General features: G+C 44.8%; 3 protein-coding genes across 4 annotated transcripts; all 3 read left to right on the top strand.

Moving 5' to 3' along the window:
- Window positions 1-21,824: 21,824 nt before the first annotated feature.
- On the top strand, window positions 21,825-51,025 carry ppp1r13l (protein phosphatase 1, regulatory subunit 13 like). Its single transcript, XM_043680839.2, has 13 exons — window positions 21,825-21,970; window positions 23,515-23,636; window positions 28,143-28,291; window positions 28,743-29,892; window positions 32,363-32,461; window positions 34,552-34,634; window positions 38,739-39,111; window positions 41,200-41,696; window positions 42,505-42,642; window positions 44,137-44,270; window positions 44,973-45,139; window positions 45,292-45,491; window positions 50,279-51,025. Exons 1-13 carry the CDS (start codon window positions 21,966-21,968, stop codon window positions 50,306-50,308), a joined length of 3,147 nt encoding a protein of 1,048 aa, XP_043536774.2. The 5' UTR covers window positions 21,825-21,965; the 3' UTR covers window positions 50,309-51,025.
- A 14,056-nt stretch (window positions 51,026-65,081) lies between these two features.
- Window positions 65,082-90,085, top strand: LOC122542790 (bone morphogenetic protein 4-like). Its single transcript, XM_043680836.2, has 3 exons — window positions 65,082-65,319; window positions 77,554-77,918; window positions 82,751-90,085. The coding sequence occupies exons 2-3, from the start codon at window positions 77,561-77,563 to the stop codon at window positions 83,575-83,577; spliced, it is 1,185 nt and encodes a 394-aa protein (XP_043536771.1). The 5' UTR covers window positions 65,082-65,319; window positions 77,554-77,560; the 3' UTR covers window positions 83,578-90,085.
- Window positions 90,086-90,241: 156 nt separating this feature from the next.
- LOC148135985 (uncharacterized) lies at window positions 90,242-143,323 on the top strand. Of its 2 annotated transcripts, XM_087984117.1 has the most exons (5): window positions 90,242-90,548; window positions 124,672-124,856; window positions 133,154-133,560; window positions 137,723-137,819; window positions 143,120-143,323. In XM_087984117.1, exons 2-5 carry the CDS (start codon window positions 124,780-124,782, stop codon window positions 143,205-143,207), a joined length of 669 nt encoding a protein of 222 aa, XP_087840243.1. In that variant the 5' UTR covers window positions 90,242-90,548; window positions 124,672-124,779; the 3' UTR covers window positions 143,208-143,323. The 2 variants fall into 2 exon arrangements, with proteins under 2 accessions (XP_087840243.1, XP_087840244.1); XM_087984118.1 differs by lacking the exon at window positions 137,723-137,819.
- Window positions 143,324-144,179: the final 856 nt, after the last annotated feature.

Here is a 144,179-nt window from a genome sequence, read left to right as displayed (position 1 = left end):
GAATCTTTAAAGCCGTCTAACCCAACAAGCATTGAACGCTGCACGAGTCTTCGGATATGGTCAATGCTAAGGTAAGTGGAGGTTGATTGGCAAGGGAGTTGAAAGTTATGAGGGATAAGCAGGAAAGTGGTGGCAAGATCACAACCTGATCAACCATGATCTTATTGAAGGGATCAGCAGGCTGCAGGGGCTGAAAGGTCTCATGTTCCTGGTTCTCGCTCATTGCTGGGAAGACTGAGAGGCAGCCTGGGAGCTGGATGGTGTTAATATTTCCACTTCTGGAGAAAACCCAAACTGACAGCCTGGAATTTTAAATGGCCAGTAATAAATCCTTGAAAGAATTGCAGGCGAACAGAGTCAGGAGACTATAGAACACTCTAACCAGAGGGGACAGATTTAAAGCAAATGAAACCCTTGGGTGACACGGCGAAAATACTCATTTAAATGCTGAGGGTTAAGGTTCTGGAATGCACTGCCTGAGAGGCCAATTCAGTCGCCTACTTTCCAAAGGAAATTAGATGCATGTGTGTCTTAATGGTGACTGTGAAACTGTCATCAGTTTTTATTTTTTAAAAAATCTGGTTCATTAATGTCCTTTGCAGAAGGAAATCTGCCATCCTGGCCTACATGAGGCTCTAGACAACAGCAATGTGGCTGACTTTTAAGAAGGCCAACTTTTAATAAGGCCATTCAGCCTGTCAAGCCTGTCCTGCCTTTCAAAGGAATCTTGGCTGATCCAGGGTCCCAAGTTTGATTCCAGCCTCTGGCAACTGTCTGTGTGGAGTGTGCACATTCTCCCCGTGTCTGCGTGGGTTTCCTCTGGGTGCTCCGGTTTCCTCCCACAGTCCCAAGATGTGCAGGTCAGGTGAATTGGCCTTTGCTAAATTGTCAATAGTGTTAGGTGGATTAGTCAGAGGGAAATGGGTCTGGGTGGGTTGCTCTTCGGAGGGTCATGGTGGACTGGTTGGGCCGAAGGGCCTGTTTCCACACTATAGGTAATCTAATCTAATTGAATTCTCAAATCTGCATTCCTGCCTACCCCTGTCTCGTTTTGATCTTTAACACATTCCAGAAAGAAACTTAAGTGGCAAGATTCCAACCTTGGCAGTGGTAAACAGGTAGCTTGTGGTTAACACTGCTAACACAGGATCCGGGTTCGATTCCAGCCTCGGGTAGCTGTCAATGTGGAGTTTTCCCCGTGTCTGTGTGGGTTCCCTCTGGGTGCTCTGGTTTCCTCCTACAGTCCAAAGATGTGCAGGTTAGGGTGGATTGGCCATTGATAAATGTAAGGTTATTGGATATAAGGGTTGGGGCTGGGCCTGGGTGGGGTGCTGTTTGGAGGTTGGTCCATGCATGGGCTGAATGGTCACTACTACCTCCATTGTAGGGATCCTGTGGTTCTATTGTCTGCCCTGCTATCCCTCCCTCTTTCCCAACTCACCCTGTGATGTATGACTCCACCAGCTCCGATGACTGTTGTGTTTCAGATGTAAAGCACCAGCCTGAAAGTCGAGGGCAAACGATGTGTTCCCTCCAAGGTGCGGGCTGTCCTGACTTGGAACTCTCCGGGCCATTTCTTTCAGGAAGCTATTGCTTGGGGAGTGTGTGTTGGTGTGTGTGTGTGTGTCGGTGTGCAAACTGTTACCGTTTATAAAATGTGAGACAACATATTGGGTACATGAATAGGAAGGGTTGAGAGGAATATGGGTCAAGTGCTGGCAAATGGAACTAGATTAGTTTAGGATGTCTTGTCAGCACGGATGAGTTGGACTGAAGAGTCTGATTCTGTGCAGTACATCTCAATGATTATTATATGGGACCTTAATGTTACTTATATATATATATATATATATATTCCCCACATCTTGTCTCACACTTATAAGATCCTAAGATGATTACATGATTGCAAGGATGATTTTCCCTTGTGCAAGAGACTGGAATGTGGTTGAAAAATAAAGGTGTTCTATCTCAGACAGATTTTCTCTCCCTGTGAGGGTCACGAGTCTTTGAGACTGTCTTCTGCAGAGAGTAAGGTCGCAGAGATGTACAGCACTGAATGACCAGATAGCCTAAACTAATCTAGTCCCATTTGCCGGCACTTGGCCCATATCCCTCTAAACCCATCCAGATGCCTTTTAAATGCTGTAATTGTACCAGCCTGCACCACTTTCTCTGGCAGCTCATTCCATACTCTCACCACCCTCTGAGTGAAAAAGTTACCCCTTAGGTCCCTTTTAAATCTCTCCCCTGTCACCATAAACCTTTACCCTCTAGTTCTGGACTCCCCCATCCCAGGGAAAAGACCTTATCTATTTACCCTTCCCTTATGATCTTATAAAGGTGGGGTTACTGAATATTTCTAAATTGGAAGTAGATTCTTGACAAAGGAATTTTAGGAGAGGTGAGGATGGGTGGAAATTCAGTTCCTCAGCCATTTCTTTGTTCCCTGTTGGAGAGAGAGGAGTGGGGAACAAGGGAATGGCTGAGGAGCTGAATAATTACTTTGTGTCAGTCTTCAAGGTGGAAGACATGAATAATTTCCCAAAAATTCGTGAGTGGGGGGGGGCAGAGGTGGGTACAGTGGCTATCATCAAGGAGAAAGTGCAAGAAAAACTGAATGGCATGAAGCTGGATACATTACCTGGACTAGATCGACTACACCCCAGAATTGTAAGGGCGATAGCTAAAGAGATAGTGGAGGTTTTAGTGGTGATCTTTCAGGAATTGTTAGAAACAGGGAGGGTCCCAGAGGACTGGAAATTGCTAATGTGACACCCCTGTTTAAAAGGGAGTAAGGCAAAAAATGGAAAATTACAGACCAGTTAGCCTAACCTCAGGTGTGGGTCAGATCCTGGAATCCATCGTGAAGGATGAGATTTTTGAATACTTGGAAGTGTATGGTAAATAGGGCAAAGTCAACATAGTTTCATCTAGTTTTGCCAGGTACAACCTCCTCTTGAATTCTTTTGAGGAGGTAACAAGGAGGTTAGACCAAGGAGAACCAATGGATGTTATCTACTTGGACTTCAAGAAAGTCTTTGAGAAGGTGTCACACAGGAGGCTGCTGGGTAAGATAAGGGCCCATGGTGTCAGAGGCAAAAGGTGCTAGCATGGAGAGAAGCTTGGCTGTTTGACAGAAAGCAGAGGGTCCTTCTCAGGATGGCAGCTGGTGGCATGTGGTCCGCAAGGCTGTGTTGGGACCATAACTTTTCACTTTATACATTAACAATCCAGATGAAAGAACTGGGGGCATTCTGGCTCAGTTTGCAGATGATACAAAGATAGGTCAAGGGAGAGGTAGCATTGAGGAAACTGGGAGGATTTGGACAGATTAGGAGATTGGGCAAAGAAGTGGCAGATGGAGTACAACGTGGGAAAGTATGAGGTCATGCACTTTGGTAGGAAGAATAGAGGCATGGACTATTTTCTAAATGGTGAGAAAATTCAGAAGTCTGAAGTGCAAAGAGACTTGGGAGTTCTAGTCCGGAGTGTCTCAAGGTAAACTTACAGGTTGAGTCAGTAGTTAGGAAGCCAAATGCAATGATGGTGTTTACCTTTAGAGGACTTGAATATAAAAGCAGGGATGTACCTCTGAGGCTCGATAAGACTCTGGTCAGACCACATTTGGAGTATTGTGCGCAGTTTGGGCCCCATATCTCAGGGAGGATGTACTGGCCCTGGAGCATGTTCAGAGGAGGTACACAAGACTGGTCCCAGGAATGAGAAGCTTAACATATGAAGAACGTTTGAGGACTCTGGGTCTATACTCGACGGAGTTTAGAAGGATGGCAGGGTTCTAGTTGAAATGTACAGAATACGGAATGGCCTGGACAGAGTGGATGTTGGGAAGATGTTTCCATTGGTAGGAGATACTAGGACCCAAGGGCGCAGCCTTGGAGTAAAGGGAGTACCTTTTAGGATAGAGATAAGGAGAGACATTTTCAGTGCGAGAGTGGTGAATCTATGGAATTCATTGCCATAGAAGGCTGTGGAGGCCAGGTTGTTGAGTATATTTAGGACTGAGGTAGATAGGTTCTTGATTGTAAAGGGGATTGAGAGTTACCCGGAGAGAGCAGGAGAATGGGATTGAGAAACTTATCAGCCATGATTGTATGGTGAAGCAGACATGATGGGTTGAATGGCCTAATTTCTGCTTCTATGTCTTATGGTCTTAAATGAGCAATTGATGACTCTGTCAGATCGGCAATGGTCATCTCGAATGGCAGAGCAGGCTGCCCCAACTGGGCTGCTCCTTAATTGTATGTCCATAGGTCATAGCAAGGAGCAGAGACGCATTGAAGGAGCAGAAATAATTACGAGGGAGAGAAAACATTGGGGAGGTGTCAGCGAGGGAGGTTATGCTGATTGTTACGACACTGGGTAAACCGCTCTGCTAATTTAAACCCAACACACACAGTCACCTTATCCCATAATCTGTTAAATTTTGAGCAGCAAAGAATTATCCCAGAGGTCATTATTTAACGGAAAATTGACAGTTGTATTCTTTAAGTCCAACAGAGAGCATTAACACAACAGCTATTTACAACTCCTTTCTCTTAAACCTATCTTTTACCTCCTAATTTACAATACTGGTCCAATAAATTCCCTTTTAAATTTGCGGCGAAATCCGTTTCAAACCCAGTTATAGTATTTGGATGTCGAACTTTCTCTGTAAGTTCCTCGGATCGACTTTGGTGTTCTGCACAAATTTCTTAGAGTCAGGTACCTTTCAGAGAGTTATTTGGCTAGTAGTCGGTTTGTTGGCACTTGTTGCTGTTCTCCACCAACTGTTCAAAATGTCCAATTTTATACCCCAGAATATCTGATCATTTCATTGGTTTGATGTCATCCCAAACAGTAAAATTCAAATTCAATTGGATTTTGGTATCTGGGGCATAATTTAAATTTGTTTTTGTTCCATGGCAACTCAGATGCACTATTGGTTTCACAGTCAAATGTTACATTTTAAATTCTTCTGCACTCTCTATGCTTGCAATCAGTCCTTGCCAGCTTTTCAACTCTCTTAAAGGTACAGTTCTTGCGTACACTTCATAACATGAGGGAGAGGGGTAATTGAGGATCATGTGTGCAGAATATTGCTTTTGAAGTGTGGTATCATTTCTAGTCAAGCGACAAAGCCATTTCTGTCACATCAAGGTACAACAAATGGTAATGAGGCAGGCGGCTAAATTATTTGCAGTAGTTGGTCGGTTAACCTGCCTTTGGGTCTCTGGGCTGCATTGCTCATGAGTGTTATAGATGCAGGTTTGTTTATGGTGTTCAAAAGGGGATTGGCTCATTGTCTGAAGAGCAATTGCAGAGCTATAGAGAGGAGGGACCAGATGAGTTGCTCCTATGGTGGGGCAGCATGGATGTTAGGGACTGAATTGCCACCTCCTGTGCTGTAACTGTTTTATTCTATTAAAAACGTGAAAGAACTCGTTGGGATGATTGCCCTGAAGTTAACTAGGTACAATTCAATATGTTGCAGTGATGTTTATTTTTCCTGCTTCTTTTAGCATCATAGAATTGCTACAGTGCAGATGGAGGCTATTCGGCCCATCAAGTCTGCACCGCCCTATTCTGTAACTCCACACTTGCCATTGTTAACCCACCTGGCCCGCATATCTCTGCACTCTATGGGTAATTAGCATGGCCAGTCAACCTAACCTGCACGTCTTTGGACTGAAGGAGGAAACCCACGCAGACACTGGGAGAATGTGCAAACTCCACACAGATGGTCGCCTGAAGGTGAAGTTGAACCCTGGTGCTGTGAGGCAGCAATGCTAACCACTGGTTTGAGAGTTGTCCAAGATCAAACTGCAAATGTTGACATGCCCTACCCTGATGACATTTTGGTGTGAAGATAAGGTTTAACCTGTTCAAAGTTTTGCAGTGAGTCAGTTTGTGCAGCTGTTCGGGTTCCTTTCATTACCCTGACTGAACAATGTTTTCATCTGCACCAAGTCCTTTTAGTTCATACCTTGTTGACAGCTGTGCGGTTTCCTTCTGTAGCTAATGTATTGCAGGGAGTGTTAATGTGAGCTTGGATTAGCACAAAGGAGGGTGTGTAACATTGTCTAAAACAAAGGACTGCAGATGCTGAAAGTCTGAAACAAAAGCAGAAACTACTGGAGAAACTCAGCAGGCCTGGAAGGAAAGAGGCGTAACCTGTTTTCTAAATTGTGAAGAGTTTAGGAAATCTGATGCACAAAGGGCCTTGAGAGCCATAGTTCAGGATTCCCTTAAGAGTAACACACAGGTTCAGTTGGCAGTTAGGATGGCAAATGCAATGTTAGCATTAATTTGAAGAGGGGTAGAACACAAGAGCAAGCTTGTGCTGCTAAGGCTGTATAGGGCTTTGGTCAGACCGCATTTTGGATATTGAGTAATTTTGGGTCCCCTATCTTAGGAAGTGTTAGGTTCTTTCCCCAAGGTTTCACACATGAGCTGCAATTCTCGCACACCAACTTCTGCAAACAGTTAAAGTTTATTGAAGACTGTACAAGCTAGGTGACCCCCCCCCCCCCGGCTTTTGACATTCTTCGGTCGTGTGAAGGTGAGTCAAAATGAGGCCTTGAATAAAGGAAAGACATCTCTGTTATACAGGTCAGTCGGTAATGCTCACAGGTACTCTGGCCACTCCCTGCCCCCATAACCACGTTACCCCAGATGAGGTCATCCTTGGAGATAATGTAAATGTAAATGCCCTAATCCTGGGGAATCGTTGTGCAAACAATTTCCTGAGTGATTCTCCAAGACAATGTAGGTGTGATAAGTCCTAGCTTTGGGGTGGCCCTACAAAGGAGTACTGGCTCTGCTACATCCCCGGACAATGTAGGTGTGATATACTTCAGTATCAGGGGGGATGATCAAGCAAATGAATTTGATATGCTGGGGGTTGGCTATGAAAGTATTTCTGAATGGAAGAGGCTGAATGAGAGTTGCTATTGATAATAGCAGTAGGAGAGTAGTAAATAGCTGCCCAAATGAAGTGGGAGATAGTGCAGTTTCACCCTTTAATATTACATTAATGTCCAGAGAGAGAGTACAATTTAATTTTCTAACATTACAGAAGGACGTACTGGCCTTGGAGGAAGTTTACAAGAATGATCCCAGAATGAAGGGCTTGTCAGTATGAGGAGCGGTTGAGGACTCTGGGTCTGTACTCTATGGAGGTTAGAGGATGAGGTGGGGGGGGATTTGATTGAAACTTATAAAATACTGAGAGTGGATGTGGAGAGGATGCTCCTACCTGTAAGAGAGACTAGGACCCAAGAGCACGGCCTCAGAACGAAAGGATGACCATTTAGAACTGAGATGAGGAGAAATCTCTCCAGCTAGAGGATGGGGAATCTGTTGGACTCATTGCGCAGAACACTGTGGAGGTCAAGTCTTTCAAGTGTACTTAAGAAAGTGAGAGAGGCTCTTGCTTTGTACGGCGGGGGGGGGGGAATCAAAGATTACACGGCGAAGGCAGGAGAATAGGATTGAGAAACATCGGGCATCATTGAATAACGGAAGAGACTTGATGGGCCGATTGGCCTAAATCTGCTTCTGTAACTTTCCTAAAGGTGCATGAGTGTACCAGATGGGTTATTCTGATAGTTGACAACAGTTTCATGATCATCACAAGATTACTTCAGATTTGTATTGATTTCAATATCTGCTGTAGCTGGATCAGCAGAGTCCCCAGAATATTCCTTGACACTCTAGATTAATAGTCTAGCGATGCTGTCTCCTCCAAACCAATTGTAACTGCTAGGAATCTCCACCTCATCACACCCCTCATTTTCTTTCTAATGAGGAAAGAGGCCACCTTGTACATCTTTTTCAGGTCTGGTCAGCATCATTGTTCCTTTTGTGCCCTTCCCATCCATTTGAAAGGGAAATTTAAAATTCTGTATGGCTTGTCAAGGTCAGGTAAGTATTGTCCAGCGACTGAGGGCTCACCTGCTCCTTTGCCTCGTGCTCACCTGAGAGGACCGTGATTTAACACGTCATTCCAAAAGGCAGTACAGATATCCTGTTTTCCGAGGGTAGAGCATTCCTTTGAAACTGTTTGTTAGCTGAAATGGTGTAAAGCGAAGAAGCAATTACCATTAATTTATATGGAATAATTTTTGAGCGTTCTCAGACCCAAAATACCAAATAACACCAAACTGAAACTAATGCTAACATTATAGTAAAGGCCGTCAGAGGTTGGGGTGGTGTACATTAGGACACCTCTTGCAAATGGACACACAAAATAAATCGAGATGAAGCATGGATGCTCACAGACGCAGTTCAAAGTTATGGCAGCTTGATGCTGAGTGTAGTTCCTGGGGAAGGCGCCATACTTGCTGCGCAAGCTTTCTCGAAAAGCGAAGATCTTCTTTCGGTTAGCGAAAACAGGTACTAAAGTGGATCTTTCGTCAAAGCGATTTGGCGTAAAGCAAACGTTCTGAAAGCAGGGGATACCTGTACCTCTGACAGCACAGCACTCCCTCTTCAATGCAGTGGAGCATCAGCCTGGCTTTTTGTGCTGAAGGAAAGGGATTTGAACCCACCTTGACTCAAGGTGAGGTTGATGTTCATTGTGACCTATGGTGGAGTATGGCTCACACCTTTGGGAGTGTGACTTTGGACGAATTGGCAAATCAGCAAATTCTGTGTCTTTTTTAGCATCTGACTGTGCTAGGGAGTGTCGATTTTAAAAGGGACACTGTGACATGCCTCGGGGCATATCAAACATTGGGCAAAATTGTCTCTTAGAAATTATGGGTAATGCTGACTGTGGGAAATATAACAAAGATCCAGCTATGAAACATTGGCAGGCTGCATCATTTCTCCTTCTCTTCCAGTAGTGGTTGGCTCTGAACCCTATCAGTGTTTACAGCTCTACCCTTGATCCAGCACATGCATCAGAGGTCACTATGCAGGACTGAAGCCAGTGGTCTCGATCTATATCACTGTCCCTCATGCTGAACACCACCCTCTATCGACCAACAACTCATGGGGTAATAGTGCTCAGTCCTGGGAGGAGGCTCGAGGATAGAGATCAGGAGAGGTAGCTATTGGCGAGTATGTAGAGTGCCACATCTTGCGAGCCCATGCCCTGAATTCCCAGTGGACAGAAGAGCAACATTCAATGGCATTGCCATCACTGAATCCCCCAACGTCAGCATCCATGGAGATCTCCACTGCCCAGAAACTGGACTGGGTCAGACGTGTCAGCATCATGGCTGAAGCATCAGGTTGGAGGCTGAGAGTTCTGGGTCGAATAACTTGCCTCTTGTCTCTCCAGAACACCATGTGGACCAAGAAAACAGCTCACCATCATGTTAAGAGGAGAGATTGGTTCGACTGGGCCTGTACTCACTACAGTGTAGAAGGATGAGGAGGGATCTGATTGAAATGTGTAAAATTCTAATAAGAATGGACAGACTAGATGCAGGGAGGGTGTTACCCCTGCTTGGGAAGTATAGAATCAAGAGTCAGAGCCTTGGGTTACAAGATAGACCATTAGGGACTGAGATAAATAAACAATTCTTCACTCAAAAGGTAGTGAACCTGTGGAATTCTCTACCACAGAAAGCTGTGGAAACCAGGTCATTGAATATATCCAAGAAAGACATTGATAATTTTTCATATATTTCAATGGATGAAGAGGTAGTGAAAGTGGGGATATAGCATTAAGATAGCAGATGAACTCCTGGTTTTGAGGTTCCTTCAGTGCAGTCTATTGAATGTGGACATTGCCAGTAATGACCTCATTACAAAAGTAAATTGTAAGAAAATACGTGTAAACGTTTGCAGCCATAGAATGCAAAATAAAATGCTTTAGTCTTTCAGCAAAGCACTTCTTCAGAGGCAAGGCACTGAAAACCCTGGAACTCACTACTCTGGCTAGGCTGAGGTCAAATGAAAAATCTCAAACTGAGACTGTGGAATGAGGTTAGGAAAGTGGAATCGAGATATGTAAATGCTTTTATTTCTTTGTTGGTACGTGGATGTGTGTATTGCTGGCTGAACATGGGCCTTGAGAAGGTGATAATAAGTTGACCCCATCTTGAGCCACTGGAGTCCATATGATGTGGGTTCATTTCTCTTCTCCCCTAGCTCTCCCTGACCCCACCCTACTCTCCTCTACCCACCCCCAGCCCTGTCCTCTTCTCTTCCCACCCCAACCCCTTCTCTATTCTCCCCTAACCACCACACACTCACTAACCCCATTCACCACCCCCCGGGAAAGGATGACAGTGAACATCAGGCATGCTCCAGTCATGTTGAAGGAATAAGTTTGAAGGGCTGAAAGGCCTCTGCTTGTTCTGAAGTTCCGTAAGACATGCAATTTGTCAGCAGAGAACCAGCTTTGAGTTTCAGTACCTGACGGTTCATGTGAAGGGTGCAAACTGAGGACAATTGTGCCCTGGGGTAAGGGAGGTGTGTGTGGGGGAGGGATGTACCTGTCAGGCTAATTAACCCACCTCTCCCTCGGGTGTATTGATCCCAACGATAAAAATACATTGTAGTCATTCAAAGCCCTGACATTGTCTGGCAGCTGTGCAGGGTATGACAGATTGACAAGGCATTGATTTTAATTCCTTGCTGTTGTGTCAGCCTTTTGCAGGTTTCTATGGAGTGATTCAACGTGGAATTTGATGTGGGCTCCCAGCTGATGTAACGTTGCAGTGCTGGGGGTGTGGGGCATTGCTGCGTTTCCATTTAAACATGTTAACTACTTTGACAAGAGGCATTTGGCACAAGAGTAAGCTGAGTTTGGTGGGAATCTGAAATGGCTACTCTGGCCCAGAGCCCTCTGGGTTGTAGTGAGGTTGTGGAATGGTTAACCAAGCCTCCTCATGTAGCGTGCACACCTCCGTGTCAAAAGGTTGCAGCTTTGACTCTGACCTTGGAGAAGTTGAACATTAAATCTTACCTCATGCTCCGATTTGCCATTTCACTCTGCCATATTGTTTTCCTAAATTAACTCATGGAATGTGGGTGTCGCTGGGCACCCTAATTGCCTCTTCAGAAGGTGTGATGTGGAGTTCCCAGTATTGGATGGAGGTTGGATAAAGTCAGAAATCACGCGACACCAGGTTATGGTCCAACAAGTTTATTTGAAATCACAAGCTTTCAGAGCGCTGTTCCTTCATCAGATGAAGTCACTTCAGCTCACGAAGGAGCAGCATTCGGAAGTGTAATTTCAAATTGGATTATAACCTTCAGAAAGTGGTGCTGAGCAGTTCATGTAGTGGACTGTAGTGTCATGTAGTCACACAGCACGTAGTGGATTGTAGCATCATTTAGTCACACAGCACGTAGTGGATTGTAGCGTCATTTAGTCACAAAGCATAACAAACCCTTTGGTCCACCTAGTCCATGCCAACTATAATCCTAAATTAAACTAGTCTCACCTGCTTGCACTTGGACCATATCTCTCCAAATATTTCTTATTCGTGAACTTATCTAAATGTCTTTTAAACATTGTAACTGGACGTGCCTCCTCCACTTCCTCTGGAAGTTCATTCCATTCACGAACCACTGTCTGCATTTTAAAAAATACAAAACTGTCCCTCATGATTTTTCTAAATCTTTCTCCTCTCATTTAAAAAATGTCACCCCTAGTCTTGAACTCCCATCCGAGGGCAAAGACACCTGCCATTCTCCTTATCTGTACCCCTCATACGGTCACCCCTCAACCTCCTAGCTTCAGTGGGAAAGGTCCCCAGTATCTCCCTTTAACTCAAACCCTCCAGTCTCAGCAACATCCTGGTAAATGTTTTCTGAACCCTTTCCAGCTTAATATTCTTCCTATAGCAGGACGACTAGAATTGTGCTCAGTATTCCAAAAGTGGCATCTCTAATGCCTTGTACAACCTCAACCTGACGTCCCAGATCCGATACTCGGTGGTCTGGGGACTGAAGGCAGGTGTGCTAAATGCCTTCTTAACCACCTGTCTACCTGTGACTACATTTCAATGAACTATGCACCTGAACCCCAAGGTCACCCTTCATCATAAGCCCCTGATGAAGGGATTATGCCTGAAACGTCAATTCTCCTGCTCCTCGGATGCTGCCTGACCTGTGCTTTTCCAGCGCCATACACTCGACTCTGATCTCCAGCATCTGCAGTCCTTGCGTTCCCTACCAATAACTGTCTAACTCCTACCCTTGACTGTTTTACCAATATGCAATATTTCGCATTAATACAAATTAAAATCCACCTGTCGCTCCTCAGCCCAATTGATCAAGATCCCTTTGTAGTCTTAGATCTGTCATTCTTAACTGGTTTGGCCGACAGCAATGTGATTGATCCCTTACCTGTCCACTTGAAATGGCCCAAACAAACCACTTGATTCAAAGGCAAAAAGGGATGGCAACAAATATGGCACGATCAGCCAGTCCAATCTATACTCGTGAGTGAAACCTTCCCAAGATGGTGGTGTACACTTAACCAAATCTGTCAAGTCGCCATAGTCTTACCTTACTATAGGGCTGTTCTCTCATTAGAGAGAGAGAGAGGTGACAAGGGGTGATTTAACCTGAGGATCACAATACTTCAGGTGAAGGGAGAGGTTGAGAAGGAGAGTCCTTCGTGGTAACCTCATCCGGTGATGTGAATTGAACCCATGTTGGCATCACTCTGCTTTGCAAACCAACCGTATAGTAAACTAAGGTAAACACTGAGTAGCAACATTGGATTATGACATTGTATGCAAATTTCCATGAGTTATTGCTTTGCATTGAAGAGGATAGGCCAGACAACTTTGAGGCATTTTTTTTTGTGTTGCAGGCTTAAACTTTGATTGAGTAATCTCTCTAACATTGTATAATTAAGTAGACCTTTCACTCACCCCAACATTGAGAGCTATTGACGTCATTGCTTTTCCATTTGTAATGCACCCTTTCTTCCAGGATTTATGAGCTTTCTAGTTATTGTATTCAGAAGATTAAAGTAGAAAAGTTATTTAATCTCTAATGTCGTACCTCTTGCACATGTGATGTCCAGACTCTACCAGGTATGGGTGAAATGAGAAAAGATGCACATTTTTAATTTTCAAGCACTAGCTAATCTCCCATGTGGTCGCTCACTGCAATTACCTCTGAACTCGCTTATGGCTGTGATGGTTTCATAATTTGAAACCCTTTTGCTGCTTATAAGCTTGTCAGCTGTGTCCCAGGATAGCAGTCTTGCAGCCAAGACACAAAGCTGTGGTTTCAAGGTCCACAGTTAAGCACTTCATCTGGAGCAGTACCAATGGAGTGCTGTATTGCTGAGTATCTCATTTCTTCAATGAGACACTAAATCGAGACCCCCCCCTGTCTGTCCAGATGGAGGTGAGACCTCCTGCCAGGTTCCTAGCAGAGTGAGAAAGATATCCTGACATCAAGACTCAATGTTTATCTTTTGAGCGGTATCACTAAAACAGATAATCTGGTGGTTATCACATCATAGTGTTATAGATGTACAGCACAGAAACAGACCCTTTGGTCTAACTCATCTGTGCCAACCAGATATCCTAAATTAACCTAGATCCATATCCCTCCAAACCCCCTTTATTCATGTACCCATCCAGATGCCTTTTAAATGTTGTAGTTGTTCCAGCTTCCATCATCATCTCTGGCAGCTCGTTCCATACACTCACCACTCTCTGTGTGAAAAGTTGCCTATTAGTTTCCTTTTAAATCTTGCTCCTTTCACCTTAGACCTATGCCCTCTAGTTTTGGATTCCCCCACCCTGGGGAAAAGACCTTGGCTATTTACCCTAACCATGCCCCTCATGATTCTATAAGGTCACCCCTCAGTCTCCAATGCTCCAGTGAAAATAGCCCCAGCCTATTCAGCCTCTCCCTATAGCTCAATCCCTCCAACCCTGGCAACATCGTTGTAAATATTTTCTGAACCCTTCCAAGTTTCACAACATCCTCTCACAGGTGGAGCAGATTGAATGCAGTATTCCAAAAGTGGCACATTATGATCTGTAGGAGCTAGCTGTGTGCAAATTGGCTGTCACAAATCCTAAATTATAACAGTGACGGTACTCCAAAAGGTATTTAATTAGTTGCAGAGTACAGAGAGAGATCTATATTGTGTGGTGGAATGAAAGGTGCTATATTAATGAAGCCTGTACTTTATTTTAGTAGACAGTGGGTTCTAGTTTGTATTCAGCATAAATGAGGATTCATGATTGGTGGGATAATTTTTATTGCAGTAGTCAATATTAGATGATATATCAGAGGATTGATCATCACAAATGCATTAAAAGAATAGGAAAAAGATTGCCTTTAGTGAGAGAGTTCCAGGGTTTTTGGTCATAGAGTTGTGGGTTTGGAAGGTGCTGTCAAAGTACCTTTGGCGAGATGCTACATTAAATCTTGTAAGCTGCTTCCATTGTGCATCGGAAGTGAAGGGAGTGGTGGATGGGCTGCTGTGTTGTGAACAATATCGAGCTGCTTGTGTTGTTGGAGCTGCACTCATCCTGGGCAAGTGGGGAGTATGCCAACACACTCCTGACTTGTGCCTTGTAGATGGTGGACAGGCCCTGAGGAGAATTACTTGCAAGATTCTTAGCCTCTGACCTCGTGTCGTAGCCACATATTTATGTAGCTAGTCCAGCTCAGTTTCTGGTCACTGGTGACCCCCAGATTTTAACAGTTGGGGAAGACAGCAGTGGGAATACTATTGAATGGACAGTTATGTGTAGACTGGTATATTAACCTGTCCTTGGCAAACTGAATGAAGGGATTTTCATTATGTTCAGGATCTGGTTCCACCTGACCATGGACCCCTCTCTCTCTACTGCCATCCCCTCACCAGCTCTCCCTTCAGAATCCCTCCCAGGGTAGGGGAGGGGTGGGGTGGGGTGGAGGGAGTTAGTGGGAAGAGAAGACCCTGAGTGTCAGAGATGTTCACCTGGGGGTCAACAAGGAGGATCTGAAAATGTGTTGCTGGAACAGCGCAGCAGGTCAGGCAGCATCCAGGGAACAGGAGAATCGACGTTTCGGGCATAAGCCCTTCTTCAGGAAAGAAGGGGAGTCAACAAGGAGGAGTCAGACAAAGATTAGAAAAAAGGAAATGGGTTCATCAGCAATTAAACCTGAATTGAAGATTGTGTGGTATTGTGTTAATGCCACTGGACTAATAATTCAGCATCCCATGCAAGTGCTCTGGCACATGGGTTCAAATCCCACCACAGATTCTGGTGGAATTTAAATTCAGTGAATGTATACAATTTAAGAAAAATCAGGGAAAGCCTTCGTGATGGTTACCATGACACTATCATCAATAGTTCTTTTAAAAAAAAGTCTGCTTCACTATGAGGGGGTGGGAAAGGGTGAGATTAGGCTGTTCATTTTGATGATCAGCCAAGATGATGAATGGCAGAGCAGGCTTGAGAGGTTGAATGACCTACGCATGATCATATCTTCTATCTTTCTACCGTCCATTAGGGAAGGAAATCTGCAGTCCTTATCTGGTCTGGTTTACATGTGACTGCAGACCCGCAGCAATGTGGTTGACTCTGAGTTGCCCTCATAGATGGCTCCCCATGGGCCATGCAGTTTAAGGGCAATTAGGGACAGGAAACAGTTACTCCCCTTGCCCAGTGGCACCTACATACCAATAAAAGATTTAGAAATTGGGTGACGCAGTGTGGAATTTGATCAGAATGTATCAGTCAGTTACTTGTGTATCTGAAGGGTAAGTGTGAGGGGGTTGTTAAGTCTTGCGCTTGTTCACTTTTTAAAAAAAAAAATCATTTTTATGTTGATTGGCAAGAACTCAACCTGTGTTGCTGGGTAGTCACAGCTACTGAATAGAAGCTCAGATTTTTCCAAGTATTTATGACTCCAGTCTCTATGTGGAAATGTGTCACTTGTCATGATGGGACTTGTTACAGCTTCACCATGGAATTATAATTAACCAAATTGTCAACTTGGCAATTATGTAATATAATATTGTAATTCCATTTTGTTTTCTTAACTCGTGGGATGTATATGTCAGATGTCAGCCCGGACATGAGTGGAAAATGGGTGAACCCTGGTTAGCTATCTGCTTATGACCTGGGTTCGGCTGAAGAAAAGTCTCCAATTTCGTGCTTTCAGCAGGATGGAGGGTCAATCTTTTCGGGAGTGAAGAAACCCAAATTTTGAAAGAAATTGGAATATGATATTACACACACTGATTAGTCTACTACTGGAATCTAGACTGACTACTGAAGCAGGAACTAAGATGTGCAACCTTGCTATGTGGAGAGTTTATTGACTTTGTAAGTCCAACAGCTCTCGTACAACCCCAGTGATCCCAGCAGTCTTCTGTTGGGAAATGTAATGGTGTACCACTGGAGCAGGTGGAACTTGCCTTCTGTCCCTGAGATAGGGACAGTACTACTTCACCACAGAACCCTTAATCTCCCATATTTTTAAAACACTTTTTCTATTTTCTAATCAACCTGTTTGGAGATGTATCATAAATCTCTGAGATAGAATGGGATTAGACCTCCTGGTTCAGAGGTAGGGACATTACAAGAGCCCCTTTAAGTCTCCTATTTACATTTTTGAGTAAACGAGAATCAAATGGGCAAATTAACTAATTGGCAATGCCTTAAAAGGCACACTGTAACAAAAATAAATCTTTAAGGGAGATGTAGTTAATCGGGTTAAGATTCTCAGTCTGGAGTTGATTATGCATAGGCTTAAGGTGAGAGGAAAGATTTAAAAGGGACCTAAGGGGCAATTTTTTCATGCCACGGGTGGTGTGCATGTGAACTGAGCTGCTAGAGGAAGTGGTGAAGTCTGGTACAATTACAGCATTTAAAAAGGCATCTGGGTGGGTATATGAATAGGAAAGGTTTAGAAGGACATGGACTAAATTCTGGCAAATGGGACTAGATTAATTTGGCAAATCTGGTTGGGCATGGGTGAGTTGGACTAAAAGGTCTGTTTCCGTGCTATACACCTCTATAACTCTGACTCTATGCACTCCAGTCCCTGTGGTGCCCACTGGTTGTGGAAGACTTCAAGTTTACAATGGCGATCATGTATTTCCCCCTCCATGGAGAGCATGACCTGTTGAATTCTATTTGTATGTACTGAAGGAGAATTGATACCTATTGAGTGGCTAGCACTGCTGCCTCACTGCACCAGGGACCCGGGTTCGATTCCAGCCTCGGGTGATTGTCTGTGTGGAGTTTGCATGATCCCCCCGTGTCTGCCTGGGTTTCCTCCGGGTGCTCCAGTTTCCTCCCACAGTTCAAAAATGTGCAGGTCAGGGTGAATTGGCTGTACTAAATTGCCCATTGTGTTCAGGGATGTGTAGGTTAAGTGCATTATTCAGGAGTCAATATAGGGTAGGGGGAATGGGTCTGGGTAGATTACTCTTCAGAGAGTCAGTGTGGAGTTTTTGGGCTGAAGGGCCTGTTTCCACACTGTAGGGATTCTAAAATCTGTTTCGCTGAATCATACAATTAACAAGATATAATATCAAATTGAATCTTGACATCTTGAATCAAGAGTTCAATCAAATAAGTTGGGATGTTCTACTCCATTGATGTGTGAACTGATTCAGACTTCACTATATTAATATGTTGAAATAAAGGTCAATGTAAATTTATGTAGAATTGTAACTTTTAATTTTTAAAAATTCTTTTATGGGATGAGAGCATTGCTGGCAAGGCCATTAGTTATCGGCCATCTATAATTACTCTGAAGAAGGTGGTAGTAATGAGCTGCTGTCTTGAACCACTGCAGTTCTTTGGCTGTAGGGATACCCACAATGCTGTTGGCGAAGGCACTCCTCAATTTTGACCAAGGTGAGGGGACAGCAATATTTTTCTAAATCAGGATGATGATTGCCTTGGAGAAGGGCTTGCACCTTGGTGGTGTTCCCATGTATCTGCTGCCCTTTGTCCTTCGAGATGGTAATGGTTGTGGATTTGGATGGTGCTATCAAAGCAGCCTTGACATATTGCTGCCGTGTGTCTTGTAGATGGTACGCATTGCTGCTGCTGACTGTCAGTGGTGGAGGGAGTGGATGTGGTGCCAGTCAAGTGGGCTTCTTTGTCCTGGATGATGTTGAACTTCTTGAGTGTTGTTGGAGTTGCACTCATCCAGGTTGTGACTCATTACAATCCTGACCTGTGCCTTGTCAATGGTGGTCAGGTTTTGGGGAGTCAGGAGGTGAGTTACTTAATATTCCTAACCTCTGGCCTTCTCTTAGAGCTGCAGTGTATACGCAGTTTGGCTGTCTAATCGATGGAGACTTCTGGGTGTTGCTGATGGGGGATTTGGTGATGGCTAGTGATGTCATTGACCATCAGAGGAAGATGATTAGATTCTCTCTTGTTGGAAATGGTCTGGTCCTTGTGTGTTGAGGTTGTCCATTGACACTTCAATCCTAGCCTCTGTATTATCCTGGTCTTGCTGTACCTGAGCATTGTCTGACTCGGTGCCTTGTGTGTTACAAATTCAACATGGGGGGAGGGGTGGAAGCTTCTGAAGCAAAAAGAAAGTTGTGAACTTTTGTTCCAAAGTGATGTCAGTTTATGAAATCTTGAGTGCCTGCCTTAATGCTCATTCATGAACAGTCTTGTCAGAAGATGAAATGGAAGAGAACCTGAGAATTGAGCATTGCCATTTGAGCAGATTGTGCCTGTGGCTAAATGCCACTCCCTCTAGTGTGTTAGAAATCTTTGTTAGCAACGTTAGTGACAGATAAATTAACTTCAAAGTTGTGAAATTGAGAGCTGAATTGGGGTGGGAAAGTTAATAGGAATGTAACTCCAAGTTCTGATGCTGTTGCCTTCATAAACGGAATGTAAATCTTTCAGTGGCATGTTTATTGAATTACTCATGGCTGTGTGGTTCTCAGTCTCTGCCAAGTGAAGTGAGATTTGCTTGAATGGGATTCTAACCAGTAGCAGCTTGTTCAATTGCTAATTTAGGCAGTGGAGGACTAATGGCGCAGTGGGTAGTGTCCCTGTCTCTGACCCAGAAGCTTCAGGTTTGAGTTCCTCTCCAGGACTTTGGTTGAGGAAGGAACTTCCAAGATGCAGCCAAATAGGCTGAGTTATCAATTTGCAAATCTCTCCTGATGTTCCCTAATGCAGGTGACAAGAATGAGAGATTCCTGGGTCAGGCACACGATGGAGGCGCTGGCAATGTAGGGGTCCTGGGCCCATCCACTCCACAGCTGCCGCTTTCCTTTTTTTTCCTCCTTTTTCTTTCCCGTCTGCGGTGGTGAAGAAGGTGACATCGCGGGGGAGGGCGGCCAGAGTGGGACTTCTGGTGAGGCAGGGGCCGGTCCTGGCTGTGGAGCTGGGGACACCTAGTCGCCGAAGTCGTGGAGTGGGGACTCCTGATTGTGTTAGGCCCAGAGCCGGAGTTTCCTGGTTATTGGCACGGCAGTGGGGAGAGTGTGGGTTTGGTACGGGAACCAAAGTCAGCAAGGCAGGCCCAGCAATGAAGAGATGGCACCTAGAGTGGTGAGCCAGTGCAGGACTCATGGTGGAAGGAGCGGGATGACAATGGACTCTTTCAGTTATATCTTTTTAGAGTGTTAGATATACAGCACGGAAACAGACCCTGTCAGATGGTGAAAGTTGAATTCAATTTTTAAAAAAATCTAGATTTAAGAATCAAATGATGACCATTAATCCATTGTTGGAAAAACCCATCTGGTTCACTATTGCTCTTTAGGGAAGGACATTCCAGAAGTAGGCAGTATAGGTTTAGGGTGAGAGGGGAAAAATTTAAAAAGGATCTAAGGAACAACTTTGGGTGGCACAGTGGTTAGCATTGCTGTCTCACGGCGCCAGGGACCCGGGTTCGATTCCTGCCTCACGGCGCCAGGGACCCGGGTTCGATTCCTGCCTCAGGTGACTGTCTGTGTGGAGTTTGCACATTCTCCCCGTGTCTGCGTGGGTTTCCTTCAGGTGCTCCGGTTTCCTGCCACATTCCAAAGATGCGCAGGTCAGGGTGGATTGGCCATGCTAAATTGCCCATCGTGTTAGATGCATTAGTTAGGGGTAAATATAGGATAGGGTAATGGGTGTGGGTGGGTTTCTCTTTGGAGGATCGGTGTGGACTTGTTGGGCCAAAGGGCCTGTTTCCATACTATAGGGAATCTAACCTCATCAAAATCTTTCGGTTCAACTTGTCCATGCCGACCACATACCCTAAATTAATCCAGTCCCATTTGCCAGCATTTGGCCCATATCTCTCTCAACCCTTCCAATTCATTTACCCATCCAGATCCAATTTAAATGTTGTAATTGTACCGGCCTCCGTCACTTCTTCTGGCAGCTCAGTTGCTGGCTCTGTGTGAAGCATTGCCGCCACCACATTGCTGACCTTGACACCCTTCCACATTCTTTGTTTTAAAAATTCACTCCTAGGATTGCTGATTGAACCAGCATTTATTGCTCATCTCTAATTGGCCCTTGAGAAAGTGCTAGTGAGCTGTCTCCTTGAGCAACACTGACGGACCAGGTCAGGATGATGACTGGAGAGCAGGTGGGATGCCCTTGTCCTTCCAAGTGGATGTGGTCATGGGTTTGGAAAGTTCAGTCTAAGGAGTCTTGGTGAATTTCTACAGTACGTCTTGCAGACGGTACACGCTGTTGCTACTGTGTGTTAGTGATGGAGGGATTGTGTACTTGGGACAAACCCGATCAAACGGCAGCCTTTGAATTACAGCAAATGGAACCAAACATGTGCTGGTTGGTCAAATATTCTGGATAATCAAAAGGTCCGCATAAATGCAGTCAAACCTGACCAAGCAAAAATTTGAGATATCAACATCTCTCAAAAAAACTGTAAAAACATCAACACACCACCTCAAGTCAATGTAAAAGCACACAGCAAGTAGAAGAAATCTATACAGGGGCTTATACTTTATTTACATTGCGGTATTTGCCATTTGATAGGTGCTGGTTAAAATGAAGTTTACTGTACCATAGTTGGAGTGGTCCTAGCTAATCCAACCCAGGACAAGCCAGGGCACAAGTGTGGCCAACCCTTAGTCTTGTGCCCTCTGTTTTAAAAACTCGTCATACTTGTGAAGAGAAAAACGATGCTTCACATTCCCGAAGAGTGGTGCTGTAATCATCTTCAGCTCAGTAAATGAGGAGGCTCACTTGGCTTCACACCCTCAAGTAAGTCAAACAAAGCCACTGCACTGTGCGTTGTCAAGACCTCTCAGCTTATTTATCTTGGAAAAGCAAATTACTGCCATTGCTGGAATCTGTGCTGAAAAAAAAATGCTGGAGATCACAGCAGGTCAGGCAGTATCCATGAAGAGACAGCAAGCTAACGATGACTCTTAAGAGCTGACATGAAGTGTGGAGGGAATGTATTCTCTGTCGCTATGTCCTCTCTCTCTTCCTCCCATCCCAGTAGGATTGTCTGTTCTTTCAAGATTGGCAGTTAAACACACCATTGTTCTGCCATCCCCACATTCCAATCACTTAATTCGAACTATCAAGACTCTTTCTCCCCCAGCAACTATTGCGTAAATGCTGCCCCTTCACAAGTCACGTCAGCTCTGATGAAGAGTCATTTGAGACTCGAAACTATAGCTTGCTCCCTGTCTCCACGGATACGGCCTGATCTGCTGTGATCGCCAACATTTTTTGTTGACTGTCCTAGAACTGGGGCATTGTGAAATAGTAGGGCAAGTGCCTACACCCCTCTCTCTCTTTGCGCACGTCCAGCAATCAGCAGGAACGTTGGGTGTGGCATCTCCACCTAGAACATTGGCTGACTCAACCATAACCAGGGAACACTGGGTGTGCTCATCCAGTGAGATATACAGCTCCTTTCACAAGCAGCTTCATTTCAGTGAGGTTCATCCTTCAGCTACAAGCAGCTCCCTGTCTGCAGACGCTGAGTCTTGTCCGAGTCACCGGTTGAAGAGTCGATTGAGCGTGCTTAATAACAGATTCAACACAGATATTTCCTGTCAGTTTACAAGACTCTCCATGTTGTAAGTCGTAGCAGATTCCTTGTGTGCTTATAGTTGTCAAAAAACCTTAACAGCGCAGTTCCTGATCTAAAGGTGGTTGTCAGCAAGTATGTGTTGTTTTTTTGGGTGCATGGCTCTTGTCCAAATCCCTTCTGATGCCAGAGGTTTGATTTTACTGTTGTTTTCTTTTTCCTTCGATTATGTCTGGTGTTGAAGAGTCTGCCCCAGGCCCTTATTTAGATGGTGAATAGTTGTTTTAGAGCAGACATCCTGGGAGAGAATTATTTTCTTGGCAGCAAGGGCATCACGGAGCACTTTATTTTGACTCTCTTTATTGTGGCGTAGCCTGTTATTGGTACTCTAAGAAATGCCACAGATCGTTCATGCATGGCAAGATCCAACAGACAGCTGGATGCTGCTACTCACAAGCCAATTTGTTTGCACTGGTTGTGGAAGTACAAATATTGGCCCAGGCTATTAACACAATGGCTCAGTGGTTAGCACTGCTGTCTCACAGTGCCAGGGACCCGGATTCGATTCTAGATTGGGTAACTGTCTGTTTGGAGTTTGCACGTTCTCCCCATGTCTGTGTGGGTGTCCCCCAGATGCTCCGATTTCCTCTCTCAGTCCAAAGGTGTGCAGGTTAGGATGGATTGGCCATGGGAAATGCAGGGTTAGGGTGAGATGGGTTTGGGTGGTATGCCATTAGGAGGGTCAGTGTGCACTTGGTGGCCCAAATGACCTGCTTCCACATTGTAGAGTTTCTATGATTCTATATTAAAGAACATTCTCTCTCCTTCTTTTCCTCCCTCCACCTCTACCCCTCTCTCTGCACTGTCAGCCTGAATTATGTACTTTTGCGTGCACAGTGGTTAGCACTGCTACCTAACAGCACCAGGGACCCGGGTTCAATTCCACCCTTGGGCGACTGTCTGTGTGGAGTTTGCACGTCTCCTTGTGTCTGCGTGGGTTTCCTCTGGATGCTCCGGTTTCTTCCCACAATCCAAAGATGTGCAGGTTAGGGTAAATTGCCCATACCATTCAGGAATGTATAGGTTACGTATATTAGTCAGGGATAAATCTAGGCTAGGAGGAATGGTTCTTGGTGGGTTACTCCTTTGGAGAGTTGGTGTGGACATGTTGGGTGAAGGGCCTGTTTCCGTACTGTAGGGATTCTGTTATGAAATGTCTGACACGAGGATGAGTGTATAATCTACAAAGCTGTGGCTGAAATGTTCAACATTGGGAGTACTCCAGTGCTGAGTGTGTTTCACTCGAGAATCATGTGGTGCTGGACTACTGTTCATGAGGTGAGAAGTCGAGCAACATACAGACATGTTGTATTCTGGAGCAATGGACAGTGGTAGGGGTCTCACAGATATGCAAGTTGACACTTGAACTGTTTGGTCATGTTTTATGAGCTCTCCTTTGGCCTTCATGTACTGGAGTGAGCCTCGTACCCAGCACTCCTGGCTCAGAGGTGGGGACATTACCTATCATGCCACAGAATCTCTTAAGCACTTTGCAGGAATGTGTGTCATTTGTGTTTCTGCTTGCAATTTTAGGGTCTCCGTATTACTGGATCAGCTGTGTCCCAGCAGCGCAGCTTACACACACAAAAGGATGACTGATGAACAGTTTGAGGTTGGCCCACCACCCTTGAACAATATATACCAAGCTTTGTCAGGTAAGTCCACTGTTATTAGTGTGTGTTTTGAATGCAGCAAAGGGGGACGTGCCTCAGTTCAAGGTGATGATCAGTAGAGTTGGTTGCCACCCCATGACAGGCTTTAGACACCAACGTTGACTCTACCTGATGAAGGAGCAGTGCTTTGCAAGCTTGTGATTTAAAAAAAAAACCTGTTGGATTATAATCTGTTGTGTGACTCTCTGGTTTTGTCCACCCCAGTCTGACATCGGCACCTCCCACGTCAAGGTCTTGCCATGTGACAGAGCGTTTTGCACTGAGATCTTGCTCCCTTACTCGCTGGTCTTGTTCTGTTTGCAAGCTTTCTGCAGTGCAGTCGGAGTTTGAACTTGTGCTGTCAGGTTAAATACAACAAATGTGTGATGCCCTTAGCCATAATTGTCTTTCAGAATCTTCCTTTGTGTACTTAAAGCCTGATAGTCTCCTTCAATTAGTACAAATGTGTTCGAAATTATTGCTTAAGCAGCTGCATTCTTCAACGCTCTGCAGTGTACAACAATGAGCTGTTATAGAGGCCATTGTGGTGTATGGTCTATGAGGGGGAGTGTGAAAGCAAAGTACCCAACAATGGTACTTGTCGAAGGGGCTGACTATACACAGCTCAGTAGTTGCTTGTTCTTGGGTCTCCTCTATTCACCATCCAATGCCATCTGGACCACTGTTCTTGGCAGTGTCCCAGGAGGTTAACTCTGGATCAGTGTGCAGTACACACACCTCTGAGTTGCGTGGCTCAGGGTTCAAGTCCCATTCTCCAGGGCTTGAGTGCACCAATCCAAGACAATACTCGCATTCAAACCACTGCATCCTCTGAGGTTTCTAGAATAGTTAGTACCTTAAAGGGTTAACTGACATCATTGGGCAAAAGTGAGGACTGCAGATGCTGGAGATCAGTCAAGTTTAGATGCTGCTGGAAAAGCACAGCAGGTCAGGCAGCATTCAAGGAGCAGGAAAATAGACGTTTTGGGCAACAGCGACGTTTCCTGATGAAGGGCTTTTGCCCGAAACCTCTATTCTCCTGGTCCTCGGATGCTGCCTGACCTCCTGTGCTTTTCCAGCACCACTTTAATCTTGACTCTGATCATTGTGATTGGCTGCACCCATCAGGACATTGGAGACTGATCCAGTGGGGGAATTAACCAGCTCAGTTGCTTTATACCAGTTGCTATTCTAACCTGTAAGACCAGTTCTGGTGCGAAGTCATGTAGCTGACAGTGATGAGAGTTCACTGTTGGGTCAAACCTGATGCGTGATACTCTGGTGTCGCTCTGATGTAATGTAACTAGCTATCAAGTACCAAGGAATAAACATAGTCCATTTGTCAACTTTAAACCTCGTTTCTGCTTAAGAGACTCTATGACTTTGACTTTGTGTGAGTATCCTGCTTCACTTGGTATCAGTAATCACTAAAACCATTCGGATTCATAGCAGAGAGTCTATCCACAGTATCTTGGGTGATTCTGGTGAGCACAACCTCAAAGTATCAGAGGGCTGGGTTTTTGCAGCACTCAGCTCTGTCTTTCACGTGAAAACAAAAAATCCCGCTTTGCAGAAGTGAAGGGGAATTCTTATTGTCCTGCTAAGACGACCAAAGAAAAACATTATTTCGCCACTGCCAGATGTCCCGTTGTGCGAGCTTTCTGTGAACAAATTGGCTGTTTTGTTTCTTACATTAAAGCGGTGGCTGAACTTAGTGTTTCAGTGACTATGAAGAATTTTGAGATGTCCAACAGTCAGAACGATCACAATATAAATGAAGTGTTTGTTTCTTTGGGGAGAGTCCACTGGAATCTGCACAGTGGGTTTTGAAAGGTTGCTGAGGGCAGGTTGCTAAAGCTTGTGTAAAACAAAAAAATTAACCAACCTGTTTAGAGATGTAGTTGCCCACCCTCTGGAGCAGGTGGAACTTGAACCCATGCCTCCCAGTCAAAGGGTAGGGACGCTACCACTGTGCCACAAAAGGTCCCCAGTCTGAGGTCAAGCGATCACCCAGGCATGGACTGTAACCCTGGTCCCTCAGATTAAAGATTTTATGGTGGTCCAACTGAGCCACCTGTGCTTGTGTTCCTTTGAATGCAGAGTTAGAGTCATAGAGATGTACAACATGGAAACAGACCCTTCGGTCCAACCCGTCCATGCCGACCAGATATCCCAACCCAATCTAGTCCCACCTGCCAGCACCCGGCCCATTTCCATCCAAACCCTTCCTATTCATATTCCCATCCAGATGCCTCTTAAGTGTTGCAATTGTACCAGCCTCCACCACATCCTCTGGCAGCTCATTCCATACACGCACCACCCTCTGTGTGAAAAAGTTGCCCCTTAGGTCTCTTTTATATCTTTCCCTCTCACCCTAAACCTATGCCCTCTAGTTCTGGACTCCCCCACCCCAGGGAAAAGACTTTGTCTATTTATCCTATCCATGCCCCTCATAATTTTGTAAACCTCTATAAAGTCACCCCTCAGCCTCCGACGCTCCAGGAAAAACAGTCCCAGCCTGTTCAGCCTCTCCCTGTAGCTCAGATCCTCCAACCCTGGCAACATCCTTGTAAATCTTTTCTGAACCCTTTCAAGTTTCACAACATCTTTCTGATAGGAAGGAGACCAGAATTGCACGCAATATTCCAACAGCGGCCTAACCAATGTCCTGTACAGCCGCAACATGACCTCCCAACTCCTGTACTCAGTACTCTGACCAATAAAGGAAAGTATACCAAACATCGCCTTCGCTATCCTATCTACCTGCGACTCCACTTTCAAGGAGCTATGAATCTGCACTCCAAGGTCTCTTTGTTCAGCAACACTCCCTAACACCTTACCATTAAGTGTATAAGTCCTGCTAAGATTTGCTTTCCCAAAGTGCAGCACCTCGCACTTACCTGAATTAAACTCCATCTGTCACCACTCAGCCCATTGGCCCATCTGGTCCAGATCCTGTTGTAATCTGAGGTAACTCTCTTCGCTGTCCACTACACCTCCAATTTCGGTGTCATCTGCAAACTTACTAACTGTACCTCTTATGCTCGCATCCAAATCATTTATGTAAATGACAAAAAGTAGAGGGCCCAGCACCGATCCTTGTGGCACTCCACTGGTCACAGGCCTCCAGTCTGAAAAACAACCCTCCACCACCACCCTCTGTCTTCTACCTTTTGAGCCAGTTCTGTATCCAAATGGCTAGTTCTCCCTGTATGGATTAAGGAATGATTTATAAGGAGCAGTCCATTTAGGCATGACGTCAGGTAGTACTTGTCCAAAGAATAATGGAAAGCTGAAAAACAAATATTGCCCGAAAAGTGTTGTTCGAGCCTGAAGGCGCAACTTAAAAGTATTAAAATGTCAAATTTTTAAAAACCGAAATGACTGCAGATGCTGTAAGTCAGGAATGAAAACAGAAATTGTTGGAAAAGCTCAGCAGGTCTGGCAGCATCTGTGGAGAGAAATCAGAGTTAATGTTTTGGGTTGAGCGACCTTTCCTCAGAACATTTCTGCTGTGACTAGTCTCTGCCTAAATGTCACCGGACTCGAAACATTAACTCTGATTTCTCTCCACAGATGCTGCCAGACCTGCTGAGCTTTTCCAGCTTTTTTCTATTTTTGACAGATTTTTAGTTGGGTTAAGGGATTTGGAACTATGGGTTGTAAAGGTGGATGCCAGCCATTATTCACTTCAGGGATTGAGTGGCCTTTTGCTGTTCATCATTGTTGCGTGTGATGCACAGTACCAGGGTTCTGTAATTATGAAACTGCTCTTTAGGGATGACCAGGCCTGGGAACCTTGAACAGAATACTGTCACTAATTCTCCTGCCTGTAATAGTCTAAAGGTTTTACGAAAAGATTGAGTCTCCGGAGAAAAGGTTCTTGTCAATGTTTACTAAATGTATGTAACTCCCATACACACTACTCTGAAGGTGACATGAGATATGGAAGACATGACACTCCCCAACTACAACTGGGGGAGGTGATGGCCTAGTGATATTATCGCTGGATTGTTAACCCAGAGACTCCAGATAATGTTCTTGGTCCCAGGTTCAAATCCCACCATGACTGATGGAATTTGAATTCAATTTTTTTTAAAAATCTGGAATTAAGAGTCTGACGATGACCATGAAACCATTGTCGATTGTTGGAAAAACCCATCTTGTCCACTAACGTCCTTTTATGGAGGGAAATCTGCCATCCTTATCCGGTCTGGACTACGTGTGACTCCAAACCCACAACAATGTAGGTGACTCTAAACTGCCCTCTGGGCTATAAGGGATGGGACAATAAATGCTGGCTTGGACAGCGATGCCCACATCCTGTGAATGAATAATAATGCCAAAGACCCAGCACAACATCCAGTGGTTGTGCTATACCTGAGTAGGTGAAACATAAGCTTAACTCGCTGGTTGACTCTTTTCATGGGTCCTTTATATAAGGCACCTGCTCTTTGTGTCTTCCTCACTGACGTCTTTCTCTCTCTGTTCTTTTCATTCCTAATGAAGAATGCCAGACAGGCCTCATGTTTCAATCCGAACAGAAGAAGTTGGATGAGGCAACGTACAAACTGGACAAACTATCGCAGGAGCTGGACTCGATGTGGTCCACACAGAGCAGCCCTGTGGTTACTGATGCAGCTCCATCTGACAGCAAGGTATCATTGTGATAAACCTCGGAGGAGGAGGGAGATGTCATATTAACAATGCAGCCACCTGGGAGGTCAAGCAAAGCCTCTTGTTTGAAAAGACAGTGCTTCCAAGACTGCAGCACTCCCTTAGCACTGCACGGGGACTAGCTTTGCTGTCCGAGAGTAAAATTTTACCCACAACCTGAGGCGATCGTGCTACCCATTGAATCACGGCTGGCACAGGGTGGGATTTTGGGTTGGAGAGGGGATCGGGTGCGATATTAAATTTTGTGTTACTCATGGCTGCTCAGCGAGGATCTGTTTAAAAGAAGCGCAACACTGACAGAGTCTGGGAATCCTCAAAGCATGCGGGCAAGAAATAATTAACAAAGCCCCAGCAAGTTGGGTGGCATCTGTGCGGAAACATTTGGGGTGCTTGATATTCCGTGTCATTCTTTTTTTTTTTTAAACATTTCAGACCTTTTGGAAAGAGAGCTCAATGACCACCTCGTCATCATCCAATGTGTACGGCCCAAGCTGGATGGAGTCACAGACGAAACGTGACGAGCTGTTGCCAGTTGTTAGTGTGACTCGATCGCCCTCTCCACGGACATCACCAGCCTACACACCGCTGCCGCCCCCACAGCAACCTCTTTCGCCCTATGCTTTCAGTCCTCTGTTCAATCGAGCACCCTCTCCCCGTGAAATGATGCCCGGTTCCCCAATGCTGATTCAGCAGGAGCCCCGTGCTCCATTGGATCGAGCACCCTCTCCCCGTGCAATGATGCCCGGTTCCCCAATGCTGATTCAGCAGGAGCCCCGTGCTCCATTGGATCGAGCACCCTCTCCCCGTGCAATGATGCCCGGTTCCCCAATGCTGATTCAGCAGGAGCCCCGTGCTCCATTGGATCGAGCACCCTCTCCCCGTGCAATGATGACCGGTTCACCAATGGTGCTTCAGCAGGAGCTCCGTGCTCCATTGGACCGAGCACCCTCTCCCCGTGCAATGATGCCCGGTTCACCAATGCTGATTCAGCAGGAGCCCCGTGCTCCATTGGATCGAGCACCCTCTCCCCGTGCAATGATGCCCGGTTCACCAATGCTGATTCAGCAGGAGCCCCGTGCTCCATTGGATCGAGCACCCTCTCCCCGTGCAATGATGCCCGGTTCACCAATGCTGATTCAGCAGGAGCCCCGTGCTCCATTGGATCGAGCACCCTCTCCCCGGACAGTGATGCCCGGTTCACCAATGGTGCTTCAGCAGGAGCTCCGTGCTCCATTGGACCGAGCATCATCTCCCCGACCCGGGTTTATTCCCGTGACCCCGTTCGAGAATCACGAACCCTCCATCAATCCCCTTGTGGGTGCTACCCACGAAGCCCAGACTTTGCCCAGTGGGACCATGGAGAGCCCTCTCCCCCAGCAGCCAGGCTTGCTCAGTCCAGTGCCGTCAGCCTACCCCGGACCCTTGGGGCCCACCAGAGTATCCCCCCGTGAGAACTTTCTACCACCGCTTTCTGCTGCCTCCCGGCTTCCCCCCGACCACTACAAGATGTTTTTGGAGGCTGAGGATGGACGAGCAATGAGTGGCTTCGCACTCAATCCTGGAGCGCTCAACCTCAGTAAAGGTGAAGACTTTTGATATGTTATTTTGGTAGGAATGAGTGCCTTGAATGGTGTAAAATTAGAGATCTGCTTGCTGCCACTTTGTCCTCAACCACTGGCTCCATGAGCGGGGAATCTTATAGAAGTGTGTAAGATCACGCGAGGCATGGGCTGGGTGAATGCACTCAGTCTTTTTCCCAAATTGGGGAATCAAGGAGTAGAGGGCTTTGGTTTAAGGTTAGAGAGGAAAGAATGAAAGGGAACCTAAGGGGCTGCTTTTTAACACAGAGGGTGGCATGCGTATGGAATGAGCTGCCAGCAGAAATGGTTGAGGCGGGTACATTAAAGGACATTTGGACCATTACAAGGATAGGAAAGGTTTAGAAGGATATGGGTTGAGAGTGTGTTGCTGAAAAAGCACAGCAGGTCAGGCAGCATCCGAGGAGCAGGAAAATCGATGTCTCGGGCCGGAGCCCTTCACCAGGAATTGGCCATGGATATGAGCAAAGTGCAGGGAAATGGGGTTAGCGTGGACATATTGGTTGGCATGGACCAGTTTGGGCTGAAGGGCTCCTCTCTGTGCTGTACAAGGGAGGATACAAATTCTGTCTACAGTTGGAACTATGTTCGCTAATATCCATTGTAAATCGAATTATTCAAGAGTAGGGGGGCAACAGTGCATGTGTGGGCAGGTGTCACTATTCATTCAGCGAAGTAAGGATTGTGGAACTGTCCACTCTGTTTCACCAGAGGTCACTTGCTGTATCATTCTATAGTGTGCTGTTTATTCGGGCAAGAGTTGTTTGCGATCTAGCTGAGTGGTGTTACTGTCCCCACAGTGCATACTTACAGAAGGAATTTGATAAGGTGCCATGTGAAAGGTTATTGTGGAAAATGAAAACTATTGAGGTAGAGGGTAGCATGTTGGAATGGATAGAGGATTGGCTGGATGCAGAAACCAATATGTATAAGTGGGTCCATTTCTGGCTGGCAAGGTGTAATGAGTGGTGTACCAAAGGGATCGGTACTGGGATTCAACTGTTTATAATTTAAGTCTCCAAAATTGCAGGGTACAGGTGAGAGGGGAAAAAGTTGAAAGGGACCCAAGGGGCAACGTTCTCGTGCAGAGGGTGGTGAGTGTTTGGAATGGGCCGCCAGAGGAGGTGGTGGAGGCTGGTGCAATTGCAACATTTTGAAGAGATTTGGAAGGTACATGGAATGGGGAATGATTAGAGGGATACGGGCCAAACCCAGGCAAATGGGATCAGTTCAGTTTAGGAAACCTAGTCGGCATGGATGAGTTAGGCCGAAGACCTTGTTTCCATGCTGTATGACTATGATTTGGATGTCACAACAGAACGTGGTTGTGAAATCGGCTGGCAATTGAAGGATAGTTAGGAAAGTAAATTGTGAAGTGGCCACAAGGCCTCTAGGAAAACTTTAGATAGATTTTGAATGGGCGAAGATGTGGGAAATGTAAAACTGTCTATTTTGGCAGGAAGCTTTTAAAAATAATTATTATCTAAATAGTAAGAGATTGCAGAGCTCTAAGATGCAGAGGGATCTGGGTGTACTAGTACATGAATTTTGAGAGGTTAGTCAGCTAGGAGGTAATCAAAAGCTTATAAAAAGTTAAGTTGTACTGTATTGTGAGGGATATTGAGTACAAAGGTAGGGAGGTTAAATTTCAGATGTACAGGGCACTGGTGAGGCAGCATTGGAGTACTGTGTAGTGTACTGGGCACCTTGGCAAGCTGTAATGAGTAGTATACCACAGGTATCGGTGCTGGGATTCAATTTATAATTTAAGATTCCAAAATTGAAGGATACAGGTGAGAGGTGAGAGGGGAGAGTTGAAAGGGACCCAAGGGGCAACTTTTTCATGCAGAGGGTGGTGAATGTTTGGAGTGGGCTACCGGAGGTGGTGGTGGAGGCTGGTGAAAGGATGTACGCGCATTGGAGGCATTTCTGAGATGGTCTACCAGACAGATACCTGGAATAGGCAAGGTATTTAATAAAGAAAAGTAGGAAAGGCTAAGCTTGAATCAGCTGAAATTTTAAAAAATGAGGTGACTTAATTGAAACATGTAAAATCCTGAGGGGACTTGACTGGGTGGATGTGGAAAGACTAGAATGAGGTGCCATAGTTTAAAAATCAGGAGTTGCCTATTTAAAACAGAATGGAGTGATATTTTCTCTGAGAGTTTTGAGTCTTTGAAAAGGAGATGGAAGTGGAGGCCTTGAATAGTTTTAAAGCAGAGGTTTGGAAATGCTTGTTAAGCAAGAGGGTGAAAGGTTAACAGGTGGATGGGAATGCAGGCTAAAGGTTACAATCTGATAGGTCATGATTCTATCAAATGATAGAGCAGGCTTGAGAGGCCTATTCCTGATTTTATATGTCCGTATACTTCCAGGAATGAATTCTCGACAGTTGATGGGACTGAAGTCTGGAGAAATGATTGATAAATGTTTTTTAAACTCATTCATTCACAGATGACAGTTTGAAGAAGAAGAAACCGGGTGTGTGGGCTGAGGCCGATTTGGACATTGCATACGAGAAGAGACCGTCACAGATCCCTAGCTATGAAACCAGTAAGTCTAGTCTCTGGGCAGCAAATTGATTATTATCCTCAAACATCTTAAAAGGGCTTGTTCAGTGGTTAGCACTCATGCCTCACAGCGCCAGGGACCCAGATTCAATTCCACCCTCAGGCGACTGTCTGTGTGGAGTTTGTGCATTCTTCCCATGTCTGCGTGGGTTTCCTCCCACAGTCCAGAGATGTGCAGGTTAGGGTGGATTGCCCATGCTCAATTACCCCATAGTGTCCAGGGATGGGCAAGCTAGGTGAATTGGCCATGATAAATGTAGGGTTACAGGGATAGGGAAGAGGGATGTGGGTCAGGCTGGGATGGTTTTCAGAGGGTTGGTGTGGATTTGATGGCCTGCTTCCACATTGTAGGGAGTCTATGAAAATTACTGCTACAGCACAAGACCATTCAGCCCATCGGCACATTGCACTGTCTCTTCAATTAACCACCTTTCCTGTTCTGCCCCCAAAACCTTGCACATTTCTCCTCTTCACTTACCTATCCAATGTCCTTTTGAAGGTTACTTTTGAACCTGTCTTGACTACCATTTCAGTCAGCGCATTCCCAGATTGTTACATCTTGTTGTGATTTTTAAAAAAAGCGAATTCTGCTTCTCTCCTACCTGGTAGTCTTATTTTCAATTGATACCTAAGCATTCTAAGCTTTCCAACTCCCTCCCGAATTCTCCCTCCCAACACACATCTGCTCACTAAATCCCACCCTATGCCAACAAATCAGGATTGTCACATAACTGAAGGAGGCCATTCAGCCCTCTGTATCTGTACTGGCTCTGTCAGCATTTTAAGTTCGTGCCAAAGTCCTGTCCTTTCCCCATAACCCTACACGTGATTTTTATTAATCATCTGATGCCCTCTTGAATGCCTCAGTTGAACCTGCTTCCACCACTTTTCCAAATCTTAACTGCTCGCTTTGTGAAAAACTAAGTCTGTGCCCTCCCTTCCACCCCTCCCAGTTTTTAATTGTCTGTCTGAAACCACGTGAAATTAAAGTTGTTAAAATGGGCGTGCTTTGGGTTAGCACTGATCTTTAAGGAGTTATGCAACCAAGGCAGGTGAGTGGGGTTGGGCCACAGGTTTGAGGAGTGGCCTTTTCCTTTATCTATGGCTGTAATTTTTCTTTTCCTAACACTTCAGAGCCCCTGAAGGGCACACAGAATTCCTTGGTCAGAGGGTCTGTGGACTGCTGATGATTGGGTTGTTCTGAGGGCAGTGCAATCTAATGGTAAAAATTGCAGATGCTGGAAATCAGCAACGAAAACAGAAATTGTTGGAAAAGCTCAGCAGGTCTGGCAGCATTTGTGGAGAGAAATCACAGTTAACCTTTCAGGTCAAAAAACCTTCCTCAGAACTGATGGTAACTTGGTTTTTATGCAGAGGTTATGGAGGGGGTGAGGGGGGAGGTGGTAATGGTGATAAGGAGTACATGATTGGTGGCGATGGAGCCCAGAGAGAGACCAGTTGGGGACTATCTGTGACTAACAATGGGTTGTGTAATAGACCATGTGATAACAAGGCCTGGTGTGTTGGGTAAGGACATGGGAGAAGATGCATCAAGCCCTCACATTGTTGAACTTGATGTTGAGTCCAGAAGGCTGCAGAGTTCCCGAGTGGAGAATGATGTGCTGTTCTCCCAACTTGGGCGGCACGGTGGCACAGTGGTTAGCACTGCTGCCTCACCGTGCCAGAGACCCGGGTTCAATTCCTGCCTCAGGCGACCGACTGTATGGAGTTTGCACATTCTCCCTGTGCCTGCATGGGTTTCCTCCGGGTGCTCCGGATTCCTCCCACAGTCCAAAAATGTGCAGGTCAGGTGAATTGGCCATGCTGAATTGCCCGTAGTGTTAGGTGAAGGGGTAAATGTAGGGGAATGGGTCTGGGTGGGTTGCGCTTCGACGGGTCGGTGTGGACTTGTTGGGCCGAAGGGCCTGTTTCCACACTGTAAGTAATCTAATCTAATCTAATGAAACTTGCGCTGAGCTTCACTGGAACACTGCAGCAAGCCTGAGGCAGAGATGCTGGCCAGGGAACAACGTCTAAAATCTAATGGGTGTTTGTCTCTTGGTGTCACTGCAGAGCATGAACAGAACTGGGGCACAGCGAAGCACGAAGGGAGCTGGAGGCAAACAGACCTCGATTTGGCAGTTATCCCAAGCAAGGTGAGTCCTGACCAGTAACAGAGCGACCAGTTGCTGAAGGACAACGGGTTTGGCCTCACAAGCCTGTCTCTCAATTCAGTTACGTTGTCGGGGGAGGGATCCTCACTATTTACAGGCAATGTAAGCTTCCTATAAATTTGATGAATAGCAAAAGAATTAAAAACTGGGGTTTATTCCACATGAGAATTGATGAATTTTCAGCAATAAGTTGTAATAATGACAGTAGGGAAGAGCAGAATGTTTAATGAAAGTTGCTTCCTAATAGAGTTGGGATGTACTTGCAGAACAATGAATATCAGTGTCAGGAATATGACAGATCCTTTTGTACTGCGACCAATCTGTATTTTAACTCCAGTTACTACTCCTTGTCCCTTTGGCTCTCTTGCCCAATAAAATTCCATTCATTATAAGTCCTCAAAATTCACTTCACCATAACAGAGGTCCAGATTTCCATTGGCCCATCTTGTCTGATGCCATCCCCACGCAATGTATATTTTGTATTTCCACCACAGGACAGTTTCGTCCCTGATATATCAAACTGGTTCAACATCTCAATTACCTTCCCAAAGCTGAGCAAATACAAACCAGGATTGCGCCACCTTGTCTCACCCCTTTAATCCCATTCCGGATGGGTCAGCATAGTAGCTTTACCCTGCCTAAGGCTCACATGCCCTTCTGGAGGTGTATTGCCTGGAGCTGAGCACAGTACATTTCTTTCAATTTATTCCTGGGATCAGCATCTTGCTGGCAAGTTCTTTTTTTATTGCCCCTTGAGAAGATGGTGGTGAGTAGTGTTTTTGAACCTCTGCAATCCATATGATGTAGGGACATCCCACAATGCTATTAGGGAGGGAGGACCAGGATTTTGACCCAGCGACGCTGAAGGAACAGTAGTTTATTTCCTAGTTAAGTGGTGAGTGGCTTGGAGGGGAACTTGCAAAGGGTGGTTTTCCCATGTCTCTGCTGACCTTTTCCTTCCACGCAAATGTGGAGGTGCCGATGTTGGACTGGAGTGGACAAAGTTTAAAAATCACACAACACCAGGTTATAGTCCAACAGGCTTATTTGGAAGTGCAGACTTTTGGAGCGCTGCTCCCTCATCCGGTAGATAGTGGAGTAGGATCATAGGGCACAGCTTTTTTAGCAAAGGTCATAGTGTCATACACTGATGTGATATATTGAACAAATCTAGATAGAAACAGCAGGAGAAAGTGAGAACTGCAGATGCTGGAGATCAGTAGAGAGTGTGGTGCTGGAAAAGTACAGCTGGTCAGGCAGCATCCAAGGAGTAGAAGAATCAGCGTTTCGGGCATAAGCCCTTCATCAGCAATCTAGGCTTGTTCAATATAGTAAGAGATCAGTGTATGACACTATGATCTCTTACTATAAATTCTGTCTCTTATGATCCTGCTCCACTAGCTACCCGACGAAGGAGCAGCGCTCTGAAAGTTTGTACTTCAAAATAAACCTGTTGGACCATAACCTGGTGTTGTGATTTTTAACTTTCTAGACAGAAGCAATCATGAGTTTTGGAAGGTGCTGTCTAAGGAGATTAATGAGTTGCTGCAGCGCATCTTGTAGATAGTATATACTGCTACCACCTGAGGTTGACGGGGTGGATGTTTGTGGGTGTAGTGCCAATCAAGTGGGCTGCTTTATCCTGGATGGTGTCAAGCTTCTTGAGTGTTGTTGGGGTTATACCCATCCAGGCAAGTGGGGAGTTTTCCATCACACTCCTGACTTGTGCATTGTGGATGGGCTTTGGGAAGACAGGAGATGAGTTACTACAATATTCCCAATCTCTGGTCTGCTTTTGCTGCTGTTTTTATACAGTTTGGTTTCTAATCAGCAGGATCACCCGGGTGTTGCTAATGATGGATCCAAAGATGATAGCATTGAGTGTCTGGCCCTTGTTTGTTGAATTTGTCCCTTGTCCCTTCAGCCCAAGCCTGAATGTTGTCCAGGTCTTGCTGCACGAATGCACGGTCTGATTCGATACCTTAGGAGCTATAAATGTGATGGAACATAGAAACCAACAGGGAGCCACCGTTGAGGTGAAGTGAGCAAACCCCTGTGCAAGCGAAGACCCATTCCTCACTGTGTTAATACTGGGATAGATTAAATCCATTAGGTGCAATTATCACTGAACACTCCACCCTGTATCTGAATACTCGCTCCTGTAATTAACATGGAGTTATGGTGCTGACACCCAGTATCTGACACTTGGAGGGTGTGGTGGGCAGAGAGAGGGATAATGGGTGTGCTTCATTGTTTAAATATCCCAATGCTTGATGTTGTCCAGGATTAAACACTTGTCACGTTTTTGCTGTGCGCGTGCATCAAAGGGACCAGGTGATCAGACAGATCCAAACCTAGGCATGCAGCAATGAATTGGCTCAGTTCCCTCAAACCGTCCACCTCAATGGGATTGGAAAGAGTTGACTTGAGTGAAGGAGACCATTTAGACCAACCTATCTACACTGGTCCTTTTTGAAGGAGTTATCCAATTAATCTCATGGCCGTCTGATTTCATTTCTGCTTTTGTGAATGTCACTGGGCAAGTCTGTCATTACGTGCCCTTCCCTAGATGCTCTTGAACTCAGTAGTTGGCTCGACCTTTCCAGAGGGCAGTTGAGAGTCTGCTGCCATGGAGGAATAAGGGAGGGTGGACAAACAGGAAAGTGGAGTTGAGGCACATCAGCTAGCAGAGTAGAACAGGTTTGAGGAACAGAGCAGCCTATTCTGGAGTCTCACAAAGGTCTTGTTGTTAAGAATAGATTTCCTCACCTGAAAAGCACATTCATAAACATCCATTTACAACAATCGATTGTTTCACAGTTACTATCACTGAGACTTGCTTTCAGTTCTAGATATTTTTCATTCATGGGCTGAGGGCATTGCTGGTTAGGCAGCATTTATTACCCATCCCTAATTGCCCAGAGGACAGTTGAGAGTCAACCCCATTGCTGTGGGTCTGGAGTCACATGTAGGCCAAACCAGGTAAGGATGGCAGATTTCCTTCCCTAAAGGACATTAGTGAACCAGATAGGTTTTTCCTGGCAATTGGCAATGGATTTATAGTAGTTATTAGATTCTTAAGTCTAGATATTTATAGAATTCAAATTCCACCACCTGCAAGGGCAGCATTCAAACCCAGGTCCCCAGAATGTTATCTGGGTCTCTGAATTAACAGTCCAGTGACAATACCACTAGGCCATCAACTTCCCATTGATAAACCAAATTTAAATCTACCAGCACCTGTGGGGGGATTTGAACCTGTGTCTCTGGTGCATTAGCCTGCACCTCTGGGTTATTAATCCTTAATTCCTTAATTAACTTTATAGTCACAAACTCAAACAGTGAAAGATTTACAAGTCACCACTTGTACCAGCTTGAGCACAAGCATATCTAAAAACAACTTCTTAAGTACAAATTCTTAGGGGAAAATATTACTAATCCTGTGATGTTAATGCTACCTCCTCATTGTGATTGTTCCATCACCTTTTCGAGCAGTGGTTTCTGGGGGAGGGGTGGGCTACTCAGTTGAGGCCAAGAATCCTTTTGTCTCCCAGTAACCCTCCTGAATTCTCAGGAAACTCTTTCATTCTGAGTTTTGAAGAAAGGACCCTAAACGTTAACCCTGCTTTCTTTCTCCACAAATGCTGCCAGACCTACTGAGTTTTTCCAGCAATTTTTGTTTTTATTCCTTCATTTCCACCGGCCACCTTCTCGATTATGGTCTTACGATCAGCAGTGAGGTTCCATTGACGATCACCAGATTTGATTGAGCCCTGGGACAGGGAAGCAAGGCGATGGGTTTCAATTTCAGGAAAGGGCTTGCATTTTTACAGCGCTTTGGGATGCATTTGAAATCTGGTCATTATGGCGATGAGGGAAGCTTACAGCCGCTTACAGTTTGGTCATTGTAAGCTCCCACACCAGGGGTGCAGCGTAATTCTGGAGAAGCAGCAATTCTTTGTTGTCAGGGGCCAAAAACAAATCTGAGGACAAGGAAATGCTTTCATACAGAGACTGGAAAGGGATTGTGATGGATGAGGAGAAAGTGAATTAATTTTGTGTCTCCGTCTTCTCTCTACCCCCTAGACTGCAGGAGGAAGGAACAAGGCATTCAATTCGATTCAAATATATGCAACCTTACCCAAGGGGACTGTTCCACTCCACTGGAGACATGAGACAGCCCAGCAGCAGAGGAGACCCCCACTGCTCAGCTCCCCCCAGCACAGCCCCTGGCCCAATCTGCCATCCCCAATCGTGTCCCGGACCAATGTGCCACCACACAACCCCCGACCCTCGTCCATCAAGGAGCGCAGAAACGTCCTGCCTCTCTCAGTGCTGATCAGACCCACCATTGTCAAACAAGGCCGGGGGAGGATGACCGCTGGGGCCAGGCTCCCTCATGGCCAGATTGCTGCCCCTCCAACGATGAGATACCCACAGCTTCAGCCAGTAGCGGAAGGTGAGTCTGTGACTGTGTATCTCCGTCCAGATATTACTGAGCCACCTTTGGGGGGGGTGTGGTGGTGAATGGAGGGAGGGAGATTGGAGAGAGAATCATTTCCTTTCTAGCATCATTTACTATCTTAAAGGCACCTCAGACCACTTGAATGCCTTTGGATACCTAATACCTTTTGGTACATAATTCTCTGAAGTTTGTATGACATGTAGACAGGGTAGTAAAGGAGGCGTTTAATACGCTTGGCTTAATTGCTCAGACCTTTAAGTGAAGGAATTTAGATGTAATGTTGTGGTTGTACAGGACATTGGTGAGACCTCTTCCAGAGTACTGTGTCCAGTTCTGGTTGGTCTGTTATAGAAAGGATATTATTAAGCTGGGAGAGGCTTCAGAAGAGATTTACCAGGATGTTGTCGGGAATGAATGGTTTGAGCTATAGGGGGAGTCTGGATAGGCTGGGACTTTTTTCACTGGAACGTAGGAGGTTGAGTGGTGATCTTACAGATGTTAAAATCACGAGGGGTATAGATAAGGTGAATGGCAAGTGTCTTTTCCCTAGGGTGGGGGATTTCAAGACTAGGTGGCATATTTTGAAGGTGAGAGCAGAAAGATTTAAAATAGACATGAGGGGCAATTTTTTTCACAGGAGTTAATTTGTGGAATGAACTTCCAGAGGAAGTGGATGTGGAGACAGTTACAACAAATAAAAGACATTTGGATAAGTACATAAATAGGAAAGGTTTGGAGGGATATGGCCAAAGGTAGGCAGATGGGACTAGTTTAGTTTGGGAAATCTGGTTGGCATGGACTGGTTGGACCGAATGGTCTGTTTCCGGTTGTATGAATCAATGGCGCATTTTAATGCATAAGGTGCAGCAGCCAATTGTGTGCACAGCAAGATCCCGCTGACAGCATTGTGACAAATGGTCAGATGATTCGTATATTTATTCTCTTTTGGGTGACGCTGGTTTGGAAATCGTTATTGCCACCCAGGGAGACAAAACAGCCACAGGAACATTTGTGTTTCACTCGAGGGGTGACCACTTCCATCCCACTTCCTAAACAAAAAAAGACCCTTGGACAATGTGGCGCCGGCGCCCCCCCCCCCCACCCTCAGTCCTGACCATCGGGCGGTTCATTGCTCTCTTGGCCCTGGCACTCAGCTGAAGTGTCTCTGGTGGCACTCGAACCCACAGACTTGTACCGCGGCAGCTTAATGTGTTTCATGCCTCGCCCTACTCGTACAGTGTGCTTCACATCCTCTCAGTGACTCCAAATGGCTTCAGATCCATGAAATAAGATTGAAGTGATAGCCTCTGCTGATGTGAGAGAGAACACAGAGCCATTGTGTGCACAATATTCGCTAGCCGATTCACCAGTTAGTCTGTGTTTGAGGTTAGTCGAGAGGTTGGAATGTTAGCCAGTGTTCTGAGCGACTGCCCTGCCTCACCTGTGAACTCTTCTGAGTTAAAACAAATGCAAAATGCTGCGGATGCTGGCAGACTGAAATAAAATGAGTGTGTGGGATGAACTTGGCAGCTCTGTAGAGAAACAGAATTAATGTTTCAAGTCTGATATGACTTCTCTTTGCAGCTATATCCATGAATTTGCTGTGTTCATAGAATAGAATCAGACAATCCTTGGTGCAACAAGAGGCCATTTGGCCCATTGAGTTTGCACCAACCTTCCAAAGTGTATCCCACCCTATCCCCGTAATCCTGCATTTCCCATGGCCAATTCAAGTAACCTACAAATCCCTGGACTCTACGGGCAATTTAGCACAACCAATCCACCTAACCTACACATCTGTGGACTGTGGGAGGAAACCGGAGCACACAGAGGAAACCCATGCAGACACAGGGAGAATGTGCAAACTCTAGACAGTCACCCGAGGTGGGAATCGAACCCAGGTCCCTGGCACTGTGAGGCAGCAGTGCTAACCACTGAGCCACCATAGACGGATGTGGATGATGGAGAAAAGTCGGGGGAATGTTCTGAGGAGTGGAGACTGGAATTAGTCAGTGTTATGTTTTGATGGCTTGTAGTTAATTGTGTTTTTGTGTTCTCTTTCTGCCTCTCTTTTTGTCACAGTTGGCAGGAAGGTGCCCGATTTCTCAGCTCTGCCCTTGGATGCCATGCACTCCCACCTTCCTCTGGCAGAGATGGGCGAGGTAGAGACAGAGATCGCCAACATCCTGCAGCCTGGAGACTCTCCTGATCCGGAGAGTATTCCCCGGCCACTGTCCCCCACACGCCTACAGCCGGTCTCCCTGCCAGACTCTGAGGCTATCCAGGACATGGAGGAGCTGATGCGTATCCGAGCTGCCATTCCGCGCCCCCTGAAGAGGCGGACATCCATCGAACAGCCAGTGCAGCAGCTGGTCCCCATGCAGAAGCAAGCGCGCCTGTACCAGCAGCTCACCAAGCTCTTCGCTCGCAGCGGGGCCAGCCAGCGAAAGCATCAGGAACCTGCCGAAGGCAGTGCCTTACCCAGCTCGCCACAGACCTCACCCACTTCGGACACTCACCCCTCCCCAAATCTCCCCACCCCGATACTGGAATTTCCATCATCGCCCTCCACATTACCCGTAAGTTCAGCTGCTGACTCCGTGCTCCTACCTCCTCTGTGCATCTTGCTCTGTCTATCTCTCACGTGCGCTCTCTCCTGTCTCCCCTGGTCCTACTGGTTGTGACGCAGTTCCATATGAAGTGGTTTTACCAGGTCCAGTCCAATATCAGTTGGGTGCACCCTTGATTCAGTGCCAAGTTGGCAGACTCTGGCAGGCTGTTGGGTTAGAAGTGGAGTCTCAATGGACTGAATGGCCCACTTCTTTTATTCCTTCTGACCTTGACTATCACCCTGCTGTAGCAGATTGTGACAAAGGCATAATGCTGGGTGGGAAACTTTAGTCTGTTTAACCCAGTGCTGTCCCTCTCCTGGGAGTATTTAATGGGGACAGTGTAGAAGGAGCTTTACTCTGTATCTGACCCTGTCCTGCGAGTGTTTGATGAGGGACAGTGTAGATCGAGGGAGCTTTACTCTGTGTCTAACCCGGTGCTGTCCCTGTCCTGCAAGTGTTTGATGGGGACAGTGTAGAGGTTTCTATTTAGTTTGAGTTTAAAAGAGTCGAGAGATCTTTAGTCTATTGAACCCCATGCTATACCTGTCCTATGGTTTTCGATGGAAAATGCAATCAGATCTATGAAGGATTCCAGTCCCTAGTCTGGTCTGTAACAGTCTGAACTGTCTCCCTCTCTGGGACTATGATTAGGCGCCTAAAGCAAAGTAACATGACATGATGAAACTTGTGCTGATTTGCTTTTACCCTGTGAGCGTTCCAGTGGCGCAAGGAGAGGCTGAGCTGATTTTGTTTCTCTCTCTGGATTTTTTTCTAGGTGAAGCGTTCAATTCTAAAGCAGGGAGACAGCTCTGAACCGAGTACAAAGATGAGAGCACGGCTGAATCCTTTAGTGGTGTTGCTGGACGCTGCATTACTCGGGGAGCTGGAGGTGGTGAAGCGAGTGGTGTTCGAGGTGAATTGACATTCATTGTTCCTCCACCTTAGAATTTTGACTAAGCCCTTGTCCCTCCCTGGAGGTACTTACTCACCAGTAACTATTGGACCAGGAATGTGCCAATTGATCAAATATTCCAGATAATCAAGAGGTTACACCTAATCAGTGTAAAAACCCTCAGTAATAGAAACGTAATGTGGGGGTACACACATTACTGGTATACCTTATATACAGCATAAGTGACTTAAATAATAATGCGACTTTGCCTTAAATAAAACTCAGTGGTACAGAATCTTCTCACCTGTATCCTCAACCGTCTACTCAGATATCACGATAGATTTTAGACTTTGTCACGTGTACTCAAGTACAGGAGTACGGTGAAAACTGTATAATGTCACCACACATGATGCCATCTTGGGTACCTAAGTACAACAAAAGCTTAGGTTAAAAAATAGAGGAACGTGTTAAAATGTTAAGCATTACTTCATAGAATAGAAAGGTAAAGAAATAGATGATTACTATGAAAGACTTCAAGGTTAATTAACTTTGCAGTACTGAGGTATATGAGCTTTGCTAGTTTATCAAGAGTTTGTAAGGTTCCCGTTAAAACATAGTTTGCTGTATATTTTTTGGTAAGAGGTCTGCAGCAGCAATCAGTTCATTGACTGTCTGTCTGATAGAACACCACTGACCCCTTCTGGTGCTTGGGCAGACTGCAGCCTTTGAGGGAGTTTTCCCAAGGGCTCCACAAGCGCGCTCTGCAGCAGGGAAAGCTCAGAGTTTACTTGGGTCCAGTTTTCAGAACTGGCTCCTCCTGAAGAAACCTAACTAAATCTGCAGTGGTGAGATTATAGACCAGTTTCAGAATACTGCGTGCAGTTCTGGTCTTCCTGCTGTAGGAAAGCTGTTGTGAAACTTACGGGCTCAGAAAAGATTTAAGGTTGTCTGAGCGGTTGGAGGGTTTGAGCCACAGGGAGAGGCTGAATAGGCTGGGACTGTTTTGCCTGGAGCATTGTAGGCTGAGGGATGACCTTATAGAGATTTATAAAATCATGACGGGCATGGATAGGCTGAATAGCCAAGGTCTTTTTCCCAGTTTAGGGGAGTCGAAAACTAGAGGGCACAGTGAGAGGGGAAGATATAAAAGGAACCAAAGGGGCAGCTTTTCACGCAGAGGGTGGTACATGTATGGAATGAGCTGCTGGAGGAAGTGGTAGAGGCTGGTACAAATACAACATTTAAAAGGCATCTGAATGGGTACGTGAATAGGAAGGGTTTAGAGGGAATATGGGCCAAATGATGACAAATGGCACTAGATTAATTTCGGATATGTGGTCGGCATGGGCGAGTCGGCCGGACCGAATGGTCTGTTTCTGTGCTGTACATCTCTAGAACTCTTAAGTTTCTGGGTGTATTGGGGGTAGAGGTGGCCTGAGGTTTGGGTTAGAAACTGCTCGTGTCCCCTGCCTCCTCCCACTCAGTGACCTGACACACCGCTCTCTTCTCTTTCAGATGGATGACCCGAGCCAGTCCAATGACGAGGGCATCACTGGGCTCCACAATGCAGTGTGTGGTGGCCATTATGACATCGTCGAGTTTCTGGTCAACTTTGGAGTCAACATCAACGCAGCCGATGGCTACGGATGGTTAGTCTCCACCCTGCCCAAAAAAAAGGCTTCTGCGTCCATTCAGCTGCGCTCCCTGTTTGGGTCAGCTGGTGAATGAATTCTCCAGCACAGACCTGCGTTTATGTAGCACCTTCAGTGCAGTAAAACATCAGGAGGCATTTCACAGGAGATTTTATGATGGAGTTCCGTTAGGAGACGTTGGGATTGGTGTCCCGCTGTTCAGTGGAAGAGGGAAGTTTTCCAAAAGGAAAAAGGAGCCTTAAAGGAAGAAAGAGGAGGAGAGGTTTAGGGAGGTAATTCCAGAGCTCGGAGTCCAGAGAGCAGAAGGCACAGCCCAAAATGGTGGAGGGTTAAAAATCAGTGATGTACACGTGATCGCAGCCAGAGGTGTACACAACGTTCCTGAGATTGGTCCTTCGTTTGTAGCAAATTAGTTACTCTCTATCAGAGTTTGATTGGTCTTGTGATGGAGAGAGTGGGGAACCAGACAGGGGTTCTGTTCCTTATCAAACTGGTGACAAACTGTGTGTGTGTGTGTTAGGGACCTTGCCTAGGTATAGTGCCTCCTACAGTATTAATAGCTAGTCAAAGCACTCTCAAAGAGCAGTGTGCTTCAGCAGCAGCTGATGCCTTCAGAAAGGGAGAGGATTGCCCTGATGAGAGAGGATTAGGATCATGGAGGTTTTGGTGGTTACCTGATGGGTCATTCTCTCTGCTTAGGACTCCCCTGCACTGTGCGGCGTCCTGTAATGACTTGGCAATCTGCACTTTCCTGGTGAAAAAGGGAGCAGCCATCTTCTCAACAACTCTGAGTGATGGAGAGACGGCCGCAGAGAAATGTGACCGGTACTTGGATGGTTACGAGGAATGTGCACGATTTCTGTTCAGTGAGTACGGTTTCAGCCACATTTTCAGCCATTTCATATCTATCTTCCTCCTGCTGTCTCCCTCACTTTCTCTTCCCCCCCCCCCCCCCCCCTACATCTGTGGTTCTCCCTCTGCCTTCTATTCACCCTCCCATTTTATTTTCCCCTCGAAGGTGCTGAGCAGCAAGCTGGGATGATGAACAGTGCTGTGGTGTATGCGCTATGGGATTATGAGGCTGAGAACAACGACGAGCTCTCCTTCCATGAAGGCGAGACCATTACCATCCTGCAGCGAGGGGACAAAGAGGAGAAGAACTGGTGGTGGGCATCGCTTTATGGCCGAGAGGGTTACGTCCCCTACAACCTCCTTGGGGTAAGTGCTTCTGCTCTCTTGCTCGCATCCCCTTCTCTTCCCTTTGTGTGAGGATCCTGTGCTATTCCTCATGTGAGGTTAGGCAGGGATGATTAGCCAACAATTCACCTCTGTGAGACATCATGGATTGAGCCAGTCAAATTGCCAATGCCTGCATTTTTCACCAGATGGCACCAGAAAGCCATATGGCTCATCAGTTGCTGGAACTGAGACTTTCTCTTCAGTTAAGAAGGCAGTGTCTGCATTGTTACATATTTGGGTCCTGGTAAAGTTCCCATTTAGTGGTTGCAAGGGAGTAGCCTACTCACCCCTCAAGTTTGAAGGTTTGAGGTTTAAATCCCTGCTTGTGCATGGTTGTTGCAATGCGGTACTGAGGAGGTACTGCACACAGACAGACAGGCTCTGCTCCCCTCGGTTGGATTCTAAAATCACAGAGCCACCATTTTTGCCCCTCAAATCCATCCCCAATTTAAAAATACACAAGCAAAAACTACAGGTGCTGAAAACCCTGAATAAAAGCAGTTAAGTTTCAGATCTTAATTACTTCATGAAATGTGAACCTTGCTGACTTGGCCCACATCTTGTACAAGGTATTGGATATGTAAGGGTTGATCAATGAGCAAGACCAAAACTCTGGCAGTCTGATCTATAACAGTCTCTGGGTGAAGCATCAGGAGACCAAAGTGTATCGTAACAATCTCTTAGTGAGTTATGGAGCCAAATAGAATGGAAATGGACCCATTCAGTCCATGCCAAACATAGTGATGAAATAAACTACTCCCACCTGCCTGCTCCTGACCCATATCCCTCCAAGCATTTCTTATTTATGTACTTATTGAAATGTCTTTTAAATGTTGTAATTGTATCCGCATCCACCACTTCCTCTGGAAGTTCATTCCACACACAAACCACTCTGTAAAAGAATATTTGCCCCTCATGTCTTTTTATAAATCTCTCTCCTCTCACCGTAAAAATGTGTCCCCTTGAAATCCCCCATCCTAGGGGAAAAGACATCTACCATTAACCCTATCTATACCCCTCATTATCTCATAAACTTCTATAAGGTTGCCTCTCAACCTCCTCCGCAGTTAGCCTGCCTGAGAGTTAATGTGACCTGAGTCTAGTTACTGAGGTACAATAGATTATATCTTGAAAGGAGTCTCTTTTGAGATTTGTCTGTGGTCCATCCTCCAGTCACCCTCTGTTCAATCACCCTATGATCTTTGTATGTACTGAATGCAAAACAGAACTTTTCACTGTATTTGGGTACATGTGACAATAATAAATCAAATCAAATCCACCATAGATTAGAGAATAGCTCCTTAGAATAGCATTGGAAAATATTTTACTGAAGGTACCCAGCTATCGTGTCAACTATTTTAACACATTTTGGTATGTATTTATCTCCAATGGGGCATTTAACCTGATGTTCCAGTGCTGTTATTTCCTTGATCATAAACTGGATGCAGATAACAGGACATTGAAAGGTATGACAGGTACTTATTACAATTAACTATTAAGCACAAATGATAGAACATAGAACAGTACAGCACAGAACAGGCCCTTCAGCCCACGATGTTGTGCTGACCACTGATCCTCATGTATGTACCCTCACATTTCTGTGACCATATGCATGTCCAGTCGTCTCTTAAATGTCCCCAATAACCTTGCTTCCACAACTGCTGCAGCAACACATTCCATGCTCTCACAACTTTCTGTGCAAAGAACCCACCTCTGACATCCCCTCTATACTTTCCTCCAACTGGCTTAAAACTATGACCCCTCGTGTTAGTCATTTCTGCCCTGGGAAACAGTCTCTGGCTATCGACTCTATCTATGCCTCTCATTATCTTGTATACCTCAAATAGGTCCCCTCTCCTCCTCCTTTTCTCCAATGAAAAAGGTCCGAGCTCAGTCAACCTCTCTTCGTAAGATAAGCCCTCCAGTCCAGGCAGCATCCTGGTAAACCTCCTCTGAACCCTCTCCAAAGCATCCACATCTTTTCTATAATAGGGCGACCAGAACTGGACGCAGTATTCCAAGTGCGGTCTAACCAAAGTTTTATAGAGCTGCAACAAGATCTCTCAACTCTTAAACTCAATCCCCCTGTTAATGAAAGCCAAAACACCATATGCTTTCTAAACAACCCTGTCCACTTGGGTGGCCATTTTAAGGGATCTATGTACCTGCACACCAAGATCCCTCTGTTCCTCCACACTGCCAAGAATCCTATCCTTAATCCTGTACTCAGCTTTCAAATTCGACCTTCCAAAATGCATCACCTCACATTTATCCAGTTTGAACTCCATCTGCCACCTCTCATCCCATCTCTGCATCCTGTCAATGTCCCGCTGCAGCCTACAACAGCCCTCTATACTGTCAATGACACCTCCAACCTGTGTCATCTGCAAACTTGCTGACCCATCCTTCAATCCCCTCATCCAAGTCATTAATAAAAATTACAAACAGTGGAGACCCAAGGACAGAGCCCTGTGGAACACCACTCACCACAGACTTCCAGGCAAAATATTTTCCTTCTACTACCACTCGCTGTCTTCTGTTGGCCAGCCAATTCTGTATCCAGACAGCTAAGTTCCTCTGTATCCCATTCCTCTGACCTTCTGAATGAGCCTACCATGGGGAACCTTATGAGGTGCCTTGCTGAAGTCCATATACACCACATCCACAGCTCGACCTTCATCAACCTTTCTAGTCACATCCTCAAAGAACTCGATAAGGTTTATGAGGCATGACCTGCCCCTCTCAAAGCCGTGTTGACTGCATTTAATCAAGCCATGCACTTCCAGATGGTCATAAATCCTATCCCTCAGAATCCTTTCTAACACCTTGCAGACAACAGACGTGAGACTTACTGGTCTGTAATTGCCGGGGATTTCCCTATTTCCTTTCTTGAAGAGAGGAATTACATTTGCTTCTCTCCAGTCCTCAGGTACGACTCCAGTGGAGAGCGAGGATGCAAAGATCTTCGCAAGTGGCGAAGCGATTGCATTTCTCGTTTCCCAAAGCAGCCGAGGACAAATCTGGTCCAGGCCTGGTGACTTGTCAATCTTAATGTTTGACAAAAGTTTCAGCACATCAGCTTCCTCTATCTCTATCCATTCCAGCATGCACACCTGCTCTTCAAAGGTTTCATTCACTACAAAGTTCGTTTCTTTCGTAAAGACAGAAGCAAAAAACTCATTTAGGACTTCCCCTACCACCTCAGACTCCCCACACAAATTCCCTATGCTATCCCTGATCGGGCCTACTCTTTCTTTGACCGTTCTCTTATTCCTCACATAAGTGTAAAATGCCTTTGTGTTCTCCCTAATCCGTTCTGCCAAGCCTTTCTCGTGCCCCCCTCCTGGCTCTCCTCAGACCATTTTTGAGCTCTTTCCTCGCCTACCTGTAATCCTCTAGAGCTGAGCTTGACCCTAGCTTCCTCCACCTTATGTAAGCTACCTTTTTCCTTTTGACGAGAAGCTCCACCGCTCTCGTCATCCAAGGTTCCTTTATCTTACCACTTCTTGCCTGTCTCAGGACATATTTATTCATCACTTGCAACAACTGTTCCTTAAACAGTCTCCACATGTCTATAGTGCCTTTACCATGGAACAATTGCTCCCAATCCATGCTTCCTAACTCATGTCTAATTGCATCATAGTTTCCTCTTCCCCAACTAAATATCCTCCCATTTTGTCTAATCCTCTCCTTCTCCATAGCTATGTAGAATGTGAGGCAGTTGTGGTCACTATCTCAAATGCTCTCCCACCACAAGATCTGATATCTGCCCCAGCTCGTTTCTGAGCACCAAGTCTAGAATGGCCTCTCCCCTCGTCGGTCTGTCAACGTACTAAGTTAGGAAACCCTCCTGAACACACCTTACAAAAACAGCTCCTTCATTCTTCAGGTACATTCTTCAGAGACACAAGTGTCAGGACTAATGCTATAAGGTCGGAAATGAGTGTGATTTGAATAGTGTCATGTTTCGAGTGACCCTGGAGTAAGATGGAGTCTGAGGCCTTTATGCCCTTGGTCACGTGCTAGGGCACAGTGCTGACACCATGAACATGTCTCTTCATGTGACTGGGAGATGTAGCACACAAATTGCCTCTCCCTAACTACCCTGGAGGGTAGTGTTGACCAATTTCATATACACTGGGTGGGTCAGTGGGGGTATTGAGTACAGCCCGTGTGCTGTTAGGAAGAATACTCTGTTGCTCCGGTAAATCTATGGGAAGAGAGAGAGAGAGAAATGATTTAATACAGAATGTTTCACTGGAACAGATTCTTGGAAGGCTGTTTTGGGGGATCTTGCTATGCATGTCCCACCAGTCTTGTCACCTGCACCACAACAGCGATGTCTTTGGCTGCATGGCACTTTCATAGAATCCCTACGGTATGGAAACAGGCCATTCGGCCCATCAAGTCCCACCAACCCTTTGAACAGCATTCCACCCAGAACTATCCCCATGCCCTATCCCTGTAACCCTGCATTCCCTGTGGCTAAGCCACTTAGCTTATACATCCCTGGACACTATGGGGCAATTTCTCATGGCCGATCCACCTATCATGCACATCTTTGAACTGTGGGAGGAAACATATGCAGACACAAGGAGAATGTGCAAACTACAAATAGACCAGCGCCTGAGAGTGGAATCGAACCCGGGTCCTTGGTGCTGTGAGGCAATAGTGCTAACCACTGAGCTACCCATGGGATGTCCTGAGATTGTGAAAGGCGCTATATAGATACTTGTCCTTTCTAACGGACCCTGTTTGTTTTCCAGTTGTTTCCTAGAGTGAGGCCAGCAGTGTAGGAGGGGGATCGCGTCCTCTCCGTGGACAGACTGCACCAGTTCCGTCTGACGGCAGTGGGAACGCCGGGTGCTGCAGCTTGGACAGTCAGCCAATGCTGGGTGACCTGCTGGTCCGGAATTCCGAGTGGGAACGCTACCGAACGACAAGATTTCCATTCTTCAGACTGTCAGCTGCCATCCTGCACATTTGTAGAGTCGTGGGAGCATGGAAAAGAGGCCGTTCAGCCCATTGAGTTCCATGACATACCCAACTGGCAGTGCAATAACTGAGCCCCATTCGCATGCCATACTGCAACATGGTGGCAGTGCCACAACTCCTAGTTTGGTTATTGATCACAATGTAACAAACCTTTTGAGATCAAAGGATTCCAATTTAACTCCTCATCTCATCCTGCAATTCTTGGCTGAATGACAGCCCCTTTCGGAGGAAGGTGGTTACTCTCATTATCCATCCACGTTTCCATCGAGACAGCCTGTGACACACAATGATGAACTTTTCAAGGACGTTGCGTTTGTAAATGAGCTGGATGTAATCGAAATTAAATCCTTATTCCATTCCCACTGGGGACAAGCTCTTTTTTTTTATTCATTTGTATTTTCCTCCCTTTCTCTTCCACTGACCGGATCGCACAGCTAGTGGTCAGGGACAGTGCTTGTTGGAGTGTTTTTGACTGTTTTAATGCTTTATACAGATATTAAAATGTTCACAGAGCTGCAGTAATTTCATTTGATTTGTGTTTGGTTTCAATCCCATGGAGACAGAGAAATAGAGCCGAGCAGAGAGAATTGTCAACCAAGAAATTACCCGTAATTTGGGTCTTTAGATGAGAGACACCATTGATTAGGACTTTTGTATGGGAAGGCACAGAAGCTGTATCTCCATCATCCTGACCTCCCAAAACCCCCCAGCCAACGATTCATTCTCATGTGGAAAGATAGCTTGGTTCTAATGATACTGGACTGGTAATCCAGGCTAATGCTTAGGATCTGTGGGTTCAAATCCTGCCATGGCTGGATTTGATTAAGAAATTTGGATTTGATTAAGAAATCTGGTATGTAAGGTTGGCTTCACTATTGAGACTATGAAGCGATGATCGATTCATTTAAGAACCTGTCTGGTTCATTAATATAGCCTTTAGGGAAGATAATCTAACCTGGTCCCGCCTCTGTGACTCCAGATCCACAGCTATATGCTTTTACTCTTTACTGTTTTCTGGCACAAGCAAACACTCCGTTCAATGGGCAATTAGGGATGGATAACAAATGCTGGCCTTGACCACGATGCCCACATTTTGAAAAATATCTAAAAGTCATGCATTTTAACTGCAGGTACATGATTTAAGCTCCAGTCCTGAGTCCTTAACTTGAATGTATTCTAACCAACATTGTAAACGTCTTGTGCAGGATAGGGACATACAAATTAGGTGCAGGAATAGGCCATTCGGCTCCTTGAACCTGCACTGCCATTCAATATGATTATGGCCAATCTGATTGTGGCCTCTACCCCACTTTCCACTCGCACCCAAACCCATAGTCTCCTCCTCCTCTTGAACCTTGGACTCCAAGGTCTAACAAACCTCTGGGAGAGAAAATCCCTCTTTATTTTCTACAAGACATCCATGGCTTTAAACTGTGCCCCCTCACTCTCAAATCCCCCACCAAGGGAAATATCCTCTCAGCATCCTCCCTCTCATATAGCCCCCTCTGAATCTTAATCCCAATTTGCAGGCACTAAACCCACAAACTCTGCTTCTCAGGCCAGAGTCTGAAGGGTATTACTGAGGCATTACTCTGTATCTAAACCCCATGCTGTCCCTGTCCTGGGAGTGTTTGATGGGGGACACTGTAAAAGGAGCTTCACTCTGTATCTAACCCTTTGCTATCCTTGTCCTGGGACAGTTTGATGGGGATAGTGTAAAGGCAGCTTTCAGTTTATACGAGTAGAAGGAGCTTTACTCTATATCTAACCCTGTGCTGCCCCTATCCTGGGACTGTTTCATGGGGACAGTGTAAAGAGAGCTTTACTTTCAGGTCACTTTCTGTTTTCAAGAGTAGAAAGAGCTTTAGCGAACCCTATGTTTGATGGGGATGGTGCAGAAGAAGCTTTACTCCATTTTTAACCCCTTGTTGTCCACGTTCTGGGAGTGATTGAACAGGGCACCAGGGAGAAACATCTCTGAAGATTTTGAAAGCCTGGAATTTCATTCTTGTGTGGCTTTGAAACCACAATCTGACTTTAGGGGGAATGAGCCACACCAGATGTATTTAATCTCTGAGGCTAAGGTCTGTCTCTCTGGGCTGGAAGTCTGAGTCAGACCCCTGACTCCTGGTCAGCTGGAGCATCTCGGTTGCCTCTGGGATTAAACTTGGCCCTTCGGCCCATTCAGCAGCTTCTCCATTTGGACATGACAGACACACTTGATTTAAGACATCCCTCTTGTTCTGTCAGGCACAGCCTCTTAGTGACCCATGCTGCAGGTAATTCTCTGTGCATGTGTCCCACTTTGCCTGTTTTCAGCAGTGGATTTAGAGCTGCACAGGAAGATCCCAGTTTATTTCCTGATCCTAGAGATGTATTCTGAGGAGCAAGCCATTCAGCTGACACAATACTGACCAGTTAGTTCTGCTCACCTTGTCCCTTCTTCCCACCCCAATAATGAAGTCCCTGGTGAATCTGTTTCATCATCCTTTCAGGGCAGTGTAGCCCATTTCATGACAACTTGCAGAGTGAATAAAACCCCTCAGCTTCCCTAATCTGGGTTTCTGTTTACTAACTGTCTTTGATCTGTACCCCCTCTGCTTCCTGATGCTCCAGTGTAAGGCCATAAGACATTGGAGCAGAATTAGGCTGTTCAACCAATCTGCCATTCAATAAGATCATGACCAACTCTCCATTCCATTTTCTTGCCTTTTCCCCGTCACCCGCGATTCCCTTAATTATTAAACCTCACCCAGGATTCGCTAAGCATTCTGACAGCTGTTGTGGAATCATGATGGAGCCTAATGCTGTGTCAAGGGATGGGATGGGGGTAGAGGGGCTGTGGGTGGATGTGAAGGGGGAGGTGGTCAGCCTTCTGACTGACGTCGCGAAACCCAAGAACGCTCGGTAGGGACAGAAAAGTGGCTGATGTGCATTACAGAATTCACTGAGCTCTCTGTGGGACAGTGAGACCTTGCTAAACTTGCAACATTTTCATATCAGCACTTGTTCCTCCCTGGGCGATAGGTGGGGGAGAGCAGGAGAGAGTTCAGAGTCTGGCGTCTGTGAATAGATTGATGTTCCAACAGTCCCATCCCAGGTTACTGCAGCGGCGGAGGGATTGCTAGCTTGGGAAACCCTGCACCACCAGTAACCGCCCCCACCCCCGGCCCTGTTTCCTGTCCTATCTCATCTGTGGTGAATCCATCTTTCAGCATACTAGCGTACATGAGTTACAGCTGCTATGTGTAGACCAAGATCCCAAGAGCCAACTTTACAGTAGCCTCAATCTTTGACAGGACACGGTTTAACTATTTCAGAGCTGTCGTGAGGTGTTCCAATGTCCAACATCCCAGAAGCTCACCCTTGGAGGGTAAGGATTTGGTGTTCAGGGTTCACCCTTGATCTCACGATTGAAGGTGTGTCTTTCCCCTGTGGCTGAAAAAAATCCCACAACCACTATTTGAAGAGGAGAATGCACCTTCTTATTTGGGTGCCGGTGGATGCTAGTTCAGGGCTTTTGACTACGTTTGGGCCAGATCTTCTGGTCAATGGTAAGGCTATGGGCAGTTGAATACAGCTAACACCCAGTGGAGCTACTCATTTTCAGCTGGGACTCCTAACTTAACCCTGCTGAAATAGAAATGACCAGAGCTGGTTTTTAAAATTCATTTGTGAGACATAGGTATTACTGGCTAGGCAATATTGTCTGTTCCTAATTGCCCCTTGAGAAGGTGGTGGTGAGCTGCCACCTTGAACCATTGCAATCAACCTGCTGTGGGTTGACCCACCGTGCCCTCAGGGAGGGAATTCTAGGATTTTGACCCAATGACAGTGAAGGATTGGTGTTATATTTCCAAGTCAGGATGGTGAGTGGAACTTGCAGGGGGTGCTGTTCCCATCTATCTGCTGCCCTTGTCCTTCTAGATGGAAGTGGTTGTGGGTTTGGAATGGACTGTTTGAGGATCATTGAATTTCTGCAGTGCATTTTGTAGATAGTACACAGTGGTGGAGGGAGTGAATGTGGTGCCAATCAAACGGGGCTGCTTTGCCCTGGATAGTGTCGAGCTGCTTGAGTGGTTTTGGAGCGGCACCCATACAGGCAAGTGGGGAGTATTCCATCACACTCCTGACTTGTGCCTTGTAGATGGTGGATAGGCTTTGGGGAGTCAGGACATGAGTTACTGACTGCAGGATTCTCAGCCTTTGACCTGCCCTTGTAGCCACTGTTTTTATATGGTGAGTCCAGTTGAGTTTTTGGTCAATGGTAACCCCCAGGATGTTGATTGATGGAGGGATTCAGTGATGCTAAGTGATTCAGTGATTCAGAATGTCAAAGATTTGTGGTTAACTTGTTTCTTATTGGTGATGTCTGGTATTTGTGTAGCCCAAATGTTACTTACCACTTCTCTGTCTTCTTCAAGGAAAGGTGAGGAAATTCGAAGTGAGTTTTGTGTCCTTCTGTGAAGGAGAGTGTGGGTTAGTGAATGGGCAGGGTGGGGGCTTGCTGATCGGATCGATGGGCATTGTCAGAATGGGTGGTCATGTGGAGGATTGTTTGTGCTGCTCAAGTCAGTTAGATATTTTCCTAATTGACCCATTCAGTGGTATTATCTTACAATTTTTGGGGGCAGTGAGATTTGAACTTCTTAGCCCAGAAGTAGGGACACTACCACATCACCACAAAGGTCCTTGCTCGGTTCAGTTCCACTGACCGATTGCTGAGTTATCCCCCACCCCGTACGGCCCCACACCCAGAATCCCTACAGTGTGGAAACAGGCCTTTCAGCCCGTGTCCACACCAACCCTCCGAAGAATGTCCCACCCAAAACCATTCCCCATTTTTCTACATTTACCCATGAATAATGCACCTAACCTGCACATCCCTGAACACTATGGGCAATTTAGCATAGCCAATTCGCCTAACCTGTACATCGTTGTTCTGTGGGAGGAAACAGGAGCACCTGGAGGAAACCCACGCAGACATGGGGAGAATGTGTGGAATGAACTTCCAATGTGGGCATAGTTACAACATTTTAAAAGACATTTGGATAGGTTCATGAATAAGAAACATGGAGGATTATGGGCCACGCACAGATGGGTGGGTCTAGTTTAATTTGGGATTATTCTCGAGTTGGACTGAAGGATCTGTTTCCGTGCTGTGTGACTCAATGCTGTTTGACCAAGATGCAGTTTCTTTCTGAATGATACCTGGGATGGTAGGTTTGTTTTATGAAAAGAGATTGAGTCAACTGGGTCTGTATTCGCTGGGATTTAGACGAATGAGAGGGAATATGACCGAAACGTATATAATTCTGTCAGGACGAGACAGCCTGGATTCAGATTGCCGTTTCCTCTGTCCAGGAGGTCTATAATGGGGTGGCGGGTGGGGGGGTTGTCACTGTCTCAGGCTATGTGAAGACTGAGATGAGGAGAAATCTTTTCAATCAGAGGGTGGTGAAACTGTGGAATTGTCTATCACCAGAATGCTGGGGGGAGGGGGTGAATGCATTTAAGAAATAAATATATAGATTTTGAGAAGCTTAAGGTGTAAAAAAATATGGATAGAGAGCAGGAGTATCACACTGAGATGGAAGATAGAATCCTTAAAATATGGAAGCAGGCTTTTCGGTCCAACAAGTAAGTCCACAGCGACCCTCTGAAGAGCATCCCACACAGACCCAACCCATGACCCTATCCCTGTAGCCCTGCATTTCCCCTGGCTAATCCATGTAACCTACACATCCCTGGACACTATGGGCAATTTAGCATAGCCACACCACTTAACCTGCACATCTTTGGACTGTGAGAGAAGCACCTAGAGAAAATCCAAACACAGGGAGAACATGAAAACCCCACAATTCGCCCGGGGTGGAATTAAACCTGGGTCATTGGCACTATAAGGCAATGGTGCTAACCACTGAGTCACTATGATCACATTGAATAGCAGAGTAGGCTCAATGGGCTGAATAGCCTACTTCCATATTCCATGTTTCTAGTATTTTCTCTCTCTCAACATCTATATACTTTTCTCTATCTCTCCATGACGACCTTCCGAGTACAGTGGGCAATGGGAACCCAGTAGATGTGGTGTATCTAGATTTCCAAAAGGCATTTGGCAAGGTGTTGTACAAAAGGCTGCTGCATAAGATAAAAATGCAAGATGTTATGGGCAATGTATTAGCATGGGTAGAGGATTGGTAACCAACAGAAAGCAAAGAGTGGGGATAAATGAGTGCTTTTCTGGTTGGCAATCAGTGACTAGTGGTGTGTCTCAGGGATCAGTGATGGGATTGCAATTGTTCTCAATTTACATGGATGATTTGGAGTTGTGGTCCACATGTAGTGTGTCAAAGTTTGCAGATGATGATAAGATGAATGATAGAGCAAGATGTGCAGAGGACTGTGAAACTTTACAAAGGGACAGAGATAGTTGAAGTGAGTGGGCAAAGGTCTGGCAGATAGAATACGATGTTAATAAATGTGAAGTCATTCATTTTGGGAGGAATAACAGTAAAAAGGATTATTATTTGAATGGTGAGAAATTGCAGCACACTGCTGTGCAGAGGGACCTGGATGTCCTTGTGCAAGAATCACAGAAGGTTAGTCTGCAGGTGCAATAGGTAATTAAGAAGACAAATTCCTTGCTAAAGGAATTGAGTTTAAAAGCAGGGTGGTTATGCTGCAGCTGTATAGGATGCTGGTGAGGCCACACCTGGAGTACTGTGTGCAGATTTGGTCTCCCCACTGGCATTAGATGGGGTGCAGAAGAGGTTTACTGGGTTGATTCTGGAGTTGAGGGTGTTGGCCTTTAAGGAGAGACTAAGTATACTGGGATTATATTCATTGGAATATAGACGAATAAGGGGGGGGATCTTTTAGAAACATATTAAATTATGAATGGAATACGTAAGATAGAAATAGAGGTGTTTCCACTGCTGGGTGAAATTAGGACAAGAGGGCTTTGCCCCAAAATTAGGGGGAGCAGATTTAGGACTGAATCGAGAAGGAACTTCTTCACTCAGAGGGTTGTGAATCTGCGGAATTCCCTGCCCAGTGAAGTAGTTGAGGCTTCCTCAGTAAACGCTTTTAAAGCTAAGATAGATAATGTTTTTTAACAGTAAAGGAATTCAGGGTTATAGTGAGAGGGCGGATAAGTGGAGCTGGGTCCATGATAAAGATCAGCCACCATCTTACTGAATGGTGGTGCAGGCCCAAAGGGCCAGATAGCCTACTCCTGCTTCTAATTTTGATGTTTTCTCTCTCTGCTTTCTTCCATCCCGTAACCTGGGAGTAACCTCCCTTAACAAATGGCTAATGTCACCCAGTGACCATTCGATGGCAACTTTAGTGTGGCCAATGAATTGGAGAATTGGCCGACCCTCACCCCTGACCCTTCGCTCTGTCCTGTGTCCTTGTTTACTGGCCAACATGGGCCAACTGCTGCCTGAGGCTGGAAGCAGGGCCGCAGCGTGTGGAGAGAGGAAACCGCCTACTGACTGCACGTTGGTCGGGAGATAAGGCTGAAAGGATGGGAAGTGAGTGTTTCGGAGGAAGTTGCTGCATGCCTTGGTCTGTTTATTTACAGATTGAAACCGCATCCTCGTTAAACAGCAGTGAAAGGGAGAGAAAACCCTCCCCCCCCCCCCCCCCCCCCCCCACCGTCACTTGGAGGCTTGAGTCAGACACTGCTGACCAGTCACCTATCAAATCCTATCGCAAATTTGTTGTCACTGCCCAGACGCTATTATCTTCCCGGAAAGTCATTCAGGGCTGCTGCTTAACTGGAAGCAACTGGAGATTGACTCGTTCAACATGTCAATAACAAGTGTCAAAGCAGCACCTAACCACACTGGTGAGGAGGTGCCGCTTGTGTTAAACGTTACAGAGTCATAGAGATGTACAGCATGGAAACAGGCCCTTCCGTCCAACTCATCCGTGCCGACTACATATCCTAAATTAATCTCGTCCCATTTGCCAGCACTTGGCCCATATCCCTCTAAACCCCTCCTATTCATATACTCATCCAGATGCCTTTTAAATGTTGTAATTGTACCAGCCTCCACCACTTCCTCTGGCAGCTTGTTCTGTACACAGATCACACTCTGTGTCAAACGATGCCCCCTAGGTCCCTTTCAAATCTTTCCCCTCTCACCTTAAACCTATGCCCTCTAGTTTTGGACACCCCTACCCTTTGAAAGACCTTGGTTGTTGCCCTATCCATGACCCTTATGATTTTATAAATCTCTACAAGGTCACCCCCAACATCCGAAGCTCCAGGGAAAACAGCCCCAGCCTATTCAGCCTCTACCTATAGCTCAAAGCCCCCCAACCCTGGCAACATCCTTGTAAATCTTTTCTGCACCATCTCACATTTAACAACATTTTTCCTACAGCAGGGAGATCAGAAGTGAATGCAGTATTCCAGAAGTGGCCTAACCAATGTCCTGTACTGCTACAACATGACATCCCAACTCCCATCCTCATCTGACTCTTAACTGTTCGCATCCATAAATTCCTCTTCAAAATGAAGAGGGAGAAATTGACTTGATGATGTGGAGTTTGGATTTAGTAAAGGTTACAATTGCACTCTGACTGACCACAATGTGAACAATGCCTCCTGGTCTCTAAACATGTGCAATCCTCAAACCTGAGGTGCTACATGTGTATATTCTGATGCCACACTTTCCAAATCAAAAGTACTTGAAACGTGCAAGACATTTTTTGACCTCTAACTGACCTGATGATCTACACAAGAACAATTAGCCTCTAACTGACCCCAAAAGGCATGGAAATTGCATCACTTTGTCTCAATGTACACACTGAGCTACCTTTAGCTACACTTGGCTGTAGGGTAATGAAGCATGAGTTAGTTTCAACACCCTTGCCTGAGACCAAAAGACTATAAGACTTAGGAGCAGACTTAGGCCATTCAGCCTAAATTCAGCCATTCAAGTCTGCACTGCCATTTGATGAGACTGTAGCTGATCTGTAATCCACAATCCCACTTTCCTGCTTTTTCCCTATAAAACCTTGATTCCCTTCCTTATTAAATATGCGTCTACCTCAGCCTTAATAACTCAGCCTCAACAGTCCTTTGCAGTAAAGAATTCTGCAATTTTGCTACCCTCTGAAAGAAGAAATTCCTCCTCATCTCGGTCTTAAATGTGTGACACTTTATTCTGAGATGATGCCCTCTGGTCCTAGACTCTTCCACAAGAGGAAACAACCTTTACCTGTGAAACCCTTAAGAATCCTGTTTGTTTCTATATGGTTACTTCTCAATCATCTAAATTCCAATGAGTACAGGCTCAATCTACTCCCTCGCTTCCTCATAATACTGTTCCGCTGTATCTTCATATTCCTAATGAAGGGCTTTTGCCCGAAACATCGATTTTCCTGCTCCTCAGATGCTGCCTGACCTGTTGTGTTTTTCCAGCATCACTCTAGTCTTGACTCTAATCTCCAGCATCTGCAGAACTCACTTCCACCTAGTCCTTCTGTATTAGTCTAACGAACCTTCTATGGACTGCCTCCAATTCCAGTGTATCTCCTTAGAACTAAAACAATTTATAGTATTCTACCTGTGATCTAGCTTGTGCCTTGTATACTTTTAGACTCCATCCCCTTGGAAATAAAAGCCAACCTTCCACTTCTCTTCCAAAGGGTGACGTTTTCAGGCTGAGACTCAGAAGTCAGCAAGCAACAGTTTGCCCTAAATTTGAGCCGACTTGACTCCTCCTGGCTCAAGGCTTCTGTCTTAACTTTGTATTTCTTACAAACGTCTTGCTGTCAGAAGCATAATGACTATCTCAATTGACACTGTGCAATTTCTATATGGACAACCAAGAGGGGCTAATTTTAGACTGAGATTAGTGGCCACCAAGAAACATCCTAGTCCTGTGCTGATGAGAGATCATGATGCAGAAGTGCCGGTGTTGTACTGGGTTGGACAAAGTTAAAAATCACACAACACCAGTTGGACTTTAACCTGGTGTTGTGTGATTTTTAACGATGAGAGATCAGTTTGAGCATTTTTTTTAGAAAAATATTTTCATGGGTTTGGGAGAGCCCAGCATGTATTGCCCATCCCTAATAGCCTCTTGAGAAGATGATGGTGAGCTGCCTTCTTGAACTGCCGCTGTCCACTGCATCAGTACATTGGTGTGAACTGGAATACAGTATCTCAAGGTTGGTGGAAACAAAGCTGGTTATAATTTACACAAGAGGATTGGAGGAAAACAAACCAGGGCCAGGTGGGGGCTCATGGGGTGAGATTTTGAGAGTCCTGAGTGCTGAGACAACAATGGCCACGATGGAGCTTCAACTGAGCTCTAATAGCAGTGCTCTCCCTCCAACAGACCAAACCTATACAAAATATTCCTGGTATACTCACATCAAGGTCCTGTATAGCTGCCATAAGACATCCCTACTTCTGAACTCAAATCCTCTTTTAATGAACCCACCATTTGTTTCCCTAATTGCTCCTATGTGACTTTTTTAGAATTCATTTGTGGCTTGGCCAGCATTTACTGCCTGTCCCTAATTACTCCTTGAGAATATGGCAGTGAGCTGCCTTCTTGAACCGCTGCAGTACCCCTGCTGTGGGTTGACCCACAGTGCCCTTAGGGAAAGAATTCCAGGATTTTGACCCAAAGACAGTGAGGGAATGGCGATATATTTCCAAGTCAGGGTGGCATGTGGCTCAGAAGGGAACTTGAAGATGATGGTGTGCCTCTGTATCTGCTGCCTTTGTCCTTCTAGATGGTTGAGAGTTGGAAAAGTGCTGTCTGAGGATAGACAATAGACATAGGAGTAGGCCATTCAGCCCTTCGAGCCTACACCGCCAAGGATCTTTGGTGTGTTTCTACAGTGTATGTTGTAAATAGTACACACCACTGTTACTGAGTGTCAGTGGTGGAGGGTGTGGATGTTTGTGAATATGGTGCCAATCAAGTGGGGTTGCTTTGTCCTGGATGGCGTTGAGCATCATGAATGTTGTTGGAGCTGTGGAGAGAGAAAGCAGTGTTAACGTTTCAGGTCCAGTGATCCTTCTTCAGAATTTGCCTTGTTGTTGGCTGATGAAGGGCTGGGGTTGTCAGAGGAACAAACACATTCACTCAGCTAATGCACTATCCCAGATCTTGAGTGGAGTCAAAGTGAACTGTGCTTGATCCCGCTGAGCTCCAGTCTCTCCCATTGCAGTCTGGGAGACGGGAAGAGGGCTGGCTAATGGGATAGAGGCAGCATGGTTTCCATTGCAAACATTTCCTCCTGCTTTAATCTCTATCTTGTTTAGTCGTGACTCCTGGCCGTGAAAGAAGCAAAACAGACGATTCACCCGCCTGCAATGTTTTTGCTTTTTATGTTTTGGCTTCTGAAGGGGCAAGTCTGCACAACATGATCGGAATGTCGAGAATAAAGGGCGGAAGTGGCAATTAAGCAGGACAGGAAAGGTAGCATTGTGTGTTCCCTGCTCTCAGTTTGCCTGGAACCTCTTGCACAAACAATAGCATTGCCAGAAAAAGAATTCAGAGTTTGTCCTATCGAGAGGTTCAACACCGCTGTGATATTATTGTGAACTTTCTTCCTGTGTCGGAATATTTTTGTTTTTTTTTTCTCTCTCTGCTCCTGTCCTTGTAATGCAATTTTCCATTATTCACCTCACCCGATCGATCATACAGGCAGCGAGTGTCGGCAGGGAATTTGACTGTGAAGTGCATTGCAGTTTTATAGTATCAGATGTGTGCCACTTCCCATCTCCTACAGTCAGACTATAGCTTGAAGGTGCCAGTCCCAATCCACAGATTTGAGCAGAAATATCTAGGTGGGCAATCCTGGCGTAAGGCTGAGGGAGTGCTGCAGTGTCAGAGGTGCCTCATCTTGAGGACGTTAAACTGAGCCTGTCTGCAACTTCAAGTGGATATAACAAGATCCCATGGCCACAATTTCATAAAAAGGAAATGAAATTCTCTCTACTGTCTGTGTGGAGTTTGCACATTCTCCCCGTGTCTGCGTGGGTTTCCTCCAGGTGCTCCAGTTTCCTCCCACAGTCCAAAAATGTGCAGGTTAGGTGAATTGGCCATGCTGAATTGCCCGTAGTGTTAGGTGCATTAATCAGAGGGAAATGAGACTGGGTGGGTTACTCTTCGGAGGGTCGGTGTGGACTCTAATCTAATATCCATAGAATCCCTACAGTGTGGAAGTAGGCCATTTGGCCCATCCAATTTACACCAACCCCCCCAAAAAACAATCCCACCCAGCTCTCCCTGCATTTCCCATTGCTAATCCAAATATCCCTGGACACTATGCGCAATTTAGCATGGCCAATCTATTGAGCCTGAACATCTTCGGGCTGAGGGAAGAAACCCACGCAGACACAGGGAGAATGTACAAACTCCACACAGACAGTCATCCAAGGGTAGAATCAAGCCTGAGTCCCTGGCATTGTGAGGCAGCAGTGCTAATCACTGAGCACTTAGGCGCCGCTGCCTCACACTATCAAGGACCCAGGTTCAACTCCAGCCTTGGGTGACTGTGAAGTTTGCATATTCTTCCTGTGTCTTCGTGGACGCAGATAGGCAGGTTAGGTGGATTGGCTATGTTAAATTGCCTCATAATTTCCAGGAATGTGCAGCTGTACAAGACATTGGTTAGGTCACTTTTGGAATATGCATGCAAGTCTGGTCTCCCTGTTATAGGAAGGATGTTGTTAAATTTGAAAGGGTGCAGAAAAGATTTAGAAGGATGTTGCCAGGATTGAAAGGCTTGAGATATAGGGAGAAGCAGAATAGGCTGGGACTATTTTCCTTGGAGTGTCAGAGGCTGAAGGGTGACCTTTTAGAGGTTGATACATTCATGAGGGGCATGGATTGGGTGAATGGTCAAGGTCTTTTTCCCAGGGTAGAGGAATCCAAAACTAGATTGATTTAAGGTGAGAGTGGAAAGGAACAAAAGGGAACTAATGGGCAAATCTTTCATACAAGTGCAGTACATGTATGGAATGAGGAAGTGGTGGAGACTGGTACAATTACAACATTTAAAAGACATTTGGATGGGTACATGAACAGGAAGGATTTAGAGGGATATGGGCCAAATGCTGGCAATGGGTCTAGATTAGGCTAGGATATCTGGTCAGCATGGATGAGTTGGACAGAAGGGCCTGTTTCCATGCTGTACATCTCTATGACTCTATCTTGTGGATAGCGCACACTGCTGCTAATGAATGTTGATGGAGGGGACTGAATGATTTTAGATGGGACTACATTAATTTACGGTATTTGGTCGATATAGACAAGTTCGACCACACAGTCTGTTTCCGTGCTGTATGAGTCTATGAGTCAATTTCTATGTAAGTTGGAACACATTGTAGGACAATATAAAGCAGTCTTTTATAAGTACAGGAAATATACATGTCGGATGTTTAAAACTATGTCCCTGTATGGGTTGGGTTCACAAGTATGAGTGTTTGTAAGTTGGATGTTTCTAAATCAGGGACCCCCTACACATAATGTTTTTCACACCCAGCAGAAATCTCATTGCATTTTTCAGCCAATGACATAACCATAAAATGTATCGTCACTGTTATCAATCAGGAAACACTTTGCGCTGAGGTACAAGAGCAGTTGTGGCTTAAATAAATGGTGCAGTACAGGCTTGAAGGGCTGAATGGCCTTCTCCTGTTCCCATAGCAACCTTACTGCCCACCACTCTCTAGAAGTTATTATCCAATAGATCAAGGCAGAGAAAGTAGACAACAAAGACTAGCTTTTCCTTATATTTTCAGGTTCCTCTTCTTTAATGGAGAATCTTTCTATATCATAATGTGGAAGCAGGCCGTTCGGCCCATTGAGTCCACACCAACCCTCCAAATAGCGTCCTACCCAGACCCACCCCCCTACCCTATCCCTATAACCATGCATTTCCCATGGTTAATCCATCTAGCCTGCACATCCCTGTGACACAATGAGGCAATTGAGCATGGCCAATCCACCTAAGCTGGTCATCTTTGGAATGTGGGAGGAAACCGGAGCACCTTGTGGAAACCCATGCAGAATTGGAAGAACGTGCGAAGTCCTCATAGGCAGTCACCCGAGTGTGAAATCAAACCTGTGCTGCTCTAGGATTGTGAGAGAAACACCTATTCCTGTTTATCCTGGTCCAAAAATGCGCTGTCTTGGTGGATTAGGCATGGAAAATGCAGTGTTACAGGGATAAGGGTTGGGTCTGAGTGGGATGCTTTTCGGAGGGGTGGTGTGGAGTCAATGGGCTGAATAATCTGCTTCCACACACATCTGGGGATTTTATGATCTGATCTAGTTTGAGGGACATCCCAAATCCGAAAGCAAATCAATCCTATCAATACGTGACAAATTGGATACATTGAAATGGCAATTTTCCTCCAACATTAGATATGTGTGTGTGTGTGTATTTTCATTTTTGTTTTTCAAGGCTTTTTTTTTGATTTTATGGAATTGTTGGCTGACTGCCACATATGACATCAGTGTCTGGTCAATTTAAAGCAGGAAGGTGCGTGAAGGAGTTTAAATGGACTGAGGGCAGAGCGAATGGGAGAGAGAGAGAGACTGAGGAAGAAGAGAAAGTTCAAAACAACCTTTAAGGAACAGAACCACGGAAGGAGAAATGTGATAAAGGAAGACTAATGTTTTTCCTTTAAAAAAAGGGAGTTTTAGTTGGATCTGAAGAGAAGTTCATGCACTGAAAAATTAGTCAACATACAGGGTCGACAATACATCTTGCTTCTTGTCCTGAGACATTGTGAACGATGGATTTTACACATCGGCGGAACTCAGTGAGTTTTTAAAAAAAAAATTTCCATGTCATTTTAAAATTGAAAACATTTTTGGGTGTTACTTGTGATGTTTGCAGTTGGGCTCAGTCATTGTTTTATGTGAGGTTACTGAAGTATTGAAGTGGCTGGAGATTTGAGGTTGTGAGGGGGATGTTGATGAGGTGATCCAGTGGGTCCCTTTGCCTGTCAGACCTGCTCCTCATGCCTCGGTTTTAAGGCTGTTTTGAGCCCCCTCTCCTCGCTACACTGGGTCCACCCTGTAATTGGCAGTGTTTGTGGTCGAGGCTTGGGGGTAGAGGTGACTGAATTCACATTGCAGCTGCTGCACTCGCTATTGCAGCTTTAACTGAGAATGTGCATTTTCCTAAAATTATGTTCTCCATTTCCAACCTCTCACTCTGCCCCCTAAGGCGGTGAATCGCACTCGGGTACAGATGCATAGGGCAAAAAGGTCCCAGCCCAAATTGCACACAAGTTTCAAGAAGATATTTGACTGTGAGGGCATCACAGAAAGAGATGTAAGAGGCCAGGAGCTAATTCCTGCAATATGCTGAGATTGTTTAATTTGGGACAGGTGGAATTAAGTTTTTGGACCCTCTTCGATTCACAGCTTCTTTTAAGCAATGTAGGATTAATTTCTGTATAAGGCTTCCATAGCAGGAGAGTGTTGCATCATCAAAAATGCCACCATTTCGAATGAGACATTAAACTGAGGTTCTATCTCGGGATCCAATGCTCCAAGTATCCAATAAGAAAGAGATGAGCAGAAATTTCTCTACTCCCAAGATCAATGGTTGTTGAGCATCCTTACTTGAGAAAGGACGTATTGGCACTGGAGGTGTTTCAGTGGAGATTCACTGGTTGATTTCAGAAATAAGAAGATTGCCCTTATGAGGAGAGATTGAGAAGACTGGGACTCTACTCACTGAATTTAGGAGAAGGTGGGGGTTTCTTATAGAAACATTGAAATTATGAAAGGAATAGATAGGATAGAAGCAGGGAGATTGTTTCCGCTGGTGGGTGAAACTAGAACTAGGGGGCATAGCCTCAAAATAAGGGGAAGCAGATTTAGGATTGAGCTGAGGAGGAACTTCTTCACCCAAAAGGTTGTGAATCTGTGGAATTCCCTGCCCAGTGAAGCAGTTGAGGCTACCTCGTTGAATGTTTTTAAGGCAAAGATAGATTTTTGAACAGTAAAGAATTTAAGGCTTACAATGAGTAGGCAGGTAAGAGGAGCTGAGTCCATGAAAAGATCAGCCATGATCTTATTGAATGGTGGGACAGGCTCAAGGACCAGATGGCCTACTCCTGCTCCTAGTTCTTATGTTCTTATGAGTATTGTTCGAGACTGAGTTAGAGTTTTAACCAATAAGGAGGAGGTAATGGAGGAAGATGGAGTTGAGGCTTGATCAGATCAGCCATTATCTTACTGAATGGTGGATGAAGCTTGGCGGACCAAATGTTCTACTCTTGATCCTATTTCTAATAGCTATCTGCTCCAGTCCCCCATAGTCAAACAGAAGGGTAGATGAAAGCACTCTTTTTTTTAACACATCTTTAGATATCTACAATTTTAATCTCTCCACCACTGGCAGCTGTAACTGTCAACAGGCTGGGTCCTGAGTTCTGGATTTCCCTCCCTAAACCTCAAATTATGAAGGATTTTGGTAGAGAGAGAGAAACTGGCAGAAACAGACACAAATGTTGGTCATCAATTGGGAGGTGTTGGGGTGGGGGTGGGGTTGCAGAGTAGGGTGGATGCACAGATTTAGAAAGTGTTTGTGTGGAGAGAGTTAAATCCGAATTCCCTACCAGAAAGGAAGAGGAGTAACTTCCAAATAAAGAATTGGAGCCATGTTTAAAGAACAGGCAGTAGGGACAGGGCTATTGAATGGAGAAGGAGAATTAGATTAGATACAGTGTGGAAACAGGCCCTTCAGCCCAACAAGTCCACACCAACCCTCCAAAGAGCAACCCACCCATACCCATACCCATTCGCCTACATTTACTCCTTCACCTAACACTACGGGCAATTTAGCATGGCCAATTCACCTAACCTGCAACTTTTGGATTGTGGGAGGAAACCGGAGCACCCGGAGGAAACCCACGCAGACACGGGGAGAATGTGCAAACTCCACACAGACAGTTGCCTGAGGCGGGAATTGAACCCGGTCTCTGGCGCTGTGAGGCAGCAGTGCTAACCACTGTGCTACCGTGCTGCCCCAATTAATTGGGAAGCTTTCTGGAAGAGACAGCATAGACACAGTGGGCCAAATGGCCTCCTTCTGCACTATGCCGAGCATAGTCCTGATCTCTTGGCTGCAATCCCTGTTTCATTTGAAATATTTGATTGCTATTACCCCTGTCTTTCTGTCTGTGAGACAGATTAAGACTATCATCAGTTGTGCTCGGACTCTTCCCCTGATGTACCGAAGGGACAGTTTAGCCATGTCTGTCAGATAGATTATAACTGTCACGCAGATTGGTCCTTTCCGCACATCATCTGCAAACCACACACACTTTGCAGAGAAGGACACAGTTGACTGACACTATTTTGTCACGTCTGCACATCATGTGGTTTCTTTACAAAGCAGTCGCTCACACATGATGCAGTCCTGCAGAACCTAATGAGACCATTGAGCCCATCGTGCCTCAGCCTAACCCCTCGCTCTTTCCAACATGTAGTTTAGAGCACCACAGCAAGATTTGGGGTTAAATGACCAATCATAGATCCACACAGGTGAGAGAGGTTTCCATTCAGTCTCTTGCTCCTGGCTTTGAAAGAGCAAAATGGTTCTTCTCATTCCCCATGTACTCCATTCTGCCCTGGTATCACCCCAGTGTCCTGCATATTTATTTTCCCTCCTTATAGCTATTAAACCAATTCCCTTTTGAAAGTTTCTATTGAATCTGCTTCCACCACCCTTTCAGGCAGGGCGCTCCATATCAGATCAAATCACTGTGTTAAAAATACCTCTCATCTCTCGCTCTGATTCATTTGTCACTTATCTCAAGTCTGTGTCCCTCTAGTTACCAAGCCTTCCTTATTCTATAAAAATGCAATTTCAAAAACATTCAGTAAATCTCTCCGTCACCCTCCCTGCTCTAACAGTTCTTGGGTTATTCCAATCTCCCCATGTCACTGAAATTCCTCAAACCTGAGATCACTTGTGCAGCCTCTGTGAGAAAGCAAAATGTAGATGGGAGGCAGTGGGACGAGTAGTAATTATTGCTGACTTGTTAATCTAGAGATCTAGTTAATGTTCTGGGGGGTTCAGTGTGAATCCTGCCATGGCACTGTGAGGCAGCAGCGGTTACGATCTGGAATGCACTGCTTGAGAATGTATGGAGGCAGATTCAGTTGTGGTTTTCAGAAGAGAATTAGCCTGTTACTAGAAAAGGAAGTGTGTAAAAGTTTACTGGGTGAAGGTAGAGGAATGGTGTTAAGTGAATTGTTCATTGGGAAAGCTGGTAAAGACATGAAGAGTTAAATGATCTCCATCTGCGCTATAAGAACATCCATGTCATTCACCACTGAATTATAGATCCCCTACAGCATGTAGGCAGGCCATTCAGCCCATCGACACCATACTAACCCTCTGAAGAGCACTCCACCCAGACCTATTCCCATAACCCTACATTTCCCAAGGCCAATCCACTGAACCTGCACATCTTTGGGCTGTGGGAGGAAACTGGAACACCCAGAGGAAACCCATGTAGACGTGGAGAGAATGTGCAAACTCCTCACAGACAGTCGCCCGAGGCTGGAATTAAACCTTGGTCTCTGGCACAGTGAAGCAGCAGTGCTAGCCACTAACCCATAGTGCCATCCTGGTGTATACACAATAACAACTTGCATTGTATAGTGCCTTTAGGAAATGTTTGAAGCACCAAATGGCCTATTTGTGCTCCTAATTAATTTGTTTGAGGCAGTAACCTATCCTCATTTCAACAAAGTGTTTTCCAACAAAGTTTGAAATCATAAGGAGATACCAAGGCAAAAACTTGTTCAAAGAAGTAGATTCTAAGGAGCACCTCAAAGAAGAGACAAAGTTTAGGGAGGAAATTCCAGAGCTTGAGGCGAATGCAGCTGAAGGTGTGATTAAAATTGAGGATGTTAAAGAAGCAAGAATTGGAAGACTGCAGAGATCTATAAGAGTTGTCGGAGAGATTTGATGTAGCACAGTGGTTTAGTGGTTAGCACTGCTGCCTCACAGCACCAGGGATTCAGGTTCAATTCCAACCTTAGGCAACTGTCTGTGTGGAGTTTGCATAATTCTCCCCATGTCTATGTGGGTTTCCTCCGGGTGCTCTGGTATCCTCCCAAAGATGTATAGGTTAGGCGGACTGGCCATGTTAAATTGCCTGATTGTGTCCAGGGATGTGTAGGTTAGGTGGATTAGCAATAGAAAATGCAGCATTACTGGGACAGGATAAGGATTGAGTCCGGGTGGAGTGCTTTTCGGAGGGTTGGTGTGGACTTAGTGGGCCGAATGTCCTGTTTCCACACTGTAGGGATTCTATGATAAGATTACAGAGGTAGAGGAGTTTGAAAGTCAGGATGAGAACTTTAAAATCAAGTTGTCGATTAACTGGAGGACAACATTGGTCGGCGAGATTTGGTGTGAGTTCTTAAACAGGGCTTTGCATAAGCTCAAATTTGCCAATTACGATGAATTACCACAAACTACTTTTTCAACAAAGCCCCTCTATCGGTGAAATCCTATATACCTTAAAGTCCTGATTTTGAAAAAAAAATGGATTTTTGCAGGAAATGGAAGAAGCTGACCTATAACGCTCTTTCCTTAAAACCAATGGAAGAGCATCCAGCCAGTCAACTCCACACAACCTGCTGAGCATTATTTTAGTTTGTTGAGACCTATTTTTCAATTTTAAGGTCCTGACCTCTGGGGTTAGAGAATGCGTGGATCAAATGAAGGTGAAAGAAGGGAGGAAGATAAAGGGAGAGAGGATGGAGCAATGTCCCGGTCCAATAATAAGAGGAGGAAGCTGTTCAGCCTTTGGAAATTATCATTCAGCGAAGCCATGGCTGATTTGCAACCTACACTTTCAGCCGCAACACAGATTTATCGTAGGAGTTTACAGATCAGAAGAGGCTCTTCAGGCCATCAAATGTCTACTACCAAAATGGATGTCCAGTTACCATTCCTAGTCACCCTACAGCCAAGTCTCCAAAATCCTTATTAATATATTTGTTTTCACCTATTTCCACAATTAATTCATCCATTTTATTGCAAATGCTCTGCATATTAAGGTGCAAAGCCTTAAGGCTAGTCTTTGTAACAATGTTTGCCCCATTCCCGTCATTTTTCACTGTGGCCCTGATTTCTCTGCTGATTACATTTCCTATTCCCCTTTCTCTGACTCCTTGCATTGGTTCCCATCCTTTTGCCATTTTAGTTTAAAGCCTCCCCAATCACGTGAGGAAATAGCTCCCTCCACCACCCCAGACATCAGTTATAGAGTCATACAGTAGATTTGATTCCCTACAGTGTGAAAACAGGCCCTTTGGCCCAACAAGCCCACACCAACTCTCCAAAGAGTAACCCACCCAGACCCATTTCCCTCTGACTAATGCACCTAACACTATGGGCAATTTGAATGGCCAATTCACCTGACCTGCACAACTTTGGACTGTGGGAGGAAACCCAAGCAGACATGGGGAGAATGTGCAAACTCCACACAGACAGTCGCCCAAGGCTGGGATTGAACCACTCAACCACCATGCCGTTCAGTACTACAGCATAGAGACAGGCCCTTTGGCCCAAACTGGTCCATGCCGACCAAAATGACTATCCACGCTAACCTCATTTTCCTGCACTTGGTCAAAATATTTCTCATCGTTTCCTTTCCATGTATTTGTCCAATTGCCTTTTAAATGTTGATAACATTTAAAATATTAATTTTAATGTTAATAAAATGTTAAATGCCTCAACCACTTCTACTGACAACTTATTCCATATGTGTCCCACCCTCTTTATAAAAAACGTTGCCCCTCAGGTTCGCTTTTATTCTTACCCCTCTAACCTTAAACGGATGCCCTCTAGTCCTAGATTCCTCAACCCTGGGAAAAAGACTGAGTGCATTCACCCTATCCATGCCTCTCATGATCTTATTCACTTCTATAAAGTCCTTCCTCAGTCTCCTACCCTCTAAAGAAAAAAAAAGTGCTAGCTTGTCCCCCAGCCTCTCCCTATAACTCAGACCGTTGATTCTAGGCAACATTCTTGTAAATTTCTTCTGCACTCTTTCCAGTTTAATAACATCCTTCCTATAACAAGGTGACCAAACCGGAACATAATACTCCAAATTTAGCCTCATCAATGTCCCGTACAACTGTAACATAACTTCCCAACTTTTATACTCAATGCCTGACTGGAGGCCAATGTGCTAAAAGCCTTCTTCACTGTCCTGTCTACCTGAGACTCCACTTTCAGAAAACAATGAACCGGAACTCCAAAATCCCTCTGTTCCACTACACTCCTTAAGGCCCTATTCATTCACCATGAAACCCCTACCCTGATTTGACTTTCCAAAATGCAAGACCTCACTCATCTATATTAAACTCCATTTGCCATTTCTCGGCCCACTTCCCCAGCTGATCAAGGTCCTGCTGCAATTTCTGATAACCTTCCTCACTGTCCATGATACCACCTATTTTAGTGTCATCAGCAAGCTTACCAACCATGCCTTGTACATTTTCATCCAAATCACTGATACAGGTAACAAACACAGTGATGGGTCCAGCACTGACCCCTGTGGCACTCCTATAGTAGTCACAGACCTCCAGTCTGACAAGTATCCTTCCACTATTACCTTCTGTTTCCTACCATCAAGCCAATGTTGTGTTCAATTTGCCAGCTCACACTGGATTCCATGCAATCTAACTGTCCCGTGCAGCCTACCATGTGGAACCTTATCAAAGGGCTTACTGACTACAGCTACCGCCCTGCCCTCGTCAACCTTCCTGGTCATTTCATTAAAGAACTCTAACAAATTTGTGGGGCATGATCTCCCACTCACAAAGCCATACTGACTACTTCTAATCAAGCCCTGTCTTTCCAAAGCATCTACATCTTATCCCTCATAATCTTCTCAAGTAACTTACCCACCACAGATGTTAAGCTTACTGGTCTATAGTTCAAAGACTTTTCTTTGCAGCCCTTCTTGAATAATGGCACAACATTCGCTACCTTCCAGTTTTCTGTGACCTCACTCGTGGCTAATGGTCCTGTTCCTGCCCAAGTCAAAACATGTTGACTTAAAAATGACCCGTGCGTCTTCTCAACTCTGACTTAAAGTCCTGTTGTCTGCTTCCTGTCCATTAGTCAATCCTCTATTCATGTGATTGACAAATTAACAATTAATCCAGCACCAGTCACTATTGGAGAAAAGAGGTCAAATCATCTACTTCCCTTTGTGTGAAGTGGTCCCAAATTTCACTCCTGAAAGGTCCACCTCTAATATTCAGTCTCTACCCCCGAGGCCTCAAGACCTCAAATAAATCTTCAAATTTGGAGCAGGAGTGGGCCACTCAAGTTTGTTTCTCTACTCCATCAAGATCATGGCTATAGTGATTGGAATGAGGGCCAGGTGATATTGGGGTTGTTAACCTGGGCCAATCAGGAGGCCAATCCTGATGAAGGGCTTATGCCCGAAATGTCCATTCTCCTGCTCCTCAGATGTTAACTGACCTGCTGTGCTTTTCCCGCGCCACACGTTTTGACTCTGATCTCCAACAATTGCAGTCCTCATTTTCTCCCAATAAGGGAGTCCTGGCCAACAGATATAAAGAGGAGATTCAACATGGGTGCTGGGGAAAAATAAGCACTACAAAGAAAAAGAGAAAAAAGAAAGAACAAAAAAAAAATAAACAGGAGATTCAGACAGTCTTCTCATTCTAGATTCTGGCTCTAAGCTGGTCGGTCAGAGCCCATGTACTGTGCACGTGTGAATAAAGGGTGATTTGGTGATGGGATACCAGCCTCTGTGCGGTTATTTCAATGGCTGATCTGATTATTGTTTCAGTTTCACTTGCTTGCCTGCTCCCCACAACTCTTAACTCCTTTGTCAGTCAAAAAATGTGCCTACCTCAACATCCGATGACCCTGTCTCCACCAGAGAAATTCACAGGCTCACAACTTCCCTAAGACAAGTAAACTCTCAACTCTGACTTAAAAGTCCCATGCTTCTACTCAGTTGGACATCCCCTTTAACACAAAGATGAGGTAAAACTTTTTCTCACAGGGGATCATAGGTCTTTGGAACTCTCTTACTCTGTAGATGGTGGAAGCAGAATAAGGCAGAGGTAGATAGATTCCCGTTGAGAAAGGGGGTGAAGAGGTTTCGGGGTAGATGGGAATGTACATTTAAGGCTACAATCAGATGCGCCATGATCTTATTTGATAGTGGGTCAGGTTTGATGGGCTGAATGGCCTACTCCTGCTCCTTATTTGGATCACCATCTCCTCATGCGGTATTCTAGATGTGGTCTAACCAATGCCGTGCACGGCTGTATCATCATCTGTTCCCTCTAATTTCTTGAAGACCACCCTTATTCTTCCAGGGAACATAATCCTAGTTTGTGTTTTCCCTCCTCATCTTCTGGGATCTGGAGGGAAATGGTAGCTTGTGGTGGAATTGCAGGAAGCTGAGAATTGACACAGAGATTGGTCCTGATGGAAGGATGAGAATTCCTGAAGGGAATGGCAGCGTACTATTGGTTAGTGCCTTCGGTATAATGTTGTAAATTTGGAGGGCTGCTGTCGGAATTAAGCATACTGGTAAATAGAGAAAGCTGGCATGTAACCAGGGAACTTTTGAGGGCTCCACAGTCAACGACATAGGAAGGAAGTGAGCTGAATTAACATGCATCAATCAAATGGCTCCAAAAACAGATAATATAGCCCACGTAAGCCCTACTAGTCCATGCAAGTCACCTCTTCCAGCCTTGAAAACTCACATTCCTCCAATTCTGGTCTCTGAGCATCCCCAATTGTAATCAACCCACTGGTTGTCAGCCACCTGGACCCTAAGCCCTGGAATTTCTGCTTCTCTGTCCTTTTTTTGATGTTCCATACTTAATTAACAAAGATTTTAGCTGTATGTCTTAATATCTCCTTATGTGACTTAATAGAGTCATACAGCATGGAAACAGACTCTTCAGTCTAACCGGTCCATGCCAAACATAATCCCAAACTAAACAAGTTCCACCTGCCTGTTCCTGGTCGATAGTCCTCCAAGCCTTTCTTATTCATGTACTTATCTATGTTTTTTTTTAACACATTGTAACTGGCCCCATATCCTCAGGAAGTTCATTCCACCTGCAAACCAAACTCTGTGTAAAAAATTTGCCCCCATGTCTTTTTTAAATGTCTCTCCTCTCACCTTAAAAATGTACCCTGTAGTCTTGAAATCCCCCATCCTAGAGAAAAGACACCTACCATTAGCTTATCTATACCCCTCATGATTTTATAGACCTTTTTAAGGTCACCTCTCAACCTCCTACTTTCCAGTGAAAAATGTCCCAGCCTATCCAGCCTTTCACTATGACTCAAACCTTTCACACCCAGCAACATCCTGGTCAATCACTTCTGAACCTTCTACAGCTTAACAATATCCTTTCTATAATTGTCAAGTGTTATTTGATAACAATCCATGGGTCTTCTTACTACCTTTATACACTTTATAAGTTCAAGTATTAGGTCCCAGTAAATGTAATTCTCATTTAGAGTTGTGCCTAACAGGACATAGCCCATATCCTTGATGTATTAGGACCACTGAAATACACTATAAGTTCAATTTGAAATCTGGATGAGCCCTAAGATTCCACAAGTGGATCTCCTGATTCTCGTTCCCCAGAGAAATACTACCATGTGTTTGGTGGCAGTGATTCCCAGGGGAAAGTTGGAAAAAAAAAGTCTGGACTTTTTAGAAAACACTTGAATTCTTTCCCACTGTTGGTATCTCTGGCCTCAATCACATGGAAGTACACATGCAATCGAATGAATGAGAAAAGGCATCTATGGTCCTCAATCTAGAAATAAGATAAAGACAAAGTTGCCATCATCCCAGAGGGCCACACGGTAGTGAACTTAACCAGAGGGTCATCACTCCTCAAGTGAAGCTGAGAAGACAGGACCTTTGTGGTGACCTCAGCTGGTGTCAGGAATTGAACTTATGCTGTTGGTATCACTCTGCATTGCAAACCAACCTCCAGTCAACTGAGCTGATGGAACTGTTTTGAAAAAGGAAAAAGCAGTTGAACTGGTAAATGAAATTAAAAACAGAAATTATTGGTGAAACTCAGTGGATCTGGCAGCATCCTTGGAGAGAAAGCTAGGTCAAAATTTCAGATCCAGTGATGTCATCAGATTTGGTCAAGGAGATATCCTGGTCTGACTAGTCTCAAAACAGAAAGACCAATATGTCCCATTTCCCAGTATTAAGATTTAAAAAAAAAATGTTTTTCCTTTTAGGGAGCTGTCATTCAGCCTTTATGGGCCTCCACCTCCACCATTTTATAGGGGAGTCTCTAAGCTGATTAGAAGGCTGTGGGTTCAACATCCACACCTGAGACCTGAGCTCAGAAAAATCAAGGGTGACACTCCCAGCCCAGCTGGTCAAAGACACAATCTTGCAGATGTTATAATAAACACTATCAAGTGGGCTCGAGAGATCCCCTGTCTTGGCTGGGAGCTCTCATCAGTGTCCCAGCTGATAGTCGTCCCTCAAACAACATCACAAAAATAGTGTCGCAGAGATGTACAGCACAGAAACAGACCCTTCGGTCCAACTCATCCATGTCGACCAGATATCCTAAATTAATCTAGTCCCATTTGCCAGCATTTGGCCCATGTCACTCTAAACCCTTCCTATTCATATCCCCATCCAGATGCCTTTTAAATGTTGTAATTGTATCAGCCTCCACCACCTCCTCTGGAAGCTCATTCCATACACACACCACCCTCTGCGTGAAAAGGTTGCCCCTTAAGTCCCTTTTAAATCTTTCCCCTCTCATCTTAAACCTATGCCCTCTAGTTTTGGACTCCCCTACCTTAGGGAAAAGACCTTGGCTGTTCACCCTATACTTGCCCCTCATGATTTTATAAACTTCTAAAAGGTCACCCCTCAGCCTCTGAAGCTCCAAGGAAAATAGTCCCAGCCTATTCAGCCTCTCCTTAGAGCTCAAACCCTGGCAACATCCTTTTAAATCTTTTCTGAACCCTTTCAAATTTCACAACATCTTTCCTATAGCAAAGTCAAAAATCACACAACACCAGGTTATAGTCCAACAGGTTTCATTGGAAGCAGTAGCTTTCAGAGCACCACTCCTTCATTTTTAACTTTGTACATCCCAGTCCAACACTGGCATCTCCAAATCATTTCCTGTGGCAGGGAGACCAGAATGGAATGCAATATTCCAAAAGTGATCTAACAAATATCCTGTACAACCACAAAATGATTTCCCAACTACAACAGATTCAAGAACAGCTTCTTCCCTGTTGCTATTAGACTTCTGAATGGACCTCTCCAATTTTAAATTTAAATGTTGATCTTGCTGTTTTTTGTGCACCTTCTCTGCAGCAGTAACATTGTATTCCTTGCTCAGTTCTATCACCTTAATGCACTTTGCGTGGTATGATCTGCCTGTATTGCAAGCAAAACAAAAACTTTTCACTGTATGTGGCAATAATAAATCAAGTCAAATCACAAAAAATGATTATCTGGACATAATCGCATTATTGTTTCTGGGAGCTTGCAGTATGGACATTTTCTATATTACAACAGTAACTACAATTCAAAAGTGATGCTTGGTAATACAATCCCTTTGAAATTTGGAATTCCTATGATTCTGTCCTGGAGAGTGCAAAATGAAAACCCTTGACAGCATGTCTGTTTTTTCTAGTAATATTAAAAACGAAATGATTGATTGCCCTTGAGGGAAACATTAACAATTAAACTGGCAAAAGAAACTGACTCGTCTGAATTGTATACTTCAAAATGGAACTCCAGCACAACCAGCACATTCAGTTCAAAATATTACATTTTACCTTTAGTGATCTTTCCCTCTGGGCATTAAACATTTTGGGGGATCCTGTGGTTGCTATATAAATGAACAATGAAGGTTGGGAAGATTGTTGCCATGTCAAAAGTGAAACTTGTCTTTTTCCTCCTCGTGTGCTAATGCTACAGTTGCCTCTTGCCTCCCAGCTCCACCATGCTCCCTGCTAGTCTTCTGCAGATGGTCGTCCTGTGTGCCTGGGTGCTGTTAGCTGGAGAAGCCAGCTTGTTCTCCGAAGGAGGGAAGACAGTGCCGTTGGATGCAAGCCGAAAGGAAGGTGCAGCACACTCTTTGCCAGATCCTGAGCTGGTCCATACCCTCCGCAGGACTCTACTGAGCAGATTGGGACTGAGCCATCTCCCCAAACCCAATCCTGCTGCCATCATCCCTCAGTACATGCGTGATTTGTACCATTTTCACACCGGGGATTACGGCAACATCCAGGATTCTAGCTTCACCCACTTAGGGAAACACACACGGGGCGCCAACACAGTGCGGAGCTTCCATCACTTGGGTGAGTTACCACAACCAAACATCCTGTCCGAACTCTCCACCTCCTCTTCTCCCTTCAGAATGGACTGTTCTTTTTACCTCACATTACTTTTCTCTATCACACATATTCAGTTAGATATCCACAACCTCGACCACCCATAGGGGAATAGAGTTCAAAGGGGAATATCTTGAGGCGCTCCTTCCCACTTATTTTGGATTGACTCAACACGAACCATGCTATCCAACTGCAAGTGGTCCAATATCATATCTATGATTTGAAAAATGTGAACAGTAAAAGTATAATTTGTCTTCTGGTTCGTCTCATGAAAATCTCAATGTGTTACATAATTCATATGCTCAGTGCATTTAGCTTCATCAGACACTTGAATTTGTCCTAAATCAAATTCTTACATACCACATGCTCAATGCTTTCTCACGGTCAATATAGTATTGCTGAATATTGGAACACTTGGTTTAGTAAAACTGGCATCGCCTATATATTCTATAGGAGAAAGGGAGGACTGCAGATGCTAGAGAGTCCGTCGAAAAGTGTGAGTTAGAAAAAGCACGGCACGTCGGGCAGCATCAGAGGAGCAGGAGGGTTGGCATTTTGGGCATAACAACAAATTATAGTTGTGCTAACTCAGGAACCCAAAATGAAAGGAAAGGAGCTCCCTTCCAAGTTGCATTCCATTGCAATTTCTTTTAATCCTTCTATGTGACAAGGCCAGCATTTATTCACTATCCGTAACTGCACCTGAACTGAGTGTCATAAAGTCATACAGATGTACAGCATGGAAACAGACCCTTCGGTCCAACCCGTCCATGCCAACTAGATATCCCAACCCAATCTAGTCCCACCTGCCAGCACCCGGCCCATATCCCTCCAAACCCTTCCTATTTATATACCCATCCAAATGCCTCTTAAATGTTGCAATTATACCAGCCTCCACCACTTCCTCTGGCAGCTCATTCCATACATGCACCACCCTCTGAGTGAAAACATTACCCCTTAGGTCTCTTTTATATCTTTCCCCTCTCACCCTAAACCTATGCCCTCTAGGTCTGGACTCCCCAATGCCAGGGATATGACTTTTCCTACTTACCCTATACATGACCCTCATAATTTAACCCTGGCAACATCCTTGTAAATCTTTTCTGAACCCTTTCATGTTTCACAACATCTTTCCGATAGGAAGGAGACTAGAATTGCATGCAATATTCCAACAGTGACCTAACCAATGTCCTGTACAGCTGCAACATGACCTCCCAACTCCTATACTCAATACTCAGACCAATAAAAGAAAGCATACCAAACGCCTTCTTCACTATCCTATCTACCAGAGACTCCACTTTCAAGGAGCTATGAACCTGCATTCCAACATCTCTTTGTTCAGCAACACTCTCTAGGACCTTACCATTAAGTGTATAAGTCCTGCTAAGGTTTGCTCTCCCAAAATGCAGCACCTCGCATTTATCTAAATTAAACTCCATCTGCCACTTCTCAGCCCATTGGCCCATCTGATCAAGATCCTGTTGTAATCTGAGGTAACCCTCTTCGCTGTCCACTACACCTCCAATTTTGATGTCATCTGCAAACTTACTAACTGTACCTCTTATGCTCGCATCCAAATCATTTATGTAAATGACAAAACGTAGAGGACCCAGCACCAATCCTTGTGGCACTCCACTGGTCACAGGCCTCCAGTCTGAAAAACAACCCTCCACCACCACCCTCTGTCTTCTACCTTTGAGACAGTTCTGTATCCAAATGGCTAGTTCTCCCTGTATTCCGTGAGATCTAACCTTGCTAATCAGTCGCCCGTGGGGAACCTTGTCGAATGTCTTACTGAAGTCCATATAGACCACATCTACCTCTCTGCCCTCATCAATTCTCTTTGTCACTTCCTCAAAAAACTCAATCAAGTTTGTGAGACATGATTTCCCACACACAAAGCCATGTTGACTATCCCAAATCAGTCTTTGCCTTTCCAAATACATGTACATCCTGTCCCTCAGGATTCCCTCCAACAACTTGCCCACCACCGACGTCAGGCTCACTGGTCTATAGTTCCCTGGCTTGTCCTTACCACACTTCTTAAACAGTGGCACCACGTTAGCCAACCTCCAGTCTTCTGACACCTCACCTGTGACTATCGATGATACAAATATCTCAGCAAGAGGCCCAGCAATCACTTCTCTAGCTTCCAACAGAGTTCTCTGGTACACCTGATCAGGTCCTAGGGATTTATCCACCTTTACCCATTTCAAGATATCCTGCACTTCCTCCTCTGTAATATGGACATTTTGCAAGATGTCACCATCTATTTCCCGACAGTCTTTATCTCCCATATCCTTTTCCACAGTAAATACTGATGCAAAATACTCATTTAGTATCTCCCCCATTTTCTGCCGTTCCATACAAAGGCCACTTTGCTGATCTTTGAGGGGCCCTATTCTCTCCCTAGTTACCCTTTTGCCCTTAATGTATTTGTAAAAATTCTTTGGATTCTCCTTAATTCTATTTGCCAAAGCTATCTCATGTCCTCTTTTTGCATTCCTCATTTCCCTCTTAAGTATACTCCTACTGCCTTTATACTCTTCTAAGGATTCAGTCGATCTATCCTGTCTACACCTTACATATGCCTCCTTCTTTTTCTTATCCAAACCCTCAATGTCTTTAGTCATCCAGCATTCCCTATACCTACCAGCCTTTCCTTTCACCCTAACAAGAGTATACTTTCTCTGGATTCTCTTTATCTCATTTCCGAAGGCTTCCCAATTTCCAACCATCCCTTTACCTGCGAACATCTGCTTCCAATCAGCTTTTGAAAGTTCTTGCCTAATACCATCAAAATTGGTCTTCCTCCAATTTAGAACTTCAACTTTTAGATCTGGTCTATCCTTTTCCATCATTATTTTAAATCTAATTGAATTATGGTCGCTGGCCCCAAAGTGCTCCCCCACTGACACCTCGGTCACCTGCCCGGCCTTATTTCCCAAGGGTAGGTCAAGATTTGCACCTTCTCTAATAGGTACATCCACATACTGAATCAGAAAATTGTCTTGTCCTCACTTTATAAATTCCTCTCCATTTAAACCCTTAACACTATGGCAGAGCCAGCTTATGTTTGGAAAGTTAAAATCCCTTACCATAACCACCCTATTATTCTTAGAGATAGTGGAGATCTCCTTACAAGTTTGTTTCTCAATTTCCCTTTGACTATTAGGGGGTCTATAATATAATCCCAAGACTTGCTGGGACCATTTCAGAGGGCAATTAGGAGTCATTCACATTAACAGCATGGTGTACCACAAGATGCATTGCAGTAACTCCTTCAAATCTACCCGCCAGACTCAGAACCTCTATTACCCAGAAGGGCAAGAATAACAGATGCATAGAACAAGGTAAATAGAATCCAAGCCAGATTGTGATATAGCAACCAAGGCACATTTCTCTTCATTGCAGAGAGGGTTTATTGACATGCTGAGCTTTAGCCCTCTCTCATCCCACCCTCAGTATCCCAGCGCTCCCTGTTTATAGATATTTTCTATTCAGTGATGTTATTACATACCTCTGGAGCAGGTGGGCTTTGAAACCAGGCCTCCTTGCTCAGAAGTAGGGTCATACCACTTCATAAGAACCCCAGCCTGTTTGAAGATAATTAATATCCATCACTCGTTTCTCTTAACCCTACAATATCATTAACAAACCTCAACAGTGTGATTGACCAGACATAAACAAACACTACCATCTGCAAGTTTGCTGCCAAGCCGCACAATACCCTGATTTAGAACTATATCCCCATTCCTTCATTGTTTCTGGGTCAGAATCCTGAAACTTCCTCCTAGGAGTTCCGTGGCTGTCCCTACATCCCAAGGCCAATCGTGGTTCCAGAAAGTGGCTCACCATCCATCCTCTTGAGGGGCATCAGAGATAGATGAAATAGAAACTAAAGTGGACGTATTTTCTTTGTGGAGAGAGGTTATTCACTTTCTAGGGGATTGGTTAACTCAGTTGGCTGCTTTGCAATGCAATGACACCAACAGTGTAAGTTCATTTCCCAAACCTGCTGAGGTTACCAAGAAGGACTATCTTTCTGAAAGTCTCCCCTCGTGTTAGGCATGATGACTCTCAGGTTAGACTAGCCATCTCTCTCTAATGAGATAGCAAGGTAAAGGTAAAAGACCAAAAGATGTAGGAGTGCATTAGGCCATTCACTAATCGAGTCTGCTTTGCCATTTGATCATGGCTGACATGTTTCATAGCCCTATTCTTCCGCCTTCTGGATGAAATACATACAATGGCTTGCCTTCCACACCCCTCTGCAGCAATGAGTTACATAGTTTCTCCACCCTCTGGTTGAAGAAATTCATCCTCACCTCAGTTCTAAAGGGTTGTCCCTTCACTCGGAGACTGTGCCCGCTGGTCCGAGTCTCTGCTATTTCTCCAAGTCCACTCTATACAAGCCTCTCAGATTTCTGTAAATTTCAATAAGATCCCCACCCCTCATCCTTTTAAACACAATTGAGTACAGACTCAGAGTCGTTAACCACTCCTGATATGCCAAGCCCTTCATCCCGCGGGTTCATTCTTGTAAACCTCTTCTGGACCAGCACATCCTTCCTTGGATGTGGAATGCTTACTGACTTGTTGAATTTTACTCCTCTGCTCACACACCTTCATGGGGAATAGTCGTTATTGACCCATAAGGGGATAGTCTCCATGGAGTCATAGGGAATGAAAGCCTTTATAAAAAAAACTGTTGGATCAGGGAGGTTTTTACTCTTAATGAAATTGTTATTAACCCTAATCAGTGTTTTTCTCCTCTTTCTCCATTTGGTTTATGACAGATTATCTCCAGGAGGTTCCCTATCCTAAGGGAAGAGGTTTCCACCAGATCGTCTTCAACTTGACTACCATCCCTGACCGAGAACATGTCACCTCGGCCGAGCTCCGTTTATTCCGGGAGGCTGAGATTAGGGCTAGTCCCGGTCTGGATGTGGTGGCTGTTTACGAGCTCTCTGGGCCCCTTGGCAGAGGAACGATGGGGCGCAGGCTACTGGAGAGGCGCCTGCTACCCGGTAACCGGAGCCAGTGGGAGAGCTTCGAGGTGGGCCCGGCGGTGATGAACTTGAAAGCAGGGCAGCGGCAAAGGCGGGGACTGGTGGCTTTCCTGGTCGAGATGAGGCCGGGCCTGTCACCACGTGGGCGGCTGAGGGTCGGCAGGTCACCACGGGAGGCTGAGGAACCCCGCTGGCCACTCCTGGTCACCTATGGCCGGGACAGTGGTGGTGGGAGGGCTTTGGGATCCAGGCCCAAGCGGCATGGCCTGAAGAAAGGGGCTCGGACCAGAGTCCGGTCGCGTAATCGGTGCCGCCGGAGGCCGCTGTACGTAGACTTCAAGAGGGTGGGCTGGACTGAGTGGATCATCGCTCCCCGTGGCTACAATGCCTTTTACTGCCAGGGTGAGTGCCGGTTCCCGCTTGCCGATCACATGAACTCCTCCAGCCATGCCATCGTGCAGACTCTGGTCAACTCAGTGAACACTGACATCCCCAAGGCCTGCTGTGTACCCACCGAGCTCAGCCCAGTCGCCATGCTCTACCTAGACGATGATGAGAGAGTGGTCCTCAAGAATTACCAGGAGATGGCCGTCGAAGGCTGTGGATGCCGCTGAGAGAACAAACCCTGCCTCCAACAGATGCGAGACCATTATGCCATGGGGGTAATCTTCATTGAGTAACTGAATCATTGCAGATCTTCATTGAATCATTGGGAAGTCTTCATTAAGTCACTGGGATTCTTCATTGAATCATCAAAGATCTTCATTACATCGTGGGGAGCCTTAATTGAGTCATTGAAGGTGGTCTGCATTGAGTAACTGGGGTGATTTTTATTGAATCATAGGGGATATTCTTTAAGTCATTGGGAGTCTTTATTGAGTCATAGTGATGATCTTCATTGAATCATTGGGGATCTTCATTGATTAATAGTGCAGTCTTGATACAGTCATTGGAGGTGGTCTTCACTGAGTCTTTGTGGTCTTCATTGAGTCATTGGGTGCTCTTCATTAAGATATTGGGGAGTCTTCAATAAGTCATTGAGAGTCCTCATTGAGTCATAGTGGTGGTCTTCATTGAGTCATGAATTGTCTTCACTGAGTCTTTCAGGGGTTTTCATGGAGACATTGAGGATCTTCATTAAGTCATTGGTAATCTGAAAGGTTCATCTGAAAGATGATGTGGAGATGCTGCTGTCGGACTGGGTTAGATAAAGTCAGAAGTCACATGACATCAGGTTATAGTCCAATACGTTTATTTGAAATCACAAGCTTTCGGACTGTTGCACCTTCATCAGGTGAAGTCATTGTGATTTCAAATAAACTGGTTGGACTATAACCTGGTGTCGTGTGACTTCTGACTTCATCTGAAAGGTGGTAATGCAGCACTCCCTCAGTTCGATACAGGGAGCGTTAGCCTGGATTTGTGCTCAAGTCTCTGGAATCAACTGACACCAATAATTACCAATATTTTTGTCGCTGTGAAAGTAAAGAATGAATTGACTGTACATTCAGATGTGGTGAAAAATAATTTAACTTTTTTCCCTAATCTTGTGTTAAATAGTTTCCTTATTCATCATATGTCTATGGGTCCTCTTTGCCCTGAAAGCACTGGCTAATAGCCTAGCCCTTTGGTATTCACCTCAAACAGTATGTGCAAACCAAGAATGTGAATAGTAGCAAGTAATTTGATTATGGGAACATCACAGTTAGCAATGAAATCCTGCCTTGGCAATGACCTTTAAACTTGCCAGCAAGGGGTTAGAGAGGGAAGTGGTTGGGTCACTGGGCAGATACTTTATGACAGGAATCCAGGCTGATATTTTTTCTCTTTTTTCATCTTTCCCCTAGAGATTCAGAATCCCAGTTATAGCAAAATCACCCTCACTTACTGTGCCCAGTTCTAAAGGCAGCTGACTAGAGTTATAGAGATGCACAGCATGGAAACAGACCCTTCTAGTCCCACCTGCCAAGACCCGGTCCATATCCCTCCAAACCCTTCCTATTCATATACCCATCCAAATACCTTTTAAATGTTGCAATTGCACTCGCCTCCGTCACTTCCTCTGGCAGCTCATTCCATACACGTACCACCCTCTGTGTGAAAAAGTTGCCCCTTAGATCTCTTTTATATTTTTCCCCTCTCACCCTAAACCTATGCCCTCTAGTTCTGGACTCCCCGACCCCAGGGAAAAGACTTTGTCTATTTATCCTATCCATGCCCCTCATAATTTTGTAAACCTCTATAAGGTCACACCTCAGCTCTGACACTCCAGGGAAAACAGCCCCAACCTGTTCATCCTCTCCCCATAGCTCAAATCCTCTAACCCTGGCAACATCCTTGTAAATCTTTTCTGAACCCTTTCAAGTTTCACAACATCTTTCCGATAGGAAGGAGACTAGAATTGCATGCAATATTCCAAAAGTGGCCTAACCAATGTCCTGTACAGCTGCAGTATGACCTCCCAACTCCTGTACTCAATACTCTGACCACTAAAAGAAAGCATACCAAATGCCTTCTTCACTATCCTATCTACCAGAGACTCCACTTTCAAGGAGCTATTAACCTGCACTCCAAGGTCTCCTTGTTCAGCAACACTCCCTAGGACCTTACCATTAAGTATATAAGTCCTGCTAAGATTTGTTTTCCAAAAATGCAGCACCTCACATTTACCTCCAATCAAACTCCATCTGCCACTTCTCGGCCCATTGGCTCATCTGATCAAGATCCTGTTATAAGCTGTTGTAATCCTCTTCGCTGTCCACTACGCCTCCAAATTTGGTATCATCTGCAAACTTACTAACCGTACCTCTTATGTCCGCATCCAAATCATTTACGTAATTGACAAAAAGTAGAGAACCTAGCACCGATCCTTGTGGCACTCCACTGGTCACAGGCTTCCAGTCTGAAAAACAACCCTCCACCACCACACTCTGTCTTCTACCTTTGAGCCAATTCTGTATCCAAATGGCGAGTTCTCTCTGTATTCCGTGAGATCTAACCTTGCTAACCAGTCTCCCATGGGGAACCTTGTTGAATGTCTTACTGAAGTCCATATAGATCATATCTACCACTCTGCCCTCATCAATTCTCTGTTACTTCTTCAAAAAAATCAAGTTTGTGAGACATGATTTCCCACGCACAAATCCATGTTGACTATCCCTAATCAGTCCTTGCCTTTCCAAATACATGTACATCCTGTCCCTCAGGATTCCTCCAACAACTTGCCCACCACTGACGTCAGGCTCACTGGTCTATAGTTCCTGATCAGGTCCTGGGGACTTATTCACCTTTATGTGTTTCAAGACATCTAGCACTTCCTCCTCTGTAATATGGACGTTTGCAAGATGTCACCATCTATTTTGCTACTTTCTATATCTTCCATATCCTTTTCCACAGTAAATACTGATGCAAAATACTCGTTTAGTATCTCACCCATTTTCTGCCGCTGCCTTGCTGATCTGAGGGGCCCTATCCTCTCCCTAGTTACCCTTTTCTCCTTAATGTGTTTAAAAAAACCCTTTGGATTCTCCTTAACTCTATTTGCCAAAGCTATCTCATGTCCCCTTTTTGCTCTCCTGATTTCCCTCTTAAGTCCTACTGCCTTTATACTCTTCTAAGGATTCACTCGATCTATCCTGTCTATACCTCACATATGCCTCCGTCTTTTTGTTATCCAAACCCTCAATTTCTTTAGTCATCCAGCATTCCCTACACCTACCAGCCTTTCCTTTCACCCTAACAGGAGTATACTTTCTCTGGATTCTTGTTATCTCATTTCTGAAGGCTTCCCATTTTCTAGCCGTCCCTTTACCTGCGAACATCTGCTTCCAATTAGCTTTTGAAAGTTCTTGCCTAATACTGTCAAAATTGGCCTTTCTCCAATTTAGAACGTCAACTTTTAGATCTGGTCTATCCTTTTCCATCACTATTTTAAATCTAATAGAATTATGGTTGCTGGCCCCAAAGTGCTTCCCCACTGACACCTCAGTCACCTGTCCTGCCTTATTTCCCAAGAGTAGGTCAAGTTTTGCACCTTCTCTAGTAGGTACTTAATCATACTTAATCAGAAATTTTTCTTGTACACACTTAACAAATTCCTCTCCATCGATTCCCTTATCACTATGGCAGTCCCAATTGATGTTCAGAAAGTTAAAATTCCCTACCATAACCACCCTATGATTCTTACAGATAGTTGAGATCTCCTCAGAAATTTGTTTCTCAATTTCCCTCTGACTATTAGGGGATCTATAATACAATCCCGATAAGGTCAGCATCCCTTTCTTATTTCTCAGTTCCACCCAAATAACTTCCCTGGATGTATTTCTGGGAATATCCTCCCTCAGCACAGCTGTAATGCTATCCCTTATCTAAAACACCACTCTCCCTCCTCTCTTGCCTCCCTTTCTATCCTTCCTGTAGCATTTGTATCCTGGAACATTAAGCTGCCAGTCCTGTCCATTCCTGAGCCATGTTTCTGTAATTGCTATGATATCCCAGTCCCATGTTCCTAACCATGCCCTGAGTTCATCTGCCTTCCCTGTTAGACCCCTTGCATTGAAATAAATGCAGTTTAATTCATTAGTCCTACCTTATCCATACCTGCCCTGACTGTTTGGCTCACTTCTGTTCTCAACTGTACCAGTCTCAGATTGATCTCTTTCCTCACTATCTCCCTGGGTTCCACCCTCGCACCCCCCACCCCCCCTCACCTTACCAGTTTAAATCCTCCCAAGCAACTCTAGCAAATCTCCCTGCCAGCATATTAGTCCCCTTCCAATTTAGGTTCAACCAGTCTTTCTTGTAAGGTCACTTCTACCCCAAAAGAGATTCCAATGGTCCAAAAATGTGAATCCTTATCCCATATACAAACTCCTCAGCCATGCATTCATCTGCTCTATCCTCCTATTCCTGCCCTCACTCGCTTGTCGCACCGGGTGTAATCCAGATATTACTACACTCGAGGACCTCCTTTTTAAATTCCTGCCTAACTCTCTGTAATCTCCCTTCAGCATCTCAACCTTTTCCCTTCCTATGTCGTTGGTTCCATTGTGGACAATGGCCTCGTGCTGACCCCTCTCCCCCTTGAGAACATTCTGCACCCTCTCAGAGACATTCTTGATCCTGGCCCCAGGGAAGCAACATGCCATTCTGATTTTTCGCTGCTGGCCACAGAAACATCTATCTGTACCTCAGACTAGAGAATCCCCTAACACAATTGATCTCTTGGAACCCGACGTACCCCTCATTGCATTAGAGCCTGTCTCAATACCAGAAACTTGGCTGTTCGTGCTACGTTCCCCTGAGAATCCATCACCTCCTACATTTTCCAAAACAGCATACTTATTTCAAATGGGTATAGCCACAGAAGGCTCCTGCACTAGCTGCCTACCTCTCTTACCTTTCCTGGAGTTAACCCATCTATGTGACTGTATCTGAGACTCCCCCCCCCACTTCCTATAACTACCATCCATCACATACTGTTGCTGTTGCAAATTCCTCATTGCTTCTAACTGCCTCTCCAGCTGATCTATTTGATCTGATAAGATTTGCAACCAACAGCCTTTATTACAGATATAATCCGCAGTAACCCTCTTTAAACTCCCACATCTGATAAGAAGCACATATCACTCTACTACAGGTCATTTTTGCTCCTTCACAATCTACAGACCCAGAAAATAACACTGTTTTCTTCCTCTACAAAACACTGCCCCAGGTTAAATTAATAATTATGGTTTACATTTTATGTTTAATCAAGAGACATATCTCAAAAAACATATAACCAAGAAAGAACCCACTCTACTCACTGCTGCAGACTTTCTGTAGGTCCCAATTAAAAACAATACACTTATCTGTTTCCGTGTTGTGAACTTCACCCAAACAGTTCCTCCAAGACCAGTTGTGAATTTCACTGTTTGTCAATTTTCCCAGATGCACTCCAATGTCCAGCAATACGTGAATTCAAACATCAAAGGCAGTAACTGTGCAGGTTCACTGCTGTGTCAGTTTCTTTCCCTATCTCTCCCGCACTGACTTCACCATGTGCTTCCTTTGTCTGTTCTTCTCCCTTTTAAACTGCTGTTGTTTTGACTTTTTTTTTCCCAACGTTCCAAAACAGTGCAACAGCATAAAAACAGTAATTGTTGTTTCTAGAATTTGAGGAAATCACCTCCAGCACCTAAAATACCTCAATAAAGGAGCAGCTGTTACAGCCAGAAATTTTTCCCATCCTCCATCTTGGATAGACTTGGAACCATATTTCAATAGTTAGAGCCAATGCTTCTATTTTTGTTTATTTATCTTATCCATTTGAGCTATATCATGTGCTTTCATGTAATATGGGCATTGCTTGCTGGGCCAGCATGAACTACCCCATCCATAATTATCCTTGAGACTGTGGTGGTGAACTGTGTTCTTGAATGGCTGTTTGGCCTTCAAACCCGTAACCACTATCATCTTGAAGGACAAAGGCAACAGGTGTGGGAACACCACCACTTGAAATTTCCCCTCCAGTCACAAACCACCTTGACTTGTAGTTTAATAATATCCTTTTGATAATAGGGCCACCAGAACTGCACGCAGTATTTCAAATGTGGTATTACTAACATCTTGTACAGCTGCATCAAGACATCATAACTCCTAAACACAATGCTTAGACCGATGAAAGAAAACATGCCAAACTCCTTCTTCACTGTCCTGTCTCCCTGTGAAGGAGCTATGAATCTGTACTCTGAGATCTCTTTGTTCCATAACACTCCCTAGGGCCCTACCATTGACTGGAATTCCAGGATTTTGACCTCATGACACTTGAAGAATGGCAACATATTTTCAAGTCAGGATGGTTAGTGGTTTGGAGGGGAACTTCCATGTGGTGTTATTCCCATGCATCTGCTAGTCTTTTTTCCAAATGGTAGCAGACGTGTTTGGAAGGAAGCATAGGTGAATTTCTGCAGTACATCTTGTAGATACCACACATTACTGCCACCATACCTCTGGTATGGAAGAAGTGAATTTAAGCTAATGGATGGAGTCCTGATTCTATTTTTGCTTTTGCCAGGGAATCTGATTACAATATCTGCTCATTTAACAATAAATAAATCTTGTGCACTAAACAGATTTTCACAACAGGCTTTGAAACAGTCTTTTCACTTCTGCGTGTTCTCTAGCCTACATCCCTGTCTCAGGTTTGCTGACATGCCAGTTTGGAAAGGTCACAGATTTGAAGCATAATATCCATGGCTGATTAGTGATTCTATTTTTGCTTTTGCCAGGGAGTCTGGTAACAATATCTGCTCATTTAACAATAAATAAATCTTGTGCACTAAATAGATTTTACGTCGGGCTTTGAAGCAGTCTTTCAACTTCTGCTGTTGACAGCTTACTGACATATGCCACTTTTGAGAGGTCACAAATTTGAAGCAGAACACCCATGCATTTGTCCCAATCTAATTAAGTGCCTTTGGACACTGGTGAAAGGGATGAACATTGCCAAACAGGCTGGCATTCATTCTATTGCACTCAGCAACAAATGGACGTGCCTTAACACTTAATTTACCCGCTGTCCCCAAATTCTGAAGTTCTTCAAAAAGTAAGTAACTGCTTGAAGCCCCAGTCAGATCAGCATGTGTTCATGCATGAAGTAGATAGTTTTACATTTTAACAGTTATATTTCTGAAGAATGGGAATTAATTGCAAGTGTGTTTTAATTTTAAGATGAATGACAATTACAAACAGAAATTGATGGAAAATCTCAACAGGTCTGGCAGCATCCGTGGAGAGAAATCAGAGTTAACACTTCAGGTCCAGTGAGCTTCCTCAGAACTGATGGTAGCTAGGGAAAGGATGTTTTTCATGCAGAAGATAGGGTGGGGGAGGAGTAAACTATAGGTGGAAATACACCCCAAAGAGAGAGAACACGGCAGCTCACAATGTGGTCTCCTCTACATTGGGTGAATAAAGTACAGGCTGGGTGTTCGCTTCACCAAACACCTACGTTCTGTTCGCAAAAAGACCCCGAACTTCCAGTTGCCTGCTACTCCAACACACCACCTGTGTTCTCTGGCCTACATCTCTGTCTCAGGTTTGCTGCTGTGTTCCAGAGAAGCTCAGCGTCAGCCAGAAGAGCAGCACCTCATTTCCTGCTTGGGAACTCTACAGCCTTCTGGACTCAATATTGAATTCAACAATTTTAGGGCTTGAGGCACCTTCTCCCATACCCTTATCCTAAACCCTACACCCCCGGCCTTGTCATCACGTGTTTAGAGACAAAAAAAACTGCAGATACTGGAATCCAAAATAGACAGGCAGGAGGCTGGAAGAACACAGCAAGCCAGGGCAGCAACAGGAGGTGGAGAAGTCGACATTTCAGGTGTAACCCTTCTTCAGGACTGGGAGGTGGATGTAGAGGGAGCTGCAGATAAAGAGGGTGACAAGGGCAGGGTGGTGAAGTGAAGTCCTTCCAGGTGAGACAGAGGTTCAGCTGCCTCTCTTCCAACCTAGTTTACTGTATCAGGTGCTCCCGGTGTGGTCTTCTCTACATCGGGGAGAATGTTAACTTAAGGAACAGTTTGCCGAGCTTCACAGCCAGACCCGCAGGGGCTGACTGGACCTTCCAGTCACCACCCATTTCAATTCCCCTAAACACTCCTTTTCCAACATGACCATCCTTGGCCTCCTCCATTGCCACAACAAGCTACAGTGCAAACAACACCTCATCCTCTGCCTGGGCAGCCTACAGTCTGAAGGACTCAACATTGAGTTCTCCAATTTCAAATAGCCTCCCTTCCATCCCCCGACTCCCTTCCCTGCCCCTTCCCATCTCTTCCACTCCTCCCTGCCACCAACCAGATTCATTCTTCCCATTGACCGACAGGTCGTACCCTCAATCTGTTTTCACCTATCCCCATTTCACCACCCTGCTCCCACTACCACCCCCTTTATCTGCAGCTACCCCTACACCCAGCCCCAATCCTGAAGAAGGGTTACACCTGAAATGTCGACTTCTCCACCTCCTGAGGCTTCCTGTGATCTGCCAGCCTCCTGTCTGTCTATCTTGTCTGTCTATCTTGTCACCTATCCATTGTCAGTTACTAATAGTCCCCATTAGCAGCTTTTCATTCTCCCAGGCTGGTCTCTATCCACTCTTTTGTACAAATTTTTCTCTCATTTACTTTTCTGTATATAATCCAGAATTCCTAGCTACCATCAGTTCTGAAGAAAGATCACTGGACCCGAAATATTGACTCTGATTTCTCTCCACAGATGGTGTCAGACCTGTTGAGGTTTTCCAGCAATTTCTCTTTTTGTTTCAGATTTCCAGCATCTAGTTTTTTTCAATTTTTTTTTGTTTAGAAAAATTTTAGTGTTAATTTCAGCTAGCAATAGGTGCAATGGCCTGAATGATCTGTCTGTGCTGTAAATGTCACCGTATCTTTAACTCTGAATTGAGCCAGTCATTTTGATGAATGATTGTGACACTGTCTATCCCCTCATACTACTGCATACAATCTAACAACTGCATATCACAACATGCAAGCTGAAATAATTCACATTTATATAGCACTTTTCATCTCATGTTGGATGAAGAGGCAGAGACTAAATCATGGAGCTTGGCCTTCTGGCTTGAAATAAGGATAAGTTTCACAATGCAAAGGGTAATAGAGATTTGGAACTCTCTCCTGTCAACAGGATAAATGAACAGTTGTTCTTTTTAGCCAACCAAAGGTTGAGTGATGGACCAGCCATGATTGCAATGAATTTTGATAAATGGGGTTTGAGGGGCTGAATGGCCTCCTCCTGTTCTTCTAGTGCTGCGCTTTCAGAATGCCCCAAGACACTTTACAAAGTGCGGTCACTGCTGTAATGTAGGCAACAGTGAGACTGATAGCTTCATGGGCATCGATGTACAATCTTTGCAGAACAAACACGCTCACATGAGGGAACAATTCAGCAAACACACCTCCTATACTTAAAACATTGTTTTTTTAAAAGAATTCCTGAGATGTTGCTGGTAAGGCTGACATTTCCTACACCTACTGAGTTGACTCTGAGAAGGTGGTGGCACTCTGGATTGAGCTACATGGTAGGTAAGAGTCATAGAATCCCCACAATGCGGAAACAGGCCATTCAGCCACATCAAGTCTACAACGACCATCTGAAGAGTATCCCACCCAGAACCATCCCTTGTCCTATCCATGTAACCCTGCATTTCCCATGGCCAATCCACCTAACCTGCACATCTGAAGGATGTGAAACTGGAGGAGATCAATGCAGACACAGGGAGGGTGTGCAAATTACACACTGAGAGCCACCCAAGGGTGGAATGAGATTCAGATCCCTGACACTATGAGGCAGCAATGCTAACCACTGAACCACCATGCCACCAACAGCTTTGTTTCTGTGGGACTCACTTCAGCATTTCTGAGAGGCAATTGTGAATTGACCAGGTCGATGTGGGATAGAGTTGCCGTCCCATGCTGGACTGGCTTGGGGTCTCTAGGATATTGCTATGTCCAACAGTGCTAAAAAATTAGAAAAAATTTAGATTAGATTATCTACAGTATGGAAACAGGCCCTTCGGCCCAGCAAGTCCACACCGACCCTCCGAAGAGTAACCCACCCAGACCCATTCCCCCACCCTATATTCACCCCTGACTAACACACTTAACACGATGGGCAATTTAGCATGGCCAATTCACCTGACCTGCACATCTTTGGATTGTGGGAGGACACCCATGCAGACAAGGGGAGAATACGCAAAGTGCACACAGACAGTCACCCGAGACTGGAATCGAACCCAGGTCCCTGGTGCTGTGAGGCAGCAGTGCTAACCACTGAGCCACTGTGCCGCCCTTTAAAGAGTAACCCAACCAGACCCATTTCCTTCTGACTAATGCACCTAACACTATGGGCAATTTAGCATGGCCAATTCACCTGGCCTGCACATCTTTGGACTGTGGGAGAAAACCGGAGCACCTGGAGGAAACCCACGCAGACACAGGGAGAATGTGCAAACTCCACACAATCACCCGAGGCTGGAATCGAACCTGGGATCCTGGTGCTGTGAGGCAGCAGTGCTAACCACTGAGCCAAAAAGATGCTTTTTGTTTTGTAGTGTGCTTCAAGCTTCTCTCTTTACCAGATATAAAAAGTCAAAATGGGGGGGAATTTAAAAGCTGTTCGGCTGATAGTTATCCATCATCCAATTGGGTAGCGAGTCTTTTTCTTTCCAATTTGAGTAGGAAGGCCATAGGTCACAAGGATGTAACTGTTGGCAGGCCAATGGCTGAGTAATGTGGGGAGTAAAGACATTGCTTAAACCTTCAGAGATATATGTAATCCCAGTTGGCAATCCTAGCGTGGGTCTGGAGTTACATGTAGTCACAGACTAGGTAAGGATGGCAGATTTATCCCTCCCCTCAAGGACATCAGTGAACCAGGTGGCTTTCACAACAAAGCAGGTGGTGGTGATTTAATCACTGGACTAGGTAATCCAGAGGCTCCAGGCTAATGTGCTGGGAACATGGCTTCAACTCCCGCCATGAAAGATGGTAACATTTGAATTCAATTTTAAAAATCTGGAATTAAAAGCAAGCCTATGGCAACCACATAACCACTGTCAATTGTAAAAGCCTGGCTGGTTCACTCACGCCTTTTAGGGATGGTCTGCCATTCTTACCTGGTATATACTACATATGACTCCAGACCCACAGCAATATGATTGACCCTCTGACGTGGCTTGGCAAGCCACTCAATTCAAAGGCCAGTTAGGGATGGATACTAATGCTGGTCTTGTCAGAGACACCCACATGCCATGGGTTAATTTTTATGAAGCTCCATAATCATTTTGACTGAGACACATTCCCTGGATTAATCGTTCAGGCTGCTGACTTCTGGACCAAAGCAAGCACTCTTTAAGATAAGTGGAGAGTTCAGATTCCAGATACAATATTACATTCAGAGAAAAAAAAACCCTGATGCTCAGAAAGAGAACTTTGGAGAGGTACCATGCTGCCATCCCCATAAGCTAATATAGATCAAGCAAGTTTCATCGAGTAGCATTCCGTGACTGTAGATATAAAGCTACAGCATAACTTGCCTATCCTTATATTCAACACCCCTTCCAATGAAGGCAAGCGTGCCATAGACTTTGCCCAACAATACCATAATTTGAATAGCTAATCATGGCAAACAAGTGATCTTTGAATTTCACTTTTCTGACAAGGAGAAGGAAAGAGATCCTGGTCATCAATTGGGTACATACAGTGGCTATTGCTGGAATGCTTTCATTGCAACTCCCCATGGTCAGCAATGACAACACAGGAACGTGTAGTCCAGCTTCTTGATCTCACTGCTTCCTGTGCCTTGACAACATTCATAACGTTTCCAAACACAAGATGTTTTCCATTTGACCAATCAGTTTTTGTAGTACAGATGAAGAACGGACATTAGTACTACAACCAGCAATGGCAATTGACAATATACGAGAGTTACTAACCAATGTGAAGACAGACTCCAAATCTTTTTCCCTGTCATATTATGAGCCATTCCTGCTGGAGTCTGAGTTTTAGATTATTAAAGACGAACCTGATTGGAGCTGATTCTGTGTATATGACATTTCATATCTCCCTTCCCTGAAAAAACACTGAAAAGGCAATCTCAGTGCTTCTCCATGTGCTTATTCCTGGATTCCTGTTTAAATGTTTCTTTTATTGGTTCTCTCCTTTTTCTTTCTCTTTGTCTTTCCCCTCTATTTCTCTGCCTCCTTTTTGTTTCCTTTTACATCTTTCATTTTTTCCTCCCTTTCTTTTAATTTCCTCATTCTCTTTCCCCCAAACTTCTCTGCCAATCTCTCTCCCTTCCTTCTCCTTGCTCTATTTCTTTTTGTGTCTCTCACTCTGTGCCTTTTGCATGCTCTCTCTCTCACCCCTCTCTCCATCCCGTTGACTCGCTCTTTCCCTCTTTCTAATCCTTTCATTCTTCTGCATCTTCATTCTTATCATCCTTTTTCACTCCATCCTCTTAATATGTGATATATGTCGATGGGCCAGGGTCCCATTCTAACAAAAGGCGAGTATTCTCTTACGAGTGAGTCAGGGTAATTTTTGGACGAAAGATTAAAAATCTCGCTCCAACAGTGCACACGAAGCTCAAAATCATAAACTCTCTAAAGAATGGTAAGTTCCTCTGGAATCCAGATACAAATGTGTGCAAATTACTCCCAGCACAGTGAGTGAGAGTTCAATTTGGTCAGAGAGGGCAATTCACTTGCTGGTTTATCAAGGCGTTCACTGAGGTTATCTGACTGTTCTCTATGTATTTTCCCCTACCAGGACATCCGTTGTCACAATATATCATGCTTGTACCATCCTCACACATACACTGTAACACGTCTGCAACCCACTCTCTGACATGTATCATCCAAGTATGCCTCATCAACCCTCCTTTTGCTGACCTTCACTTTACTCTAGATGAGGCATCTAGATTGGGATGACAACGTGGCTCAGTGGTTAGCACTGACGCCTCAAAGCGCCAGGGATATGGGTTTAGTTCCAGTCTTGAGAAACTGTGTGAGTTTGCATGGGCTTCCTCCCGCACTCCAAAGTCATGCAGGTTAGGTGGATTGGCCATGCTAAATTTCCCATAGTGTCCAGGGATGTGCAGGCTGGGTGGGTTAGCCATGGGAAATGCAAGGTTACAGGGATGGGGTGGATGTGGGTGGGATGCTCTTCAGAGGGTCTGTGTGGACTTGATGGACTGAATGGCCTGCCTCACATTAGAGATTCTATGATCTGACAGATGAAGGAGTAAAACATCATTTCACCTACACTACACCCCACTCTCTCGTGAAAATCAAGGAGGCTGCAGAGGTCAGATTTAGAGGAATGGAAATATCTCAGGGAGTGTGGGGAATAGATTGTTAGGACTGGAAGAAGTTACAGACATAGGGAGACTAGGGAGGGATTTGAAGACAAGCCTGAGAATTTTACTATCACATTACTGAGAGATAGAGGAAAATAAAGAAATCTGCAAACCTGGGTTTCTGGAAAAGGAGACAATTTGTGACTTGAACTCCTTGAGGACATTAATGAGTGGGGATACTCTATTCATAAACTGTAGGCTGGAGACAAAATCACAGTGACCCGTTGGACTAAATACTGAGATTTGTTTTTCTATCTTTCTTGATGATTCTGCGTCCCTCCCCCATATGAGTGCTGTTTAAACAATTGATGCTGATTTATGTTTTGAAATCTTGCTATTTGTACATGATTTAAAACATACTTCAGCGGGAGGGAAAATGCAATGGTTTTTCAGAAGCCTCCTTGGGGCAGCCTCTGAACAAGACCCAAGATGGAAACCAGATGGAAACCCAGTCGCAAACAAGGGAAAAATCTTACATGAGAGTTGATTCTTGCATGTTGCTCTGCTGTCGTTCAACTACATTCACAAATCCAATCATTACAACATTTTCCCACACAGGTGAGGCTATCAGCTCTGGCTATCAATGGGTCATAGGTTAGCCAATACTCACTTGGAGCATATCATAGCTCCACTTCCTTAACAGTTCAGGTTAAGCCTATGTGGATTGTCGTTTCCACCTCTTGATAGCAAGGAATGGGGAGTAGGTTTTTAAACCAGTGATAGCATTCCTGTGTCAAAAGTTTCAGGGGCTTAAATCCTTGCTTCAAGTTGAATGAGGGGCTTGGAAATATAAATACATATTGCTATCTAGTGGGGTGCTCGCATCAGGCTTGTGCATTTGGACCACACCTTATGATGTTAGGAGTCTATAAAACCACCTCAGGTCCAGCATCTTACATGCAGGGGTAAAGATTACAGTCATTGTTGGGGTACAACTTTAAATGGTTGAGGTAACACTTTTCTGTACGTATCACTAGAAGCGGAATAATTAAATATACTGTGATTCATGTTTTAGTATGGGGTTGTCTAATCTCCAGATAAGCTCAACTCTGACCTCAAGGTTTCTTTAGACTGTCTTTATTAACAATGTATATATGATGATATAGCCACAGTCATCTTCCAAAGATCTGCATTAATTCAAACCTTCTGGCAGAGTCTTTTCCACAACATTATTGAGGTCACAGATACAGCATAGCTCAGAGGCACTTATGCATATTCATTAAGCCCTACCACTACAATTCAAACCAATTTTGTTCTGAAAAAGCTACCAATTCAGACAAGTGTATGAGTTCTCCAGTTGGGTAATACTGCCACCAGCTTCTCCAAAATGTAATAAATGAATCCATGTATTTTTGTGTAAACCAATATATTATGCATGGTTCAGGTCATGATGTTTATCTAAGTTTACAACAGGCAGAGATAACACAAAATGGCACTAGCAGCACAGAATTTTTCATTCTCAAGCACACCATACAAAAGTCATAGAAGGATATTGCACCATGTTAGACCAGACTTGATGTGGTTTGTGCTTTTGCATATGTTAGTCGGTATGTGGGGCAAAGTCCTTGTGTTTATGTAAGGCTGAGATAGATAGGTTCTTGATCAATAGGGGAATCAACAGGGAAAATTTAGGAAAGTGGACATTAAGAATGTTGGATCAGCCATGACCTTTTGAATGGCAGAGAGGGCTCAAGGGGCCAAACGGCCTTTACCTGTTCCTTTTTCTTATCATCTTAAACCATATACCAGAGACTCAAATCATTTTTGGGACAGATATCTTGAAATTGATTTGCAACATTGACTATTTACATGGTTACAATGATCTGATTTATATGCTTACTGATGTTACTTTACAACACATGTTCATAGCTGTCTGACTGAACACAATACCTGACTCTGTTATGCAGAGAACCTGATTGAAGGTCAGGCGAATATCTTTATATTGTGATATCATTAAACTGTCTTAAAGGTACAGACCTATCTGATGTGGAATCTATGCCATAATACATTATTTTCTTCTACTTTTCCTTTTTAAAATTGGTATTCCTTTTCACAATAAACATTTACAAGATGCACATTGAGATATTGTCTTTATACTTTCAGATAATGCCTTACAGGATCAGCAATACCAGATCTAATTTTTACATGTTTTCATGACTTGCTGCTTCACTCTGTGGTGTGCTATCTTGTAGATTTGAATAATACATAGATCTAAGAATACTGGTAGACCATCTATTTCAACAATGTAAAAGACTGAGGATGCATATTTGTATCTAGGGTAGATAATGTGAATCAAGGAATGTCAGATCCATTATAAGTGGTCAGTGTATCTTACGCAGACTTCACCACATTGCGCCCAATTCTTGAGCACATCCTCTATAAGATGCATTAAGCAATTATATTTGTACATGCACAAATGCAAATTTTGACATTTAGCATATATTTCTTTTACAGTCTGTCAATGGAATGCAGGTAAACATTACAGCTTTGCTGACAGGATCCAGTGGTCTGCCAAATTGACCACACATACTGCCTGCCTGAGGTCTGTAAGCTGTAATGTTGCAGTTACGATTTGTTGATAAGTTTGTGTGTCATGGATGGAACATTGGAAATGTCCTTGGCATTATTCCTTGAGTGATTCTTTCTCAAAATACTGTGCAGCATTGTGTTGCTTGGCATTTGGGTGTTCCTGGGCAATTGGGCTGCTTATACATTTTACCCCAATGTCCTCTTTTAAAACAATGCTTGCATATATCACAAATTGCTGGACACTTGGTTATTGAGATAAGCCACATCTCATGCAAGATTGGAAGTTCCACAGAGCCAGCTGACAGCTGCAATGACTCCTCCAGAATCAAAACTTGGAGATGCTTCTGATCTGCCACAATTTCTTCAAACTTGCATCCTTCTTCTCAAAAAACATCAATGGTCTTTTCTTTGAATATGTCCAGAAGTGATTTTCTAAAGAATCTGATGGGCGTAGAGGCAATGACCAGTTCATAAACCTTTCAACGAAGTTAGCTTTGATGAAATCACATTCTGTACTTTTGCCTACAAATTGGTCATTTCTTCTGGCTGTTTGGTGCCATGACATGAATTCAATCTTGTGTATCCTGAAATTGACACAAAATTTAAATTGATCTTTTAAAATCTAAAAAATATTGCCAAGATTTCTGTACTTGTCCTCAAAAATACCAGAGAACTGTACTATTCTTAACTGTTCAATGCCCACATTAAGGAGATTCACAGCCGAGCATCCTCTGTCACTCATTTGCTGATCCATAAAGAATATTTCTTTCTTTAAACAATTAAACTTTTGACAGCACGTCAATGGATTGTCAATCCATTATGAGATGTTTTCCAACTTTATTTTGTGTAGCTCTAAAAATTGCAAACAAAATCTATATTGTACTGTTGTGCTTTTCCCATTTTCTTGTTGACTTCTTTCTTTACTCTATTATTCTCTGTTGTTGTTATTTTGTACATTGCTGCTCCTTTAATTATTGCAGGCTTATGCCTGAAGGTGATGCTTGCATTTAAAGAGACTGAGTTATGATGCCATGTATGGTTTTTTTCTTTATCTTTGTGTCTTTTCTGAGAGGCAAGATGGCATAACACCCAATGACTATGTATATAAAACATTTCATTTTGTATTTTTTTTAAATACCCTGAATCCATTTAATAACTTGGAGCTGTCCTTTCAGCACCATTTAAAAGCTTTTTTTTAAAGAAGTGTTGTTCTGGGTTTCTTATAAAATGCAGTTTTTTTGTTTTGAAAGAGAGTGAGATAGAGTACTCATGCTTTGGTACAGGTGTACAGCCTTTTGTTTTGGACTTTATACATTAATTTGATTGTAGCTGGACAGATTGATTGGTGGCTATTAGGAAAAAGACTTCTCATGACTGTCATTCTGCTATCATCTTCCAAGTTTTTACAATCTATTTACTGCCACTGACTAGCTGTCATGATTTGCTTTTAGGAACCTATTTACTGCCACCATGATGTGATTTGTAGTTTTCTGTACCTTAGTCTCTCAGAGAGTTGGGTTCTTGTTGAGACAGATGTCATGAAGTTTATTTACAATACTAACTGCTCACATGGCTCCAATATCACAGACCTACACCATGGACTGAGTTCTGTGCTTCCTGATATTACTGGATATTAAATAAATATAACCTACACTGATTGGATTACACAGAAAGTGACTGAAGGCAAGGGAGATTTCTTTATGCTTAAATGTCACATATCATGATATCATCTGTCTTAAATGTACAGGTCTGACTACTTTGTAATCTATACTATAATAACAGAAGATTGATCATCAACCTCTCAACCTTTACATTATGCTAGAAACATAACAGCTCATCCCTGTATCGCACATTGAGCCCAATAAAGTCTCCAAGCACTTCACAATAGTGTTATAAAGCAAAATTCAACATTAATTCTCATGTGGTGATATGAAGTGAATAAAAGCTTGATCAATGATGGAGGTTTTAAGTAGTAAAGGAAAGACAGAGTCAGAAGTTTGAGGGAGGGAATCCCAGAGCTTGGAGCCCAGGCAAATCAAAACACAGCCACTACAGGTTATAGATGGAGAGATTAAAATCGGTGATGCTCAAATGGAGAGATTCGTAGGGATGCAGAGTTCTTAAAAGGAGTAGGGCTGTGAGATTATGGGGGCGGGGTGGGTAGGACAACAGACGGATGGAAAACAGAATTGGGAATTTTAAAATGGAGCATTGCTTAACTAATAGCCAATGAAATACAGTGAGCACAAGAGCTGAATGGGTATGAAAGAGTATTAATTTGCATCTAACCCTGTGCTGTTCCTCCTTTAGGGTGTTTGATGAGGACAGTATAGAGGGAGCTTTCTGTCTAATGCTGTGCTACATCTGCCTTGAGAGTGTGTGTTGGTGACAGTGTAGAAAGAGCTTTGTTTGATGGAGACAATGTAGAGATTGCATTACGTCCAATTGAGAAGAGGAAGTTTTACTCTCTATCTAACCCCATGTGGTACCTGCTCTGGAAATGTTTGAGGGGACAATTAGAGAGAGCTGTACTCTGTACCTGACTCCGTGCTGTCCCCGTCCTGGGAATATTTGATGGGGAAAGTATAGAGGACGCTGTGCTCTGTATCTAACCCTGTGCTGTGCCTGTCCTGGGACTGTTTGATGGGGACAGTGTGGACAGAGCTTTATTTTCAGTACAAAAAAAAGTGTTCTGTATCTAATGGTTAATACTGGCACTGGAGGACAAATGCTCAAATGCTTTTGCTCAACCCCTGGTCCCAGGTCTGTCAGTGGCAAATAAATCTAGACATTGGGTTTACGGAGACTGGTTAAGTAGTTACTGTACTCTGGTAACCTTATAAAAAGTGATGACGCCGTGATGGATACCTTCATAGGTTGTACAACACCCAGGAGCGGATCTGAAGGTCCACGATGACAAGGCAACAGATCTCTCACAGGATGTGAAGGAGTAGCTTTACTTCATGGGATTTCTCCTGAGACCTGAAACAGTAGAGGTCTCCCCCATACTGTAAGGCTCTGACAATGCTGGAAACAATTCCCCTGAGATTCGGCAGCCTTGACAACCCAGAGACAGAATTTAAAGGAAAATCTGATCTACAGAAACATCTAAAAATGATTTTGCTTCTTAAAAAGTTGTAACTGTTACGGCTAAGGGATTCAATTTGGATAAATCCAGTAGAAAATTTAAGGCTCCAGCACTTGGAATAGTTTTGGGTCAGAATTGCAAAATCAATAAGTCATCTTAGCCACCTCCCGAGGTTCCCAGCATCACAGATGCCAATCTTCAACCAATTCGATTCACTTCATATGGTATCAAGAAACAGCTGAAGCCAGGTAATGACCATGTCCAGAAGAGACAATTTAACCATGACACCTTGACATCCAATGGCATTACCATCACTGAATTCTTCCACTATCAACATCTTAATTGATCAGGAACTGGACTGGCCACATAAATACTGAGATTGCAAGAGAGGGTAGGAACACTGCAGCTAGTAACTCACCTCCTGACTCCCCAAAGCCCATTCATCATCGACAAGGCGCAGTCAGGAGTGTGATGAAAAAGTCCCCTTTTGCTTGGATAGGTGCAGATTCAACAATGGTCAAGAAGTTTGACACCATCTAGGAGAGAGCAGCCTGTTTGATTGACATTACATCAATAAACATTCACTCTCTCCACCAGTGATGCTCAGTAGCATCAGTGTGTACCATTAGCAAAATGTACTACAGGGTAGCAGATACGTGGGAACAGAGAATATGGAAAGGATCAGGAATCTAACTTCAGGCACAGCAGATAAGGTGACAATTATAAGAAGGGGGCAGTCAATGTAGGACTGAGGGCACTTAAATACACACAGTATATAAAACAAGGTAAATGAGCTTGTAGCACAGATTGAAATTGGCAGGTTCCATGTTGTGGGCATCACAGAGACGTGCCTGCAAGATCAGGGCTGGGATCTAATATCCATATACACACTTATTATTGAAAGGATGGAAGATGGGCAGAAAGGGCAAGGTTAACTTGTTAGTAAGAAAAGAAATTAAATCAATAGCAAGAAGCAGTATGGGGTCAGAAAGTGTGGAATCTGGGCAGAGTTGAGGAACTGCAAGGGGCAAAAGGCCTTAATGGGAGTTATGTACAGGCTTCCTAGCAATAGTCAGGTCAAAGGCAGAAAATAAATAAGGATAGAAAAGGTAGGAAAGAAAGGCACTATTACAATGATCATGGTGTAACTTCAATATGCAAACAGACTGGGAAAATCAGGTTGATAACGGATCCCAAGAAAAGGAAATTGTGGAATATCTGCAAGATAGTTTTTTGGAGCAGTTTCTTCTAAAACTCAGGTTACAGGCAATTCTGGGTTTGGTGATGTAATAAGGCAGACTTGACTAGAGAGCTTAAGGCGAAGGAACCCTGGGCAGCAGTGACCACAATATGATAGAATTCACCCTGTAGTTTGAGAGGGAAAAACTTGAAACAAATGTAATGGTATTATAATTGAGGAAAGGTAACTAAAGAGAGGAGCTGGCTAGAGTTGATTGGAAGGGGAACTTAGCAGGAAAGATGGTAGAACAGCAATGGCAGGAGTTTCTGGGGGTAATTTGGGGGCCACAATAGAAAATCATTCCAAGGAAGAAAAAACATACTAAGGGGAGGACAAGGCAACTACGGTTGACAAGGGAAGTCAGGGGTAGCATAAAAAAACATACTATATGGTGAAGATTAATGGGAAGCCAGAGAATTGCGAAGCCTTAAAAAACTAGCAGAAGGCAATAAGAAAGGAATAAGTGGAAAAAGGATGAAACATGAGGGTAAGCTAGCTAGTAATATAAAAGAAAATTGCAAGTGTTTTAGATATATTAGAAGAAAGCAAGAGGCAAGAGTGGACGTTGTGTTGCTGGAAAATGAGGCTGAGAAGTAGCAATGGGAACAAATAAATGGTGGTGGGACTGAATAGGTGCTTTAAATCAGACTTCACTGTGGAAGACACCTGCAGCATACAAGAAATTCAAGAGAGTCAGGGGGTCAGAGGTGAGTGTCGTGGTGATCACTAAAGAGAAGGTACTGGGAAAGCTGAAATGTCAGAAGGTGGATAATCACCCATGACCAGATGGACTATACCCCAGAGTTCAGAAGGAAATAGTGGAGGTGATTTTAGAGGCATTCGTGGCCATTTTTCAGGAGTCACTGGAGTCTAGAAGACTAGAAAATGGCAAAAGTAACAGCCCTGGTTATGAAGAGAGGAAGGCAGAGGATGGGAAAGTATAGGCTGATTAGCCTGACATCAGTCATGGTGAGATTTTATAGTCCATTATTAAGAATGAAATTGTGGAGTATTTGGAAGTGAGCTGAAAATGTATTGCTGGAAAAGCGCAGCAGGTCAGGCAGCATCCAAGGAACAGGAGAATCGACGTTTCGGGCATGAGCCCTTCTTCAGGAACCCGAAACATCGATTCTCCTGCTCTTTGGATGCTGCCTGACCTGCTGCGCTTTTCCAGCAACACATTTTCAGCTTTGATCTCCAGCATCTGCAGTCCTCACTTTCTCTTAGAGTATTTGGAAGTGCATAATAAAATAGGGCAGAGTCGGCACAGCTTTATGAAGGGGAGGTCATGCCTGACAAATCTGTTAGAATTCTTTGAGAAGGTAATGGGCAACCTAGACAAAGGAGAGCCAGTGGACATGGTCTACTTGGATTTCTAGCACACCTTTGACAAGATGGTGCACAGGAGACTGCTAAATAAAATACGAGTTCATGGTATTAGGGGCAAGGTACTAATATGCACAGAGGATTGGCTGATGACACACAGCAGACAGTAGGGACAAAGGGGTCTTTTTCAGGATGCCAGCCAATGAATATTGGAGTTCCACAGGTTTCTATGTTGGGAGCACAAATATTCACCTTATATATTAACGATCTGCGCCAGAGACCTGGGTTCAATTCCCGCCTCAGGCAACTGTCTGTGTGGAGTTTGCACATTCTCCCCGTGTCTGCGTGGGTTTCCTCTGGGTGCTCCAGTTTCCTCCCACAGTCCAAAGAATGATCAGGTTAGGTGAATTGGCCATGCTAAATTGCCCGTAGTGTTAGGTGAAGGGGTAAATGTAGAGGCAAGAGTCTGGGTGGGTTGCCCTTCGGAGGGTCGGTGTGGACTCGTTGGGCCAAAGGGCTTGTTTCCACACTGTTAGTAATCTAAATCTAAAAATCTAAATCTAAATCTGGACGTTGTTGCTAAGTTTGCAGATGGCACACAGGTAGGTGGAGAGACAGGTAGTGTTGAAGGCAAGGCAGATTCTTTTATGCTTGAATGTCACATATGGCGAATTCATCTGCCTTAAAGGTAAGGTCTGTCTACTTTGGAATCTATACCATACTACTGTACCATAAGACTAATCATCAACCTTTCAATTTTTACACTATTCTAAATGTCCAACAGTTAATCTCTGTAGAGCACAGTCAGCTCAATAATGTCTCTAGGTGCTTCACAGCAGTGTTATAAAGCAAAACATGACAAATTCACATATGGTGATATGAAATGAATAAAAGCTTAATCAATGATAAAGGTTTTAAGAATTAAAACAGGAGGGACGGAGTCAGAGGTTTGAGAGAGGATCCCAGAGCTTGGGGCCCAGGCAGATATAGGCAAAGCCACCAATACATTGCTGTTGTTCCTTTAGTGTCACTGGGACAAAATCCAGGAACTCCCTCCCTAACAACATCATTGGTGTGCCTACAACAAATGGACTGCAGTGGTTCAAGAAGGTAGATTGAAATAACTCCATACAGGCCGGTATTCTGTCACCAAGCCACCCTTTATTGATATGAGGGACGTCCTTGACACTGATCGAGCTCCCTCAGAGCCAGCTCTCAGAGTGATAGGGTGCCTGACACTCCCGTTTCCTTTCTTTAAATTTTATTAAACAGTCCAGCTTACAAACAATTAACATTAACAGCTGTATACAGAGGAACAGCAATTTACAAGGGAGAGGAGCAGCAAAGCCAGGCCCCAAACCCCACCATTCAACCAGTTTTCAAAGAAATGAGAACAAATTCCACTTTCAGTCACATCAAAAGATGCAGTAACAAATACATACAAGACAGTCCAAATAGATAAGAAAGTGTATAGAATACAGACCATCCCTGCAACCCACCCGTCCCTCCCAGCTTCCAGCACTCTAAGGCAGCCCACCCGTACACCCCTTCCGGCTCTTGATCTGCCCCATACCCTTTCTGGCTCTCAGTCCACCCTGTCAACTTCTGGCCACTTCTAGGACAGCCCGTCTTGTTTCCCCAAACCCCCAGGACGACAGCGATCAGGACATCCTACCCACCTTCCAGCTTCCCTAAGCGCTCTTCACACCTTCTGGCCACATCTAGAACAGCCCACCCCGGTACTTCCCTGGGGGGACAGCACCAAGGATGGCCTACCCACCTTCCGCTCTCAGTCTGCCCCTATTTACCATCTGGTTCTCCTCCGCCCCAATGCGCCATCTGGCTCATGGACTGCCCCAACACACCTTCCGGCCACCTCTCGGACAGTCTGTACCCTTCCCTGGGAAGACGGCGCGCAGGGCAGCCCACAAACCTTCTGGCCTTTGGCTGCTCTGACACCTTCTGACCACCTATGGGACAGCCCATTCCGATTACCCCTTCTTGGGACAGCACTCAGAATGGCCTACCCACCTTCATCTCCCAGGGTGACCGGCATCAGGGTGGCCAACCACCCTCTGGCTTTCGGGCCAGCATACCCAACATCAGGTTTACAGGATGGTCTACCCACCCTCCAGCTCTCTGGGTGACAGCTTTCAGGATGACTTCTGAGCCTCCCAGCTCACTTTAAGGCCTGCCAGACCCAGGGACACACAAGAGAGTGCAGGTGATAAACCCAACAAGCAACAGACAGTCAATTAACAAGAGTACCAGAGTTCCTTCTGGTACAGAGTTCATTACCATTAACAGTTCTCTTCAAAATGTAGAGCCCATTCCCAGGAACAAAGTCCACTCCAGTATACAAAGTGTACTGTCAGAAATAGAGTCCATTCCAAATTGCAGAGTCCACTCCTGAAGGCAGCAAATACACAAACACCACACACAGGTATTCAGTCTATATAGAGGCCTGATTTATCCACAGAGAACCAGGCCCACTCACAGGAACACAGTACATTGTGAAGGTGCAGTTAACTCACAGGGGTTTGGTCCACTCCCAAAGGCAGAGTCCACTCCGAAGGCCAGTACACAAGGAATGCTCATCTCCCAGCACACACAGGTGTTCAGTCTTTATAGAGGTCTAGTCTTAGATTAGATTAGATTGCTTACAGTATGGAAACAGGCCCTTCGGCCCAACAAGTCCACACCGCCCCGCCGAAGCGCAACCCACCCAGACCCATTCCCCTACATTTACCCCTTACCTAACACTACGGGCAATTTAGCATGGCCAATTGACCTGACCTGCACATCTTTTTGGACTGTGGGAGGAAACCGGAGCACCCGGAGGAAACTCCCGCAGACACGGGGAGAACGTGCAAACTCCACACAGTCAGTCGCCTGAGGCGGGAATTGAACCCGGGTCTCTGGCGCTGTGAGGCAGCAGTGCTAACCACTGTGCCACCGTGCCGCCCATAGTCCACCGACAAAGAGCCAGGCCTTCCCACAGGAACAGCTCATCTGGAAAGTTCATTTTCTCACAGGGTCTTAGTCCAAACAAGAAAAAAATGAAAACACATACAAAAAGATAAGAAGACCAGAGTGCAAGAGCTCAGCCCTGCCACACAATCAACATAGTCCTTTTCTCAAAGTAAAAGAGAAAACAGTAACACACAGGCTGTAACCAGCCAGTGAAACAACAATTCCCTAATGAGAACTGAATTATACCTGTAACACATTGACTGTGAAGATCAGCCAGTTTAGAAATCAGTCCTCAATACAAAAGGAATACCAGTTAACAAACTGGCTATATATATAATTCAGCCAGTTCAGGAATCAGGTTCCCCAAAAACATAAAAACCAACATCAGTTCACACCGGATTTGGGCAGCCAGGTCAGTCAGTCCCCTCTCTGACACAAATGGAGAGTCCTTGACACTGATCCAGCTCCCTCAGAGCAAGCTCTTAGAGTGTTAAGGTGTCTGACACTCCTGTTTTATTTTGATTGGTGAAAATATATTTATTTCACATTCAACAATGAGTTTCATAAAAGATACATTGTTGACTTTCTGCAGATATTGTTCAGCCTCCTCCAATAACTATTTGAGATGACAAAGTGCACAGTGTTACTCCTGTTTTTTATCTGTCAGCCAGGGCTCCCTGATTGGACCAGATCAATAGCCCCAATCAGGGAACTCATATTCTATGAGTTCCACACGGCTGACCTCATTACAATCACTACATTCTTCCTCTTCTGAGTCCAAGGAAATAGGCTGGTTATTTTTTATGTAGCTTCTCCTGGGGTGTTTTAGCACAGGATCAGGTTTCTCCAACTCTGCCTCGGATACCGGCAGCACGTAACGTAGAGTAGCCTGCCTCTTGAGCCTGGAGTATCTAACTCATTCCTTTGTTCAGGGGCAAAGGTGTTGAGGTGGCAACATCTGCTGTGTCCATCTTAGATTCTGAGGTATTTTCCATGCTTGATGGAGAGGAAGAAACCACAGGTTCAGGCAATCTTTCCAACTATTCCAAGTAGCTGGACAGGTTTTGCTCCTGATGAAGGGATTATGCCTGAAATGTCGATTCCCCTGCTCCTCCGATGCTACCTGACCTGCTGTGCTTTTCCACCACCTCACTCACGACTCTGATCTCCTGCATCTGCAGTCCTCACTTTCTCCTAGGTTTTGCTCTTGCCCATTTGCAAGTTTGCAGCTTTCATATGGTCTACTTGCCATATTTTCCAATAATAAATCCAGTTGGGCTTCAGCCAGTAGGCGCTTTTGCATGGTTACATCATTAATCCCACATACCAAACAGCTTCTCAGTAACTTATTAGGGTGAAACCAAAGTCACATGCCTCTGCCAACTACCTTAACCTAGTCAAAAATCCTGATACAAATTCCGCTAGTTCTCAAATTGCTGAGTAAAATGGATAGCGTCTCAGAATTGGAGAAGGCTTGGGGTCATAATATTTCTCGACTAAATTTGTCAACTTTTGTAAGATTTTAGTACCTGGTGCTTCAGTGAAAGTTAGGCTCCTAATAACTGTTCACAAGCTATCATGGGAGTTACTTGTTGCTTTTCACCTGCCCTAATGTCATTTGCCCAGAAAAAAATAATGCATTCTTTCCATATACTGGGCTTTATCTTCGATGGCAGGATTGAATGAACCAAGCTTCCCAAATAACGGCAACATGCCAGAAATGTTTATCCCAACTCAAAGATAACTGTTGTAAGTGAATTTCTTCAGAAGAATGCTTTACTTTCGTTACCACAGAAATAATTCTGTAGAGGCTGGTATCCCATCACCAACTCACCCTTTATTTACACATGGAAAGTCCTTGGCACTGATCAAGCTCCCTCAGAGCTAGCTCTCAGTGTGAACAGAATCTCCAACACTCTTTTAAAATTTTATTAAACAATACAGTTTACAAAACAATTAACATTAACAGCTGTACACAGAGAAACAGCAATTTACTAGGGAGAGGAGCAGCAAAGCCAGGCCCCAAACCCCACCATTCAACCAGTTTTCAGGGAAACGAGGACAAACCTCAAATCCCACTTTGTCATCCCAAAACAGTAACAAATACATACAAGACAGTCCAATTAGATTTTTAAAAAGTGAATAAAATACAGACCACCCCAAAACCACCCATCGCTCCCACCTTCCGGCCACTCTAAGGCAGCCCACCCCTACGCCCCTTCTGGCTCTCAGTCTGCATCAGTCCCCTTCTGGCTTCTCAGTCCGCTCTGACACACCTTCTGGCCACCTCTAGGACAGCCCGTCCTATTTTGCCAACACCTCTCTCCCCCTCCCCCCCCAAATGACAGTGGTCAGGATGGCCTACCCACCTTCCAGCTTCCCTACCAGTCCTTCACACTTTCCGAACACCTCTAGGACAGCCAGTCCTGGTACCTGCCCAGACTGACAGCTCTGAGGATGGCCTATCCGCCTTCTGGCTCTCGGTCTGCCCCTACGTGCCATCTGGGTGTTGCCCACCCTGATGCGCCATCCGGCTTGTGGACTGCCGACACACCTTCCGGCCACCTCTAGTTAAGCCCGTACCCTTCCCTGGGATGATGGCACACAGGGCAACCCACAAGCTTTCCGGATCTCAGCCTGTCCCTCTGCTCTTTCTGGCTCTCGGTCGTTCAGACACACCTTCCGACCACGTCTAGGACAGCTTGTCCCAATTACCCCTTTTCGGGACAACAGTGCTCAGAACGGCCTACCTGCCTTCCAGCTCTCAGGGTAACTGGCATCAGGACAGCCTACCCACCTTCCAGTGCACAGGATGGCCTACCCACCCTCCGGCTCTCGGGATGACAGCTTTCAGGACGACCTATGAGCCTCTCAGCTCACAGATAAGGCCTGCCTGATCCAGGGACACCCAAGGCAGTGCAGGTGATAAACCCAACAAGCAGCAAGACACAATTGATTACCAACACAGTCCTTTCTGGTACACAGAGTCCATTACCATAAATAGTCTACTCTCAGGAACAGAGTCCACTCCAGTATGCAGAATACATTGTCAGAGATAAAGTCCACTCATGAAGGAAGCAAATACACACCCCACAGCACACACACGTGTTCAGTCTCCATGGAGGCCTGGTTTATCCACAGAGAGCCAGGCCCATCACAGGAACACTGTACATTATGAAGGTGCAGTTAAGTCACAGGGGGTTGGTTCAGTCCCTAAGGCTGAGTCCACTCCTGATCTCCATAATACAGCAAATGCTCACTTCCCAGCACACACACAGGTGTTGTCTTTACAGAGGCCTAGTCCACCGCCAAGGGTCAAGCCTACCCACAGGAACAGCTCATCTGGAAAGTGGTATTTTCTCACAAGGGCTCAGTCCAAACCAAAAAACAATGGACACATACGAAAAACAAAGAAAACTAGAGTCCAAGGGCTAAGTTCAGGAATCAGGGTTCCGCTCACAAAAAGCAGAAACCAACAGCAGCAGTAACACACTGACTGTGGCCCAACCAGCACAGAGTCAGTCTCCTTCCTGACACAAAATGGAGAGTCCTTGACACTGATCCCGATCTCTCAGAGCCAGCTTTCAGAGTGAACAGAACCTCCAACACTCTTTTTCACAACTCCTTTTTTTTTGTCAGGTAGGGCTTCCTGATTGGACCAGATTAACAGCCCCAATCAGGGAACTCATATTCTATGAGGTCCACCTGGCTGACCTCATTACAATCATGACAGAACTCACCACTACCTTCTCAAAGGCAATAAGGAATGGGTATTTCTTCCCATGAGGGAAATTTTGCGAGATCTTCTTTTAACAATGTTGGTTTAAGAACAAATACAGTCAGGGCACCAGGGAGAATTCACCTTGCTCTTTTTACATCCACTGGAAAGAGGTGACAGGATTTAGTGTGTCACCTGAAAATCACTCATACAGTGCTACACGGGGAATATCAGCCTGGATTAAGTGCTCAAATTTCTGGAATGGGACTCCAACTCACAACCTTTTGGCTCATTAACAAGATATATACCTAGGATGCAGCTGACTGCAAGAAAATGGCAACAAAAGACATTCCTGGCAGTGGGAATGTAACTGGGAGTTTAGAGCCCTCTTGTGGCTTTAAAAGGAATAACATATATTGCCAAGTCTGGCCAATATAATTGTCATATCCTCGAGACTGTAACAATGTGGGCAGCATTCCCTACCTCTGAAGCACCGGATTCGAATCCCACATCAGGACTTGACTTTCAAGGAAGGTGCATTCACAACGTGGCCAAGCAGGGTGAGCATCAATGTGCAAACCTTTCCAACAAATGCCAGGGATGGGAGAAATTCCTGCTCAGCCATGTCATGGAAGGACACTTTAGGTCTCTGCTATCTCTCTCTCTCTCTCCAGGTCCAGACTGCAACATGCCTGTTAAAAAGTCTATATGGCCACAGTAACCCTGACTTCCTGCTCACATCACCAATACAAGACAGAAACCCAATATGCAGGTCCAACTCATTGATGTTAAATCACTATATGCTTCCCAAATGCACCACTAGATTCATTCTGGAGTTACATAAGACTGAAGGTTCTTGAATTGATCTCTGAAAAATATTGAGCACACAGAACTACGATACAGGTAGTCACATGCCTCGCTATTGCACATGCCTGTTTAGACAACTCCTAGAGTCACTGTGTATAGTGAAAGGGTTTAATAAATGTTTAAATGAGCCTCTGAAGTGAGTTGTGGTGTCACTGTGATCTCAGTAGCTATACACGTCAGTATTCTACTAAAGATTTGGACCCTTGGAGTACATGCCTTTGTAGCCTTACCATCATGAACAATGCAAAGTTTAACTATTACTAAGAATTCTGATCTGAGCTTTTTTTTTATAGAGTCATAGAGATGTACAGCATGGAAACAGACCCTTCGGTTCAACCCGTCCTGTTAAGACCTAAAGAGCCCACACTACAACACATTCTAACACTCTGCTTCTGAGTATCAGAGAGAGTAGGCAGTGCAGTACAGATTTACCAGAATGAGACCTAGATTGCAACAGTTCAGCTACAAGGAAATAAGACACAAACTAAGGCAAATTCTCTGGAACTTGGATGGTTAAGAGGTGATTTGGTGGAAGTGTTCAAGATATTAAGGAAATCTGATATGACAGAGCGAAACCATTTCCACTGGTTGGAGAGTTAAGGACTAGACAACAGAGTGTAGACTTTGGAGCCAGACATTCACAGAGTCAGTGTAGAGTCAGTAGGCCAAATACCCTGCCTAGGTAAAAACAATGACTGCAGATGCTGGAAACCAGATTCTGGATCAGTGGTGCTGGAAGAGCACAGCAATTCAGGCAGCATCCGAGGACAGGCAAAATCGACGTTTCGGGCAAAAGCCCTTCATCAGGAATAAAGGCAGAGAGACTGAAGCGTGGAGAGATAAGCTAGAGGAGGGTGGGGGTGGGGATAGAGTAGCATAGAGTACAATAGGTCAGTGGGGAAGGAGATGAAGGTGATAGGTCAGGGAGGAGAGGGTGGAGTGGATAGGTGGAAAAGGAGCTAGGCAGGTCGGACAAGTCCGGACACGTCAGGGGATCGTGTTGCTGGAGGTTAGAAACTAGGATGAGGTGGGGGAAGGGGAAATGAGGAAACTGTTGAAATCCACATTGATGCCCTGGGGTTGAAGTGTTCCGAGGCGGAAGATGAGGCGTTCTTCCTCCATGCGTCTGGTGGTGAGGGAGCGGCGATGGAGGAGGCCCAGCACCTCCATGTCCTCCGTAGAGTGGGAGGGGGAGTTGAAATGTTGAGCCACGGGGCGATTTGGTTGATTGGTGCGGGTGTCCCGGAGATGTTCCCTAAAGCGCTCTGCCATGAGGCGCCCAGTCTCCCCAATGTAGAGGAGACCGCATCGGGAGCAACGGATACAATAAATGATATTAGTGGATGTGCAGGTAAAACTTTGATGGTTAAAGATGCCCTCCAACACATCTCGTCCACATCCCGCACCTCCGCCCTCAGACCCAACCCCTCCAACCGCAACAAGGACAGAACGCCCCTGGTGCTCACCTTCCACCCTACCAACCTTCGCATAAACCAAATCATCCGCCGACATTTCCGCCACCTCCAAACAGACCCCACCACCAGGGATATATTTCCTTCCCCACCCCTCTCCGCCTTCCGCAAAGACCGTTCCCTCCGTGACTACCTGGTCAGGTCCACGCCCCCCTACGACCCACCCTCCCATCCTGGCATTTTCCCCTGCCACCGCAGGAACTGTAAAACCTGTGCCCACACCTCCTCCCTCACCTCCATCCAAGGCCCTAAAGGAGCCTTCCACATCCATCAAAGTTTTACCTGCACATCCACTAACATCATTTATTGTATCCGTTGCTCCCGATGCGGTCTCCTCTACATTGGGGAGACTGGGCACCTCCTAGCAGAGCGCTTTAGGGAACATCTCCGGGACACCCGCACCAATCAACCAAATCGCCCCGTGGCTCAACATTTCAACTCCCCCTCCCACTCTGCGGAGGACATGGAGGTGCTGGGCCTCCTCCATCGCCGCTCCCTCACCACCAGACGCATGGAGGAAGAACGCCTCATCTTCCGCCTCGGAACACTTCAACCCCAGGGCATCAATGTGGATTTCAACAGTTTCCTCATTTCCCCTTCCCCCACCTCATCCTAGTTTCTAACCTCCAGCAACACGATCCCCTGACGTGTCTGGACTTGTCTGACCTGCCTAGCTCCTTTTCCACCTATCCACTCCACCCTCTCCTCCCTGACCTATCACCTTCATCTCCTTCCCCACTGACCTATTGTACTCTATGCTACTCTATCCCCACCCCCACCCTCCTCTAGCTTATCTCTCCACGCTTCAGTCTCTCTGCCTTTATTCCTGATGAAGGGCTTTTGCCCGAAACGTCGATTTTGCCTGTCCTCGGATGCTGCCTGAATTGCTGTGCTCTTCCAGCACCACTGATCCAAATACCCTGCCTCCTTACGGTAGGGATTCTATAATGATTCTTTCAGGACTGAAATTGGGAAATACTTTAACACAGAAGTTATACATTTGCAAAAGCCAATGATTGCTAGTGGCCACCACTGTCAGGACACGGGTGTGGAGGAGGAGACATTCCCTGGATATCATGCAGCCGCATTAACACCATTGATTTAGGGGTCCTTGTGATGTAGTGATAGTGTCCCTACCTCTATGTCAGGCAGGCCGGAGTTCAAGTCCTACCTACTCCAAAGACATGTAATAAATCTCTGAATAGATTGATTCAAAAATAAGTATAAATGAGTAAGAAGTAATGACTGTCATGGAAGGTGAATTGGAATAAATTCTGATTGGAAAAGACATGTCTGGATACAATATTTTTAACCTCTGGTTTTGGCAGTATGAACATAGCAGCTCATTTCACTGTATGAGCTGCTTCTCATGAAAGTAGCTGCACCATCCTCTTTAAGCGCAGCAAGCTATAGGACCTGCTTGGTTAATGTGGTGGAGGAAAACCCACCTCCTGGTCTAAATAGAAAGGTCTGATGTAGTTAGCAATATGTATTTCATTGCATGTCAGCAACTAGTTACAGGCTACATTGATATGATAAACATTGTCACAGAGACTTTGAGCCATTCCAAATGAGGATTGCCCCTGCAAGATCCTAATCTATTCTCCCCACAAGTCTATAAAAATGTCTTCACAGCTGATGAAGAGTCATCCAGACTCAAAATGTTAGCTTGCTCTCTCGACTGTCGCTGCCTGACCCACTGTGGTCTCCAGCAGTTTTTGTTTTCAGTACAGATTCCAGCATCTGCAGTGACTTGCTCCTCTCTTCATAGTGGCCAGTGCTTACACAAGAAGGGCTTGGTTAGCTCAGTTGGCTGTCTAGCTGAGAAGTTAGTAAGGGCAGAATAATATCAATAGTGTGGGTTCAATTTCCAACTAGCTGAGATTACTATGAAGGACTCTCCTTCTCAACCTCTCCCCTTGTCTGAGGCATGGTGACCCTCTGGGGGCTCTGAGAGCACCAGTCGTCTCTTTCTCTAATGGGAGAGCAGCTCTATGGTCTAGAAATACTATGGCAACTTAACCTTAGGGCACTCCCCAGTATTAACCTTTCCAACCACTTGAATCCAATGATTCAAGAAAGTGACAAACTTTGGTAGACCCTTGGAAAGCAGAGGTACCATAAAATGGCATAGAAAGATGAGGGAAAGAGGGAAAAAAAGCAGCTGTAAGACATAGGTCAGTGAACTCAGTGAAAGAAAAGAGAAGTGGAAAAGGCAAAGTAAAGACTAAGAGTGAAACAGCATTAAAAGCTACACTGGCAGTCAATTTTCCTTCATTTGATGTGGACTTTGTTGGCGAGGATAGCATATATTTCTCATCCCTAATTGCTAGAGGGCAGTAACAGTCACACATTGCTAAGGGCTCAGAGTCCAGCGTAGACCAGACCAGATAAAGACAGCAGATTTCCTTCTTTGAAGGGCATTAGTGAACCAAATGGGTTTTTAATGACAATTGATGGTCATTATGTATTCTCTATTAGAGTAGCTTTTTAATTCTATTTATCATGCTGGGATTTGAAACAATGTCCTCAGATCATTAGCCTGGGGTTCTGGGTTACCAGTGCAATGATATTACCACAGCACCGTCATTGGTTAGTCCATAGTTGATGTTTTTTTAAATTCATTTATGGGATGAGGGCATCACTGGCTAGGTCTGCACTTAATGCCCAGAAGGTAGTGAAAAGTCAATCATATTGTTGCAGTTTTGGAGTCAAATGTAGGTCAGATCAGGTAAGGATGTCAATTTCCTTCCCTAAAGGACATTAGTGAACCAGATGGGTTTTTCCTGACAACCAACAATGGCAACCAACAACCAACCATCGCAATCATAGAGCCATCGAGTCATAGAGATGTAGAGCATTGAAACAGACCCTTCGGTCCAACCCGTCCATGCCAACCAGATATCCCAACCCAATCTAGTCCCACCTGCCAGCACGCTGCCCATATCCCTCCAAACCCTTCCTATTCATATACCCATCCAAATGCCTTTTAAATGTTGCAATTGTACCAGCCTCCATCACTTCCTCTGGCAGCTCATTCCATACACGTACCACCCTCTGTGTGAAAAAGTTGCCCCTTAGTCTCTTTTATATCTTTCCCCTCTCAACCTAAACCTATGCCCTCTAGTTCTGGACTCCCCCACACCAGGGAAAAGACTTTGCCTATTTATCCTATCCATGCTCCTCATAATTTTGTAAACATCTCTAAGGTCACCACTCAGCCTCCAACGCTCCAGGGAAAACAGCTCCAGCCTGTTCAGGCTCTCCCTTAGCTCAAATCCTCCAATCTGGCAACATCTTTGTAAATCTTTTCTGAACCATTTCAAGTTTCACAACATCTTTCCGATAGGAAGGAGACCAGAACTGCACGCAGTATTCCAACAGTAGCCTAACCAATGTTCTGTACAGCTGCAACATGACCTCCCAACTCCTGTACTCAATACTCTGACCAATAAAGGAAAGCATACCAAACGCCTTCTTCACTATCCTATCTACCTGCAACTCCACTTTCAAGAAGTTATGAACCTGCATTCCAAGGTCTCTTTGTTCAGCAACACTCCCTAGGACCTTACCATTAAGTGTATAAGTCCTGCTGAGATTTGCTTTCCCAGCAGATCTTAGCACCTTGCATTTATCTGAATTAAACTCCATCTGCCAATTCTTAGCCCATTCGCCTATCTGTTCAAGAACCAGTTGTAATCTGAGGTAACCCTCTTTGCTGTCCATGACACCTCCAATTTTAGTGTCATCTGCAAACCTACTAACTGTACCTCTTATGCTTGCATCCAAATCATTTATGTAAATGATACAGGTGGCACGGTGGCATAGTGGTTAGCACTGCTGCTTCACAGCGCCAGAGACCCGGGTTCAATTCCCGCTTCAGGCGACTTACTGTGTGGAGTTTGCACATTCTCCCCGGGTCTGCGTGGGTTTCCTCCGGGTGCTCCAGTTTCCTCTCTCAGTCCAAAGATGTGCAGGTCAGGTGAATTGGCCTTGCTAAATTGCCCATAGTGTTAGGTGAAGGGGTAAATGTAGGGGTATGGGTGGGTTGCGCTTTGGCGGGTCGGTGTGGACTTGTTGGGCCGAAGGGCCTGTTTCCACACTGTAAGTAATCTAATCTAAAAAAAAGGTAGAGGACCCAGCACCGATCCTTGTGGCACTCCACTGGTCACAGGCCTCCAGTCTGAAAAGTAATCCTCCACTACCACACTCTGTCTTCTACCTTTGAGACAGTTCTGTATCCAAATGGCTAGTTCTCCCTGTATTCCGTGAGATCTAAACTTGCTAACCAGTCCCCCATGGGGAACCTTGTCAACGCCTTACTGAAATCCATATAGATCACATCTACCACTCTGCCCTCATTAATGCTCTTTATTACTTCTTCAAAAAACTCAATCAAGTTTGTGAGGCATGATTTCCCACGCACAAAGCTATGTTGACTATCCCTAATCAGTCCTTGCCTTTTCAAATACATGTACATCCTGTCCCTCAGGATTCCCTCCAACAACTTGCCCACCACTGACGTCAGGCTCACTGGTCTATAGTTCCCTGGCTTGTCCTTACCACACTTCTTAAACAGTGGCACCACGTTAGCCAACCTCCAGTCTTCCGGCACCTCACCTGTGCCTATCAATGATACAAATATCTCAGCAAGAGGCCCAGCAATCATTTCTCTAGCTTCCCACAGAGTTCTAGGGTACACCTGATCAGGTCCTGGGGATTTATTCACCTTTATGCATTTCAAGACATCCAGCACTTCCTCCTCTGTAATATGGACATTTTGCAAGATGTCACCATCTATTCCCCTACAGTCTATATCTTCCAAAACCTTTTCCACAGTAAATACTGATGCAAAATACTCATTTAGTATCTCCCCCATTTTCTGCCGCTCCACACAAAGGCCACCTTGCTGATCTTTGAGGGGCCCTATTCTCTCCCTAGTTACCCTTTTCTCCTTAATGTATTTGTAAAAACTCTTTGGATTCTCCTTAATTCTATTTGCCAAAGCTATCTCATGTCCCCTTTTTGCCCTCCTGATTTCCCTCTTAAGTATACTCCTACTGCCTTTATACTCTTCTAAGGATTCACTCGATCTGTCCTGTCTATACCTTACATATGCTTCCTTCTTTTTCTTAACCAAACCCTCAATTTCTTAGTCATCCAGCATTCCCTATACCTACTAGACTTTCCTTTCACCCTGATAGGAATATACTTTCTCTGGATTCTCGTTAACCCATTTCTGAAGACTTCCCATTTTTCAGCCGTCCCTTTACCTGTGAACATCTGCTCCCAATCAGGTTTAGAAAGTTCTTGTCTAATACCGTCAAAATTGGCCTTTCTCCAATTTAGAACTTCAACTTTTAGATCTGGTCTATCCTTTTCCATCACTATTTTAAACCTAATAGAATTATGGCCGCTGGCCCCAAAGTGCTCCCCCACTGACACCTCAGTCACCTGCCCTGCCTAATTTCCCAAAAGTAGGTCAAGTTTTGCACCTTCGCTAGTAGGTACATCAATCATTGGATTCTTAATCACAGAATTTTTTGAATTCAAATTCTACCATCTGGTGTGGTGTGACTTGAACCTGGATCGCCAGAATGTTACATGGCTCTGTAGATTAATACTCCACTGATAATACCACTTGGCCATTGTCTGTCCTAGGCTACCTGCCTTCTGGAGCTTTATTCTTACTCTTTTGTCTTCGGCCTTTGTTATCTGTTTCAAAGCCAGCTACACGGAGTGAAGCAAGACTCACTATTATGGAGGGTTCACCATGTTCTCTTCCTAGCTATTGCTGTCAAAGACTATTTTCTTCAAGTGGGCTTTCAGGACATCTCTGAAACCTTTGCTGACTGCCCTTTCACTGGGAGTGGAGAGCACATTTGGAAGGCAAGTCTTTGGCATTCATTATCTGTCCAGTGTGGTTACTAGATGAGAAAGGTCATTCTCTGCCCAGGATGCCTGCTTCCTAGAGGATAATCACGTCAATGCTACTCATTGGTCCGTCCCTGATAGGTATTTAAACCCTTTCTGAGTGAGGAGGATACTCAATTCTTGACACTGAATAAAACATTAACACAGCTTTGATGATCATTATGATGTCACCGCCAAACATGACTGGGAGGAAGGGGGTAATAATGGCAAACCTGACAACGCAGGGCATAGGGCATTTAGGCAACAAAGCACACAGGAAACAAATCAGACAGCTCCTGACTTATAACTGTGAGTGAACAAAATACTACATCTTTAGCAAGAGGCTTCCAAAAGTATAAATGATTTGCAGAGATTGGTAAAGCATATAATTTTTTTAACCTTTTTTTGTGGGATATTGGTATCACTGGCAAAGCCAGAATTTGTTACTCATCCCTAACTGCCCTTGAACTGACTGGCTTGCTACGCCATTTCTGAGGGCAGTTAAGAATGAAGCACCTTACAATGGGTGTGGAGTCACATATATATCAGACCAGCAAATTTCTTTCTCAAGAGGGTATGAGTGAATCAGATGAGTTTTTATAGCAATCAATGATAATTTAATTGGTACCATTACCAAGACTAGCTTAATTTTCCATATTTATTAATTAACTTGTTAAAATACTACCAGCTGCCCTGGGTGGGACCTGAACCCATGTCTTTAGTACTGTAATCATTAGTGAAGGCCTCTACATGACAGGTCCAGCAATATTAATGTACCACTACACCACCATCTCCTCAACAGCTGGATCTTTATAAGCTTCCCAAAGCCAAAGGTTAAAGCAAGCTAGCTGTAAAATCCTCCTCCATGTTTTTGTTGCCTTCAGATTCAAATATTCCAATGCACTCACAACTGTCAACCACCATAAACGTTAGATTATCTCAAACCCTGCTGCACATAACTGAACTATGCTCACTGACCTACACTGGCTTCTCCTCCTGCAATGCCTTAGTTTAAAACTTCTCTTCTTAGCTTTCAAATCGTTCCACGGCCTTGCATCCACAGACATGCCCCATCTCTGTAACAAAAACAGAAACTGCTGGAAATGCTCAGCAGACCTGACAGCATCTGCAGAGAGAAATCAGAGTTAACATTTCAGGTAGAACGATCCTTCCTGAGAACCGATGATAGCTAGAAAAATTTTGGTTTATATGCAGAAAATACGGTGGGGGAAGGGGGTAAAGAGTAAACAATAGGTGGGGATAAAGCCAAAGAGAGAAAAGGACAAAGGAGTGGTTAATGATTTGGCTAGGACGGTGAATGGCTGTTAATGGGGATTGTTAGTGGCTAACAATGGGTTGTGTGTAATAGCACACTATGTGATAACAAGGGGCCTGGTGTATGGGAGTTAGGGTAAGGACATGGGAGAGCTCAAGCCCTAAAGTTACTGAACTTGATTTTGAGTGCAGAAGGCTGCAGGGTTCCCAAGCGGAAAATGAGGTGTTCTTCCAGCTTAGTTGGGCTTCGCTGGAGAACTGCAGCAAGCCTGAGTCAAAGACATTGGCCAAGGAACAGGGTGATGTTTCAAGGTGGCAGGCAATCGGGTTATGGTTAGGGCCTGTTTTGCGGACAGAACATAGGTGCTCTGAGAAGCGGTCACCTAGTCTAAGCTTTGGTTCCCCGATGTAGAGGAGACCACATTGTGAGCAGCAAATGCAATAGTCTAGATTCGGTGAAGTGCAGGTAAAGTGCTGCTTCACCTGGAAGATGTGTTTGGGCCTTTGTATACTGAAGAGGGAGGAAGTAAATGGACAGGGGTTACACCTTTTGCAGTTCCAGGGAAGGTGCTGCAAGGGTGTGTGATGGCATTGGGAGCAGAGGAAGAGGGGACCAGGGCGTCCTGGAAGGTATGGTCCCTGTGGAAGGTTGACAAGGGAGATGGGGAATATGTGTCTGGTGGCAGCATCTCGCTGGAGGTGATGGAAATGGCAGCTAAGAAACCTCTGGATGTGGATACTGGTAGGATGTAGATGAGGACAAGGGGAACACTATCGTTGTTGTGGGAAGGAAGAGAGGGGGTGAGTTCCGAAGTGTGGGAGATGGGTTGGATCTGGCTGAGGGCTCTGTCAACTACGGTGCTGGGGAATCCTCAGTTGAGGAAGATGATGAACATTTCACAGGCTCTCTTGTTGAATTGGCAAAATCAGAACAGACGTTATGGAGACAGAGGAACTTGGAGAATGGAATAGAGTCTTCACAGAAAGTGGAATGTGAGGAGGTATAGTCAAGTAATTGTGGGAGTCGGTGGATTAAGACTGGATATTAATGGCCAGCCCAGAAGTAGAAACAGAGATATAGAGGAAGGGAGGGGAGAAGTCAGATATGGACCAGGTGAAGATGACTGCGGGGTGGAAATTGGAAGCTAAATCGCTAAACCTTTCCAATTCCAGATGTGACAAGGAAGCAGCACTGATGATATCATTGATATACTGGAAAAAGAGTCGTGGGTAGGGGCTGGAATAGGACTGGAACAAGGAATGTTCCACATATTTCACAAAGAGACAGGAATAACTGGGGCCCATGACCACCCCTCTGACCTGAAGAAAATTAGATGAGTTTAAAGAAAAGCAGTTCAGGACGAGGACGTGCTCAGCCCGGTGGAGGAGGCTGGTGGGGATCGTTCAGGCCTTTGTTCCAGGAAGAAGCAGTGAGCCTTGTGACCATCTCTGTAATCTCCCCCAGCTCTCCAAGGTCTCTGCATTTCTCTCATTTTGGCCTCTTGAGCATCCCCTGATTTTTACTGGCTCACCATTGAATTGAATTGAATGATTTATTACCACTTGCACTTAACAAATAAATCATGAGAAGTGTATGTTGCCATGCTCCAGCACCAGTTTTGACTTAGAGGGTATGATGATATAAGAGTGAAATTAAGATATAAGACTTAAACCAAAATTCATCTTCCTCCCTTCTTGTGCTTCGCTTGACATCAAGGGGTTTCCACCAAGGTCTCTGGGCCCATCAATACCCCCATTTCAGTCCATTTCAGGAAAACCAATTTGGACCTACCACATCACTGCAGATAAAGCCCAACATCTCTGATTTCAAATGCAGGCCACAGATGCTGCTTTCTCTGTCGATGTGATACCCATTCTGCCACCGCTAGTGGGGATCCAACCAGTGTCGAAGTCGTCAATTGTCAGATGCCATCTTTTGCTGCTGGCCTCCATCACTGACATTGCCTCCACTAATGTAGCAACTAATGCCGATACCGGGTCCTGTGCTGGCCCCCCCCCCCCCCAACTCGACTGCTTTCATCTTGCTGGAATCTTCTGCCACAAGTCCGCACTGGGGCCACTTGAGTCCGTGATGGGCTCAGTTGAGCCCTCGCTGGGCCCACTTGAATCTGTGCTGGGCTCAGTTGCCACTGTTGATGTTGCCACCACAACTGAGGTCCTCACTTAAGGCAAGTACAAAAAGAAAAAAAAAGAGAAAAGAAACTAAAGAAATGTTGACCGAGAGAGTGAGCCCCAGGCTCAGGAGCCCTACTCTGCTGCATCTAGGAATGGGAATGCCATTGATGGCTGTACCTTCAGCTAGGGCTCCAAGCTCTAGAATTACCTCCTAAAAGCTCTTTGTCTCGCCATCTCACTTTCCTTCTTTAAAATGCTTGATGCTTATATCCCTAATTCTTTGATGAAGCTTCTGTTCACCTGTCCAAATATGTCCTTAGATAACTCAGTGTCAGATGTTGTTTAGAGAAGCTGAGGATGTTCTCCTTCACAGCAGAGAAAGTGAAGACGTTTCTTAGACACTCACAACCCCCACCCCAGACAGACAGACACACAGACAGACAAAGACCCACATGCACACATATTTTGTGTGGTGAATTATTTTGGTACTTTCAGAGTTACATTGCACTTTGCTCAAAAACCACATACATTCATGTAGAACTCTGAGCTCAAAAACTGCATGAATTTATGTAAAACTCTGTTATCTCACTTTTTAGATTGGAATCAATCTAAACATCAGGTCATAGACAGAGAACACAGGGGGCTAACACCTTCAACATATTGTCTAGCTATCACCATTGTGAACAGCTAAGCCGAGAATGCAACTTTAAAAAAAAGGGTTTTGTGATTTACACATGAAAGAAGTGAAACTATCACTGTATTCTAACAGATGAAAGGCTTAACAGACAATCAATTCTTCAATGTATAATTTCAGTTACATCACACTGCAAATTTTTGCTATAAATTCTGTGTTACGATCAAGCCCTCCACAATCACCTGATGAAGGAGCGTCGCTCCGAAAGCTAGTGTGCTTCCAATTAAACCTGTTGGACTATAACCTGGTGTTGTGTGATTTTTAACTTTGTACACCCCAGTCCAACAGCGGCATCTCCAAATCATGGTAGGATCTGGATTGTGATGCCAGAGATTGTGGTGGAGACCGATTCGAATGAGGCTTTCTTACGGAGTTGGCTAATAATGTATAATATGTACTAGTCTTGTAATCTGCTGGATATGTAATTCATGATTGCTATTCAAGAACAACCTGCATTCATAGAACATCTTAAACAGAGAACAGCATAATCTCTATAGTACAAATCACCTCTATTCATTAAATAAAATGCTAATTTCTCTACTAATTTCCCAACATTGTAGGGAGAGGGACTTTCCTGTATCCCTGAACTTTTTGACCACATGCTGCAAAACAGCTATCCTGTGACACTCTCACCACTGTCGCCCTCATAGACGAGCAAACTGACCGAAATGGCTCACCGGTGGCTGAATCAAGAACAGCTGCCTACTTTAAAGAAGCAATTGGAGCTCCTGCAGCCTAACCAGCGGTAAGATCCCTTAATGCTCCGCTGGTTAGGGAAAAAGAAAAGGCAATTCAACCCCTCGAGCCACTTCCCACTTTGAATTCGATCATTGGGCAAGATTTTCTGAGGAGAGACAATCGCATGCAGATTGCCACTCTACTTTGTCATTACTTTAAGAAAGAGAGCTCTGCATTTCTGACATGCAATTTCCATCAGGATTCCTTCAGAAATGCAGAGCAGTTACTTAAATGTGACTTAGCGCAAAATAGTTCAGGAAAGGCAAACCACTCCCTTTTTCATATTCTGTAATTCAAAGGTCCAGCATCACAGCCACTACTTTGACAGCTTCTGTATGTCAGTATGAAGTTAAAGTGTGGGGACAGTAGAATTAGAGATTGCCAGGTAAGTAGGGTTCCAGGTTGGCAGTATATCAGATAAGTAGGGTTCGAGGTAGATAGGATGCTAGAGGGATAGAGTGAGTATGGCAGGAAGGTAGGGTGCAGAGTAAATAGGGTGTCAGGTTGTTAGTATGCCAGAAAGCAAGGTGGCATACAGGACCAAGTAAATCATGGGAAGTTCAGTGTAGGTCATGTGTGTTGGCAATATCATGCTCAGGAGAGGGGTGAATGGGCCAAGTCTGATAGTGAGGGAGATGTGTCACGTTCTGGAGAGGATGTCAGTTCCCAGGGATTAGAGGAACGTTGGGTTCGGTTTTGAAAGGTGTCAGGTCCCAGAAGTCGGGGTGTGGCAGGAACTGGAGGGTGGATATTTCAGGGGTAGGGTAGCTGTCATGTCCTGGAGGGGGCAGATGGGGAGTATTGGGTCAGGGTGGGAGAAATGTGGTTGGGATGTGTGTAGTAAGTTGATAGCACTATCAACCTGGGTGGTCAGTACAATAGTTACTCAGAAATTAGACTTTCTTTAAAAGTCTAACTTTTCCTGACTAACTGTACTTAACTGCAGCAGAATCCTGTGAATTTTGATTTAAATGGACAGCCAGAGGGTTCCAGATGTGATGGAATTTTGCAGCAGAATCTTCAATTTCCCAGGCACTTCCCTGAGAGTCTGGACGCAGGGATTCTGTTGGGTCCTCATGTGTAACTCACATTTACACAGAAATGTGGAAGAATGTTTCAAGTTGGATAAACTGCAGAACTGGGCTGAGAGGTGGCAAATGTGTTCAATGCAGATAAATGTGAGGTGATTCACTTTGGGAAAAATAACAGGAAGGCAGAATACTGGGTATATGGAAAGATTCTTGGTAGTGTGGATGTGCAGAGGGATCTTGGAGTCCATGTACATAAATCCCTGAAAGTTGCCACGCAGGTTGATAGTGCTGTTAAGAAGGCATACAGCGTGTTAGGTTTTATTGGTAGACGGATTGCGTTCCGGAGCCGTAATGTCATGCTGCAACTATACAAAATGCTAGTGCGGCCGCACTTGGAATATTGTGTACAATTCTGGTTGCCCCATTGCAGGGAGGATGTGGGAGCATTGGAAAAGGTGTAGAGGAGATTTACCAGGATGTTGCCTGGTCTGGAGGGAAGGTCTTAAGAGGAATGGCTGAGAGACTTGGGTCTGTTCTCATTGGAAAGAAGAAAGGCTAAGAGGGGATTTGATAGAGACATACAAAATGATCAGAGGATTAGACAGTGAAAGTCTTTTTCCTCGGATGATGATCTCAGCTTGTATGAGAGGGCATAGCTACAAAATGAGGGGTGATAGATTTAAGCTAGATGTCAGAGGCAAGTTCGTTACTCAGCGAGTGGTAAGGGCGTGGAATGCCCTGCCTGCCAATGTAGTTAACTCAGTCACATTAGGGAGATTTACACAATCCTTGGATATGCACATGAATGATGATGGGATAGTGTTGAGGGGGTGGGCTTAGATTATTTCACAGGTCGGCGCAACAGCAAGGGCCAGGGCTTGTTCTGCGCTGTATTGTTCTATGTTCTATAATTACCTGACCATGGCAAAATCCAGCCTTGCATTTCTTCAGAGTGTGATGACCATTTGTTGCCCTCCGTAATGCCCTCAGACCAAATGGCTTACTTGGCCAGTTTAAAGGACAATTAAGAGTCAGCCACAATGCTGTGCAGGCTTGGAGTCACGTATGTGCCAGACCAGGTAAAGACAGCAGATTACTTCCTTTAGACAGCACTGGTGAACCAGTTAGACTTTTACAACAATCAATTACAATTCTGTGGTCCCCATCACTGAAACTAGCTTTCAATTTAAATTTGTTATTAATTGAATTTTGATTCCACTAGCTGCAATGGTGGAATTTCAACTAATTAACCTGGGCTTCTGAATTATTTATCTAACGACTTTACTGTCATAATTCCTTAACATTAATCTTAAACTCTTAGGATCTTCCTTTCCATCTATCCACCTTGCTTTCATAACCCTTATTCCATGAAAATCGATTGACATCAATTCAAAATTTTAAATTGATCCAAATTGTCTCACCATTTTTCTGAGGGACAATCTTCTGCTACCCTATGAAGACCTCACAACTGAACTGCCCAGCTCTATCTTTAGGGTTATGTCTCCTTACTCTGGATTCTTGCCTGAGCTTGAGACAGGGCTGGGACTATATGTAATACTGCAAGAAAACTTTTCCAATTCATCGCTGTCCGGTTCATCAGTAAAAGCCCTACACATGAAGACTATAAGACTATAGACCATAAGATATAAGAGCAGAAAGAGGCCATTTGACCCATCGAGTCTGCTTTGCCATTCCATCATGGCTAATATGTTTCTCAACCCACACTCCCGATTTTCTCCCATAACTACTGATCCCCTTACTAATCAAGAATCTATCTTTGTTCTAAAGACACTCAACGATTTGACCTCCACAGCCCTCTGCAGTAATCAGTTCCACAGATTCATCACTCTCTGGCTGAAGAAATCCTCCTCACCTCAGTTCTAAAGGGTCGATACCCTCACTCTTAGACTGTGCCCTCGGATCCTAGTCTCTCCTACTTAGTGGAAACATCTTCACCATATCCATTCTATCTAGGCCTCTCAGTATTCTGTAAATTTCAATGAAATTCCTGCTCATCCTTCTGAACTCCAACAAGTACAGACCCAGAATCCTCAACTGTTCCTCAAATGACAAGCCCTTCATTCCCAAGATTGTTCTTGTGAATCTCCAAAATATGGGGCTCAAAACTGCTCATAGTATTTCGAATGCGATCTGACTACAGCCTCAGGGGCACATCCCTGCTCATGTGTTCTAGCCCTCTTGAAACATTACACTTCCCTTCCTGTCTGCTAACCGCATTTAACCATAAGAAAATCCTGAACCAGGACTCCTAAGTCCCCTTGTTTTCAGATTTCTGAAGCATTTCCCTATTATTCCCACCACGTGCATAACCTCACTCTTTCCAACATTGTACTCCATATATGACATCATTGCCCACACTCCTCGCTTGTCCAAGTCCTCTTGCAGCCTCCCCACTTTCTCAACACTATTTGTCCCTCTGTCTATTTTGTGTCATTTGCAAAATTAGCAATAACGCCCTCAGTTCCTTCGTCTATTTCATTAATTTATAATGTAAATATTTGTGGTCCCAACTCTGACCTTGGCAGAACTCCTCTAGTCACTGGCTGCCATTCTGAAAAATACGGAGGAGGGACTTGGGGGAGGGGCGTCGGAAATGTGATAGGTGGAAAGAGGTCAAGGTGAGGGTGATAGGTCAGACTGGGGTGGGGGCGGAGAGGTCGAGAAGAAGATTGCAGGTTAGGAAGGCGGTGCTGAATTTGATGGATTTGACTGAGACAGGCTGGGGGGAGGGGAAATGAGGAAACTGGTGAAATCCGAGTTCATCCCTTGTGGTTGGAGGGTTCCTAGCCGGAAGATGAGGCGTTCTTCCTCCAACCGTCGTTTCGCTGTGGTCTGACGATGGAGGAGTCCAAAGACCTGCATATCCTTGGTGGAGTGGGAGGGGGAATTGAAATGTTGAGCTACAGGGTGGTTGGGTTGGTTGGTCCGGGTGTCCCAGAGGTGTTCCCTGAAACGCTCCGCAAGCAGGCGACCCGTCTCCCCAATATAGAGGAGGCCACATCGGGTGCAAAGGATGCAATAGATGATATGTGTGGAGGTACAGGTGAATCTGTGGCGGATATGGAAGTTTCCTTTGGGGCCTTGGAGGGAGGTGAGGGGGGAGGTGTGGGCGCAAGTCTTGCACCTCCTGCGGTTGCAGGGGAAGGTGCCGGGAGTGGAGGTTGGGTTGGTGAGGGGTGTGGATCTGACGAGGGAGTCACGGAGGGAGTGGTCTTTACGGAATGCTGATAGGGGAGGGGAGGGAAATATATCCTTGGTGGTGGGGTCCGTTTGGAGGTGGCGGAAATGGTGGCGGATGATGCGCTGTACATGGAGGTTAGTGGGGTGGTAGGTGAGGACCAGTGGGGTTCTGTCCTGGTGGCGGTTGGAGGGGCGGGGTTCAAGGGCGGAGGATCGGGAAGTGGAAGAGATGCGGTGGAGGGCATCGTCGACCACGTCGGGGGGGAAATTGCGGTCCTTGAAGAAGGAGGCCATCTGGGATGTGCGTTTTTGGAACTGGTCCTCCTGGGAGTAGATGCGGCGGAGTCGAAGGAATTGGGAGAATGGGATGGCGTTTTTACAGGGGGCAGGATGAGAGGAGGTGTAGTCCAGGTAGCTGTGGGAGTCGGTTGGTTTGTAGTAGATGTCCGTGTTGATTACTACAAACCAACCGACAATCAACCCAGGAGGACCAGTTCCAAAAACGCACATCCCAGATGGCCTCCTTCTTCAAGGACCGCAATTTCCCCCCCGACGTGGTCGACGATGCCCTCCACCGCATCTCTTCCACTTCCCGATCCTCCGCCCTTGAACCCCGCCCCTCCAACCGCCACCAGGACAGAACCCCACTGGTCCTCACCTACCACCCCACTAACCTCCATGTACAGCGCATCATCCGCCACCATTTCCGCCACCTCCAAACGGACCCCACCACCAAGGATATATTTCCCTCCCCTCCCCTATCAGCATTCCGTAAAGACCACTCCCTCCGTGACTCCCTCGTCAGATCCACACCCCCCACCAACCCAACCTCCACTCCCGGCACCTTCCCCTGCAACCGCAGGAGGTGCAAGACTTGCGCCCACACCTCCCCCCTCACCTCCCTCCAAGGCCCCAAAGGAAACTTCCATATCCGCCACAGATTCACCTGTACCTCCACACATATCATCTATTGCATCCTTTGCACCCGATGTGGCCTCCTCTATATTGGGGAGACGGGCCGCCTGCTTGCGGAGCGTTTCAGGGAACACCTCTGGGACACCCGGACCAACCAACCCAACCACCCTGTAGCTCAACATTTCAATTCCCCCTCCCACTCCACCAAGGATATGCAGGTCTTTGGACTCCTCCATCGTCAGACCACAGCGAAACGACGGTTGGAGGAAGAACGCCTCATCTTCCGGCTAGGAACCCTCCAACCACAAGGGATGAACTCGGATTTCACCAGTTTCCTCATTTCCCCTCCCCCCAGCCTGTCTCAGTCAAATCCATCAAATTCAGCACCGCCTTCCTAACCTGCAATCTTCTTCCCGACCTCTCCGCCCCCACCCCAGTCTGACCTATCACCCTCACCTTGACCTCTTTCCACCTATCACATTTCCGACGCCCCTCCCCCAAGTCCCTCCTCCCTATCTTTTATCTTAGCCTGCTGGACCAACTTTCCTCATTCCTGAAGAAGGGCTAATGCCCGAAACGTCGATTCTCCTGTTCCCTAGATGCTGCCTGACCTGCTGCGCTTTTCCAGCAACACATTTCCATCTCTGATCTCCAGCATCTGCAGACCTCACTTTCTCCCCATTCTGAAAAATACCCCTTGAAAAGATTCACTGAGTTCAGTACATAAAGGCTGTTTGGAATTTTTCAATCTAATTCAGGATTCTCACATGGCAGGGGCAAGCTGAAGCACTTGTGGGCAGACAGACAGCTGGAGAAACTCAAAAGGTTAGGCAGCATCTGTGGAGCAAGAAACAGAGTTACTGTTTTGAGTCCACTATGACTCTACTGTGGAACTAATGGCCTAGAGTCAGAGAGATGTACAGCACAGAAACAGATCGTGCTGACCAGATATCCCAACCCAATCTAGTCCCACTTGCCAGCACCCAGCCCATATCCCTCCAAACCCTTCCTATTCATATACCCATCCAGATGCCTTTTAAATGTTGCAATTGTACTCGGCTCCACCACTTCCTCTGGCAGTTCATTCCATACACGTACCACCCTCTGCATGAAAAAGTTGCCCCTTAGGTGTCTTTTATATTTTCCTCCTCTCACCCTAAATAAAGGCCCTCTAGTTCTGGACTACCAGACCCCAGGGAAGAGACGTTGTCTATTTATCCTATCCATGCCCTTTATGATTTTATAAACCTCTATAAGGTCACCCCTCAGCCTCCGACACTTCTGGGAAAACAGCCCCAACATATTCAACCTCTCCCTACAGCTCAAATGCTCCAAGCCTGGCAACATCCTTGTAAATCTTTTCTGAACCCGTTCAAGTTTCACAACAGCTTCCAATAGGAAGGAGACCAGAACTGCACACAGTATTCTAAAAGTGGCCTAACCAATGTCCTGTACAGCCACAACATGATCTCCCAACTCCTGTACTCAATACTCTGACCAATAAGGGACAAACTGGACTCCTCTCTCCCGTCCAATCTCACTCATTCTGCTTGCAACATGGTAGTTTGACAATTTAATTGTTTTCTTTATAATTAATGATTTAAAAGAGTTGCAGAGCAGCCAGCTCCATTTTGAAGCAATTGCCGTCTGAATTACCTTCTACAGCAGCCTTCTGCTCCTCTTAAGCTAGAAAATCTCTGATTAGACGGCTAGCTTCAAATGCCAGCCTACCATCCTTAATTGGATGGTGAGCCAGTCTTCATTACAACCAGAGGGCATCCTTCAAAAATCTTTGTTGGTGACCCTCCCACAAGGATTCAAGACTCAGATAGGGTCAGAAGAACCATCAAGCTCTTGACCTCAGCAACACAGGTAGCAGGTGGGTGCTTGCTTGTGATCAGTACCCAAGACCCCTACTTGAGACTATTAATACATTTGGATATTAAGTGAAACCAGCCATGGATTGGATCCGTCCTTTCCTAACAATTAAGCAATTAATCCATAAATACTGAATGTAAAACTTGTAATAATTTTGAGACTTTCACAAGCTTGGATCATCACAACTTGCTTTATACCAATTAAGTACTTTTGCAATGATACGTAGGAAATAAGAGCAGGGGTTGACCATTCAGCCCACCAATCTCAATCATGGATGATCTTCTACCTGAACACTATTTTCTCATATTATCAGTATATCCAAAAATCCATCGATCTTTGTCTTGAACATACTCAATCACTAAACTTCCCACAGTCTTCTGAGGTGGAAAATTTCAAAGATGATTGGACCATGGGAACTTATACATCCACCTAAGCTGGCAGGCAGGTCTTGACTTAACACCTCATCTGACAGAACGACACATCCAACAGTGCAGTACTCCCTCAGTACCAGCTTTTTTTGTGCTCAAGACCTGAAGGGATTTGAACCAAAGATCTCAGAGGCAAGGGCAACCCATTTGGCTTCAGGTGACCTTGGTATAGCGTAAATACCAATTTTGTCACAGCAAGCTCTTACAGAGAGCAATGTTATAACTGTAGATCAGATTTAGTAGCCAGCCAACTATTGTTGCAGAGGTGCTGGGGTGTGGTAAAGGAGAAGGGTATATCGAGAGTGTGAGAGATTGTAGCTGCAGTTGTTCCTTCAACCAGGCTGGCATGACAACCTCTAGGCCTGTATGGAACATAGGTAAAAACAATGACTGCAGATGCTGGAAACCAGATTCTGGATTAGTGGTGCTGGAAGAATTATTCCTGATGAAGGGCTTTTGCCCGAAATGTCGATTTCGAAGCTCCTTGGATGCTGCCTGAACTGCTGTGCTCTTCCAGCACCACTAATCCTGTATGGAACATAGCCCCTTGTTGCTTGCTCACCATCCAGTACTTCAGCCAGCTCAGCTAGTGTACGATTCCCGAACCAGATTGAAACATTTCAATCTGCTGGACTCAGTAGACCTTTTCACACTCTTCATTGGTGAGGTACAATTGTCCAAGACACCTGCTTTGCTTCAAAATAGTGACTGCAAGATGTTTTATTTACATTGGCAAAGGGGCAGAAGCGATCTTGATTGAAGATCTTCAAAATTAGATGAAGAGTGTAGCACAATGTCTCATCCACCATTTGCAAACCTCTTCATTAATGCCCATTATTTATTGCATTTAGGTTTTATAAAAAACAAGCAAGACAAAGAGTAAGCCTGCCAACGATTAGGAAGGTTCCTCAGGCAACAATGATCAGCTTTCCAAGGCTTAGGAAGAGCAGAAGTGGAACTGTCCCTTATACTCAAGGTGAAGACAAGCCCAAGTTTTACTTTGGCGGCACTGAGAAGAACCAAGCAAAGTTGGAGCTCACCAACTGGAAGGGCGGAGCATACAAGAATGTGCCAAGCTATCAGATGCTCAGTGTCGTTTCTCCTGATGAGTTGGCCAATGGCTTTTCAGTTGGCCAGATGAACTTAGAGAAGAGGGAACCAGGGGCCTACCCCATAAGCTGCATTGACAGCAGAAGGAGGCTACAGAAAGGAGAGGCGTTGGACAAGAATAAAAAATGCATGTTGAATTCCACACAAGGTGAGTGTCAAAAGGACCCAGACATGGTTTGACGATTGTTTTAATATGGGTTCATCTTTCAGATACCCTTGGCTAAACCTCAAAAGTTTTTCTTTAGACTATATTTATTAGCAATACTTACACAATTATCACACAGCAGACTTCCTTGGTCTAACCTTCTCTAGTTCCAATATTTCAACAGAGGACTACTAAAGTCAGTTATATCACAGCATCTACATATACTATTAAACCATATCTCTACGAAGTTAATCATGGTTAGTAAATTTGCAAACAACACCAAAATTGGTGGTGTAGTGGACAGCAAAGCAGATTGCCTCAGAATACAATGGAACTATGATCAGATGGGCCAAGAAGTGGCAAATGGAGTTTAATCTAGATAAATGTGAGGTACTACAGTTTGGTAGGACAAATCAGGGCAGGACTTATACACTCAATGGTAAGGTCCTGGGGAATATTGCTGAACAAAGGGACCTTGGTGTGCAGGTTCATAGTTCCTCAAAAGTGGAGTCCAGGTAGACAGGGTAGTGAAGAAGGTGCTTGGTATGCTTGCTTTTATTGATCAGTGCATTGAGTGTAGGAGTTGGGAGGTCATGTTTGGCTATACAGGACATTGGTTAGGCCACTTTTGGAATACTGCGTTCAATTCTGGTCTCCTTGTTATAGGAAGGATGTTGTTAAACTTGGAAAGGGTTCAGAAAAGATGTACATGGATGTTGCCAGGGTTGGAGAGTTTGATCTTGTCAGGAAAGGCTGAATGGGCTGGGCTCATTTCTCTGGTAAGTTGAAGACTGAAATGTGACCTTATAGAGGTTTATAAAATCATGAGGGGCATGAATAGGGTGAATAGTCAAAGTCTCGACAGGGTAGGGGAGTCCCAAAACTAGAGGGCATAGGTTTAAGGTGACAGGGGAAAGATTTAAAAGGGACCTTAGGGGCAACTTTTTCATGCAGAAGGCTGTGCATGTCTGGAATGGACTGCCAGAGGAAGTCTGGTACAACATTTAAAATGGATTTGGATGGGTATATGAGTAGGAAGGGGCCTATGGGATATGGGCCAAATGCTGGCATCATAGCGGCTGTGGGCAGTACAGTGGCTCAGTGGTTAGCACTGTCGCCTCACAGTGCCAGGAACCCGGGTTCGATTCCAGCCTCAGGCCACTGACTGTGTTGAATTTGCATATTCTCCAGGTGTCTCTGCAGGTTTCCTCCCACAGTCCAAAGAGGTATAGGCTTGGTGGATTTGCCAAGCTAAATTGCCCATAGTGTTCAGGGATATGTAGATTAGGTGCATTAGTCAGGGGATACTCTTCAGAGTGTCGGTGCTGACTTGTTGGAAAATGACCTGTTCCCACAATGCTGGGATTCTATGAAAAAACAGGACTAGATTTATTTAGTCTAGTTGGCACGGATGAGTTGGACCAAAGGGTCTGTTTCCATGCTTTACATCTCTAGGAATTTAAAAAGACTGGGGGAAACATGTTTGCAAGGAGGATTGTTACGTAGGAAATACAAACAGGTGTAGGTTGTTTGGCCACCAAGCATGCCCTAATCTTGAGCTAGATCATGGTTGATTTCCCATCTGAATGCTATTTTCCCCTCTCCTTACAAGTATGGTTGCCAAATTTATTGACACAAAGATAGATAGGTAAGTACATTGTGAAAAAGACAACAGAGGGATGTAGATAGGTTACGTTTATAGGCAAAGATCTGGCAAATGGAACATAGTGTGGGAAAACATTAAATTGTCCATTTTGGCAGGAATAATAGAAAATCATATTGCATGTATGGTCAGAGATTGCAGGGCTCTGTGGTGCAGGGAGATCTGAGTGTCCTAGTGAATGAAGTACAAAAGATTAGTATGTAGATGCAGCAAGTAATTACCAAAACTAATAGAATATTATCATCTATCACAAGGGAAACTGAATTCAAAAGTAGGAAGGTTATGACTTGGCTCTACCGGGCTCCGGTGAGACCATATCTGGAGTAGTGTGTATAATATTGGTCACATCATTTAAGGAAGGATGTTAATATATTGGAAGCAGTTCAGAGCAAGTTTACTAGTGTAATACCTGGAATTAATGGATTGTATTAAGGGTAAAAGATGGACACATAAGACTTGTATCCACCTCGGAATCCTAGTAGCACACAAACCCACCAACACTCTCAAACAAAAACTAACAAACTTAAAAGAGCCAGTATAACCCATGGACAAAACCAATGTCATCTATAAAATTCCATACAAGGACTGCCACAAACACTACGTAGGACAAACAGGAAGAAAGTTAGCCACCAGTATACATGAACACCAGCTAGCCACAAAAAGACATGACCCCCTCTCCCTCATAGCCCTACACACGGATGGAAAAAAACCCACCATTTCAACTGGGACAACACATCTATCCTGGGACAGGCTAACCAAAGACATGCCAGAGAATTCCTAGAGGCCTGGTATTCCAACCACAACGCCATAAACAAGCACATAGATCTAGATGGAGGAAGTGAGGTCTGCAGATGCTGGAGATCAGAGCTGGAAATGTGTTGCTGGAAAAGCGCAGCAGGTCAGGCAGCATCCAGGGAACAGGAGAATCGACGTTTCGGGCATAAGCCCTTCTTCAGGAATGGGGAAAGTTTGTCCAGCAGGCTAAGATAAAAGGTAGGGAGGAGGGACTTGGGGGAGGGGCGTCTCCCCCAAGTCCCTCCTCCCTACCTTTTATCTTAGCCTGCTGGACAAACTTTCCCCATTCCTGAAGAAGGGCTTATGCCCGAAACGTCGATTCTCCTGTTCCCTGGATGCTGCCTGACCTGCTGCGCTTTTCCAGCAACACATTTCCAGCATAGATCTAATGCCATCTATCAACTCCTCAGAAAACGAACAGGAAATGACATCACCACAAACCCCAGGAACCCCATCCAGGCGAAAGATATAAATAGAAAGCAGGAGACAACAGCTTTGCTTCACTTAGATGTCACCACTGATGATGTTACCTAGCCAGGTAATGAAACATCTGGATATCAAACCTACAGCTCAGCGAGCAAACCTACACCCTAAAATCTAAGATCCTGAGAGGTCTATACAGGATAGATGTGGAGAGGATGTTTCCTTTTTGGGGGGAATGTAGAACTAAGGCAACTTAAAAAAAAAAGTCATGCATTGCCCATTCAAAACAGCAAAGATATTTTGGATTTCTCTTCCTGAAAATGTGGTAGAAGGAGAATTCTTGCTTCTTTTAAAGGCAGAGTTGGATAGACTGTCGATAAGTAAGAGGGTGAAAGGTTATCAGGGATAGATTGGAACACAGATTTGAAATCACAATCAGATTTCATGATCTTATTAAAACATGGAGCAGGTTCGAGGGTCTGAATGGCCCATTTCTGCTCCGTGTTCATATGCTGCTGCAAGATCTCCGTATCCTGCATATTTTTGATGTCTAGAAATTCATCAATATTTGTCTTGATTATATTCAAATGCCTGAGCTTCTACAGCCCTTTAATTCCAAAGATTCTCTATTCTCTGGGTGAGGAAATTCTTCCTCATCTCAGTCCTAAGTGGCCTATTCCTTACTGAGAATGTGCCCCTTGTTCTAAACCCATCATCCATCCTAGCTAGAGAAAACATCCTCTCTGCATTGACCCTGTAATGACTGTGGCAATATGGCTCCGTGGTTAGCACTGCTGCTTTACAGTGCCAGGAATCAGGGTTTGATTCACCCTTGGGTGACTGTCTGTGTGGAGTTTGCATGTTCTCTCATGTCTATATGGGTTTCCTCCAGGTGCTCCAGTTTCCTCCTACAGTTCAAAGCTGTGCAGGTTAAGTGGATTGGCTGTGCCCATACTGTCCAGGGATATGCAGGCATTAGACCTAGGAAATGTAGGGTTACAGGAATAGCGGGGATGTGTTCAGAGGGTCAATGTGGCCTTTATGGGCTAAATGGCCTGCTTCCATACTGAAGGGATCCAATTAAAAAATCACCTTTCATTTTTCCAAAATGTAGAGGATACAGACCCAGCTGAGAACTAACCTGCACTATTTGCAAAGAAGGTGGAGACAGATTTGATCAAGTTATCAAAAGGAGATTAGTTTAATACATTAAAGGAAAGTACTGCAAACTATTCATTTTAATATATGCCCGATTGCTATTCATTTCCCTTGTCTTTGTTGAAGCTTTGAAGAGAGATGTGGATGAAATTCAAAGGCTGCTAAAGTTCCCCATGTTGGAAGGCTTGTCTGCCTGGAAGGTACCAGAATCAGCAGAGAATGAGTATGTATCTGAATTGTTACAATCTTCCCAAATAAGGCAATCCCCTTCAACAAACGACAAGAGAGAAATTGTCATTGATGTAAAAGAGAAAATGTGAGAACTTGCCTCCTTTGTTCTTTCATGGGATGCATTAATTACCGGCAAGGCCAACATTTTTGCCCATCCCTATAAACTTGTCAACTGAGTTGTTTGCTAGGCTATTTCAGAGGGCAGTTAGGAGTCAACTACATCTCTGTGGGTCTGAAGTCATATGTAGGCCAGAGTGTCAGTGCTGACTTGTTGGACTAAATGGCTTGTTCCCACACTGCTGGGATTCTATGAAAAAACAGGACTAGATTTATTTAGTCTAGTACATAAACTGCCACCGTGCCACCATCTTCCCTCTGGAGTAGGATCTTTTATTGAAAAGAAGGATCAATGTTATTGGAGCGAAAACTGAAGCTACTGGAAAACGTCAGCAGGTCTGGAAGCATCTGTGGACAAAAATCAAGTTAACATTTCAGGTACAGTGACCCTTCTTCAGAAATGATGGAAGCTCGGAAAAAAATGGGCTTTTGTGCAGAAAATGGAGTGGGGAGGAAGTAAGGAGTAAACCACTAATATCCACTACAAACCACCAACTCCCACACTTATTTTGACTGTATATCCTCACACTCCGTTTCCTGTAAAGACTCTTCTATTCTCTGTTGCATCCATTCTAAAGATGCCAGCTTCAACAAGGAGGCTTCTAAACGTCCACCTTCTTCCTCAACTGAGGATTCCCCTGCACCATAGCCGACAAGACCCTCAGCTGGGTCTGATCCGTCTCTCACACTTCAGCCCTTACCCCCTCTCTTCCATTCCACAACAGCAATAGGGGGCCCCCTTGTCCTCACCTACCGTCCCACCAGCATCCATAGCAAAGGGATCATTAGCTGCCATTTCCACCACATCCAATGGGATGCCACCATCAGACCATTATTTCCCTCCCTTGTCAGCTTTCTGCAAGGGCCATTCCCTCTGGGAAATCCTGGCCGACTCTTCCTTCACTCCCAACATCCCTCCACAGCCGCATAACACCTTCCCCTGCTATGGAAAGTGTAATACCTATCTGCTTACTTTCTGTCTCCTCAGCATCTAAGGGCACAAACAACACTTTCCAGGTGAAGCAGCACTTCACCTGCGCCTCACTCAATCAAGTCTACTAGGTTCACTGCTCACAATGGGGTCTCCTCTACAATGGGGAAACAAAGCATTGACTATGTGATTGTTTTGCAGAACGCCTAGGTACTGTCCACAAAAAAGACTCTGAGCTTCCAGTTGCCTCCCAATTCGACACACTACTGTGTTCCCTGGCCAACATCTCTGACTCAGGCTTGCTATAGTGCTCCAACAAAGGTCAGTTAAAGCTGGAAGAACAACACCTCATTTTCAGCTTGGGAACTCTACACCCTTCTGGACTCAATATTAAGTTCAACAACTTTAGGGCATGATGCACTTTCTCCCATAGCCTTACTCCAACCTCCAAATACCAGGCCTTATTATCACATGGTCCACTATTACACATAACCCATTGTTAACGACGAACAGTCTGCATTAGCATTCATTCCTGTATTCATTCCCTAGGCTAACCATTATCCATTCCTTTGTCTGTCCAACTGATCTTCTCTCTCTTTGGGCTCTATCTCCACCTATCGTTTACTCCTTACCCCCTTTCCCCACCATATTTTCTGTATAAATACAAACTCTTTCCTAGTTATCAGTTCTAAAGGATCACTGGATCTGAATCATTAACTCTGGTTCTCTCCACAGATGCTGTTGGACCTGCTGACATTTTCCAGCAATTTCTGGTTTTGTTTCTGATTTCCAGCATCCACAGTTATTTTAGTTTTTTTAAAAATCATTTTATTAGATGTGACTCTCCTTGCGGTAACTGGACTGACTGGATTTACAGAGAACCAGCATGAACCCAGTGAGCCAAACAGCCTCTAATTCCACCAATTGCCATTTTGTCTAAAAGACAAATTTCAAAAATGCATCAAAACTTGAATGAAAGGCAAACTCCTCTTCTGCTAGACTGGCATGTGTTTGTCAGAAAACATTTGAGTCCTCACCTTTAAGAGACAGAGGCCGACAGATCGAAGAAGAGAATTCCAGAGCTTGGGACAAAGAGGAAATTGACAATTGATTTGAAAAATAGCCTAATCTTTGAGGGGATGGTGGTAGATTGTTTACTGGATTAATGATTCAGAGGTGTAGGCTAATACTCTGGTATGGGTGGAGTTTAAAATTCCACAATGGAAGCTGTGGAATTTAAATTGCATGTTGAAAAATGTAGAATTGAAAGCTGGTTTCAGCTACAGTGACCATGAAATTATCTTTGCATTGTTGTTACAAACTCATCCGGTTCACTAAACCCTGCAGAGAAGGAAGTCTGAAATCTTTATCCAGTCTGGCCAATAGATGAATCCAGACACACAGCAATATTCTTCCTTCCAGAATAACTCTGGGAAGCTATTTGGTTCAAGGACATTTAGGGTTGCACCAACAATTGTTGATCTTCACACCTGTACAAGAATTGTGAAGGAGGAAATAGCTTCCATTTGTGGGCAAGACCAGAACCAGGCACTGTGAATACAAGATGTTCAAAATAAATTCAGTAAGAGACACTGTTTACCCAGAGGTTAATAAGAATATGAAAGTTGCTACCAAAAAGAGTGTTTGAGAGCCATCCCAAGTGACATGAGCTATTAGGTCTTAGTCTTCCAAACTTTCTTATCAGTAGGTGACCTAGTTTCCGGAATTCAATTTTTGCCAGCTTTCATTGTTGGCCTTTAGTTCTTCTTCCTCTAATCCTTCTGCCAATGATTCAGCTTCCAACACTTCTGCAAAGATAACAAGACCAAGGAATCCATAGTTAAAAATCACACAACACCAGGTTATAGTCCGACAGGTTTAATTGGAAGCACTAGCTTTCGGAGCGGCGCTCCTTCATCAGGTGGTTGTGGAGGACACAACAACCTGATGAAGGAGCAGCGCCCCGAAAACTAGTGATTCCAATTAAACCTGTGGGACTATAAGCTGGTGTTGTGTGATTTTTAACTTTGTACACCCCACTTCAACACCGGCATCTCCAAATCAAGGAATCCATATGTCTTGTTTGATATTATTTAAGAGTTTGCTCCTTTTCAAGCCTCATTCAGTATTTATTCATCAGTTCTTTTCCTCTTCTAGCTCACCTCATACATACAAGGGAGAGAGGAGCCTAAGGATGTATTATTGCTTGATTATACTCACCGTTGAGGGAGTACAAAGAATTTACAAACTGAAGTGCTCCAAATTATTTCAAATTTGATGAACACCTAGTGCATGTACGAGCCATACAAAGCAGAAGCTTCCTAGCTTTGACTGTGAATTACTTTGCTGTTTTCGGCGTGAGCAGCAGACAAGGCAACAGACTCAACAGCAACATATTCTTGCTGTTAGCCCTGCTGCCTCACAGCACAAGGACCTGGGTTCAATTCCAATTGGGCAACTATCTGTGTGGAATTTGCATGTTCTCACTGTGTTTATGCAGGTTCGGTGGATTGCCATATCAAATTGCCCATAGTGTCCAATGATGTATAGGTTAGTAGGATTAGCCATGGGAAATGCAGGGTTATAGAGTAGACGGAGGCTCAGTTAGGGTAGGATGCTCTTTGGACGGTCAGTGTTAACTGAATAGGTAAAATGACCTGCTTCCACGCTGTAGGGATTCTAAATAAAACTTCCATCTGTTCACAGCATCCCAATCATTTAGCAAATCCCGCAAAAAAAAAATTTATTCACGCCAAAAGAAAACTATCTGCTTTTATTTCTTCCTATTTGGAAATATCTTTGGGAATAAGCTTGCTGGGGAGAAATCCCATTGTTTGAACATGTTTATCTGCATTATGAAGTGACAATCAAAGTTAGAAGCTGTGATAGCATTTAAATAGCATTAAATTAAGCAGCCAAGCCTGCGCCAGTATATTTCAGATGGGGCATTATTTAATTCAGAAACCCCTTAAAGTGTTATATTTTACTGTATATATGATTTAAAATTTTAACTTAGATTGCGCTATCGTTTGTGTTAGGCTTACTACTATTTTTGTTTCAATTTTTACTGATATTTTTGGTGGTTCACCCCTAACCATGTTTTTCCCATAGGGCCCATTAATTCTATTGTGCGATGTTCTACAACACAGACTCATACGGAATACCACAGGTTCACCACAGTCTGGATGAAGAAACCATCGCATTATAGAACTACCTGTACAGGGCTTTGGTGAGATTACACCGGAGGTATTGGGTGTCGCTTTGATCTCCTTATCTGGCTATGGAGGTTGACCAGAATTATTCCTGAAATGACAGGACTGATGTATGAAGGGAGGCTGGATTGGTTAGGACCAAGTTCACCAATGTTGAGAAAAACGAGTGGTGAATCTAAATCTAACAGGACTAGACAGGGTAAAAGCAGGAAGGATATTCCAAATGTCTTTACAGTCCAGAACCAGGGGATCACAGTCCAACAGTAGGCCATTTAAGAGTTAGATGAAGAGAAATTTCTTCACCCAGACTGTGGTGAACCTGTGGTATTCTCTGCCACAAAAAGCAGTTGAGGCCAAAATATTGAATGTTGTCAAAGAGATAGATGTACTTTTCAGTGCTAAAGGGATTAAAAGGTATTGGACGTAAATGGGATCAGGGTATTGAACTGGATGATCAACCATGATCATATTGAACACCTGGACAGGTCTGAAGGGCCAAATGGCTTACTCCTGTTCCTATTTTCTTTGTTGAGGAGATCTTGCAGGTAGTGATGCTCCTGTTGCATATGCTGCACTTGTCTTTCCAAGTATGTGTTTGGCTAGGTTGTTGAAGCAATCTTGTTAACTTACAGCAGTGCATCTTGTAAATGGTATACACTGTGCGATTTATGTCAATGGTAAAGTGAATGTTTAAGGTGGTGGGTGAGTGCCAGTCAAGTGGATTGCTTTGTTTTCAAGCTTCTTGATTTTGTTTTGGAGCTGAACTCATCCACCAATTGCAGAGTATTCTATCAGATTCTTGACTCATCCATTGTAGATGGTGATAAGGACTTGGGAAGTCAGGAAGTGAGTTGTTGCCGAATTCTCAGTCGCTGACTTGTTTTGTAGCCGTGGAATTTATGTGGCCAGTTCTGTTCATTTTACAGCCAATCGATACCCCGAAAATGTAGATAGCTGCAAAATTCAGTGACAGCAATATCATTAATAGAGCCTTTTGTGCTTTCTGATACTCTTCTGTTTTGCTGTTTCTAGGCAACCAACCCGGCTATTAGTAAACCCATGTCGATGGGCACCAAGTTGTCCACACATAAATAGCATTTCGCTAAGATACGACCACTGAACAATCTCATCTAAGAACCTTGTATCCTTTCTCCATTGTACCTAATTTCTGATACCAACAGAATAGTATGAAAATACTATATATCATAATAAAAGATAATTGTAATTATCACAACTCACTTTAAATATTATATGTCATAACTCATTCTTATGGTTTCTGTTTCTTCATTGTGGTGGAATCAGGGTCCGAAACTGGCTTGCCAGTGGTATGCAACAATGAGTCAAAAAGTGTGGCATTGGAAAAACACAGTGGGTTAGGCAGCATCCGACAAGTTGAAGAGTCAATATTCTGGGAATAAGCCTTTCATGAGGATGCAACACGGACCAATATATGGCGCCCAGGCCAGGGCTCAGATCCCAGTAGCAGCAGCTAGGTCCAAACTTCCTGCCCCTGACATAGAAATAACTTGACCATTAGCCTACTGCTTCAGTCCCAGTGGGCGCCTTAACCCCACCAATGGAGAAGAAAGAAGTCCAATTTCGCTAACCTTCCAGGGTTGCACTGGGACCTCCTGGAATTAAAAGATCGATCTTTCCCCCCAACCACTTCGTTCCTCCCCTCCCTCCACTCCTATTCTTCCCTTCACGTCCTCACCTTTCGGGCTTTCCCTACCCAGATTCTCCCCTTTCTTTCACGCCACTTTCCTGGCAACGTGCAGCCGGGATAAAGGCAAGAAAGACAGCACCCGCCCAGGTCATCGAGACTCCTCCGGAGAGCGGGGACAAGCACGACGGGCCGAACGGCCTCCTTTGCAACGATTCTGTCCCCTTTACCTTAGTTTTGCTTTGTTCTTGTTCAGGAAAGGGGAACGAAAGGATAGATTGAGTGTGTCGGGCGGCGGGAGTTGACATTTAAACGCCCGCTGTGTTTACCTGACTTTCCAAAATGGCGGCCGCCGGTGGAGTGGCGGACGATAATTGGGGTAAATCTAGTCGGCAGATTCGGACTGGAATCCCCTTTCCCGCCGGAAGC

The sequence above is a fragment of the Chiloscyllium plagiosum genome, unplaced genomic scaffold (genome assembly GCF_037043375.1).
Source record: "Chiloscyllium plagiosum isolate Xiang-an unplaced genomic scaffold, Cpla_swu_hap1 HiC_scaffold_47, whole genome shotgun sequence".
NCBI classification, from domain to species: domain Eukaryota; kingdom Metazoa; phylum Chordata; class Chondrichthyes; order Orectolobiformes; family Hemiscylliidae; genus Chiloscyllium; species Chiloscyllium plagiosum.
This window is presented reverse-complemented; position numbering and strand designations above follow the sequence as displayed.

Excerpts from the sequence above, each read along its gene's own strand:
- ppp1r13l (XM_043680839.2), top strand. Across the intron at positions 28,292-28,742 it reads CAGCTCCATCTGACAGCAAG|ACCTTTTGGAAAGAGAGCTC; the intron begins GTATCATTGTGA and ends TAAACATTTCAG. Across the intron at positions 29,893-32,362 it reads AGCGCTCAACCTCAGTAAAG|ATGACAGTTTGAAGAAGAAG; the intron begins GTGAAGACTTTT and ends ATTCATTCACAG.
- LOC122542790 (XM_043680836.2), top strand. The coding sequence starts at position 77,561 with ATGCTCCCTGCTAGTCTTCTGCAGATGGTCGTCCTGTGTGCCTGGGTG. Across the intron at positions 77,919-82,750 it reads GCGGAGCTTCCATCACTTGG|ATTATCTCCAGGAGGTTCCC; the intron begins GTGAGTTACCAC and ends GGTTTATGACAG.
- LOC148135985 (XM_087984117.1), top strand. The coding sequence starts at position 124,780 with ATGGCTCACCGGTGGCTGAATCAAGAACAGCTGCCTACTTTAAAGAAG. Across the intron at positions 124,857-133,153 it reads CTCCTGCAGCCTAACCAGCG|GTTTTATAAAAAACAAGCAA; the intron begins GTAAGATCCCTT and ends TATTGCATTTAG. Across the intron at positions 137,820-143,119 it reads CCAGAATCAGCAGAGAATGA|GCAACCAACCCGGCTATTAG; the intron begins GTATGTATCTGA and ends TGCTGTTTCTAG.